The sequence below is a fragment of the Choloepus didactylus genome, chromosome 4, assembly GCF_015220235.1.
Source record: "Choloepus didactylus isolate mChoDid1 chromosome 4, mChoDid1.pri, whole genome shotgun sequence".
Taxonomy (NCBI): Eukaryota; Metazoa; Chordata; class Mammalia; order Pilosa; family Megalonychidae; genus Choloepus; species Choloepus didactylus.
In genome coordinates, this window is record NC_051310.1 from 27533263 (window position 1) to 27677441 (window position 144179).

The 144179-nt window shown below is 39.1% G+C and overlaps 1 pseudogene; it reads right to left on the reverse strand.

Annotated features, from left to right (window-relative positions):
• Nucleotides 1–18274: 18274 nt before the first annotated feature.
• On the reverse strand, nucleotides 18275–91869 carry LOC119532582 (annotated as a pseudogene).
• Nucleotides 91870–144179: the final 52310 nt, after the last annotated feature.

The window sequence follows — 144179 nt, forward strand, 5'->3', positions numbered from 1 at the left end:
AACTTTTATAGTAATTTAACATTGTGTCAGCATCCAAAGATGTGATCAGTAATTTAATTGAATTGCACTTCATGAAAGTATTGGCCCATGACAGATTTGAAATTAAATAAATAAATAAAAATTGGTCTACTACCACAGAGAGTTTGAGCAGTACAGCTTTAGAGCTTTCTTTTTTCTCTGGCACCATGAATGGCAAGGTTCAAGATATTGGTTTACTCTACCCCCTTGAGTTCATGAGCAAATAATGAATGGAGCCCTTCTCAGTCCTCAGCCAACTCACAGTGGAAATGTAGAAATGTACATTGGGTTAGACCAGTAAGATTTGGGAGCTGTTTGTTACTATAACAAAACTTAGCCCATCCTGAGCAATACTAAATCTCCCTTTCTGAGACCATGGTCATTTGTTTGGGAGGGCTGAGATGGGTCATCAGATCTTGGATTGAATTTTGGTGGTGATGGGTTCTCTCAATGGCTGGCCATGAGATCCCAGCCTCACCTTTCCTTCCAAGGGCACAGAGGGTGCCATGACAGCTCTCCATGAAACCTTTCCTCTTATGGGGGAAGTCCCCAGTCCTAGGCCTTCTAGTTCAAATTATTGAATGTGTAGGAACCAAGTATATATACATATATATATATGTATGTAGGACCAAGTGCTCAAGTTGAAATTTCATATATTTAGGACCAAGTGCTCAAGTTGAAAATGGAAAATCTAGTTGATACAGTCACAATTTCCAAGAATTCAAGGTCTTATGAGAAGGAACTAAAAAGATAGACTTCATAATTGGAAGTGATCAATGAAAAAAATTTCTTTCCAATAGAAATGTAATCTTTCCCTTAACATTTTCAAGAAGGGAAGTTGATCTTCATAAGGCATTCTTTTTCCCACTGGGAGTAAACTGAATATTGAGTTTCAAACATTATTCTAAGCACTTTATATGGATTACCATATTTAAATAAAATAAAAACTCATGAGGTGGGTACTGTATTTAACATCATTTTTATTGGTCAGGAAAATGAGGTTTAGAAGGTTTAAGTAACTAGTCCAAGATCACAATGTTTGTCAATATGGAGTCAGATTCAAACTCAGGCAACTGTATCTTATAATCATTATGCTATCCTCCCTTACTGAAAGATAAAATATGCTTTTTTGTTCAACAACTGGCCCTAATTCTTTTGAATGGATAGAGATCAAATTCAATCCATCTCAGCATGATAGGCATCCAAAGATATTTAAAGAATGAAAGAATGTAGGGAAGTAAACTAATATACTTTGGTTATCTACAATAAGCATTATAACATTTAATCCCCACAACATAACCTCAGATAAGAAAATAAGGCTCAAAATGTTTAAATAATTTGTCCTTGACCAAAATCCTAACTGATAGTAATGTGATTCAATTCCATGGTCTTTTTACTTCATTGTACAGCTTCCTGATTATGCCCATACTAATTAGTCTCTTTCTTGAGTTCACCTTTCCAAATAATTAAGTAATTATTGATTTACTCATTCATCCATTCATTCATTCACTCATTCATACATTGACTCTTTTCACTCATAATAAAATCACGTCCTTACTTTGGCCTACAATGTCCTATATTTTCTGGCCCCTTGCCAATACCATTCTCAACTCATCTCTGCCTACTCTCTCCCTTAAGTGAATAGTCAACTTAAGTCATTCCAGATGTTCCAGTCATCATTGCTATATAAGAAAACACCCCAAAGCTTACTGGTGTAAAATAACATCTATCCAGTATGCAAATCAGGGCTGTGGTCAGAAACACAAAAAGGGCACAGCAGGAATGACCTGTCTTTGTTCCACAAAGTCTGAAGTCTCAGCTGAGAAGACTCAAAGGGTGGAGTAGAGGTTGGTATTAGGGGTGACTTGATGACCAGGGGCTGAAATCATCTGAAGAATCACTGACTCATATGTGCGTGGGTTGATGCTGGCTGTTGGCTTATATCTCAACTGGGGCTATTGGTGGAAGACACAAATATGGCCCAGGCTTTCTCACAACATGGCGGCTGGGCTTCAAGAGTGAATGTCCCAACAAAACAAGGCAGACATGCATGACATGTTTATGACATAGTCTCAGAAGTCAAATGGAATCATTTTGTCTATACGCTATTGGCTGAGGTAGTCCTAAAGGTCCACCTAGTTTCAAGAGGTAGGAAACAGATTCATCACTCAATGGGACGTGTTCAGATATTACCTTGTAAGAGTGCACGTGGGATGAGTATATTGTGATGGCTATTGCACTAGCCTTCTTACTCTTCCTTCACCTTGCCAGACAAACTTTTGTCATAGATCCTTTACTGTTTTCTCTGTCTAAAATGCCCTTTCCCCAGATATCTGTTAGGCTAACAGTCATGTCCTTCAAGCCTTTGTTCAGATCTCACCTTCTCAAAGAGACCTACCCTGACCATTACTTTATAGTGCAATCTGAACACATATTGAACATAATTTGCATATCTATAGACAGAACTTCTTGGCAATTATTTTCACAACTTAATCATTGTAAAATTGCCTAGTCAAAGACAAAGGCAGAAATAAACTTGAAGGATGACTTCTTCAGGACTCCCACTAAAATTCAAAAGGCTTTCACAATTTTTCCATATACTCATTATAATAGTTAAACATACAGTTACTAGTTGAAACCATTAAACCTAAGAAGACAATTTTCCATCCTTCAATCTTTAGGAGGAAGTCTGAACTTCCTAAGTCTCACAGAAGTATACCATTGATTTCCTAATCGAAAAGAGAGATGTCACAACTCCCATCTTATTTTCTCTCCATTATTGTCTAAATACCATCTTAGGTAGGCCTACCTGACCTCTGCAGGTCAGAATGCCTGGGCAAGTCTTTGAGGTGGCCCAACACTTGCGTGCCTTCCTGAGAATGGGCATTGCCTCTGTGTGCCCTGTGACTTTCCCTATTGAGGAGAGAAGATTTCATTTCACAGTTTAAAAATGTATCTAATTAGCATAGGAATTGAATTGAAAAAAAAAAAATGCCCAAAAGGTAAAAATAACCCAAATGTCCATCAAATGATGAATGGATAAACAAAAAGTTAAAAAAAAAAAAAAAAAAAAAAAAAATACCCAAAAGGTGGAAATAAACCAAATGTCCATCAACTGATGGATAAACAAAAGGAGAAATACTCATCAATGGACTGTTTTTTAGCTATAGAAAAGGAATGAAGTACTGAAACATGCTACAACATGGATGAACCTGGAAAACATGCTAAGTGAAAGAAATCAGGCACAGAAGGTAACAAATTGTATGAGTCCATTTATATGAAATGTCCAGAATAGGTAAATCCATAGAAATAGAAAGCAGATTGGTGGTTACCAGGGGTTAGGGACAAAGGAGAATGAGGAATGACTGCTTAATGGGTATAGGGTTTCCTTTTGGCAGCATGAAAACATTTTGGAACTAGATAAAGGTGATGATCACACAACATTGTGAATATACAAAAGTCACTGATAAAAGAAAAACTTTTCATGCAATTTAGGATCTCACAGCTTTATCAAGAGATTCATTAATCAGGCAGCATCTGTGTTGGTTTGAATGTATTATGTCCCCCAGAAAAAGCCATATTCTTTGATGCAATCTTGTGTGGGCAGACCTATCAGTGTTAATTAGATTGTAATTCTTTGAGTGTTTCCATGGAGATGTGCCCCACCCAACTGTGGGTGATGACTCTGATTGGATAATTTCCATGGAGGTGTTACTCCACCCATTCAGGGTGGGTCTACATTAAATCACTGGAGCCACATAAATGAGCTGACAAACAGAAGGAACTCAGTGCAGCTGAGAGTGACATTTTGAAGAGGAGCTACAGCCAAGAGGGACACTTCGAAGAATGCACTGGAACTGAGAGAGGAGTTTCAGCTTACAGAGACAGTTTGAAGAGGGCCATTGAAAGCAGACTCTTGCTCCAGAGAAGCTAAGAGAGGACAAATGCTCCAAGAGCAACTAAGAGTGACATTTTTGAGGAGCTGAAGCCTAGAGAGGAATATCCTAGGAGAAAGCCATTTTGAAACCAGAACTTGGAGCAGACGTCAGCCACATGCCTTCCCAGCTAACAGAGGTTTTCCAGACACCATTGGCCATCTTCCAGTGAAGGTACCCAATTGGACACTTTATGGCCTTGAGACTGTAACTGTGTAACCAAATAACCCCCCGTTTATAAAAGCGAGTCCATTTCTGGTGTTTTGCATTCCAGCAGCATTAGCAAACCAGAACAGCATCTCATTCAGAAAAGTAGAAGGGAGCTCTGCTAAGGGAGTGCAAAGGGGAAGCTCATACAGGGCAAATGCAGAAGCAAATGAGGAAATGTTCTGACTGGCTGACATTAAGTCTCCATTTTACATAGGAGGGGGTCTTACAAAGTGGGGAACAAATACACATTGATTAGTACGGAATGCTTGTCAATTCCAATAAGCTATCTCCACTGAATAGAAATTAGATTTATCACCAGATGTTGCAGGGAAACCCCCTGCAAGTCAAGTGTCTTCTGGAAAAGCGCTTCTCAGAAAGAGGTCCCCTCCCAGCAACACCCAAGGCAGTTGGCCATTTTATTTTATTCAACAGTCCCTCCTTGTGGTCATTTTTCCAATGATCTCATTGGAAACTTGACCAAAACATTCCGGTCACCACCAGTGATGTCTTTGTCAGGCAGTTGAGTAGTTTCTGTCAGTCACTTTGTTCCATTTTTTCTTTACATTTTTCACATTTGTTTCCTTTCTTGATTGCAGTGAAATTTGTTGGTTAGCTATTCAATTATATTTAAAACCCTTGGAGTGGGGTTACTTACTCAGTTGAGTGGATTATGGGTACAGCTCTCTCTCCAAGTCAGGGTGTCTATTATTTTTATTTTTAATCTAGGTCCACTAGAGACAGTCCCATTTCTATCACATATTTCTTCTGATTAGTAATCTTAAGAGCAACCATCTGTCTGGAGGGTGACAAGGAATTTGAACAGAATCATGAAACAGTTTGTACAAGAAATAAAAACATATAGACTAATAAGCACAATTAAAAGCATAAATCCAAGCATATCAGTTTGTCCCAATATTCCATTAAGCCAAGAATTCAGGTCAAGAAATAGGTCTGTCCATTGAAATGTTTGAGACTGACTGACATCATGAAACACCTTTCGAATATTTAGCTTATTCATCACTTTGCCAGACTTAGTAATGAAAGCAACATTGTTTGTGGGCGGTAAGTGTATCTACTGCCCATCTGTTTTGCAAGACCACGGATGCTAAGCTGTCAACTTCAGCCTGGAGAGCCTGAAGAGCATTTGGGATGGTATTAAAGCTGTTTCATAACTTTAGATATGTTTATAACTGCTCACCAAATTCATATGCTCCTAGGAAAGGTATGATGGTGTTCATGAAAGAGTGGAGAATTACAGTAGGTCAAGGGATTAGGACATTAATCCCTCTTTTTTTGGTTCAAGGCCCAATGTACAAAAGATCGTAAGTTAGCTTTCTGACTGGCATTTAGGGTAGACAATATATGCAAGATCACAGGATCCAGTCCAATTTAATAGGTAGCTAACAAAACCCATGCAGTTATCTGTAGTTTACCAAGGGGATGCAAAATAATTCAGACACCGAACAGTAACAGAATCTGATCACCCACAGGACTGTGCTATAGTTTTCCACCGAAACACAAAATTTCTCTCTACAGTCACCCTCCTTTTGAGCAAAGATAGCCTCAAAAAGATCATTATTAATCATAAAATAAGGGTAGTTTCACTAGATTTAGCCTGATTTTTGTTTGCATAAGTGCAGCAAGAAAGGTAATTTACCATACAGGCCTTTTAAGTTTGTTTTGCTGGTAGTTTACCAAAAGTACCTCCAATTGGACTTTTTTTTTTTAACATTTTTTATTGTGAAATATTACATATATACAGAAAAGTGACAACTTAAAGAGCAATTTAACAACTAATTAGAGAGCAAATTTCAAAGAATGTTATGGGTTACAGTTCCACAATTTCACTTATTTCCTTATCGTGAAATATAACATATATACAGACGTGATAACTTTCAAAATACATTTTAACAAGTACCTATAGAGAAAATTTCAGAGCACGTTATATGTTATAGTTCCACCAAGTCAGTTATTTCCTTCTAGCTATTCTAGTATCCTAGAAACTAAAAAAAAAAAAAAAAAAAAAAATTATATAAAGATTCTGTACTTGTAATTCTTTGTTAAATCCTATATTGTCCATTGCAACCCCTCTCATTTGATAACTTTCTCAATCTTCAGGGATATCTGGGCAGTGACCTCCCTAACTTGTTGATATTGAAAAGGGGTATCGATGTTATAGGGAAGGGGGATGCATCTTGTTGATGTTCTTGGAGAGGCTGTTGTCTCTGGGTTTTGGGACTTATCTAGCATAGGAACACTCTGGAGGATTTCAATTTCTCAAATGTAAACTTAGTGAGTGAAACTTTTATAGAGCCTCGGATAGGGACCTAGGTATTCTTCAGTATTTTAGGGACTAATGTTGGTTATGGCTTGTCATAATGTGGGTGGTTTGGAATATATAGCTGGAGCTTACATTAGAGTAACCTCCAGGATACCCTCTCGATTTGATTTGAAATCTCTTAGCCACTGAAACCTTATTTTGTTAACTTTCATTTACCCTTTTTGGTCAAAAAGGCATTCTCAATCCCTTGATGCCAGGGCCAGGCTCATTCCTGGGAGATGTGTCCCACGTCATCAGGGAGATTCACTTCTCTGGGAGTCCTATCCCATGGAGAGGGGAGGGTAATGAATTTATTTGCAGAGTTGGGCTTAGAGAAAGAAAGGCCACATCTGAGTAACAAAAGAGGTTCTCTGGAGGTGACTCTTAGGTGTAATTATAGGTAGGCTTAGCCTCCCCTTTACAGCCATAAGTTTCACTAGAACAAGCCTCAAGATTGAAGGCTTGACTTATTAAGAAGGGGGTTCCTAATTTCACATAATTTATATTCTGTCCAAGATAATAAATTGTCTCACATTCTCTTCACTTAGTTGTACAATATCATCGCTCTCAATTTTAAACAATTCTCATGACCCAAAACACCCCAAAGCTCTTGTCAGCCCCTAATTATTTATTCTTAATATTAGTGTGGTACTGGTATGGTATTCCTATTAAATATACCCTATAATATGCAATAGGTAGTTCTTCCCACATACCATTCTGTTGTTAACTCTTTGTACCAGTGTCATACCTTCGAAGTAGAAAATGCAAACACATATTTATATCTATAGTGCTAATCTGGGGAATACATACCTCTAAACAACCCCTTTCAATCATGTTTGCCTTCAATGCAGCACTGATGCTTATAATCCCATTATCAAACTATTATCGCCTCTATTCATTCACATACCTTTAAGTTCAACCTCATTAACAAATCTGTATATATTAGGTAATCGTTCCCCCTTCACTAGCTTCTGTCTATCTCTAGTTCCCCTATATTCTACATTATAAGACACTTATTTTACATTGTTCAGGGAGTTCATATAAGTGGTAACATACCATATCTCCCCTTTTGTGTCTGACTTATTTCACTCAGCATTGTGTCTTCAGGGTTTATCCATATTGTCATATGTTTCAGGACCTCATTATTTTTACTATATTCCATCGTATGTATATACCACATTTTGTTTTTCCCCTCATCAGTTAAAGGACACTTGGATTGTTTGCATCTCTTAGCAATTGTTAACAATGCTGCTATGAACATTGGTGTGTAGATGTCTATTCATGTCACTGCTTTCAGATCTGGGTAAATACAGAGAAGTGAAATTGCTGGATCACAGGGTAATTCAATATCCAGTTTTCTGAGGAACTGCCAAACTGTCTTCCACAGCAGCTATACCATTATACATTCCCACCAGCAATGAATAAGAATTCCAGTTTCTCCATATCCTCTTCAGCATTCGTAGTGTTCTGTTTGTTTAATGGCAGCCATTCTTATTGGTATAAGATGATAATTCATTGTGGTTTTGATGTGCATTTCCCTAAGAGCTAGTGAATATGAACATTTTTATGTGTTTTTTAGCCATTTGTATTTCCTCTTCAGAAAAATGTCTTTTCATATCTTCTGCCCATTTTATAATTGGGCAGTTTGTACAATTGTTGAATTGTAGGATTTCTTTATATATGCTGGATATCAGTCTTTTATCAGATAGATGATTTCCAAATATTTCCTCCCATTGAAGTGGCTGCCTCTTTACCTTCTTGACAAAGTCCTTTTAAGGCACAGAAGCTTTTCATTTTGAGGAGTTCTCATTTATCTATTTTTTTTTCTTTCATTGCTTGTGCGTCGGGTGTTATATCCAAGAAATTGCCTCCTATTACTAGGTCTTGAAGATATTTCCCTATATTATCTTCTAGGAATTTTATGGTACTGTCTCTTATACTGAGGTCTTTGATCCACTTGAGTTAATTTTTTATATGGTGTGAGGTAGGGGTCCTCTTTCATTCTTTTTATATGGATATACAGTTCTCCCAACCCCGCTAGTTGAAGAGACTGTTCTGTTCCAGTTCATTCGATTTAGGGACCTTATCAAAACTCAGTTTTCCATAGATCTGGGGATCCATTTCCAAACTCTCGATTTGATTCCATTGATCAATATGCCTATCTTTTGTGCTAGTACCATGCTGTTTTGATCACTGTAACTTTATAGCAGGCTTTAAAGTCAGGAAATGTAAGTCATCCCACTTCGTTTTTCTTTTAATGTTTTTGGTGATTCGAAGCCCCTTTCCCCTCCAAATAAATTTGATAATCAGCTTTTCTAAGTCTGCAAATTAGGTTGTTGGAATTTTGATTGAAATTCTGTTGAATCTGAAGATCAATTTGGATAGAATTGACATCTTAATGACATTTAGCTTTCCTATCCATTAACACAGAATATCTTTCCACCTATTTAGGTCCTCTTTGGCTTAGTAAAGGTCTTTTATATCCTTGGATAAGCTTATTCCTAGGTACTTGGTGTTTTTTTAGTTGCTATTGTGAATGGGATTTTTTTCTTGGATGTTTCTTCAGTAGGCCATTTCTAGTGTATAGGAACATTACTGGCTTTTGCACATTAATCTTGTATCTGGCCACTTTGCTGAATTTGTTTACTAGCCCAAGTAGCTTTGTCATTGATTTCTCAGTTTTTTCCAAATATAAGCATATTATCTGCAAATAATGACAGTTTTGCTTCTTCCTTTCCAATTTGGATGCTTTGTATTTCTTTGTCTTGCCAGATTGCTCTGGCTAGAATTTCTAGCATAATATAGAATAATGGTGGTGACAGTGGGCACCCTTATCTTATTCCCAATGTTAGGGGGAAGACTTTCAGTCTCTCACCATTGAGTACTATGCTGGCTGTGGGTTCTTCATATTTGCCCTTTACCATATTGAGGAAGTCTCCTTCAATTGCTATCTTTTGGAGTGATTTCATCAAAAAAAAAAAAAAAAGGTGCTGAAATTAGTCAAATGCTTTTTCAGCATCTATTGAGAAGATAATTTCATTTTTCCCTATTTATTAATATGTTGTATTACATTGATTGATTTTCTTATGTTGAACCACCCTTACATGCCTGGAATGAACTCCACTTGGTTGTGGTGTATGATTCTTTTAATGTGTCTTTGGATTTGATTTGCAAGTATTTTGTTGAGAATTTCTGCATCTACATTCATTAGAGAGATTGGCCTGTAGTGTTCCTTTCTTGTAGCATCTTTTTATCTGGTTTTGCTATTAGAGTGATGTTATCTTCATAAAGTGAGTTAGGTAGTATTCCTTTTCCTTCAATGTTGTAAAAGATTTTCAGCAGGGATGGTGTCAGTTCTTTGGGGAATGTTTGGTAAAATTCCCCTGTGAAGCCATCTGGCCCTGGGCTTTTATTTATAGGAAGCTTTTTGATGACTGATTGGATCTCTTGTGATTGGTTGGTTGAGGAATTCTGTTTCTTCTTGGGTCAGTTTAGGTTGTTCATATGTTTCCAGAAATTATTCATTTCCTCTAAATTGTCTAGTTTGTTGGCTTACAGTTGTTCAGAGTATCCTCTTATGATTTGTAGAATTTCTTTGGGATCCACAGTAATGTCCCCTCTCTCACTTCTGATTTGTTCATTTGGGTCTTCTATCTTTTTTACTTTGTCACTCTAGCTAAGGGTTTGTCAATCTTGTTGATCTTCTCAAAGAACCAACTTTTGGTTTTATTTATTCTCTCTATTGTTTTGTTCTCCATATCACTTATTTCTGCTTTGATCCTTGTTATTTATTTTCTTCTACTTGCTTTAGGGTTAGTTTGATGATCACTCTCTAGCTTCTTCAGTTGTTCAGTTAGGTTTTTGGTTTTAGCTCTTTCTTCCTTTTGAATATATGCATTTAGAGCTATAAATTTCCCCCTTCAGCACTGCCTCCACTGCATCCTATAAGCTTTGATATGTTGTGTTCTCATTTTTATTAATCTCTAGATATTTACTGATTTCTCTTGCAATTTCTTCTATGACCCACTGTTGTTTAGGAGTGTGTTGTTTAACCTCCATATATTTGTGAATGTTCTGGTTCTTTGATGGTTATTCATATTTCTAGTTGCAGTCCATTATGGTCAGAGAATGTGCTTTGAATAATTTCAATCTTTTTAAATTTATTGAGACTTTTTTTGTGCCCCAGCATATGATCTATGTTGGCGAATAGTTCATGAGTGCTAGAGAAGAATGTATATCCTGGTAATTTGGGATGTAATGCTCTGTATATGTCTGTTAAGTCTAATTCATTTATTGCATTGTTCGATTCTCAGTTTCCTTATTGGTCCTCTGTCTGGTTGTTCTATCTATAGAGGAGAGCGTTATATTAAGTCTCCCACTATTATTGTAGAAATGTTTATTTCTCCCTTCAGTTTTGCCAATGTTTGTCTCATGTACTTCTTTGATTTGCATATTAAGTCATTAAAAGGGTTGGGAAGTTTTCCCCAACTACGTCTTGGAGCACCTTCATGAGGTACATAAAGATTTATGATTGTTTCTTCTCAGTGAATTTATTAATTTATTAAAATTTATTAATATTTAGCGTCCTTCCTTGTCTCTTATGACATCTTTTGCATAAAGTCTATTTTGTCTGATATTAGTATAGCTACCCCTGCTTTCTTTTGGCTTCAGCTTGCATGGAATATTTTTTTCCATCCTTTTACTTTCAGTCTCTTTGTGTTGGTGGGTCTAAGACAAGTCTCTTGTAAAAAGTGTATCTATGGATTATACTTTTTTCATCCTTTCTGCCAATCTGTATCTCTGTGTCTTTTAATTGGGGAGTTTAATCCAATCACATTCATAGTTATTACTGGGAAGGCAGCTCTTGAACCAACCATCTTATCCTTTGGTTGTTATTTCTCAGATCTATTTTTTTTCCTCTCTCTCTCTCTCTCTCTCTCACACACACACACACACATATCTTCCTTTAAGTTATCCTTACTAAAACTCTTCAGTTCTGTGCCCTTCTTCAGACCTCTCTCTCCTGTCTTTTTTTCTCAGCTGGTAGAGCTCCCTTTAGTACTTCTTATAGGGCAGATCTCTTGTTAACAAATTCTCTCAGCATTTGTTTTTCTGTGAAATTTTTAAATTCTTCCTCAATTTTTAAGGAGAGCTTTGTTGGATAAAGAATTCTTGGTTGGCAATTTTTCTCTTTTGAAAACTTAAATATGTCATACCACTGCCTTCTTGGCTTCATGGTGCCCACTGTGTAGTCAGTACTTAGTCTTATGTGGTTTCCCTTGTATGTGCTGAATTGCTTCTCTCTTGCTGCTTTCAGGACTTTCTCCTCTTCAGCATTTGACAATCTGGTTAGTATATATTTCTGAGTGGGTTTATTTGGATTTATTCTATTTGGAGCTCATTGCACTTCTTTGATTGCATATTAAGTCATTAGAAGGGTTGGGAAGTTTTCCCCAACTATGTCTTCAAATACTCTTTCTAGCCTTTTTCTCTTCTCCTTCTGGGACACCAATAATTCTTATATTTGTGAGCTTCATGTTGTCTATCATTTCCCTGAGATCCATTTCAAATTTTTCAAATTTTTTTTCACTATTTTTTCTTCTGTGCATCCAATTGACTGTCTTCTAGTTCACTTATTCTTTCTTCACATCTTCCAATCTGCTGTTGTGTGCCTGTAGTATATTTTTAATTTGATCAACAGTATATTTCCATAAGAGCTGCTTTTTTTTTTATTTATTCTTTCAAACTCTTCTTTATGCTCTTTCAGAATCTTCTTGGTGTCCTTTGTGTCTTTAGCCAACCCATTGAAGTTGTTTTGGAGATTTGTGTGTACTTCCTTGATTAATTGCTCCAAGTTCTGTGATTCCTCCAGATTTTTACTTTGGTTGTTTGGCTTGTCCATATCTTCTTGGTTCTTCATGTGCTTTGTGATTTTCTGTTGACTTCTGGGCATTTATTTATCTTTACAAGGTTATTTTGGGAAATGCTGGAGATATATATATATATATATATATATATATAGGCAGAGCCACAGCTTGCTGGAATGTACTTTCCCTGTCTTCCCAGCAGATGGAGCTCTTGAGCCATTGCTCACCCTCAAGCCAGCTTTCCCTCAACTTCATCTGTATGCTGGGAGGCCCAAACCATGTGGAAATCCAATCAGCACACCAGTTCACCATGTGCACTGGGGACTGCCAGCCCTGGGGGTGTGGTGTGGGCCCTGTGCAGCTCAGCGGGGAATCCACTTAAGGGCCCTGGATGGGTATGGTGATTCCCAGGCCTCCAAGTGGATCACTCTCAACCTGTGGAGCTGTGTGTCTCACCCTCCAGCTCAAACATGCCCCACTCCCTGCCTGCCATGCATCCACAAGTCTCTGGAGTGTGGGAGGGACTCCTGGTGCTTCTGTGTGGTGTCCTTGCCTATCCCCGCCTCTCACCTGTGCAGACCACAGGCTTCCATGGAGGGAGAGTAAATGCAGTTGACACAGGTCTGCTGCTTCCAGGGTTCCCTCACGGGAGCTCCTGGCCATGTGGCTGAGAAGGATTATCTCCCCAGCTAATTGCTGTGATGGGTGTGCAGGAGTGTAGAGCTGCTCCCTCCCTGCCCAGCAGCCCTCTCATCACTGCCAGTCCCCAGCAGTAGTCTCAGCTGAATAAACTCACCCCATCCTCTGACATGCAGTTTCTCTGTTTTTTGATCCATGTCCCCACTGCATATTGTAGAGGTCCCTCTCTGGCCACTCGCACCCAGAAATCACTGTCCTAGGGCATTTTCTGCATTTTCTCTAGTTTCTTTCATAGAGAAGAAGTTTTCTTTGTCTCACCTATTCTGCCGTCTTCTCAGAAGTCTCCAATTGGACTTTTAAAAGTCTCTCGAGGCCAAGATGCCAAGCAAAGAACTCTATACCAGATTTCACCTGCAGTACCTATAGATTTGGGATAATTCCTTTCTTGAGGTCCCCAAAGTACCATATGATTCCTGTGCTTGCTAGAAAGTAACTTCTTTACTGACCTGTAAGCCAGGTATCAGACTGGTTTTTGCAATAGAGCCTTGCCTCCATAAAGCCTTGCCTCCATAAAGTCAACAATAGTTCCTTAAAAGTATCTTTTATTTTACTTAACACCATTGAATTGTGAACTTTAAAATGCTTAATTCTATGTTATGTGAAATTTACCTCAATAAACACACACACACACACACACACACACACACACACACACACACACACACACGACAGGATGGAAATGACAATTGAATGAGAAACATGGAAAGGCAAATAGCAGCCAACAGAAATAACTCCATATCCACAATGATGCTATTGCATCCCTAATTTATCTCCTCCTAATGATAACAATAATAACAGTAATAAAAGAAAAAGAAAGAACTATTTGAAACCACAACCAATCACGTAGTTTTGTTTAGCAAAGGAACTGTGAATTACATTACTGTACATTTGGCCTTTCCTTTAACTCAATCATTTCATGGGCCATAGTTAACACATGAAATGAACAAAAACTTAAGATTTTGAAAGAAGTAAAACTGGGTGGGGTAGGAGAAGGAAAGGGAGCTAAAAACAAGGCTCTCTGGGGTGGAACAACTCATCTTCCCCAAGCCAGTTTTGTGTAGATTTGTAAATCAATTTTACTCCTGATCTATTAATGTCTCTTTTTTAAGTCTTCCAGTAAGAAATCCCTGAAGTCAGCCAGTAAGAAATCCCTGAAGACAGATGAGCCAAAGGGAGCTGTTACAATTTTAAGCTGTTTGCAGTGTTGGGATACAAATATTTTGTCGCCCTGTGAGTTCATAGAGCCCCATGTTGGTGTATTTCAGGGGCATGGAGTCATTATGAAGGCATCTCACATAGAGTAACATTGTGCCAAAACAGGACACCACCGTACACCTCAGTGTGATAATAAACACAATGAACTCACAGAACAGAAGCAGAGCAGATCAACTCAGACTTGATTTGAAGAAAACCCGAGCACATCACTGAATCCCCCGAGAGTAGGAAAGATGGTTTTCCTATAGCACATGGATGGGGATTAAACTAGTTCCATTTAAGTCCCAAGGGACAGCGTAGCGCTAATTGGTATCTAAGTTATAATGATAATAGCTAAGATTTGAGTGTAAGGAAATTCAGAAAAAGCAACAAAATCACTGGATGTCCCCAAAATGATGCATTGTTTAGAATACACCTTCCTGGGTCATTTTATTCAAGCTTTTCATTGCTTTTGATCTATTTTCAACTCTGTAAATTGTAGATAACTGTTGGCAATGCAAATGATTCTTCATTATGAACATGCAAATGATTTTCTCTGGGGGTGGGACAACTTGTCTTCCTCAAGCCAGTTTTGTGTAGATTTGTAAATTAATTTTACTCATGAGCTATTAATGTCTCTTTTTTAAGTCTTCTTTGAACTAGCTATGACATCTGCGTGGTCCCCTCATTAATAGTGAGTTAAATGAAATATTAAACATACATTCATTTTATATCTGTATGAAAGTCATGATTTTATCGTTTTTTTGAAAATTATCTTTTACACATTGCACCTCATATTGTTTTCTCAACAACTAGAGAGGTGGGTAAAATTGTAAGCCCCATTTTATAGATCAGAAGTCAACAAACAGCCTAATGGGCCAAATCTTACTTGCAGTCAGTTTTTTGTCAATAAAGTTTTATTGGAACACAGCATGCCCATTAGTTTATGTATGGCTGTTTTTATTCTACAATGTTAGAGAAGAGTAATTGCAACAGAAACTTCATGACTCACAAAAACTGAAACACGTACTATAATTCCTTTCGTTCCTTCTTTAGATGAGAAGCCAGTTGTAGAAAGATTATGAAATTGACAATGTTGAATGTTACCTGAATCCTGTGATCCTGGAACACAGCATTGTTTATGAAATCTCTCACCCACTGTGTTACTGACCAAGACAGCTTTAACTTCTCCTTAGTTTGACTAAGCTTTAGGCAGGCTTCTCCTTGGCTCTAGGCACCTGACCTCCCTCACCTTGGCCCTTATAGAATCCAGACAGAACATGTCCCACCTGGTTTTGATATTAAACTCAGGAGGTAACACCATGTAATGGACACACCACCTTGCTTGACCTCCCCCTCCTGTCCTCTTCCATGAGCTTATCTCAATCCTAAAATCTCTCTTGCCCTCTGCTCCAGAGGAGTTGAACTCTCTCTCTCTTTCCTCTTGTGACAGCTTTCTAGTCCCTCTCCCTCTCCCTGTCCCTGTCCTTCTCTTTCTTTCTCTCAATAGGCTTCTGGCCTTTCTCTCTTCTATTGTGTATAACTTTGAATAAAATCATCCATGCCTGTTTTACATTGTCTGATGAAATGTTTTTCTTTGACAAAACTGACCCAAATTCACGCTGTTAATGAATGGTATTACCCAGGCTCTTAACCTCCACCTGTATTTCCTCTGATCTTAATGCTTCTGGACTTTTACTTATCTCAAACCAGATCAGCTAATACATGGCATAAGTTTGGTGCCTTTAAAGAAGGACTCCTCCAACAGCATTTACACATTCATGCTTGTAATTTCTTTAGGAATGCTGCAATGACAGATAAGGCTTAAAATGAAAAAATGATTGAGAGGGAAAAAATAAGGACTCAAGTTTGTGTAAAAGTAATAATGACTGAGAAGAGATCCCATCTCCTGAGCAGAGAAAGAGGCCAAGTCATTTATTTGTACTGGGAGAGGAAAAAAAAATAGCAATGGTTCAAAGGAAGGTTGGTACTAAATAAAACTGAGACTGCTAAGGCCAGCCGGGTACCTAACTCAACACTCCTCCCCAGTTTACTCTCTCTGACTGTCTCCAATTTATTTTGTAATTTATTGTTTTGTAATTTATTATTTTTGTAATTTATTATTGAAAGTGGGGGTAAAGTGTTACAACAGTAATCTCTTACAGCCTGCGCCAGCCTCTAAGGACTTACTTGAAAATGGCAGGAGCAATTGTTATATCTAAAGCTGTTCTGCTGAAGTGGTGTTCAGTGAGCTTCCTTCTGGAATGCTGTCATCCAGCCCTCCCTCTCCGGTCTCTTGCTCCCTGCTTTATATGAACCCAATTAATGTTGGGGGAGTGGGGATGGTTTGCCTTCAAAGCAAGAAGTGCACAAATGCATACGATAAATGAGGTCTGCCTAGGAGTCATGTATTAATTATAATTTAACAAAAATACACTTATAAGTGAAAGGGCCAAAGTATCAATGGAAAGGCTAATCAGAATTTAGAAGGGCAATGAAAACCATATAAATGGGATTCCACTTGAAATTCTACAGACTGCTAAGGGTGAAGAGTTTAGGCAATTAATCCACTAGTTATCCAGCACAACGTTGAATGAGAAGGCTATAGTTTTTGGATTTTATTTCCATTGCTTCCCAAAGGAGGGGAAAAAAAATATTCTACCAAAGAATACTGCCCTTTTACCTCAATCAAATCTTGAGGATATAGATACATCTCTTAAAACAAACCAAATGATATAAATTCCAATTGCAAAAGATCTAAAAAGAACCACATGGTGACCAGAAAGAAAACTCTCTTCATACCTGCTAACAGCCTTTGAGAAATCTATCCACACCACCCCACCCCCACCCCCGCTGAAACAGCATAAGCAGTAAACAACTTTCTTGGGGATAAAGCAAACAGATCAGCAATGCCAGAATATATAATAGAAAGGTTTCTTAATTCTAAAGACCTCAGGCACAGATATCAAATACAATGAATTCTTTGTGGGGAATGTCAGACTTGGACAGTTGGTCTGAGAGATTAGTGAATGGGGAAAATGTTGGCTGCTTCATTATCTGGCAGGGATTGTGTGAAACAGTGGCCATACTTGACATCCAGGAAGCTGGCATAGTAATTGATTTCCCTGTTCTATAAAACTAGCAACTGAAATCCAATCTCAAGCAGCCCTAAGGGCTTCTCAAAGTCTTCCAAAAATCCTCAAACCTTCAGCACATTAACCTTGAAAATATTAAAAGTCCTTCTAGGAATAAAACCCTGATGTATACTGAGCCTCTTACGGCAAGGCATGTCAAGAAAATACTAACAGTTCAGATGGCAGCACAAGTCAGTATGAGCTATTTTACATATTATGGGGGGGGGAGCAGTGTTTCAGTGGAAAACTGGGCATTATCTACATACAACACATCCTTCCAGGGTATCAGATTCCAGCCTTTGTTTTTGAGCTTTATTGAACTCTTTTAACTTGTAAGTAACTAATAGATATGTAAATTTTGTCTTGACTGATAGAGATTTAATTGGCCCTACCACCACCATCACCAGAAAAAAAAAAAGTTTTGCCTCTATTTGCAATTCATTTCAACAGTCTTTTGCTTGCCAGGTAAATTTGTGCTGCTTTTACTTTTCTCTTGAACCAGTTATAACATCTGCCTGGTTCCCTCATAGAGGAGTAAAATAAAATCTTTAACACACATTCATTTATACATCTGAATAATAGTCATCAAGCTACCATTTTCAGAAAATTCTCTCTCTTTTTTTTTCACAATTGCATTTTTATTATCACCAGATAGGGCTTTGGGGCTTTTATTTTTTTTACAATAAATGAAAGCGTTTCTCTGAGAAAAAGTCATGTGTTCCTTCAGTAGGTCAGAAGAGCCCCCCACTCCCTTCACCCTCACTCCTGAGGTTGCAGCCCACATGGGGGCCGCGGTAGCACCTCTGGAACATTCAGCAAAGCGACCCTTAGCCTCCTGACCCCCTCTTCGCCCCCCTCCCTCAGAAGCTGGGATGAGGACAACATATTCCTCACTGCTCACCTGATCTTGAGGTCCTTCAAGGCTGACTGCGATCTCTTCACATCCCAGATGTTCCGGGCCACAAGTGCAGAACTGCGAGCCCTTCGCCCTTCCCCAGCTGGGCACCGAGACCCGGCTGACGTGGTTCTTGCACAGAGTCCAGGCCTGGCCTTCGTTCGGCGGCCGCGCCACCCTCCAAGCTCACCTTCGGATCGAGGTTCTGGCAGAGCTCACCGGCCGTCAGGTGGCTCTGCCAGCCTTGCTTGGGCACGTCCAGCCGCCTGCCAGAGTTGAGCATCCTCGCAGCCCCGTCGTGGGTAAAAACAGCACGGGGAAGCAGACGTGGCCCGCTGCCACCAGTCCATTTTCCATGAAGACGGGGATTAGCGGCAGCGTTTCAGAGGCCAGGATGGTGACAGCTATCTCCCTGTCGACATGGGCCAGGCACACGGTGCTGTCGTGTCTGACCCAAGCCACGCAGCTCGGGCTGGCGGAGAAGCAGACACCTTGCACCCAGCTGCAGCTACTGCTGGGCTCGGGCATCAGCTCCTCAAAGGGCATCTTGGAGCCCCACAGTGTGGGGACCGGCTGTTCCTCCACCTACTCCAGGTAGACTGAGAAGATCGACCCTTGAAGTCACAGGAGGCGGAGGCCAGGAGTACATCGATGGGGCCAGTCCCGGCTGAGGACAGTGAAGCGAATGGGCTTTGTTAGGTAATTGCATACCCACCAGTCATTCTCTTGCTCAAAATAACAGATGGAGAGGACACTGACATGATGGAGATGACACTGACACGGGAGCTGCTGCCCAGGGCGAACTTGTTCACCTGGGGCAGGCAGCACACAGAGCGGGTGGTGGGGTTGGCCCACAGGATGAGGAGCCTGGGCTTCTGCACATGTGGCCGCTCAGCCTCCACACACGTGGGCATTGCCGTCTGTCCTGCAAGTCACTGTGTGGTTGCTCTCCAGGGTCCAGTCTATGCCTGTCGCCTGCACATTGCGTTCCTTGAGCTCCTGCACACTGACCCACTTGGCTTTGGTCCTCTCTTAATGTGCACCCTGTGGTTGTTGGGACAGGTGGCGATCTGCGTCCAGTCCTTGTTCAGGCAGCAGATGGGCTCCACCTGGAAGACGTGGTAGGCAGTGGCTGCTGGCACTGGGCACCCCAGACTCGGACTCTGTGCAGTTTATGGACTGAGCCTGCTCCGAGTTCCCCAAAAATTATCATTTAACAGCACTTAGCAGGCAATTTAGTCCCCCAGGCCTAAAATTCTACTGTGCTGTGTGGGAAGAACATGGGAAGAAAAAAGTCATTTGTTTGTTAAGTCTTGTATATCACAGTTCAGACACTACTTACAAAGTAGAGCTCTGAAATGGGGGGAGCGAAGGAGGATGGAGGAGGGCAGAGGACACTCGGAAAGTGTTTCAGTGCCCCAGTAGGCTTAAAGAAGGGAGATACCTTAATTAACTAGAGAAGCAAAGGGCTGCCAACGACATCCTTAAAGAAGCCATTTTTTAAAGTTCAACTTGCACTCAAGCTGGATATATAGCTCTGAGCTACTTTCCAAGATGACTTTTGGAGAGTAAGCCTGAGAAATTAGGCTGCTAAAGGACCAATAGCTCCTCCAGACTATTTAAATTGTCCAGAACCTCAGGGCATCATCTAAGAGAATTAATGGCCAACACTGCCACCACCAACATGCTATTAGAAAATAATTCTAGTATAGCTTCATTTTGAAAGGATGTGTGTGTGTGTATGACTGTGCATGTAAGAGAAAAGGAGAGATCCCTCATTATCTATGTGACATTCCAGAGGAATGATTGGTGAAAATTATTGGACTTTTCACTGAAGAATTTCCTTAAAAATTACCTATGGAAACCCAGAAGTTCCTGGCTGGCCAGGACTCCAGAGAATCTAAGAGACATTTTGCAGGCAAGATCTATTCATAGCTTCTGTTTTCCTTCTGCTGTCCACACTTGGAGAAACTTACTTGCTATCTGGAAATTTAGCCCTACCCACAGGATGATAGTCATACAGTTATGCTTACCAAAAGAAAGAGGTTCTTATATTTCCCAATCCTCTATGCCTTGATTCAGACTCAAATCTTTCCTGCTGTTTGGCTGGCACAGATACAATGTCTTATTTCTGATAACTGAGCTCTAACTTTATTCATAAGCCTACTCCTTTATATGTATGGGTAAGCATTTGTTTGTTAGAATGTATAATATTTGATCTTGTCCTTTGTATTAGACCCCTGACCTCACTTATGAGGAAATTTTTCTTTATGAGTACCCTTGGTGGGAAGCAGTGCTCATTACTTGCCTCATAACCAAAAGGGGCCACATTGTTTAGTTCCTGTCCTGGCATAAGCAGTAAGGTGGGTACATGACTTTAGTCTCAGCCAATCAGATGTGTGACGTGAATTTGTTTTTGAGAATATTCAATTCTCCCAGGTAAGTGTGTAGTTTGTAAAACACGGGCAGAATCTTTCAAAGTGTTTTAATATAGATAAGTATCTAGTAAACAAAAAGGTTGTTGGATGGAAGCAAAACTATGGCATGTATTAATCATAAGATAAGAAGCTAACAAGTAGAGCATATGAGTGCTAAACATAGAGGATGAAAGGATCAACAGACATCTGATATTTAAAGAGGCACTTTGAAGAGTGAGTTGCTACACAGTGCATCAACATGTTGTGGTAACACAGGCTCAGGCCCAAGAGAAATTTCAGCAAATGACTGCTTTATTATTTACACAGAACAAAGGGTCCAAAAGAGCAGGGAAAGAGATCCTATCGTGGCTGATCTCCCAAACTGCTCGTGTTGGGTTGGGTGGATGGCAGCTCTACACAACCCATTTGGCATCAGAGGGGAGAGACGAATCTGTGCTGTCATGGGTGGGGAATTCATACAACCCAGTGGGAGGAATCCCTGCCACTGAGATTCCCCATCCTGATAAGCAGCTAAGGCTGCTTGTTCCCTTTTCCCAGGTTCAAGGTATGGTCAGGGCTCTTTAACATCTCCCCCTGGATGCAGAATAAAAAAAATATACTGAAACAATAGAAAAGGAGAGGGTGAAGGAGAGGAAGTCTGGGAGATAGCTGCTAGGCATGGCTGACTTCCCCAGCACATCTGGGTACTAAACATATATGAGACTAAATTTACAAGAGGCACTAAATACTCAAGATGCATTAGCTATATGAGCACATACTATTCATGGGGACTTAATTCACCACCCATCAGTGACACTCATTCTGGATCCAAGAAACTAAAATAAAACCCATGACTATCCATCAGGCTAATTGGCCAGATCCAGCTGTGGCCAGTTGTACTTGGCCCTGTTTTTCACCAGCAGAGCGAGAGTGTCTCATTGACCCAGGGTATTACCCATCTGCAGGCTCCTTTGCTCAAACCTCAACTCTGGTCCTCATAACCACACCTGCAGTGGGGAAGACTGAGATGGCAGAAAGAGACAGGTCATAGGATCGTTGCATACCCCAAGGTTCAGATTGTGTGGCACTTCCCTTGTCCTTGTACCTATCCTTAGTGTGTTAGTCCCCTTGTTCCATATCCTCACTTCCACTTGGTATTGTCTGATGCTTTAATGGTTGCAAATCTGGTGAATGTGCAATGGTTTTATTTTGCATTTCCCTTACTGCCAATGTGTTTGAGTGCCTTTTCATGTATTTATTAGTCATTTGGACTTCCTCTTTTATTAAATGACTGTCCAGGTCCTATACCCAATTTTCTAATGAGTTGTATGTCTTTTGTGTTGATTTATAGGAGCTGTTTATATATTTTGGATCTAGAACTTTGGTAGTTGTGTCACAAGTATTGTTTCTCACTCTGTAACTTGTTGTTTCACTCTTTTGAAGGAAAAAACTTAATTTCAACATGTAGAAAAATTGATCTTTTTCTTTATTGATAGTACTTTTTGTGACTTGTTAAAAAAAATCCTCCCTGACTCTGAGTTCATGAAGATATTTTCCTGCGTTATATTCTGAAAGCTTTACAGTTTTGCCTTTTGCATTAGGTCTGTAACCCACTGGGAACCAGTTTTTGTGAATATCTCTGTTTTTTATCCAAGGCTGATTCTCCAGCCTGCAGTCAATCTGTAAGTCCCAGACCGCCTTACAATAAATCCTCTTTTGGCTCTAGAAAGCCTACATTGGTTTCTGTTATTTTTAATCAAGAACCCCGGTTGATAAAATGGGACTCCTGCCTTGGCTCCCATTCCTGGAGTCCTGTCTCTTAATCCCCACACAGTTCTGTGCCTTGTGCAGACTGGTTTTGTCCATGGTTTGGACTGTGACCAAAGATTGTCATATCCCATATTCTTGTACCTTGCCCAGCAGACTACTACATATTTCAGAACCTGCTGCTGGGTTGATTCCATTAGCTTCTGTCCCACTGCCCAGACCCACTGTAAGTAAAAACCATGCTCCACTGATTCTCAAGATATCACATGAAATTGTAAGCCAGCTCTTAGATACCCAGCTGGAAGAGCGAGAAACCCACAGAAAGAGGAGTATAGAGACAACATTCACAAACCATCACCAACTGACGTCATCTGCTAAGCCCAACAAGTGAAAGCAGGCTTAACTCCCAGTTGGGATTTCAAATCTCATTGCCATTCTTTGCGTCTCCTATCAGGAGACTATGCAGGAAGATTTACACTTTACTTCTTTCCAAGTGGTTTATTGATTTGTGGGTTCGGTGAAATGTGCATCAATTGAACTAAATATTCCCTTTAAGTAAGAGGGGGATTCACACTGTGCTGAAATTAACAGGCACAACAGATCTGCCTCTTAGAGTTCAACCACAGCACAATAGATGCACACAGTGTGAGGTCAGTCTGGCAATTGAATAGCTCCACTTCATTCTTGGCCGTCAAAAGCCAGTATGTGCTTATTTCTATTTTCTTTGGCTCCCTCCTCCTTCCCCACAGACATACACATTTCAAAGAGATTACATGCACTATTTAACAGAAAATAGATTTCTTTCCCCTCCTTCCACTTTTTCTTAATATCTCTAGGTTTTATTTTCCCAAACGATTTCTTAAATGTGTAGCCAACTTTTAATTCTTTCCTTCTAGACGACTGCTTAACTTCACATCTCCTCTGACCAAGTCCATGATGGAACTAATGGCTAAGACGAATTAGCAGCATATAGTCATCAAGACAAAAACTGGACCCCACATTTAATCAAAGATTTTTCCTTTTAAAAATTAAGTACTTATCCTTATGCATGGACACGATCCTACCAACCTGTTGTCTTTTTCTCTTGATAATAGATTTGATACTTAAAGATACATGCCCTTTCATCTAGCCTGCCCATGGCTCTTGTGAGTACTAATTATAATGTCTGACAATTTTATAACCTTTACAGACTTCAAAGTCTGTTGACACATCATTTTATTTCACAACTACGATGAGAGAGGTGAGACCTATAGCTTTACCTTCAGCTTCTTGGCAAGGAAACTGAGGCTCAGAAAGAATTTTTATATGATCCATGGTACAACCAGGACCCAATCTTGACTTATCAAACTCCTTGGCCAGTGCTACTTCTTTTTAAAAAGGAAACCTCTAACATTAAGAGGTTCTCATATGGCTATAAGAATAATTATTTCATACAAAATTAATATACATACCTATACTGAAACCTGTAACACTGACCGCATTCATATTTTTTGCAACTATCTGATTCCATACTTGGCATAAGCATGCTATTATTTAGACTATAATGACATAAATTTTAAGGTAATATTTTAATAAATATTATTATGAGCTAGGATTCTAGTACATGTAATAAATCTGATTTGGGGTTTTTTGTTTGCTTGGTTTTTGTTTTTGCCAATTCAGATTCAAAAATTATTTTATTCATTGAGATTAGAAAGCCAAGCATATTCCAATAGAATGTGTTTAAACAAGAAAGGTCAAATTCCAGACTTCTATCTTTATTAGCATACAGATTGAGTAAACAGGCTTTCGCAAACATATTTAGGTCTTTATAACTGTACAGAAGAGGCAGGGGATGATTGGCTTCAGGGCATGAATCTGATGATACAATCTGTCCTTTTACTTTTTGAATACTTAGCTGTTAATTTCAGGGCTGGGTGAAATTCCACTATGTTAGAGACAAAGGATTTGTTTAAATAGAATTTCAAGAGATGAAAGAAGAATGTTCAAGAAAATGTATTATATATGTATAAATTTTGAAATCTTCTACTCTGATTATCCTGGATCTCCTAAAAGAACAAAGGGAATTTCTTTTTTTCCATTCTACCATTTATTTACTTTCATTCTGTTGTTTATTTAATTTCATTGATTTTTTAATTCATTCTCTGTTATTTATATAGTAACTACCATGTGCTCCTTGCTGGGATGCAATGATGAATTAGGGTCTCTACTCTCCAGCAGAAACCACAGGCTATAGCAAAGCCGGTGACCTCAGAGGTGAGCACAGCAAGATAAGAGATCCCACAGGAAGAGAACCTATCATCACCCGGAAAATCAAGACAGGCTTGCCAAAGGAGATGATATCTAAGCCCAGGAGAACAAATAAGAGCATCCTTTGCAGTAAACCCAATTTCTTAAGCTGTCATATGAGCCTCAAAACCTTCTCAGAACATTTAGTGTGTGTGTGGGGTGGGGGAGTGAGTGAGCCAGAAAATCGGAAGCCTACAGTTCCATGTTTTCTGACCTGGTGTCCCAAACCCCCATACTTCCATACAATAGTTTCAATATGTCAAACAGTCTAGTAGAAATTGAACTACTAGTCTTGACTTTTGTTTAGTCAGCTATCCTGACCTTGAACTTTTAATATCCATCTGACCCAGCATGCATACAAAGGTAGCTCTTATGATATACATTGTATTCTGTACATTGTTCATAAAATTTACTCCAAATTCCTTTATGTTGCTCCAAAGTCTATCTCTCTCCTACTCCCCTTAAACGCTTTTGAATATTAGGCTTCTTTCCCTTTTTCATGCCCTGTCCTTCTGTGGAGGTGTCATGGTATAGCTTTGGGAGAATGTTAGCTCCCCATAATCTTAGTCAACCTGCCTTTCCCAACACACAGGTTATTCCAAAAAAGAAGAAACTAAAAATTAAAAAAGAAATGTATTTGTTATTCAAAAGCAGCATAATGAAAATACCCTGGCCTCCTATTTCAGCCAGCATTTCTGGCTGGGGTAGATAATGTTTGGGCTATCCCTAACATATACACCCTCCATTCTTGCTAAAAGAACCCCACTTTTTGTTCAGGTAGGGGGCAGCAGAATGCTCAGGAAGTACAGGCTACAACCGCCACCCTCACTCACTGCCTCGGGGACGGAACCATTATTGGTCTAACCTATCATGGAGTACCCTTCTCCTTTGCCAATGATTAGTTCACATGTATATATAAGATCCACTTCTGTTCAGTGGCCGCTGAGGGAAAATCTGTTAGGGACTTCTAGAAAATATTTTTCTCTATGAAAAAAAAAGAGATAAAACCCTGAAAGAACCCTTTTCCTTCTGACTGCCTGTAGGTATCTTTGGAAGCTTTTGGACACCTTCGGGTTCCTTTTGAGAAATATGTGATACTGTGTTGGGACCATGAGTAGTCAAGCCTAAAGCAAGCATGAAGACAAAGCCAGCATGCTGAGTATGATAGAGTTGCGGCAGAAAGAGCCTAGGTCCTGGTGACATCATTGACCCATCATACAATTCTTGAACCACCCTATCTTGGAACTTCTTTTTAATTGTGATACTAAATGTCCTTTGGTTTAACCCTCTCATACATAAATTCTGGCATCACCACTGTTCTGTTGTGCCCTCTTGACTTGACAACTCCACCTGGTTTCTCTACCTTAAACTTTGGTTCTCTTTAAATAATTTAGCTCCAACTCACCACCCCCACAACATCCCCACCCTCTGTATTGTTTTCCAAATTAATAGCAGTTCAAGCCACTGAACCCAAACCCTGACCTGAGTCATATGGCCCATTTTGGTGATTCCAGAAGAGACAGGGGTGAAAATATGCTCCATTATATATGCCTTTAATGGCAAATAAATGGAAGTAGAATTTTTCTTTTATACAGAGAAAGCAGTTTAAAACATAAAGGATATGGGTGTTTTTTTAAAAAATTCCTAGTGATGAACGGTTTGAAAATCACTATTGTCAACAGAGAAATAACAAACTAAGTTGCAAGGCAATAAAGTCATTTATTTGGAGTCTTAGAATTACAATTCAGGGAGCACAGATTCGGGTCTCATCTTGGCATTTCCAGGCAAGGGTTTTTAAAGGAAAAGAAGACTGGATAAATTGTTTGTGGTTGGTGGATATTTGGGAAACTCCAATTGTCCTTCAGGTTACAGAGTTTACAGAGTTCTTATCTGTAGTTTATGGTGTCTGGATGTCCTTAGGGTTTGAGGAACATTGTTGCTTGAGGCTTTGCATACTTGGGCAGTTCGTGATATTTGGGTGGGACCTGTGTGAGAGTAACCTTCAGAATGACCTCCCGACTCTGTTTTAAATCTCTTAGCCATAATGATTCTACTTTGTTTCATTTCCTTTTGCACTATCATAATTCAGATATTGATTTTGGTTTCATGGAAAAATCTGAAGGATATGAATCTCTCAAAGACTGAGTCAACCCAAACCTTTAAAATAATCATAGCCTTCAATTCCAATTCTAGGTAACTGTGCTGGTTTGGATGTATTATGTCCCCCAAAACGCCATTATCTTTGATACAATCTTGTTTGGGCAGATGTGTTAGTGTTGATTAGAGTGTAATTCTTTGATTTAGTGTTTCCATGGAGATGTGACCCACCCAACTGTGAGTGATGACACTGATTGGATAATTTCCATGGATGTGTGGCCCCGCCCATTCCACATGGGCCTTGATTAGTTCACTGGAACACTAGATAAGCTCAGACAGAAGGAGCGAGCTTGCTACAGCCAAGACACTTTGAAGAATGCACAGAAGCTGGGAAGAGAGGAGCTGCAGATGAGACACAGTTTGAAGGTGGCCGTTGAAAGCAGACTTTTGCTCCAGAGAAGCTAAGAGAGGAAAAACACCCCAAGAGCAACTAAGAGTGATATTTTTGAGGAACTGCAGCCTAGAGAGGAACATCCTGGGAGAAAGCCATTTTGAAACCAAAACTCTGGAGCAGATGCCAGTCACATGCCTTCCCAGCTAACAGAGGTTTTCTGGACACTATTGGCCATCCTCCAGTGAAGATACCCAATTGTTGATGACTTACCTTGGATACTTTATGGCCTTAAGACTGTAACTTTGTAACCAAATAAACTCCCTTTATAAAACCTGATCCATTTCTGGTGTTTTGCAAAAAGGCAGCATTAGCAAACTAGAATAATGATTACCAAAATAAAAAAATTCTAAATCCAAAAAAAGCTTAAGGTAAAAAGCTACTTATACAGCCAAATAATAGAAACCATCTAAGTAATAAGCGATGGGAGGAAATTGGTTAAGTAGACTATGGTGTAGTCATGTAACTAATACAGTTATTAAAATAATATTTAATAGCATGGAAAATGCTGATTTGTAATGTAAGTAAACAAAATATGGATAAGAGATATATAATGTATTTTTGAAAACTGTGTTTTAAACAGGATGTACAGGGAAAAGATGACAAGATGAAAATATTACTAAAATGTGCACAAAGTGACTGTATTTAATGTTAATATTTCTTCTTTTAATTTCTCAATGCTTTCCAAATGTTCTTGTACAAAAGGTTATGGTCTGCTATACCCATGGTCATTGTCATACTTGGTGAATTGGCAGTTTTCTTTCAGCCGCAGCCTGAAACTGGAGTAGGACTTGGTAATGCCTTCAAATAAATAAGGAATAATTAGAATACGTAACACCAAACCAGATGAAAATGGAAAGGTTCAAACCAAACAATCCAGGTGTTCCTAGTTTCCAAATATTTAGTGGAGAGAAAACTAAATCAACAAATCTTTTAACTGCTTGGTTTTGTTTTCTTATTGAATTTTGGCTCTAAGTATCTGGGTATTGAAACAATAGCAGCTAAGATTTCTGAGAAAATGGAGAAAGGTTCACTGGCAGAAAAACACACAGATAAGAGTTCACCCAGCACCTGTCTGAACTACATCCATGCTAAAGCAACTAATTCTTTCCAAAGAAAGGTCCAGATCTGGTTCTGGACTCCTCTACTAGTCTAAAGGAAAGAAGATAAATATTATCATTGACACAAGATTAAAGGATGATTGGGTCCCTTTAGGAATCTCTAATAAATCTCTAATCCTGTCTTTAAAGGCTGCAAAGCTTCACTTAACCAACAACAGGGACTGGGGTTTCCTCGAATACGCACATCTTTTTAGCTGCCTTCTAATCTCCCAATTGCTGGAGAAGTGCCAAGGTATAAACATCAAAATTGCCAAGAAAGGAATCTGGCCTCTCTGAGTTGTTTCTATCCCACTGAGGCTATTTGTAGTTATAACCTCACAGTTTCCAAGGGGATGGAAAACCCCACTCTATTAGTATCAGAACCAGCTTACAAAGAAGCAGCTGAAGCAAACTGGAAGAAGAATTTGATGGAGAATCAGAAAGTGTCACTTCTGATTCTAACTGTACTGGAACAGTTTGGACCTTAGACAGTCCACAAGCTTGCAGAGTCTACAGATTCCCCATCTTTAAAGACAAAACTTGATGTATTCGTCTCTAAGGCCTCAATAATCTTAATTCCTTATCTTTATATGAAACCTTAATGTCTACCATCCGGAAGCTCACAATTCCTCCAGTCTTCCAGAATCTCCATTTATTTTAAAGTGTAGAAATTCCAGTATTCTTTCCAAGTTTTCTGCAAGTTCTCTGGACACTTGCTCTAATTTCCTGCTTCCGCTGCATTTTCAATCACCTCACTTATCTTAATTTCAGCTGTATTCTCTTCTCTCTACACCTTTTCATCCCACAGCTTGACATTGCCCCTTCTTTATCAAATTCCTCACCTCTTTTCCCTCCTCCCATAAACAAGCAAAGCAGGATCTGAAGCAAATCAAGAACTGAAAACAAAGACACTATCAAAGGAAAGATATAGACTGAACAACACATCCAGTCTAAGAAAGAGGACTGGGCAGGAAGATGAAGAACAGGTCCCTTTATATAAATAATTGAATAAATAAATAAATGTCAGAGAAGAGACAAATAGAGACAAATAGAAGAATTTCAAATAATTGATGTAATTACTCTTTCCTTCAGGAGGTAGAACTTAGTCCCTCCCCACCTTCCTTGAATGTAGATGCAATTACTGACTTAATTCCAAAGAATAGAATATGGAAAGGGGAAAACAAAAAAGTCCCTTTGCAGTGGAGAGACCTGACAAACACTGCTTCAGCCAGGTGATCAAGGTCAAAATGAACAGTGATAAGTCATGTTTATAGTGTGTACCCTTGATGTGATGTGATGAAACTGGTACTATTTCTCTCTGCCTTCCTCCCAAAATCCATAGCCCCAGTCTAATAATGAGAAAAATATCAGAAAAATTCCAACTGGGGAACATTCTAAAAACTACCTGATGAGCACACCTCAAAACTATGAATGTCATCAAAATGAAGGAAAGTTTGAGAAACTGTCAGTGCCAAGAGGAGCCTAGGAGACATGAAAATTAAATGTAATGTGGGATCTTCATACAGAAAAAGGACATTAATGGAAAAGCTAATGAAAACAGACAAAATATAAAGTTTAGTTAATAACAGTGTTGGTTTCTTAGTTATGGTAAACGGATCATGGTACCGTACATGGTTAACAAGGGAACAACTGGATGTGGGATATCTGGGAACTCTCTATACACTCTGCAACATTTCTGTAAATCTAAAAATATTCTAAAATTTAAAGTTTATTAAAAAAAAGAAGAAGAATCAGATCCAAGGCCATGGGGCTGAAAACGGGGTCACAAGGATAAGTAAAGTGATTTCAGAGGGAGAATAAGAGATTTGCCTGGTGTGCTGGTTTGGATATATTTATGTCCCCCAAAAAGAGCCATGATCTTTTAACCCAATCGGAGGGTGGAAATATTTTGATTGAGTGTTTCCATGGAGATGTGACTCACCCAACTGTGGGTGATACCTTTGATTAAATTATTTCACTGGAGCCCTATAAGAGAGCTCACAAACAAAAAGAGCTCAGAGCAGCTAAGAGAGACAAGCCCAGAGACATTTTGGAGACAGCCATTTTGAAATGCAACTTGGGAGAAAAAGACCGGCAGACACCAGCCACGTGCCTTCCCTGCTGACAGAGGTGTTCTGGATACCGTTGACCACTCTTCAGCCAAAGTATCCTCTTGTTAATGCCTTAGTTTGGACAATTTTATGGCCTTAGGACTGTAAATTTGTAACTTAATAAATTCCCTTTATAAAAGCCAATCCATTTCTGGTATTTTGCATAACAGCAGCATTAGCAAACCAGAACACTTGGACAGGTGTGATGCAGTGTCCAGACCCTTCAAAGGAGACCAGGGGTTTATTCAGGACTAAGGAGGAAGCTGGGAAGGCATAGTCACTGGGAAGCAGAAAACATTATTTATAGGTTTCTGTGAATTGCTTGGCTCTTTTTTTACTCACGGGATCATGCAGGCAGCAATCTGAATGTCCAGACAACTATATTTCCATTTAGAAGCCCAGGACAAGCCCTGACCTCAGAACCAAGCATTTATATCCTCCAGCCACTCCTGTAGTAGCACACTGCCCTTGAAAAGATTTTCAGGAAAATCAGAAGGCCCTGAAAAAAATATCTTGCTGAAAGAAGAAGTGACACTGACTGACTGGCTTGAACAATGCAAAATTAAGATTGTGCCTGAGGATAAAGTGAAAGGAAAAGCCAGGTGGGAATCTGACTAAAATTGCCTGCTGTCTCAGAAAAGAGCATGGGTGGAAATGTCACCTTTTCACTCAAGGCCTCGGCTTTAGGCTCCCTATAAGTCACATTGACTGAGCTTCCTGATGACATTTTTCTTCCTTTAAGCCCCAAAGCTCCCCATAGGACAGTCAGGAGGCTGAACTCCCTGCCCTTTTCACTGCCTCTCACATCAACGCTCTGGCACAGAGAATCAGAAGTCAGTTGGCTGAGCAAGGTACAAGGCCAGCTATTTTCTCTCCCTCCCATATTTCCAGTGGGTGTGCCAAGTCCCCCAAGAGTGGACAAAAGGGGCAAAACCTCTCTTTCTCAAATAATAGTACCACCAATCACCAGCCCAGCTGCAAAATTATACTCGATTCCCCCTTCTTCTCATGCCCTAAACCTATCCCACCAGCAAAGCCTATCAACTGAAGTACCAAAACATTGCCTGTATCTGTCCATGTCTCTCCAGCTCTACTATTACCTCCGAAGTACACTATGGTGGCTTGGAGCTATGTACCCCAGAAAAACATGTTCTTAAACTTAATCCATTCCTATGGATGTGAACCCATTCTAAATAGGACCACTTGATGAGGTTACTTCAGTTAAGGTGTGGCGTAGCTGAATCAGGATGTGTCTTAATCCTGTTACTGAAGGCCTTAAAGGGAAGGTCAAAGAGAGAGAAACAAACCACAGGGAGCAGCCAGAAGTTGGAAGTCAAAGGAACCCAGAAGAGAAAGGAGAAGCCAGGAAAGACGGCCATGTGTTTTGCCATGTGATAGAAAAGCCAAGGATCAAAGATCACAGCCTGTCAGCCCCAGAACACCACCATCTTCTGGGACAACACATCGCATTGCCTTGACCAAACCATCCTCTGGCCTTCCCCTACCTCCACCTCCTTTTCTATTGTGAGCCATTCCACAGCCTGGGGGAGATGTTGAGTTTAATGAAAAGGCCCAGCCAGACCTTAAACCCAGAAACAAGCAGCCCCAGGTGCTTATCAGAACAGGAAACAGTGGCAGGGCCCTCTCCCCTTGAGGTGGATAAAAACCACACTTAAACAGTGTAGATTTATCTCTCTTCTCTGGCACAAAGTAGGGTATGAGGAGCTGCCTTCTATTAACCCCTACACAGAGCAGTTTGAGCCACTCCGGGGGACTGGCCATGATAGAACTTCTTCCCCTGCTCTTTTGGATTCTTTGTGCTGTGTAAATGACAAAGATTATTTGCTCTTTCTAGACTCTTTATACTGTGCAAGTAATAAAGAAATAATTTGCTGAAAGTTTCTGTTGTGCCCTGAACCTGTGTTCCCATGATGCACCATTGTAGCACATCGCTCCGTATTATCTTTTTAAATATCCTTAACAAAGAGAAGTAATTAATAAAGATCTCACAAGACTATTAGTTTCAGAATCCCATTTGCGAGCACCATGCTTCCCTACCAGGTCTCCTTAGAGAAAGCTCCATGACTAAAGGTGCATTGTACATTAGGGCCACGAGTAACCTGGTTGTCAGCCTTGGATTTCCCCAAGGCATTCAGCTTGCTGAATTTCCTTGTCCTTTAAGATGCAAGTTAAAAATTTGCTTCCAATTCTATCCCAGCACCAGCTCTTAGGATTCTTAGAGGATTTATTTTTCTCCTCAGCACCTCAAGTTCCTAACATCTGCTAAGGTAACAACCTCTGTCTCTCATCTTGCCTTCTATGTCGTTGTCATTTCTCTCTCTTTATCACCTTTTGGGACATTACCCCAAACCTGTCACTCGAACATATCACTGACCTAGGCTGGAGTAAGTCATTTAAAGAACATAGCCATTGAAAAGATTACAGTGTCCATGATCTTCCTATATTTAATTCAAAAAAATCAAATAAAATTTATTTTTGAAATGCTACAATTTAATATATGAAGAAAATAAAAGGCTTCTTATTAAATTTTCATGGTGCCAAATTCAGACTATGTTAGTGGAAATTAAACACTCTCTCTCTACTTCTTCCTGTCCCTCTCATTCTCCATCTCCCTCAGTGTCTCAAAATGTGCCTGTTGAGTAATCCACCAAAGCAATGCTATATGCAGCAGATAATCCTGAAGGTTTAAGCCACTTGGAGAGATTTGGGTGGGGAACTTAAGTCACCCTTCAAAGCCCAGCCCAGCAAAGAGCTTAAATCTGATGACAGACCACAGTAGTAGACATCAGTGTTCTCAAGGTCCCTCAGTTATCCATGCATCCAGCATGATTTCCCATGCTTGGGCCTCAGCTTCTGCTACATGTTTGGGCCTCCAGCAATTCCCTGTTGATCTTCCTGTTCTCCTCCTGAGCTTGCTTATTCCAAATACTCCCAATTCTCCTTAATTCTAGTGTAGGGTCCTTTGCCCAACTCCCCCACTCTCCCACCCCAAGAATCCAAGTTATGCTTGGAAAGACTAATCTTCAAAATCAAACACCTGCTACTTTTTTTAAAAAAATTATTGTAATAACACCTATATAACACCTAATTTCCCATTTTAACCATTTTTTAAGTGCACAAGTCAGTGGTATTGATTACATTCACAATACTGTGCTACCATCACCACCATCCATTACCAAAACTTTTTTCATCACCCCAAATGGAAACTCTGTACCCATTAAGCAATAAATCCCCATTCCCTACTCCTCTCCAGGCCCTAGTAAACTTTAATCTACTTTCTGTCTCTATAAATTTGCTTATTTAAGATATTTCATATAAATGGCATCATACAATATTTGTCCTTTTGCATCTGCCTTATTTCACTCAGTATAATGTTTTCAAGGGTCATCCATGTTGTAGTCTGTATCAGAAATTCATTTCTTTTTACAGCTGAATAAAATATTCTATTGTGTGTATATACCACATTCCTCTTTTGTTTTCTTTTGTTTTGTTTTGTTTTGCATTTGCACATCTAGTTTTCCCAGCATCTTTTGTTGAAGAGATTGTTCTTTCCCCTGTGAATGTACTTGGCATCCTTGTCAAAAATCAATTGGACATGAATGTGTGGGTTTATTTCTGGACTCTCAATTCTATTCCTTTGGTCTGTCTTTATGCAAGTACCATACCACTTTGATTACTATAGCTTTGTAGCAAGTTTTGAAATTAGGAGTGTGAGCCATATGTCCAACTGTGTTCTTTTTCAATATTGTTTTATCTTTTCAGGGCCCCTTGCAATTCCATTTGAATTTGGGAATCAGCTTTTCCATTTCTGCAAAAAAAAAAAAATGGCTGCTGAAATTTTGGTAGAGATTATGGTGAATCTGTAGCTTGCTTTCAAACACCCACTACTTTTTGTCCCAAAATATTCAGACCCTTCCCTGAGAAGATTCTCATACTCCATTGCAAACAAACAATAATATTTATTTTCTTCCTATCACACATGGATAACCCCAACTTGTGTATTTGGGATTCATGGTTTTCTTTTAAACTTGTTATTAACCTAATATTAAAAGTAGCCTGTAACCATGACTCAGCACATACCATCTGATGGTTAGGGTTGCCCCAAAGCAGATTCATTGTCAAGCAGGAGCCAGTCTCAAAAGAAAAACAAGAATACCTTCTAGGATCTACATTCTCCAAGTACCTACAGATTTAGTGGCATTTTGTTTAGCAATTTAGATTTTTATCCCTAGGTATTAACAGACTGTTAATTCCTTGCAGGTGGGGACTTTGTCTTATTCATTGTCTAACCCTGGCACCGGTACAAAGGAGATATTCAATAAATACTTATTGAATTCGATTGATTGGCATGTTAGTTATAAATTTAATCTTGGCAGTAAAATGAGTCCTATGAGAATCATTTAGACACTTCATAAATGTACTAAAAGGTGTAATCAACAAAAAATAATATTTAGTGTTCAAAGAACACTGTTTAAGTACAACTTAAGCCGTATTGACTAAATGCAGTAAGTAGAAACTGCAGGAAAATAAATACAACACTAATAGTACAAGCACCCCAGGTTATAGAAAAATGAAGAGTCCACCCCCAAGGCCCAAACTTTAGCTTCTTCCCCAGTTTCCCACTTTTACTCAGACCATAAAGAAGGAAGGAATTTTCCTGCAGCTTCTTTAAAAGAATATACTCATGCATAGTAAAAGCTTAAACCCCTGCTCCCTATTTCCAGTCCTTATCAAAGTAAAAAAGAAATGCTTTGAAAACAGTTATTTCTCTTTTTATGTCCCTAGAAACTTTATATGTTGCCTTTTTATGAATGCTTGCCCATCAATTTGCACTTGAGTTTAATTTTTTTATTTATTAAACAGTAATATCATTTTATTGCCAGTTTTTAAACCTAATTTTATCTCTACAACAATTAGGGAAAAGCAATGGGCTGAAGCATTGGGTCTCAAAAATTCACACTTTCTCACCTTATTTAGGGATAGTCCTGACATGTTAGTTGGAAGACGGACCAAAGGGAAAGAAAGGCCTGCTGAAGTCCGTTTTCAAATTCCTTAATGCTTTTCCTCAAATCTGCACTTACATCTACGACTCATAAAGTGAATGGAAATGCAGAAGTCACAGGAAACAATGTCTAGCCCTGTCAGAATTCTTTTCTTCTTCCTACCAGAAACTCAAAATAAACAGTCCATCTTGTGAGCAACGGATGGCACAAAAGAGAACATAAAAGACCCATGAAGGAAGACAGAACAGGAGGGGAGAACATGAATATTAATAATCTTCTGTTTAGCGGAAGGGCTGGTGGGGGTGTGTGGAGACATTGAACAAAGACTCTGAAAAGTTCCAGCTCTCCCACTGGAAGCAGGAATTGCTAATTGAGCTGTGCATTCCCAGCATGTCAATTCATTGCGGTGAGAGATGTGGCTTGTTTCCAGAGTAAGAGGAGAAATTAAGAGCTTCACACAGTTTTCATTATTACCTCTTTGATATATTTAGTCGTTCTAGTCAGCCTCCAAAAAGCAGCCACGGCTCTTCTCCCCACTTAGCACCCACCTTTGGTTATAAAGACCCAAAAGACTTAAACATGGGGAAAAAACTTCGGGGACTCTTCATGACCTTTCAGAGTCCTTTAGTTTTACCCTACAAAAGTTCCCAACGCCCACAATTACCAATGATCAGGCAATTATTCAGGTTTAAATAATTTAGCACTCACTGACTATATTATTTTAATTGCAGTGGTAATTTTCCTGAAAGCTTACAATCTGTACTCATGGGGAAAAGTGAAAGAGAATGGAAAAACCCGCTCAGGGAGAGGGCTTGAAAGATTTCACCCTCATCAATTCTGCTCGTTATTTGGTTGATAACAATTCTGGCCTATTCTAGCCTTAAAACGTGGTGCTTCCTCTTGATTTAGAGTCTTGTTTTCAGTTTGTGAATTTAATCCTTAGTATATAACATAATGAAAAGTCCTCATAAAGTATAATGGCAAATGATGAGATTACCCCCTTGCTCCAAACTCCCACCTAAAGACTACTGCCTGTAACACTCCTATTTCTGCTTCACCACCACTCTCTAACTTCAATGTCCAGCCTCACTTTCCAGGAAATAGTGCCAGTGCCCTATATCCAGCCACACTGGATCTTTCACTGTTCCTGAATATACACACACCCTTTTGCACCTTCATACCTATGCATTGTTCATTCTGTCTACATGAATGCTCGGCTTCATTTTTTTTTTTTTGGATGAATTTGTTCTTCAAAATATAGCTTAGATATCGCCTCCCAGGTGAATGTTTCCCAGATTGCTCCTAGAAGTGCAACTTGCTTCCTCCCTGTATTTCCAGGTTTCTTTTTATACCCCTCCAATTTTTTATGGTCTGTCTGCCACAACAGAACTCAGTCTCTTTGAGGATGAAGTTTGCCAAGGCCAAGACACGGCCAGTTAAAAGCAAGCATACAGATTCTCATTGAATACATCAGGTGACTCTTCCACTTGTGAAATTCTGTTAACAGTTCTCCACACTGATGGCTTAAAGAGGTGCTGTAACATTTACTGCTCTTTTAATGCCTTCAATTAATACACACTACCTGCCCTGTTTCAAAATGGCATTTTTAATGATTCAATTAACAACTAGGGAAAAAAAAACCTGTCCTCCTAATTTACTCCTTCTACTTTTTACGATTTTAAACTTTGCCTCTCCCTTTAAGCCAGTCCTCTCTGGGCAAGTACATAAAGCTCCAAACACAGATCCAATTATCTGGGAGCACAACGGTGTACACACTGGGACCCTGTGTGTGATTCATGAGGGTCCCAAGTACTTATCAGTATCAGGAGACCAAGTCAACCCTTGCCTCATCCAAGAAATTACTAGCACGTAATTAAATTTCATTCACAAAGTAAAAGAGTCTCAACATTTATTTTCAGAGAGCAAATGTGGAAGGAGGAATCTTTATTTTTAAGGTTGTTGGAAACAGAGAAAAGCAATGCTGCATATATTCTTTTTCACAAAGTTCTTTCTTCCTTTCATGCCTATGCAAAAAAAAAAAGAAAAGAAAAGAAAAGAAAAGAAAAGAAATTGATGTCTCTTTTGACTCTGTTATTCCACATTTTGGACTTGTCTTTCTGTCTCATTTCAAACCAGTAGAAATGTTTTGAAAGCTTACAGTTGGATGAGACAAACAACTGGCTTTCAAGGAGTCATACCACATAACATATATAATAACCAACTCAAATGCAGGAGAGTGACATAATGGTACACATACCTTGATGAGGGAATCCAAATGAAGAAATACTTTATTTTGACTGAGTATCTAGGAAGTTCTCATAGGAAAAGCAGCACGTTAGCATTTAAAGATGAGAAAAATTTACATAAATGGCACCATGAACATAGGCACAAGGCATGACATAAATGGTATATTCAATAATAGTAAGTACCAACTGCAATTGAGCTGAAGTGGGAATAGATGTGGGAATTTTTTTTAAAAAAAAGTTGTCTCTGGGAAGATCTTTGGAGGTCAAATACTTGAAAGCTTAGAAATCATGAAGAGAAGTTTATACGTTTTTTTTTTCCTGAAACAGTTAACCTAGTTTAAATAAACTAGTCCCCTACTAATGCTAGTCAAACCAGTCATAGTGCATAGACTGCATTTCAGTTGTCTCTCTCTTTTTTTTAAAACTATATCCGCATCATATTTCCTTTCAACTGAACCAGCCTAGGATAGTAGGTTAAAATCGCAGTTCTAAAACTAGGAGAGGGTGCTTTAAGGAAATTGCTTAACACCACTAAACTCCAGTTGCTTCATCTGTAAAATGGGGCTAATTATAATAACAGCTACATCATTGGTTGAGTTTACAAAGAAAACTATATGAAATAAAGTACTTAGCCCAAATCTAGCAAATATCTCTATGAGATAGAAATGGCATCTGTTAAATGCCAACATCTCTCTACAAACATGAAATCTAAAGGCAAAATCTGGAACTAGCCCAAGGTAGATGATTTTATCGTTGTTTGTTGGACTTTATTTCAGCACCTGCACTGTTCAATTAGAACTGTTATCTTTCAGTCTGGGTGGGCACATCTGTGGCTTTCCAGCATGCTAAGAAGAATATCAAGGGATAAATATGACCCAGTAGAGAAACCCAGTTCAAGTTAGGAGAGAAAAATAACAATGGCAAGACTATCCTAAAATTCCAGGTGGAGTTTTTGTTTGTTTGCTTTTTCCATATGGAACTTTAATTCTAGTTAAGATTCAAACTTCCCCTGTGATGAGGACGGGTAGAAACTGGGATTTGGTCATATATATTTTATTTGGCATCAACGCGTCAATCCTTGTGGAAGGGCAACTTTGACAAGAAATATGGAAAATCATATTTCTCAATATATTTTCTCATTCCAGTCCTCTGTTTCCTCTTCTCTTCTAAGGACATAGTAAATGGTGGGTTAGTTTTCTGCATTGACTGGCAAAGAGGCAAGTACACACAAAGCAACATCAGTCTCTCAGTTTATTCAAAGATAGCTCATTACAAGGCAAATAATTCTAAGGCCTATCCATAAGAGGTAATTTGCTCTAATTATTCTAAATTAAGGTGATAAATTCTGCAGGTTTCAGAGATGAAATGTCTTGTTATGTCAATGTGGAGATAGTTTCCAACATTTTGAAGTGTAGAATTTCACAAAGCAGATGCTGATAGGTTTATTTTGGGATGTACCTTCCAACACATTAATCCTTAGGCCTCAAAAGTAGTTCTGTTAATTGGAATTAACCAGCACTCTTCTATAAGCAATCCAGAAGCATCTCTGTTCCTTGATTGGAAGAGAATGTTATTTCCCAGACTCTGGGCTCTTCCTTGGGATTGAACAAACTCAAACAAAGAACACCAGGCAAATTCTCCCTAAAACATTCCAGGAATAGAGTAGTTGGTGAATTTCTACCATCACCAGAAAACATTAAGATCAGATTATTCTGCAGATCACTAGGCAATGATCTGGAATACTCTGAACCTGGGTTGATTTCTAACCCAACTGAGCAGTTATTTAATCCCTCCTGTATTTTTGCCCTCCAATAGCATAGACATTAATTGCATAACATTCACACCTTCTCAGTTATGATGCCCTAATTGATAAGCAAGGCATAAGAAGAGCAGTGTGGGCAGTATCGCACAGTGGAAAGAAATAAGCTTCAGAACCAAGTGGAAACTAACTCTGACGTTGGTTTTGTGACTCACAGCAATGACTCTTGAACTTCTATTTAGTCATCTGTAAAATGGGGATAATAATAGAATTTACTGTAATTGCTGTGAGAGGTAAATTTAATAATGCATGCAAATAATTAAATGTAGATGTTCCATAAATAGTACTAGTTATCATGTAAGCATGCAGATCCTAGAAAAAGTTTCCACTAGAGGGTGTTCAGCTGGATGTCACAAGTGTGGTGAATACAACTCAACTGTGCTGGTTTGAATATGTTGTGTCCCCCAGAAAAAGCCATACTATTTGATGCAATCTTGTGGAGCAGACATGTTGGTGGGGATTAGATTGGAACGTCTGGATTAGGTTGTTTGCATGGAAATGCACCCCACCTAACTGTAGGTGATAATTCTGATGAGATAATTTCCATGGAGGCATGGCCCCACCCATTCAGGGTGGGTGTTGATCAGTGGAGCCATATAAATCAGCGGAGAAACAGAAGGAACTCAGTGCAGCTGTGAGTGATGTTTTGCTTAAAGAGGAGCTACAGACAAGAGGGACACTTGGAAGAAAGCACAGGAGCTGTAGATGAGAGACAGTTTGAAGACGGTCATTGAAAGCAGACTTTTGCTCTGGAGAAGCTAAGAGAGGACAAATACCCCAAGTGCAACTAAGAGTGACATTTTTGAGGAGCTGCAGCCTAGAGAGGAATGTTCTGGGAGAAAGCCATTTTGAAACCAGAACTTTGGAGCAGACACCAGCCACGTGCCTTCCCAGCTAACAGAGGTTTTCCGGACATTGTTGGCCATCCTCCAGTGAAGGTACCTGATTGCTGATGTGTTACCTTGGACACTTTATGGTCTTAAGACTGTAACTGTGTAACCAAATAAACCCCCTTTCAGTATAAGCCAATCCATTTCTGGTGTTTTGCATTCCATCAGCATTAGCAAACTATAACATCAACCTATCTGTTACATAGGGAGCAGAAAGAGTAATTTCTAGAATGAAGGGGCAGAGAAGCCCTTTTACACAATTACACAATTTCCATCTGGTAAATGAATGAATAAATTCCTTTTTTGTCTGATCAAATACAATGTCAAGATAAATCTAAGGTACCTTTTTAAAAAGGATTATCTATCCTAATTTTAATGAAACAATCATTTTTGAAATAAATCTCCATTAAAGAAAGACTGTGTTCCAATTCTTAGTCCAGTATTGATACATTCAATAAATATTTTTTAAACTATAAATGCAGATCAGTTTCTTCATATTTCCTATTTGGAAAAATATTGCTTGACGAGAATTAGAGGATGATTTCCCCTAGTAAAATAACATATAGTATGGCTATGTATACATATAAGAAACTCTTAAGAACCCATAAAAATAAGAATTGGTCATCCAGAATTTTAAAAACTTAACTAGCAGTTAAGTTTTGGCAAAGGCAGGCAGCAGATCACTGTATGGAGTGTGTAACTCAAACCTGACTTGACAAAGCAATTTAAGTTCTGTCAGGTGCTGAGGTCTCAATTCCACTACTCTGGTGTTCTCAGGAAGAACTGAATTAACCCAAGCTGAAAATAAAATCTCAATTCCAACCTGTCATCTTTGCATTATAGTTCAGCTTAACAAGAACCATGGATCTTTAGGGAAGATAGCTGATGAGAATCTTTGAAGATAGGTAATTTAGGGATGACATTTAGAAGTAAATAAAAGAACTTTGGGAAGCTGATTCAAGGAAATGTAGTGGTTGTAGAATTGTCATTTAAGTGAGATAAATTTTAAAAGCCTTGGTTTCTTCCACCCTGCCTGAACAAAAATCCTTACTCAGTCTCAATTTTTGAAAGATGTGGAAATACAAAATGGTACTTTTGGAAGACAACACTTGTAGCAGTGGCAAACACACTTTGGAGACTGAAATAAAGTTCAGAAGAAGTATGGCTTCCAAGCTATGCTGGTGTAATAACCAAACATGGCCCCATTCTTTTCTCACCTATTCTACCTATTCTTTATTCTCCTGGCAAGAAGGAGAAGAGGTGTAGAAAAAGAAAAGAAGTTAAATAAAATCTTCGTGATTGATTATCACCTCTTTTGGCCTTCTTTAGCTCCATTGAGATATGGGGAATGTAGCCAAGCCCCAACCAAAAGTATTCCTGAAAACTCCAAATAATACCCTGGGCTCTATCTAAGACTCTATAACTCTTTTACTTAATGTTCTGATTTGCTAAAGCTGCCAAAATGCAATATACCAGAAATGGATTAGCTTTCATAAAAGGTTTATTTGGTCACAAATCTATAGTCCTAAGGCCATTAAAGTGTCCAAACTAAGGCATCAACAAAAGGATACCTTTACCGAAGAAAGGTCGATGGTGTCTGGAATACCTCTGTCATCTGGGAAGGCATGTGGCCAGTGTTTGTTGTTCCTTTCCTTCCGGGTTGCATTGCTTTCAGCTTTGAGTCCAGTGGCTTTCTCTTGAAGCATCTGCAGGTTCTCACTTAGCTTCTCAAGGGCAAATTCTGGGCTTCATCTCTTTCCTTAGCACCTCCACACCACACATCTTTCTGTCTTTTTCATCTTCAAGCGTCCAGGTCTTTGTCGGCTCTGAGCTCACTCTCTCTCTCTCTCTCTCTCTCTCTCTCTCTCTCTCTCTCTCTCTCTCTCTCTCTCTCTCCCCAAATGCTCTTAAGGACTCCAGTAAACTAATTAAGACCCACCTTGAATGGACAGGGTTACAACTTCATGGAAATAATCTAATCAAAAGGTCTCACCCACAATTGGGTAGGTCATATCTCCATGGAAACAACCTAATCAAAAGATCCTACCTACAATAGGTTTGCCCCCACAAGATTGGATTAAAGGAACATGGCTTTTGTGGGATACATAATAGAGTCAAACCAGCACACTTAGTAAGTTTGTTTTTTTCAGAAACTTAAGTCCTCCAAATTGTTCCTATGCCAGATAAGCCCTAAAACCCAGAGGTACCAGTCTCTCCATGAACATCAACCAGTTTCATTCCTCTACTGCATCAGATTGATACCCCTTTCCAGCACAGAGAAGATAAAATGGTCATTGCCCAGATAGCCCTGAAGATTGAGAGAATGATCAGATGAGAGGGAGGAGGTGTAACGGAGAATTAGGATTTAACAAATGATTATGACTGCTGACCCATTTTGCAGATATTTCTTTTTAGTCTCTAGTGTATCAGAATAGCCTGAAGGAAATACCTGAAATTGCTGAATGGCAGTCCAGTAGCCTTGATCTTTGATAATAACCATATAACTATATAGCATTTATCAAGTGACCATGTGATTGTAAAAACCATGTGACTGACAATCCTGTATCCAGTTTATGAAAAGATGAGTAATAAAATAAAGGCATGCATGAAAAAAAAGATAATAGGTTGGGAATATGGGGGAAAATAACAAGAGTAAACTGTGGACAAGAGTTATAGTGTTACTTTAATAATCTTTCATCAATTGTAACAAATGTAACTACTGCTGAAAAATAGAATTACAAAAAGTGTTGTCATCAATTGTAACAAATTTTCCACTCCCATGCAAGTGTTGATGGTGGGTGGTGTATGGGAATCCTGTAGTACTTACATGATTGTTCTGTAAACTCACAACTTCTCCAATAAAAATTTTTGAAAAAGATATGTGGAAGGGAGAGGGAAAGAAACAGACTGAACATGGATGGTTGTTTGTCTTGTTCGAATTCTGGCATGATGTTTAGAGAGTGATTCAGTATCAGTATATCTAAAATGTTAACTCATTTATAGAAGAAAAAGAGTCCTCAGAGATACCTATGCAAAGCTTTAATTCTTAACAGTTTTCAAACTGTGTTCTTGAAGCCATAGGCTTCCTCAAAGATACATCAATTCCAATCTAACTTGAGAAGTACCACATTTACCTGATTTATATACTGGAATTCCAGATAAGATTTCATTTGAGGGAAGGGGAAGGTAAACAAGTGTTACACTCAAACAAGATTCTACTTTCAAGCCAATGGTCTATTATCCCCAAGTAATAACAATGCATTATATGAGGACAGATAACTTCATTGAGGAGAAACTCACTACCTTCTGAGGCAGCTCATTCAAAGTCTATATGACTTAATGGATAGGAACTCACTCTTACAGAGAGATGAAAAGTGTGTGTTTTATAATTCCTATTCTAGTTCCATCCTAAGAAACCACAGAAAGGAATTCTAAACCTTTTTAAGACCAGAGTCTTAGAAGACTATTAGAAGACAACTGTAAGGACATCACTGCCCTCTGTTTCTTGGGTAAAGATTTCCAATTCCTTGATACTTGGTAGGATTTTAGGTCCTTTTGTCCTCCAAATCACTCTCCTTTGGATACACTTCAGGGTGTTGAGCCCTGCTGTGTGTTCTTTTGGGGTATAATGTAAGAGGGGTGTGTTTGACTATAACACCTTTTCTGCTTCCTTCAGTTCTCTCAAAACAAAAGAAGAGAGAAGAACAAAATTGACTGAGTATTTGAAGCTGTTTGCTTTGTTCATGATCCACCTTGTACATGATCTGGCAGTGGCATAACACAATGTCACTTTTTGAAGATATGTTTTGTAGCAATAGCACAAACACTTTGGGGCAGGAAATGAAGGTTGCAGAAGTATAGCTGTCAGGCTTCAGTGCTTTAAATAGCAAACCAGTCCCATACTTTTCTCATCTGTTGGCCACACTGGTTTCTTCAACTAGTAAGAAATGGAGAGGGGATATAGCCTCTCATAATTATCCTAATCATCCTAATTCTGAAGTCTCAGAATTCAGCTAGGTAAGAGGAACCTAGTATTACAGTGTGATGAAGAGAAACAAAGATAAGGCTTTGGAGCCAAACAAAACTGGGATCAAATTTTGGTTCTTCACTGTTATGTTTGGTAAATCACTCCACCATTCTGAACTTCAATTAACTCACCATATTTCTGTGCAGAATTGTTGTTTTTAGGAAAACATATGTAACAGACTAGCACATAGCCTGACACAGCACACTTTCAATGAATATGAAAAAATATAATTTCAAGCATTTATGTCTCCTTTATTTTAATTTCAGTGGTATCTCATTTATATATCAGCATCAAAGAATGGGAAAGTTCCATGAGAATTTCCAGATACTCAAAGCTTACATTTTAAGGATCAAACCATTTTTGCTTTAACCATTTTAAATGGAATTCATTATAAAAAGATTACTGCTGTGACTTTGTAAACAGAAATGACAACCATGATTTAAATATTTATTGATATTTTAATTATCAGGATATTCATATAATAGTATTATCCAGTAATCCTTTGATACCTGCAAGAAAGTTTGAGGTGGATGGACCATTTTGTTCTTTACTAAAGGGTCTCAGGCTGTTGTAATTTTTGAGATTTCACCTTTTTTTCCAATGGTTTTGGCTAGGTAAGACCTGTGGCTCATATATAGTAACACATGGAATTAGGTGATATACTGGAACAATATCTGGTGAATTTATTGTTTCTCTTATTTTCATGACAGTGATAGATGTATTGATTGGAAGTGTTTTGGGATATGATATTTGAAGTGGGACCTGCCCCCAGTCAGCAAAGAGAATGGAATTTTGAAATTCTTTTTTTAAACCTGGGAATTCTTCTCATTATAGGGGGGGCTGGTCCATCTATTGACTTCTAGAGTGTCAAAATTGTAGAAGACGGTGGATTGCAGCATGGGCAGCAGCCACGGACAGGGAAGAGATACCATTTCAAAGATCCGCCAGCTAGTGAGACTTCAGGGATACTGGTGTTGTAATGCAAGTTTCTTGTTTTCACCCACACTATTCCAGAAAAATTGCTAACTATTCTCACTGCTGTCCAAGTGATTTCCTCTAGTGTTTTCTGCTTTTGACCTTGAGTGGACTCTAAAAACAAGTAAATAAGCTTTATAATGTTTCCTGGAATGAGCCTGTTGATACTGTATAAGAGCTGGAAAATTCTTGGGTGTAATCCAGAAGCTTTACCCATAGACCATGTGACATCTTTTTTTTTTACTGCTCAACCAATTTGTATTAAACAACACAAACATAGTTGGAAGAAAAAGGCAGATAGAGACAAGACCAAACTAAGCCAATTCTTCTTTGCCTCCTAAATAGATATTAGTTTCATAATTTCACTGAGTATTTGAGGGGCATGGAAGGAATTTGTTACATTGTTTTTGAAAATGTCAACAGCATGAATTTGGTAAAACTACCTAGGACTATGAAAAAACTATTTTGAAAATCAGAGAAAAATCATCTCAGACATTTGCAGCTAATATTATAGGCCTCTTTAAGAATTACAGATTTGATTTTCAGACCAATAAGCCATCACCTTAAACTTGATTATCTCTCCAGGGTCCTATCTTCTAGAATATGGATGCTTGCAGTATTTTCTATATAGTTGCATAACTATGTTAGGATTAATTATAAATGGTTGCAATTTTAAAATGCATTTAAATCTGAATTATATGAGTTTCTAATATGGAACATTTAAACATTACATGGTTACATTAAAACAGCTGGTGGGCTATCACATAGGAAGAGACTTTAAAAGTTGGCATTTAAGTTTGTGTACATTTGAGAATGGGTGATTGTTTGGGGAAGAGCTTGGACTAAATTACTGGCCCTGAGATAAAGTCATCAAATAAATCATCAACAGAATCTTAAGTGAGTGCCTATAATGTGAAGGGTTATTTTGCTAGGCATTGGGTAAATAAAGAGATATAGAGGCAATCTCTTGAATTAAAATATTTATAAAGCAATCTGTAATCCAAATATAAATGTATATTATATATTGATGTTTAATAATGACTCTTGGCAACAAGATGATCTTGAACATCTTTGAATTATTAACTTATAAAATTAGAAAAGACCTTAGATTCCAACATCCCCTATAAAGGTGAAGAAATTGAGGCCAGAGGAATGTACAATCCCCTAGCACTTCTCCCAGAAACTGGTTCGTAGAAGGAAAAAAGGAAACATTCGTTAAATGTATGAACGAAAGAAATTACTTATTCAAATTTATTCAGTGAAAGATGAACAGGTCTGAATATAGAACCCAGATCTCCTGACTCTTAGCCAGATGCTCAAATATTCTAGACCTCCATCTTGGGTCTATAAAATTGTCACAATTGGTTTCTTGTTTATTTATTTGTTTTTGTTTTGTTTTGTTTTTACTTAAACTTTTATTTTGAGCTCATTGTGGATTCACTTGCAGTTGTAAGAAATAACACAGAGAGACCCCATGCACCCTTTATCCAGTATGCCCAAATGGTAACGTCTTGGAATGTTACCATTCTAAACTATAGTAGCTCATAGCAACTAGGATATTGACATTGATAGTCAAGATATAAACCATTTCCATAACTACAAGGATGCCTCGTTTTGTCCTTTTATAGTCACACCCACCTTCTTCTACCACATAACCCCTCCCCTCTTAATACTTGGAAAACAATAACCTGTTATCAATATTTTTAATTTTTTTTTATTCCAAGAACATCACATAAATGGAATCATATGATATACAACCTTTTGGAATTGGCTCTTTTCTGTCAGTATAAATGGCTGGAGTTTCATCCAAGTTGTCGAATGTATCAGTAGTTTGTTACTTTTTATTGCTGAGTAGTATGCCATGGTGTAGTGGTTTGGAACTGTATGTACCCCAGAAAAACATGTTCTTAAAGTTAATCCATTCCTGTGGATGTGAACCTACTGTTAACATAGGACCATTTGATGAAGTTACTTCAGTTAAGGCATAGCCTACCTCAGTCAGGATGGGTCTTAATCCTATTACTGAAGTCCTTTGTAAGAGAATAAAATTGTGACAAAGGAAGCAAGAAGAGGAAACAGAACCCTGAAAAGAAGGAAGAGACCAGGAGACGCCGCCATGTGCCTTGCCATGTGACAGAGGAGCCAAGTGTTGCCAGCAGGCAGCCCAGAACGTCTTCGGGGAGAAAGCATCACCTTGATGATGCATTTTTTGGACATTCTTTTGGCCTCAAAACCATACTTTAGTAATTCCCATTGTTTAACCCAACCCATTTCATGGTACTTGCTTCAGCAACCTAGGAAACTAAAATACATGGTATGGATATACTACAGTTTGTTTAACCATTCACCTGTTTAAAGACATCTGGGTTGTTTCCAGTTTTGAACTATTAGAAATAAAGCTACTATAAACATTTGTTTACAAGTTTTTCTGTGACATACCTTTTCATTTCTCTTGGATAAATGCCCAGGAGGATAAAGCTGGGTCATATGATAGCTGCATGTTTAGTTTCTAAGAAACCTCCAAACTCTTTCCCACAGTGGTTGTGCTATTTTATATTCCCACCAACAATATATGAGTAATTCAGTTTCTCTGCATCCTCATGAGCATTTTTATTTTAACCAGTCTGATATATATGTAGTGATATCTCGTTTTGGTTTTCATTTGCATTTCCCTAATGACTAATGATGTTGAACATCTTTTCATGTGCTTATTTGAGATCTGTATATACTCTTTGGTGTAATAACTGTTCATATCTTTTGCCTGTTTTCTGAATGGATTGTTTGAATTTTTTTACTGCTGAGTTTGGGGGTTTCTCTCTATATTCTAATTACTAGTTCTCTATGGGATATGTGACTGGCAAATATTTTCTCCCAATTTGTATGTTGTGTTTACATCCTCTTCAGGTCTTTTGCAGAGCAACGGTTTTTAATTTTAATGAAGTCCAAGCTTTCACTTTTTCATTTTTATAGATCATGCTTTCAAAATTAAATTTAAAAGTTTAAAAACCCTTTGCCTAGCCTTAGATACTGAAGATTTTCTCCTGTGTTTTTTCTACAAGTTTTACAGATTAAGTGTGTGATACTTTTTGAGTTAATATTTTATACAAGGTGTGATGTTTAAGTCAATGCTTTTTTTTTTTTTTTTTTTTTTTGTGGGCTATGAATGTCCAATTGCTCCAGCACCTTTTGTTTTGTTGAGAGGCTCTCTTTTCTCATTGAATTGCTTTTACAACTTTGTCAAAAATCAGATGGGCATATTTGTGTGGGTCAACTTCCGTGTTCTCTTTGCTATTCCGTTAAGTTATGTCTTTCCTTCCACTGATATCACATAATCTTTTGTTTTGTTTTGTTTCTTAGATTTTTTATTGTTGTTGCTGTTTCTACCATGTAAATGTTGAATCGCTTATTGAACATGCATTACATATATGAAAGAGGAATTCAGACTTTTCCTAAGAATTACATAAAGAAGAATTACAAATGTATTCCTATGGCAAGGCAGAATACATTCAACGTAATGCTAGAAGTTGAGGGGGCAATGTAAGCTTTTTATTGCCCTTCTGCTACCAGTTAGCCATGATGGTAGTGATAAGTGTCTATATTCCTTCTCATGCATTTCTTCTTATTTCCTTTGCCTTCCTATATTTATTTTTCCTCCTTCACCCTTCTCTGAAGGTATATCTAATGTACAGTGACTGTATCTAAGGACCTTAAAAATATTGCAAATTAAGAGGTACAGTAATTAGATCTGAAAGGATGGAATACTGTGGTATATTAGATCTAGATGGAATAGCCTTATTATGGACCCAACCTGGAGCTCTGTCACTTCTATTGACTGCTCTTGTGTCTCATCTCTCGTGCAAAATCTGGAAATCTGCAGTATTTTTTAAATGAGGTCTGATACCACTTTGCAGAAGCTGCTAGATCTGTTCAGTGGAAATAGCACAGGCATGATCCAACTCCGTATGTGTCCATCATCTTCCTCAAAACATAATCTGTGTAGAAAATAGTGCACCTGGCTCTAGAATCCCTCACCCTTTTCACTCTACTGGGCTAAGTCCCAGTCACAGATCTGCTACCAGTTACCAGGTGAGTGAAAGCAAGTCCCTTCAGTTCTCTGTGGTTCTGTTTTATTCTCTATAAAATAAGGTTTGGGTTAGAATAGATAATCTCCAAGGTCACATCCAACTCAAAACTTTTAATTATTATAATTATCTTTACTATGCAACTGAATTCATCTATCATTATGGAAGACATAGTTGTAGCAAGAGAATAGATTTTGGAATTGAGTAGACTGATTCCTCCCAATTTATTCTTCTCTTTCAAAATTGTTTTAGCTTTTCTGGTGCCCTTGCCTTTCCTTAAATTTTAGAATTGTCTGTATCTACAAAAAATCTTGCTGGAATTTTGATATTGCCTTACACCTCTATATCAGTTTGGGGAGAATTGACATCTTTACTATGTTTAGTCTTCTACTACATTCACATGGTTTGTATCTCTATTTTCTTATATCGTCTCTGATTCATTTCATCAGTATTTTGTAGTTTTCACCATACAAGTCCTGTACCTGTTTTGTTAGATTTACCCCTAAGTATCTCTTTATTTAACTTGTTGAGAGATTGTAAGTGCATTGTATTTTTATTTTCCGGTCCATGGCTTCATCGCTAGTATATAAAATATAATTGATTTTTTTATTTTTATTTTATATTCTTTTTACTTGCTCAACTCATTTATTTGTTCCAGGGGACTTTTTGTTTTGTTTTGTTTTGTTTTCTGTAGATTTCTTTGGATTCTTTCTGTAGGCAATAATGTCAAGGGCAAATATAGACTGTTTTATTTCTTCATATGTGATCTGTATGCCTTTTATTTCCTTTTCTTGTCTTGTCGAACCTGCTAGAACCTCTGGAACTATGTTTAAGGTGGTAAGACAAAGTATCCTTGCCTTATTCCTTCTCTTGGGTAGAAAGGCATTAATTTTTTTTCATCATTAAATATAGTGTGAGATGTAGGTTTTTAAATCAAGTTGAAAAATGTTCTCTCTATTACTGTTTTTCTGAGAATTTTTATCACGAATAAGTATTGAATTTTGTTAAATGATTTTTTTCTACATCAGTTTATATGACATGATTTTTCTTCCTTATCTTGTCTATATGGTAAATTAAATTGACTGATTTTACAACATTGTACCAGCTTTACATCTCTGAAATAAAAACCAAATATTTATAGTGTAGAATTCATCCTTTGTATTTCTGAGATATATTTCTTTATATTTGGGGAATGATTTTTCATCTTTATTCATGAGGTTTGTCTGGTTTTGGTGTCAGAGTAGCTTCATAAAATTAATTGGGAAGTGTTCCTTCCTCTTCTATTTTCTGGAAAAGATTGTGTATACTTCATGTTAATAAATTCACATGTGAAACCATGATGTAAGCCTGGAAATTTATTTGGGGAGAGTTTTTAAAATATTAATTCAATTTCCTTAACAGTTTTAGAACTATTTAAATTATTTATTTCATGTTGGATAAGTTGTGGTACTTTGCATTTTTTGAAGATTTGGTCCATTTTATCTCAGCTTTCAAATTTATATGTGTAGTATTGGTGGTATTATTCTCTTGTAGTCCTTCTGTTGTCTACAAAGTCTGCAGTGATTTTCTCTGTTTTTTTCCTGATATTGATAATTTGTATTTTCTCTCATTTTTTTTTCTTTTTCAGCTTTACTTTATAGAAGCTTGTCTATTTTGTTGATTTTTCTAAAAATCAAATCTTCATCTTGTTAATGCTATCTCTTGGTTTTCTGTTTTCAATTTCATTCACTTCTGCTCTTATCATTATTTTTTCTCCTTCTGAGGATTTTAGTTTATTTTGCTCTTTTTTATAGCTTCTTGAGCTGAAATATTAGATTATAGATTACTTTTCCTCTTTTCTAACTATGCATTTGGTGCTATGCCTTTCCCTCAGCACCACTTTGGTTGTTTCCACAGATTTTGATATGTTGTGTTTTCATTTTCATTCAGTTCAGTGTATTTTTAAATATCCCTTGAAACTTTTTTTTTAACCTATGGATTATTTACAAGTGTGTTGCTTAGTTTCCAAGTGCTTGGAGATTTTCCAATTATCTTCATGCAGTGGTTTCTAATTGATTCCATTGTAGAAAAATGGCACACTCTGTATAATCTCAGTTATTTTGATTTGTTCAGGTTTGTTTTATGACCCAGGTTATGGTTCATTTTGGTGTAATTTCCATGGCAGTTAGAAAAGAATCTACATTCTGTTGCTGTTTACTGGAGTGTTTTATAAATGTTGTTTACATCCTTTTGATAAATGATGTTGTTGAGTCCTTCTATATACTTACTGATTTATGTTCAGTTTTTCTTTCAAATGTTGAGAGATGTTGAAATCTCCAAATATAATTGTGAATTTGTCTATTTTCCTTTTAGCTCTATCAGGGATTTGCTTCATATATTTTACAGCTCTATTATTTGATGTATACACATTTAGTCTTCTTGCTAAGTCTTCTTGGTGGATTGATCATTTTATCACACAATGTCCTTCTCTGTCCCTAGTAATTTTCTTTATTCTGAAGACTACTTGTTGGTATTAAGATAGCCACTCCTTCTTTCTTTTGATTGTTTGTGTAGATTTTTTCCATCCCTTTACTTTCAAACTTCCAAATATTGTTATATTTTAAGTGAATTTCTTATAGAAAACATTTAGTTGTGTCATGTTTTTATTCCATCTGGCCAACCTCTGTGTTTTAATTGCTGTATTTAGACCATTTATATTTATTGTAATTATTGATATGTTAGGTCTTAAGTCATAAATTTTATTTTTTGTGTGTGTTTTGTTTATTCCCCCTCTTTTAAATTGCTCTGATTTTTTTCTTCTTTCTAGTGAATTACTTGAACATTTCCATAATTCTATTTTGTAGCAATAATTTTTATGAGTGTATTTCTTTATATTCTTTTTTAGCAGTTTCTCTGAGTGTTATATTACATATGCATAACTTATCACACTCTAGTGTTATTATTTCACCAGTTCAACATTATCTCCTTTTGTGTGCCTTTATCCTCCCCATTTATGATTTCCCTAAATACTTCCTCTGTGTACATTTGGAACCACATCAGACAGTGTTATAATTTATCATTTCAACCATGAAACATAATTTAGAAAACTCTAGAGAAATGAAGTCCAGTGTATTTACCCATATTTTTGCCTATGATTACCTTTCTTCCTTCCTAATGTTCCAAAATTACTTCTTTTATCATCTCCTTCCTGTTTCGAGAACTTCCTTTTGTCATTCTTTCAGGGTAGGTCTTATGGTGACAGCTTCTTAGTTTTTCCACCATATGAGAATATTTTGACTTCACTTTCATTCCTGAAGGATATTTTCTCCGGATATAGAATTCTGAGTTGGCAGTGCTTTGCTTTCAGCATTTGAAAAATTTTGTGCTACTTCCCTCTGGTCTCCTTAATTTCTTATGAGAAATCCAATGTCATTGTATTGCTTCTCCCCCATATGTAAAATGTTGTTTCTCTCTTGCTACTTTCAAGATTTTTTCTTTGCCTTTACTTTATAGATGTTTACCTATGATGCATCATGGTGATATGATCTTTTTTGGAGTTTTCTCAGCTGCTTGAATTTCTAGGTTTATGTCTTTTTCTAAAGTGGGGTCACTTTCAGCCATTATCTCTTCAAGTATGTTTCAGCACCACCTCTTTTTTCTCTTCTTCTGGGATTCAGATGGCACAAATGTTAGATCTTTTGTTAAAGCCACACAGGCCTCTGAAACTGTTTTTCCCCAGTCTACTTTCTCTGTGTTTTTCAGATTGGATAATTTCTTTTGTTCTGTCTTCCCATTCACCAATTCTTTCCTTGGACCCTTCCATTCAGCTGGTCAGCCCATCCTTGAATTTTTTTATTTCAGTTATTTTATTTTTCAGTTCTAAAATTTTCATGTGGTTCTTCTTTATATTTTCTACTTTTTTGCTGAAGTTTCTTTTTTTTAAATTTGTTGAAAGCTTGTTTATTATTGCCTGTTGAAGCATTTTTTTAATAGCTGCTTTGAAATATTTGTCAGATAATTCTAACATCTCACTGTTGACATCTGTTGGTAGTCTTTCTTCATTCAGTTTTAGATCTTGCTTGTTCCTGTTATAATGAGTGATTTTCAGTTGAAACATAATTTAGGGTATTATCTTTTGAGACTATGAATCTTCTTTAAACCTGTTTTAGCTAGTTTCTTTTGACACCACTCCAATTCAGGGGGACAGAGGTTCTGTCTCCCCAGTATGCCTCCCCTGATATCTCATTGATGGGGAAGAGTAGGCATGTGTATTAGTTAGGGTTCTCTAGGGAAATAGAATCAATGAGAGGTGTCTCTGATTATCAAATTGTAAAAGTGACTTACACAACTGTGGGTATGCACGAGTCCAAATTCTGTAGAGCCGTCAACAAACAGTCAACTCCAAGGAAGATGTCTGATGAACTCCTCAGGAAACGAACCAGCAACTTCGACGAACTCCTCAGGAAATGAACTGGGATCTTCGACGAATGTGTTCGATGAACTCCTCAGGAAACGAACCGGCAACTTCAACAGACTCCTCAGGAAATGCTTCACTGGGCAGCCAAAGAAGAAGTGAAGGTCCTCTATCTGTCTGGCTTATAAGTCTTCAACTGATTAATTGGATTAAATCCAGCCGATTGCACTCTCTCATTGTGGAAGGCACACCCTTTGGTGAGGCATCAGTCACAGCTGCAGTCAATTGACTGATGATTTAATAAACCAGCCTGTTGGTTTATTAACCAGCCTCAAACATCCTCACAGCAATTGTTAGGCCAGTGTTTGTTTGACCAGACAGCTGGGTCATCCGGCCAAGTTGACACATGAACCTAACAATCACAGCATGCTTTTTTGCTGCCCCCCACATGGCATCAATGACACCCTGGGGTGACTTAATTATTTCTAGGGGTGATAAAAATCCCAGCTCCTTACTCAGTCTTCTTTTACACTATCTCAGTAGTGTGTTTGGGGCCACAGTTTTGCTCATGGTTTTTGACTGAAATACAGCAGTTACTTACCAAAAGGCTGGCCCTTTACTGGTTCTTTGGTTAAAGACAGCAGGCTTTTATTGAGAGGTTTTGTTTTTTTTCCTCTTCACCATCATTTTCTGGTTGCTGGCTTCTTCAGCTCCATGTATAGGACATATATGGAACAATGAGAACCCAGGGAACTCACTGCCATATCGTTCCTTAAGTTTTGAGGTCCCTAGCCTTAGTCTCTCCACCTTTCAGGGTCCTTCATGTTTGTTTAAACACACACACAAACACACACACACACACACTAGTCTAGAGATTTTAGATGTCCTTAGGGAAGCAATAGGTAGAAGTTCATTTACTCCATCTTCTCTGAAGCCAGAAATTTAGTCTTACAATTGTTTTGTAACCTCATTTTGTGAAGGCATAATCCCCCAATATTTGAATGCTAAAAATTTTCCCTTCACATAGTGCTCCACTGTTATGCCACAAAGTCTCTAAAAGGTATGCCACTTGTCCCTCAAAAGCTCTGTCAGATGCAGCCACTGTGAGAAATCCCAGATGGCTCACACTCCATACACTCCTGCTCATTCTTCTACCTTGCCCCTAGAAACTGTTCAAAGAATCTTCACTCTCCAACAACCTGCCATGATGGGGCCAGTGCCCATGCGTGGGGTGTGATCACTGGGTGTTCCAAAGTTTCCAAATGTTGTGGTTTCCAAGTATTTTGATCTCCCTACAAAGGTACAAAGAACAGCCTTTCCCCTAACATGCCATGCATTGTCATTTAGACCACAACACAATTCTACTTGTTCCTAAAGACCGGTGTTAATCCCTTCTCTTTACTGTGACTGGAAATTTGTCAAGGTACATAGTGAAAGCCTTCTCATTTTACTCCTCATACACATAGTCCTCCTAGGCTTTTCCCCAACCCTCCTTCTTCCTCTCCTAATAGAAGACAAATACTCTGTGGATATTGATGGATGAAAACAGGTAAAAGGGGTGAATTCACTCCTTAAATTATCTCCAATTACTCCTGCCCTATGCCAGTCAATATACAACCAAACATATCTTAATAGCACATATATTGTTTCAGGGGATTCAAGATTTACGACTTAAAAGACCTGATAATCTAGTTTGAAAGACAAAAGATGTACTTCCCAAGAAATTTCTAAATGAAAATGAGGAAACTAATATTAATATGCCAAGTCTCAGGGGTCTGAAAGAAAAGCCCTCATTTTTTTCTCATTAATTTTCAAAGTAAACACTAAAAATATGAGGAAACCAACCCCAGAACATTCAAGTACTTTATCCAATATTATTTGACTAGTAAATAGTGAATCTGTCTTCATTGAGTATTGGACCATGTTAAGGTACTGTTAATGAGATCAAGTAATTATTTTAGCTCAGACAAAGAAAAATTATCTAAAGATAAAACTGGAGGGTAGTGACAGGAAGAAAAGTTAGAAAGCAGCTGCTACAACAAATTAAACTGAGAAAGTAAGCAGCTTCTGGAAACCCCCACAGATAAGATTTGAGATGCTCATTTTATAATGGCATACATATAAAAAAGAGAAGATTTATTTCTCCTAATAATCTAACAAGATAAAATTCTGTTTACTCTTGCTTTAATCCCTAAAGCTCTTACTATCTGATAGTTCTTGATTCAGTAATTAGTAAGTGGTAAACAAACTAGATTTAAAGTTGCCTAATAAAAGTTTGCTTATAGCAGGCACTAAAAGTATTGAAGAAGTTGTAACTAATGGAAATGTTTTCAAATAGTAACTATAATCAAAAGCATTTGATGATGTGAAAAATACATGAAGAGCATTATAAAGGCAGGGATTGTTATCAATTTTGTTTACAACTTTTTGACAAGAACAATGCCTAACATATAGTAGGAACTCAGTAGATTTTTGTGAAATGAATTCCAGAGAAATTATTTCCCTTATCACTGAAACCTCATCCCCCCACCACCACCCCCCACCACCACCCCTCAACCTCAACTCAACTCTCAGGCTGTCTATTTCCCTTATTACAAACACCCTTAGAAACTCACGTGATGTCATTTGCTGTTATCACAGAGCTACTTTCCTGAGCTAAAAACTAACTTCTGAGTCCCTTGATATTCTTTTTGTCTAACAGGATACAAAAGTTGTTAACAACTCTGACAAATACAGTAACACCATTAATGGGAAGAAGCTGTCCTCAATGATGGCAGCATTAAAAAGTGGGAAATAAAGAGGATCTGATGACAGATACACCAAAGTACCAATCCCAGTTCTATAATTTTCTCACTAAATAACTCTGAACCTCAGTGTGTTCTCTTTTTTTAAACTGAGAAATAAGAATAACATTCCTTGATACTTGTGATGATTGAAAGAAAAGGTGGAAAAACAGCAATAGATCACGGATATTCTGAGACATAATGTGCATATAATATTTGTAGAATATTTAAGTCAGATTCTACAAATTCACACCTTCTCTATGATGCCCACCAATAGATTTATCACTTATTCCAGGGTAATTCTGTTAAATTCTGACAGCTGAGAATTAGACTCAGAGTTATTTCCATGGATAATTTCTATCCATGTAATTCTCATTCCCTCCATGTGCAATAAATCTCACAGCCATTTATGGTTAGTAAATAAGACAAACATCACCTTCATATTTATTTGAAACTCAGTGGTAAGAGATTCCAGATAGTATAAGCTGTATTTATTGCACAATAAATAATCACCTATGGTGTACCTAACCACATATTATGAAAACATGGCTCCATATCCACTATAGATCAAATATAATCCCTCTGAAAAACAAGGTCTAAGGGCTTATTTTGAGTTTTAGAAAAGAAATAGCCAAAGAAGAAATGTTGTCAGTGAGGTCAGCACTGAATCTATAGAATCAGACAAAGCCTAAGAAAAACAATCACTTAATCACTTTGAGTCTCCCATCACAGACAGGGAACTAGACAAGAATTAAATGATACATCATCTGTCTTTTTTCACTTGGATCCATCAAAAATAGCACTCGTTGACACCAAATGGGAATTTATATCTACAATACATATATTAGTTTGTCAATTTCAAGAATCTTAACTCTGTGGCAATGAAGTAAAGTTTAAAAAAAAAATCAGGGGGACTCGGGCAAGATGGCAGCATAGAGAGGAGTGGAAGCTAAGTAGCCCCCCTGGAACAACTACAAAAAACCAGAAACAACTAGTAAATAATCCAGAATAACTGCGGGGGGACAAACGAGACCATCCACTCATCATACACCAACCTGAATTGGGAGGAATGCCCGAGAACACAGCGTAAAATCTGTAAGTAAAACCTGTGGAACCAAGTCGTGAAACCCCCTCCCTCATAGCCCGAGCTGCAAAGCCTCGTGGTGCCGGAGAGAAGCTCTCTCCCAGCAAGCGAATACAGCTCAGCTGAGCTCCAACTGGGGTTTTAAGTAGCGAGTGTGAACTGCTCACTACAGGTACGCATCCCCAAAAAACAGACAGAGGCTTTGGGTGACGACTGACCTGGGAGAGCCAGAGGGTCACCTTGGACTGGGTCTGAAGGGGGCTATCTGTTTCTTTTTTGGCTCAGTGGAGAAAGCCCCAGTCGTTTGCAGTTTCCAGGGCTGTGACTCTGGGAAGGGTGGAGACAGCACAAGCAGAGAGCTAGACCATTGAAATGCTAATGACCTCCACCTGAGGGGTCTGTCTTCTCTAGGAGGAAAGGGGTGGGGCCCTTTCCATTCAGAACCAGACCCCAGAGCCTGGGGGAACAGGGCCACACCTCCTCACACCAGTCAAGAATTATAGGCTAACAGGCGTCACCTGCTGGGCAGAAAAGCCTAGTGACCTGAGGCATCAAAGGGTGGAGCAATTTTCTAAGACACACCCTCAGGGAAACCAGATACTGAATATTTCTTCCCTCTGGGACCTGAGCCTGTTCTGGTCTGGGAAAACCTGATTTGGATAACCAAGGAAACCATGCCTAGACAACAGAAAATTACAACCTACACTAAGAAAAACAAAGTTAAGGCCCAGTCAAAGGAACAAACATACACTTCAACTGAGATACAGGAATTTAAACAACTAATGCTAAATCAATTCAAAAAGTTTAGAGAAGATATTGCAAAAGAGAGAGAGGCTATAAAGGAAGCACTGGTCATGTATACGGCAGAAATCAAAAGTTCAAAAAAACAACTAGTAGAATCTATGGAAATGAAAGGCACAACACAAGAGATGAAAGACACAATGGAAACATACAACAGCAGATCTCAAGAGGCAGAAGAAAACACTCAGGAACTGGAGAAAAAAACACCTGAAAGCCTACACACAAAGGAACAGATGGAGAAAAGAATGAAAAAATATGAGCAACGTCTCCAGGAACTCAAGGATGAAACAAAGTACAATAATGTACGTATCATTGGTGTCCCAGAAGGAGAAGAGAAGGGAAAGGGGGCAGAAGCAATAATAGAGGAAATAATTAATGAAAATTTCCCATCTCTTATGAAAGACATAAAATTACAGATCCAAGAAGTGCAGTGTACTCCAAACAGAAGAGATATGAATAGGCCTATGCCAAGACACTTAATAATCACATTATCAAATGTCAAAGACAAAGAGAGAATCGTGAAAGCAGCAAGAGAAAAGCAATCCATTACATAAAAAGGAAGCTTAATAAGACTATGTGTGGATATCTCAGCAGAAACCATGGAGGCAAGAAGGAAGTGGTGTGATATATTTAAGATACTGAAAGAGAAAAACCACCAACCAAGAATCCTGTATCCAGCAAAGCTGTCCTTCAAATATGAGGGAGAGCTCAAAATATTTTCTGACAAACAGACAATGAGAGACTTTGTGAACAAGACACCTGTCCTATAGGAAATACTAAAGGGAGCATTACACGGTGATAGAAGACAGGAGTGCGTGGTTTGGAACACAATTTTGGGAGATGGTAGCACAACAATGTAAGTACACTGAACAAAGGTAACTATGAATACGGTTGAGAGAGGAAGGTGGGGAGCATGTGAGACACCACAAGAAAGGAGGAAAGATAAAGACTGGGACTGTGTAACTTGGTGAAATCTGGAGTATTCAACAACTGCAATAAAATGTACAAAGATGTTCTTTTATGAGGGAGAACAAGCAAATGTCAACCTTGCAAGGTGTTAAAAATGGGGAGGCATTGGGGGAGGGATGCAATCAGCATAAACTAGAGACTGTAACTAATAGAATCATTGTATTATGCTTCCTTTAATGTAACAAAGGTGATATACCAAGGTGAATGAAGATAATAGGGGGGATAGGGGAGGCATGTTAGACACTTGACATTGGTGGTATTGTCTGATTCTTTATTCTACTTTGATTTAAGGTTATTTTTCCTTTTGCTGCTTCCTAGCTGTCATTTTTTTTTCCTCTTTCTTTTGCCTCTCTACCTTCTTTCACTCTCCCTCCTGACTTGTGGAAGAAATGTAGATGCCTTTATATAGATAGTGGTGAAGGTGGTGAATACATAAATGTATGACCATGCAGAAAACCATCGACTATTTACTTGGGATGGAATGTATGGTGAGTGAACAAAACCATATTAAAAAAAATGGGTTGATGACAAAACCTCGAGGGCAATATACTGAGTGAAATAAGCCAGACACATTAGGACAATTATTGCAAGGTCTCACTGACAGGAACTAATTATAATATGTAAACTCATAGGCATGAAATATAAGGTACCAAGATATAGGACAAGGCTTAAGAATGGGGAGTAGTTGCTTAGTATGAGCAGAATGTTCAATTGGGATGAACTTCAATGTTTGGAAATGAACAGGGTTGTTGGTAGAAAGATGTAAGAATAACTAACAGCGCCAAACGGTGTGTGAATGAGGTGGAAAGGGGAAGCTCAGAGTCATATATATCACCAGAAGGAAAGTTGGAGATCAAAATATGGGAATGTATAAAACTGAATCCTATGGTGGGCAATGTCCATGATCAACTGTACAAATACTAGAAATCACTTCCATGAACCAGAACAAATGTATGACAATACAATTAGAAGTTAATAATAGAGGGGCATATAGGGAAGAACTATATACCTTTTACAAACTATATACTACAGTTAGTAGTATTTCAACATTTTTTCATAAACAGTAACAAATGTACTATATGAATACTATGAGTCAACAATTGAGGGGGGTTGGTTAGGGATAGGGGAGGATTAGAGTTTCCTTTTCTTTTTTTCTTTTTTTCATCTTTCACTTTATTTCTTGTCTGGAGTAATGAAAAGTTTCTAAAAATTGAACAAAAATTAAGTGTGATGGATGCACAGCTGTATGAGAGTACCCAGGGGCAAGTGATTGTACACTTTGGATCTTTCGATAATTGTATGGTATCTGAACAATCTCAATAAAAATGAAAAAAAAAAATCAGACCAGTTTTAGCCCTCCTACTTGTTCCGTCTTTCATATTGAACATTTATCCCTTCCGTTCTCCAATTCCATTCTCAGCTGCCAACTTCAACCTGTGGGAGTTTCAAACCTCAGTCATGGAGCGATATTTATCTGGAGGCTGACTGCTGCAGAGCCTTGCAATGAGTGTCCCTTCCAGTTTCCAGGAGGCCTGTGCATAGGCCCCCTCCAGGATACCTCATTCACTGCTGTCTTCTTTGTGTTCTTTTTCTGCTGTGCACCTTCTGGATGCTCTCAATGCACAGATTTCCAATGCTCACGCAGGAGACCTTCCCAGACCTATTTCTTTTGCCCAGAAGTCAGGGTCCTGCATTTTTCAGGGTTAAATTTTTCTTGTTTGTATGTTTATTTCTTTACTGCAAGTCCCAATTCTATTCCGGATGGTATGTGTGTCCAAGACTGGAACTCTATCAATTCTATCTGTATCAACTTTAATTGATCCCTTCAACAGTAAATATGGGAGTGAAGGAATAGCTGGGAAACCCATACTATTTACTCATAGTTTTAGAAATTAGCCAAAAGGCAGGGTGATGAAGCTGACACAAATCAGAGACTGCTTATAATCAATAATATGGACAAGATCATGAAGGAGGTAGAATCGTGACCCTGAGCAGGGAGAGGGGCAGCAGCAGACCACAGAAACACTTGCCTTGCCTTGGAGACTCAGCCTTAATGTTTAACTACTAAACAAAAAATTACTTGTTCCATCTTGAAAAAAGCTAAAAAATGGGGAAAGAAGAAATGGAACGGCACTTGTAGGGGCTTTAATTAAATGTTTAAAATGGCTTTACCATCCATTGTGATCCCTTTACTAATCTAAACTTTTTTAATCATTTTCTTTCTGTAAGGAAGCCAATCACTCATATATACATTTATTCATCAAGAATGTGTTAAGCAACTGCTAGGGAAAAAATTGCTACATAACTGCATAAGATAGGGTTGCTATTCGTCAAGAAATGTATATTCCAATAGGGGAGAAAGCATTTCTTTCTTTGCATGGACCACAGAGTTACTGGTAAAAATGCAAATTAAAAGACTTCTAGCTCAGTGCTTCTCAGATGTTAAAATACAAACAACCTGAGGATCTGGTTAAAATGCAGATACTGGTGGGGTGGGGTCTGAGAGTCTGCAGTTCCAACAAGCCCACAGGTGATGCTGATGCTGTTGGTTCCTAGACCACACTTTGTATAGCGAGGAGGTAGACTATAATTGATTCCTTAAGATACCAAGGTTTTTACTGCAGCTGGAATCACTGTGTATTAGTCCTTTATATACCCAGTAGCTATTACCCCAAAAGAGTAGCCTCATAATATCTTTACGATATAATATCCCCCAGAGCAGCATCAAGCTCACATCTGCGACTCACTAGTTATTTTGTCTTTGCAAGCTGTTTACCTCCCTGAGCCTGTTTACCGGTCTCCACGATGGGGGTAATATTGCCTCACTCAAAGAGCTGTGGAGAGGGGTGACAGACATCATGCGAGTGTAGTGCCTAGTACTTAAAAAGTTAGCACCCGATGAGGTCGAGCTGTTTTTACCCTTATCAGTTGAGGAAAATGGGCATGTCTTTTTAAATTTTAATAATCAAACTTTATTTTTTGAGTCATAAAATGCCACTTCATTAAGAAGAAAAGTAAACCTCAGTAGGAATTTGTGATCTGAGTCACTTTTAAAGTACTGGTGAAGGACACGTTCCAGCATTATTAGCACTTGGTCGGAGGCTCCCATTAGTAATTAAGGACTGCTGGCAATCAGCAGCGAACGTGTGCGTTATGTAAGACATACTGATTTCTGGAGGAAGTCCACCCCTATCTCTCCCCTGCTAATAAGAACTTCGGAGGTATGAAACAACCACAGATGGTGCATGTTTATAGTAATGAATGGAAGTAGTTTAATGGTGTGAGTTAAGTTTTACTTTGTGTTTTTAATGAGGGACTCACTATCCACAACATTTTAATTGTAAAACAGATTCTCCACGAGGTGTCTTATACTATTTTATGTTAAACATAAAGCTTTGTAAACTTGTATGGGTGATATTATTCATCTCCTAAGCACAAGAGGATAAGAAAATATGTCATAACGAGCCATTAATACAAACGAAAACCCAAAGTTTAATAATATTAAGCCATATTCCATTTCACCAGATTATTCCCACTTCCACCTTCATGAGGCTACTTTCAAAAGAAGAGATTCAAATTCGATTTCACAGATACCAATAGAGATGTTTTCTTGAAATTCTGAGTGAAGATAACTGTGAGATGAAATTATTTAACATTCTTTTGGCAGAATATTCTGGATGAACAGGCAAGTCATTTACAGAAATCTCTTTTGTTTGATTACCTGAAAAGTAATATTAGTTTTGAGAACACTTATTTGATAAGATTCAACTCCATCTCCCAAGAACTTTAAAATTCTCATCTCTCATTTGATAGAATGCTTTTTTGTAAATGAGAAATTGGAGAAAGAAAGGCATTTGGAATGTTTTTAGAGCATTTACCAAAGATTATGAAAATAAAGCACCTCAAGATACATTAAGAATATCTTAAGCTAGATTTCAAGGAAGGAAAATTAAGTTCTAGTTCTATTTCGGTCACTAAATATGGTGGTTTGACCTTGGGCAAGTCAGCATCTTCCGTGGACCTCTCTTTCCTCATTGGTCAAAGTTGGTTTCAGTATTTTTAAAAATCTGGTTGAAGATCATCTATAAATAGAATTACCTGGCGTGCTTCTTAAAATTCCTGGTCATACCCCAATCCTATTGAACCAGGCTCTGAGGGTGTCATTTTTCTTGACCATTCCCAAGTGATTCTCATGCTCACAAAGCATGAGAACCACTGGAGTTGACTAGCTGCAAGGCCCTTTCAGCTCCAATATTCTTTGCTTTGGAATGCAGAACCGTCTTACACTACAAATCTTGACAAATCCCACCTCCACTCTACTCCCACCATTTGATTTCCCTATGACGTTGTATTTCAGTCTCCATTTAAAACTGTTGCCAATTTGGAAATAATTTTGTACTTACAGCATGTAATATACTCTTCATCTCTATACCAGTTGACATAGGATATGTGAAGAACATTAGAGAGAATATGTAGAAGAGAGTATAAGTAACTAGAAAAAGGTTAAGAAATCGCTAAAATTAATATGCCCGACTTCTTTCAATTTATAATCAAAGGAATCACACCAATGCAATATAGCCAAAGAAAGATATATTAAAGTGAGTCTAATATGATCCTACATTTGTAACAAATAGCAAAATTCTTATTTTGGGAGATGTATTATGGGTACAATGTATGTATATGTACACTGATGCTCTTTACATACTACCTAAGCATGAGGAGTAAAAGAGGTAATTACCCTCCTGAAGGATTAGGGGTGAGGGGTAATTTAGGTGGATTAGAAAGGAATGAAGAAGGAAGGACAAAGCAAGAAAACAGATAGAAGGTTTGATATGACACAGAGTTATGTAAGACTATAAATATATATGTATATAAATATATTTTAAAATAAATTAGAAAAAATCAAATATTGAAAAATAAATAAGCCAGAGGTTATGCAAATAATTCATCAGTTGTACATGTTCAAAATAACGTTACATAAAACTGGCCATCTGCGCCATTCTGCTGAATACCATGGGTTCATTCTAATTAGATATTTACTAATTGAAAACCTAGAAACTTTAAGAGCTCTCTTCAAACAGAGATCTTTGGCTTTGTTCAGACAATGGATGGCTAAAAGCTTTGCTTTGGATTGGGCTGACCCTGCCATGGATTAGTTGTACAATTTTGAGCAACTGCCATTTGTGGTCTTCACACAATCACCTGTAAAAGAAAGAGTTGGGGCTCAATTTTTAAGAGTTTTTCATGATCATTCCTGCTGGTTTCAAATTGTGCCTCTGTGAGAGTCCAAGTTTTTTTTTTTTTTCTTTTTCTGCAGTTTCAAGCACAAAATATACCTTAAAAATTCAAAGTAACTTTCTTCAGTCATCTCTGGAGGGAGGGAAACTACTGACATTATAAGTCATTTAGAAAACAGTGAAAAGATACAATCATTTCCTGCCAGGTGGAAGGTGGGAGTAGAGGGGCTCCTGAAGGTAATTTTTTTTTTCTGAAAATTAGATTAAAAATGAAAGAAAAACAACATTAGCATCTGCAATGTGGGGAAGGGATCTTTTCAACCAAGCAGGTGTGTCAGTAGAACAGAGCCTACAAGAAAAGGGACCTGTCCCAGGGAAAGTGGCAGACTTACAGTCATATTCTAGCCAAAATGCAGGTAATAACCCTATCTGTTAGGGAGATGATGAAATATGAGGCAAAGAAAATGAGTTCATGAACTTGAGATGTTAAAAAAGAAAGAGAGAGCTCATTCAATATCTCAGAGCTGCCTAAAGCTTTCTTCTAGCCAAGCTTAATTTCCTTTGTCAAGTACAATTTGCAGATCTCATAGAATATCAGCTGAGTGCACGCAGGGCTCTTAGTACATTTTGCACTGTCCTGTCCATCCCCACTCAGCAAGGTGAACATATGAAGTAATTTTATCTAAAGGCTCATATTCATTTTTGAAATACTGGAATTTTCAGGTCTAAGCAAGTCTGTAGAAGACATCATCAGTCAGTTTTCTGCTTAATGAAAAACAATGCTCTTTCTGCACCAGAACTAATCACTCAAAACTTGTGCTTATAGATTTCAGTGCTGCTAGGGATATACTGTGTGACCTTGGAGATAGTCACTTAATCTTGTAGTGTTTTTATTTCCCAGTCCCCAAAACAGAACTCAGATTCAAAGCAGAGGCCCAGAGGAGTGAAAAGACATAGCTCATTGCTAACTATATCTGGAAAGATCTTTCAGTTGCAAGTGGCTCCAAACCCAACCCAAAATATTTAAGCAAAAAGAGGAGTTATTGCTTCAAGTTCAAGAGTAATAGGACTAGCTTCAGGCTTAACTTGATGCACATCTCAAAAAATTTCACCAGGACCTGATTCTTTGTCTCTCTTGTCCTCTTAATTCTCCATCTTCGAAGTTGGCTTCTGCTCATTCTTCAATAATTTCAGTTTACCAACTATAATACACGTCTAACTACCTGGAGTTAGGCTAGACTCCATAGGTTAAGGGCACATTTCTCCATTCTTCTGGAGGATTCACTTCTGCCCTCACTGCCATCACTTCAGACACCAGCCACAGGTTCAGGAGTTCTCAGGTCCACCTGCACTTCTGACTAACTGGCTATAAATTCAAGGGTCCCCACCACCAGCTCAGTTTCGATAATTCACTAGAACAACTCACAGAACTCAGGAAACTGCTGTACTTAAAATTATAGCTTTATTATAGCAAAATGGAGGAGAAACCAAAAGAAGAGATGCATAGGGTGAGGGCTTGGATGGTCTCAAACTCAAAGCTTCCAAGTCCTCTCCACGTAGAATCAGGATGTGTCAGCCTGCTGAAACATCCATGTATATTATCAATCACGGAAGACCCCCTGAGCTTCAGGTGTCCAGTTTGTATGGGTCTTCATCACATTGGCATGACTGATTGAATCAATGCCCATGCAGCTGAACTCAGTCTCTAGTCTACCTGCCCTTCTCTGGAGGTCACGCTGATCAAACAGCTCAAAGCTGCAACCCTCTAACCACACAATTGCTCTTCCTATTGTGGCCATACCCCAACTCTGAGGCTACTGGTGAGGCTGGCCCCACCCTGTGTCATCTCACTAGCATAAGTTGTAGATGTAGTCTGGGGTCCACCATGAATAACGAAGGACACTTTGTCACAGGAAATCCTGAGATTGTAGTGCTTACCTCCTAGGAATCAGGGACAATGACCAGCTAAGTTCATTATTATACTACAGCTCCATTCTCAGGCAGGTTCTCTCCTTAAAATCCAAGATACCTGCCAGCAGCCCCAGATCTCATTCTCTTATGTTGAAATGGGAAGGTACCTTAATTACCTCTGCACCATAACTACCAGCAAAAATTCACTGTATCTAGATGTCTCTCTGAGGGTAAAATGACCTCCTTGAACCAATCGTTGAAGGCAGGACTACGAGCCCAGCTCAAAAGTAGGAGTGGTGCCCCACAGATTGCTCATAGATTGAAATGGAGGAGGCATAGAGTCTCAAATAGTAGAGGCCATTACCAGCCTGAAGGAAAGTGGATGACAGGTAGGTGGCAAGTTTCCAAGGATACGTGGATACTGGGAACATGGTTGCTGGTTTCTACTCTGACCCACTGCATTTCATTCTGCATTTAGCCATAGTATTAATAACTGATGGAGAGGTCAGTTACATGGTGATTCATAGGATTTAGACGAAAATTATTATTTGGTGATAATCCAAGAAATGAAAACCATTCAAGTAATGTTAAAGTTGTATTGTAAAAGTCAAACACATTGTCAAGTCACACATTTGAAGCAAGGAACTTTCTTTTACATCTTAATGGCCCAGAACTCATATGGTCAACCAGCTGCAAAGGAGATCATGAAATTTTGTTTTTATTTGAGCAAACTGTGAACCAAAAATCTGAATCAAATTAATAAGGAAGAAATAGAAGATAAGTATTGGATAGGAAACCAGCAGTATCTACTCTTTCTTCTCTCTCTTCAGCTTCCAAAATTCCATGTGGTAGTTATTCCCAAATGTCCAACAATGTCCATTATCTTGAGTTTTAACTGAATGCATGGCCATCCCACTAGAAACCATATTCCCTTGCTTTCTTTGCAACTCTGTGGTCATATTACTAAGTTCAGACCAATGATATGTGAGTATAAGTGATAAATGCCATTGCAGGGTCAAGACACTAAAGATGATGAATATGTGTGTGCTTCCTGCCCTTTTCCCCTTCCTGTTGGCTAGGAGGTAGCAAAAATGGAGCTATCCACTTTAGTCTGAGGGAGAAGCTGCTCTCCCCTCGGTCCTTCCTACTCCAGACTGAAACAGGAGATATAAATAAACTTGTATCTTGTTAAAGTCACTGTATTTTTGGATCTTTTTGTTACAATTACTTGGCTTGTATCCTTACACTTGGTTTCTATGTATTGTTCTCCCTTTTGTGTTGCTCTCCCTTTGCCTACTCACTTCTTCTATCTTCATTTTTTGCTCCTGATTTATAGCATCATCGTTTTCATTATTGGAGCTTCAGGAGCTGGTGCGCATCATTGGCCTACAGCTTTTGATTTACTTCCCCCAACCCCAGTCAGAATTAGTAGGGTTCTTTCTAAATCATAGCAACCAATTAACATTGCCTTTCCATTTCAAATAGAAATTTGACCCTTATCTTGCACTGTAAAAATGCCAGAGTTTACCAAAGGTGAAGGGCTATGGGAACGGCCAAAATCACCTCAAGCCAATCATATAACTTTAATTGGGAAATCTCCTCCCACTCCTGCAGGCTGCACACATGACCGGCATGGCACATTCAGTGTAAGAGTAAAAACAAATTAAAAATATATATGTATATAGACACACGCACATATATATATATATATATATAAATTTTCGCTAATACTAAAGGGAGACTTCTCTCTCCCCTCTCCCCTTCTCCTAGAACATTCTTTAGAAAAATCTTTTCCTGCCCCTTCGAGATATATGTACATCTTTTTAAAAGCTAAATAAGCCTGTTGTCAGCTTTACAACACAGGAATGTCTTTCTAAAAGACGAGGGAGCAACCTCTCTGAAATGTAAACATCAAGGAAGTTAGTGTCCTTATCTCCCCCTTTCTGTGAGAGTTTAGCTTAGGCTTCTGGCTGCAGGTAGTAACTATTTATCTGTCATAGAGAAATGAGAAGTTTTATTATTCCTTTGGATAGAAGCAATTAGCAAACACAAAGACCACCCCAATTAACAGGTAAATTTCAGGTGAACTGTCTGATAAATGATGCTGTTAATTCTTCTTACTTGAGAACTAGTTATCCTTTCTCTTCAGAACATGTGTGTAATGGGTTCTATCTGCTTGGCTATATAAAAGGGAGAGATCTCTTTCTTTCCTTGCAATCTCTTCAGGGGATTGCCTGTGAAGCACCACATCCTGCTTTAATGCATATTCAATAATAAAAGTGTTTTTCTTTCTCTTCTACCTTTTTGTGAAGAGGTTTTCTGGGTTGGAAGAGGGTTTTGTTTTTAATTTTATTTCCCCATCAATGGCACACATACATGGCCAGTCAATCACGGCACTCCTTCCTCTGAGCCTGCTGTCATTTCAAAATAAATAAAAAGAGTTTATAAGGAGCACAGTGTCATAAAAGACCCAGGTCTAGTATGAAAAATAGAAAAGGCTCATGGGAACCTGAAATCGGTTGTTTTAAATCCCTGGCTCAATCCTAAGACTCCAGTGACAATCTCCCATCATCAATTCCTCCTGTCTCCTTCAGATTGGGTATGAGGAGTACTATGACTCTCCCAGGGAGGAGTGTGTCCCACTGCTTTTATTGTGGCAGAGACTGATGTAGCAGAAGGGCGGCAGCTGCTTGGTTCTCTTTAAAAGGAAGGACAGTGAGGCTGAAATGGAATGAACAAAGTTCTGCTGGAAACAAAGTTCACTGATTCAGATCATTTCTATATGGTAAAACTATCCCCAGCATCACTGACTATTGTATTTTCCCTACCTGATTTTCCTTTCATTACCTGAAGCGTGGCCTGAATGACAGGAATACCCCAGCCCAGTAAACCTGACTGGTTTCCAGGCCCTGGAATTTCTCTATTACATTCCAAGCTCCGTGTTTAACAGAAGCTTTCTGACGTTTTTCAGGTATTTACAACTTATGATTCGTTTCTTCAAGACAAATAATCTGGGAGATATTCCTCTAGCTTGTTCACACTGAAGTTACATCTTTAAAAATCACAACCTCAAATTTAATGTCGGTTTTTTAATACTTATTTTCCATGTAACGCAATGTACAGCTGCACCTGAACTGGGATTTGGAAAGGTGGACTGTCTTCTGCCAGAGAAAGTTGGGATGGGGAATGATGCCTGTGGAAGCGCAGACAGAGAGAGTTATCTCCTCCCAATCTCAACACAAAAGCCTGGGTCTGATCCCCACAGGGAAATGGGCTTCAGGCATTCTGGAGGAGGCTCTCTGCATGAAGAATTTGTGAGACACAATCCAACAAAGCTGCAGTGGAAAAGGAACCACTCTCCCTATTTGTATGGAAAACGATTCTGCTCTAGCACAGAGAAGCCTGAGAAAAACCATCTGGTATTCTGAAAGCCTTAACGTGCCAGCACCCCAGGCAGGAAGAACCTGGAAGACAACTGAGGCTTAGAGACTTTCCAAAGAAACCACACTTACTAAGCAGCTGTGGTCCTCATTTTGGGTGCCCAGCCAACAACTCATTCCTCCCATTCATCCTGGCCATTAGAAGCCCAGTTTTGTCCACTGGCAATGCACCCAACCCCAGGGAAAGAATCACAATGGTTTTATTTGTCATTTCATAGCTCTTTGCAAGTGGCAGATCTAAGACTGGGCATGAGGCCTAGTTTTGGCCTAAAGAAAGATAGAAGCATCTGATTTCTTTTTCCACTTCAAATAATAAAGAAACACCAAGGAGTTGCTTCCTGCCTCTTCCTTCTTGCTTTTATACATTTTCCATTGAAAAGGGAGAAAACAGATGTGGAATAGCAAAGAAGGGGCAGAGGTTTGAGGAGAAGGCATAATAGCAACCTATATAGATTCCAAGAGCCCTAACTTGATCCCAGTGGTCATATGACTTGCCCTCTCCATTGTAGAATTGTGATTGGTAAACCATACCCATTAACCTCTGCCCCTTGCTTGCCTGGAACATGATGAGGATAATAAGAGAATATGAGTGAGATCCTTTGTTCTCCCACTACTAAGGCATGCCACAAATGGAAAGCATTATCATCTTATTAGCCCTCATTTCAGGGGGGTTCCTCATTAACAACTGGAAGCTCTATCCTTCCATAGTAATAAAGTAATAAATGGTAGAGAAATGAGCCATAAATTACTTCTAACAGCACTATCCCATCCCATCAGAACCAGAGACTGCTCCAAATTAACAGACAGCAAATTTAAAGCAGATATAGGGATATCATTTTCTATGCAATAATTAATTAGCCTCTAGAAACTGCTACCGTGGAGCATTAGCTCAGAGCCCTGGAAGCATTTTTGGAAGAGCAACTGTGGTCATAGTGCATAATACAAGAGGCAAGTACAACCCCTGCCAGACGTCACAACCGTCCATAGGAGTATATACGCAGCAGTCGTCCTACTTAATAGAGTGGTCAAAAGCTGTTTCTTTATGGCCCTAGCTATGCTACAGCAAGCCCCTTCATCACCTCTCTGTGGTCTTTTCAATGATCTGACTGAGAGTGGCATGGAGTTTAGAATGCACAGAGTTTAGAATGATATTGAGATGAACCATAAACTCTAGTGGCCAATGAAGGATGGTTAATTGTGGTAGAGGATCCCATAGCCCTCTGTTCACTTAACTTCTTAGGGGGTCCTTGAGTTCAAGATTAGAGTTTAACCTGGACCAGAGTGGAGAAAGTCTTGCTCTCATATGGCAAAGTACAGCTTGCATGATGTGCAGGCATCCCTGCCAATGACAAAAGAAGCAAGGAGTTTACTTTTTCCTCCATAGGCTCAATAGCTAAAAAAGGCCTTAGGAACTGGCTTCAGCAACCTTGTCAGTGTATTCTCTTTTACGATACAAGATGTCCAGTATCGGCGAAGAACCTAAGATGGTGGCTAGGTGAGACAGGGCAAAATAACACCTCCATGAAAAATACTAGATAAAAACCAGAAGGTGACCCAGAATACCAGTTTCAGTGATGCACCAGCTGGACAAGGTCTGCTAGAACCACAGGGGCTGTACACTTGGTGAAAACAGGAGTCTGCATTCTGAAACGAGTGAGTAAACTGGCTGAAAGACCCGCAGCCATTCTGCGGTGTGGGGAAGCCAGGGGTTGGCATTTGGAGACAGACTGGTTCTTTTTTTAAAAAAAAAAAGGTGGGGGGGAACCCAGGAGCGGCTGCAGTTGCGACAGTGGGAACCATGCAGTGAAGCATGGCAGGAGCAGTCTAAGCCAGCCTCTCGGTATCTGGAGTGGAGGATAGCCTGCTGCAGATTCCCTCAAGGCCAGGGGAATGAAAGGGAGAGCCAGAAGGAGAAAGAAACTCCGCTGCTTGTAGCCGCTCCCTGGCGGGCTGGAGATACTCCTGCCTGGGGCTGTGCTCACAGCCCAGAGCCGCACCAGTTGTCCCAGAGCTGGGAAGGAGGAACTATGTGGGGGGGTGGGTGGAGATGCCCCGTTCAGCCATCTTTGCGTCAGACTAAGAGTGCACTGCTGCACAGCCCGGCGGCCTGGGGCTTCCCTTGAGGGACGGCGCGCACTTGTGACGTAGCATAGCCTTCCCTCAGCAGAGGTCCTGGAAGATCACAGCTGAGAAGGGGGGCCCGCTCGGAAAACCCATAGACGCTACATCAATGCCGGTGGTTTGTGGGTCAGCGTCAGAGAGGATCGGGAGCAGAACTGAAATAAAGGCTTAGACTCTTGCAACAGCCTTGAATCTCTGGGAACACCTCGGAGGTCTGAATATTAAACCTGACCTGCCTCCCTAGCCACCTGGCCACATGCCCCACATTCAGGGTGGACGGCTCCAGCAACACACCCAAACTGAGTTTGCCAACTGAACCCCACAAGAATCATTTCCCCACACACCATGGGGACAAGGTTGAAGAGAACTGACTTGAGTGGTATAGGCGACTTGCAGACGTCATCTGCTGGTTAGAGAAAGTGTACGACACCAACTTGTGTTTCTGAAAAATTAGATTGGTATCTTTTTTTTTACAACTTGAAAGAACCCTATCAAGCAAAGCAAATGCCAAGAGGCCAAAAACAACAGAAAATCTTAATCCATATGATAAAACCAGATGATATGGAGAATCCAGCTCCAAACACACAAATCAAAATATCAGAAGAGACTCAGTACTTGGCACAATTAATCAAAGAACTACAATTGAGGGATGAAAACATGGCAAAGGATTTAAAGGACATCAAGAAGACCATGGCCCAGGATATAAGCGACATAAAGAAGACCCTAGAAGAGCATAAAGAAGACATTGCAAGAGTAAACAAAAAAAACAGAAGATCTTATGGAAATAAAAGAAACTGTTGGCCAAATTAAAAAGACTCTGGTTACTCACAATACAAGATTAGATGAAGTTGAACAACGTCTCAGTGTCCTAGAAGTCCACAGAACAGAAAATGAAAGAACAAAAGAAAGAATGGAGAAAAAAATTGAAAAAATTGAAATGGATCTCAGGGATACGATAGATAAAATAAAACGTCCAAACTTAAGACTCATTGGTGTCCCAGAAGGGGAAGAGAAGGGTAAAGGTCTAGAAAGAGTATTCAAAGAAATTGTTGGGGAAAACTTCCCAAACCTTCTACGCAATATAAATACACAAAGCATAAATGCCCAGTGAACTCCAAATAGAATAAATCCAAATAAACCCATTCCAAGACATATTCTGATCAGACTCTCAAATACTGAAGAGAAGGAGCAAGTTCTGAAAGCAGCAAGAGAAAAGTGATTCACCACATACAAAGGAAACAACATTATGCTAAGTTGTGACTACTCAGCGGCCACCATGGAGGTGAGAAGGCAGTGGCATGACACATTTAAAATTCTGAGAGAGAAAAATTTCCAACCGAGAATACTTTATCCAGCAAAGCTCCCCTTCAAATTTGAGGAAGAGCTTAAATTTTTCACAGACAAACAAATGCTGAGAAAGTTTGCCAATAAAAGACTTGCCCTACTTCAGATACTAAAGGGAGCCCTACCGACAGAGAAACAAAGGAAGGAGAAAGAGATATAGAGAATTTTAACAGACATATATAGAACCTTACATCCCAAATCACCAGGACACTCATTTTTCTTTCGTGATCACGGATCTTTCTCCAGAAGGGACCATAAGCTGGGACATAAAACAAGCCTCAAGAAATTAAAAAAAAAAAAAAAAAATGAATATATTCGAAGCACATTCTCTGACCACAATGGAATATAAATAGAAGACAATTATTTTTTAATTGTAACTCCACTATTTACTTCCTGCATGATATAAAATACACAAACTCTAATAACAAATCAGTGGTTTTGAACTCAATGTAAAATATGTAATTTTAGACAACTATATAAAGGTGGGGGAATGGAGGAGTATAGGCACATAGTTTATGTGTCCTATTGAAGTGAAGGTGGTACCAAAGAAAAACAAGATTGCTAAGGATTTAAGAGGTTAATTTTAAGCCCCGCAGTAAACACAAAGAAATTATCGGAGAATATGACCATAGAGATGAAAAGTAGAGTATGGGTTAAGAGAAATGGGGGAAGGGGCAATGGGGAGTTCAGAAAGGAGTGTAGGGTTGCTGTTTGAGGTGAAGGGAAATTTCTAGTAATGGATGGTGGGAAAGAGCATTACAACATTCTAAATGTGATTAATCCCACTAATGGAATGGGAAGATTTAGGCTATATATATATTTCCACAATTGGAAAAAAAATAAAATAAAAAAGACAGTCTAAATAGATGACAATTGAATGCCAAGGATGAACCTGGATGGGATCGGAGGATGGAGGACAGGAGGCTCAAAGGGACACAGTTGAGACATAAGAAAAAGGAAATATAGAATGTAAGCTTTGTATCATTGTTGAATCTCTTGTACTTCTTAGCTGTGCTTAATGGGATTGCATAAAAGAATGTTCTTGTTCATGGGAAGTGTATATTTGAATTATAGTGTTTGTTCAAGAATGTGTGCAGCTAGCTCTCATATGTTCAGAAGACAGAGCAATAGATGATGGATGATAGATAAGGAGGGAGGGAGGGAAAGAAATAGCGATGTGACAGCATGTTAAAGTTGGTGGTTTGGGGTATCGGGGGGGGGTCAGGATATGCTGGTGTTCTGTGTATGGGGTTTGTATTATTATTTTTGCAACTGTTCCTATAACTTTGAATTTATTTCAAAATAAAAAAATAAAATAAATTAAAAAAAAAAGATGCTCAGTATCAAAATCTCTTCACTTCCTTGGACTCTGGACACTGTTGTTTAGAAGATGTAATTATACTCATTAGAATATGTAAGATCTAAAACCAGCTGAAAACATGTCTTCCTCAAGATTAAAAAAAAATCTAATTATATCACAGAAGAGAAAACATGGTAATTAAAATGACCATTATATAGCAGGCTTCCTATAATTATTGTTATTCATTTTGGCAGCTAGGAGTTTGAGGATTTGAATTTTATTTTCTAAGCCATAAGTGTAAGAAAAGCAACTTATTTTCTTTACTGTTGATCACTGGGAATTAATCTTCACCCATTTCTTCAGACTTCATTGGAAGACTATATCTTTCTTCTTCATCTGTCATTAATTTTTAAGGAATAGTTTTCCCTTCTGTTCTTCTCAGGCCTCTTTGACAAATACCCTTCACGTTCCATGTCAATTGCAGAGCACAATACTGAGACTCTTCCAGCTAGTCACACTCTCCAAACACTACTTTTTTTCTCCATCTGGAAGAGGAGAAAATTAGCTTTACTGAACTGCTTGAACCCATCTGGATTATTTGTTAAATTACTTCTCCATTATTGACCACCAAAGTCAGTTACTAGTTATTGTGAAATCTGAGTCTAAACTGATGAATTTTATCTAATCACCACTCTCTATAAATACTGTCACTCCCAATACTAAAAGATGTAAAATAATGAGTGAAAAATAAAGATTTTAAATGGTAGGAGAGGAACACAGGATATTTATAAAATAGGAAAAGATCTAGAAGGGAGGGGAAGAAGAGAGTTGCTATTCTATGCACCTATTATACATCAAATATGATGCTGAGCTTGCTACATGCATCAATCATGCACCTATGAGCAGTCCCGACAGGTATTTTTTTATCTGTATTTTACAGTTAAGGCATACAGAAGTTAAATAGTTTGTCCTTGTTTACTCAGTGATAGAACTGAAATCCACACCAGGTTTCTTGATCCCAAAGATAATTATCCATTTTTGATTAGTATTAACATGGTATGTCTTCCTCCAATCTCTTTACTTTTAATCTATCTGAATCTTACATATAGTTTGGTCTTGTCTTTTTATTCACTTTAACAATATCAATATTTTAATTGGTGCATTTAAACCATTAACATTTAAAATGATAATTGATATAATTGGATTAATATCTACCATCTTTGTAACTCTTTTCTATTTGTTGCATTTGCTCTTTGATTCTTTTTTCCTTTTTTTTCTGGTTTTAATTTAGCATTTTCTATGATTCCATTATATCTCCTCTTTTAGTCTGTATCATTTACCTTCTTTTTAAAGAAATAGAGTTTCTATCTCTCTGCTTATATTGCAGTTTATAATGTGCATTTTTGAATTATCTAAATCAACCTTCAAATAACACCATACTGTTTACAACAGAGTATTCCCAATTCCTCCCTTATGTCCGTTGTGACATGGCTGTCATTCATTTCACTAATCCATAGGCTGTAATCATCCAGTACCTTGTTATAATTATTGCTTGTTCAGTTATCTTTTAGATCAATTAAGAATAAGAAAAACAAAGGAATTTATTTTATCTTCATCTATTCTTGCTTTGGTGCTTTTCCTTTCTTTATGCAGATCCAACTTTCTGACCTACAAAATTTTTCTTCTGTCTGAAGAACTTTTTTAAATATTTCTTATAGTGCAGGTCTGCTGGTAATGAATTCCTCCATTTTTATTTAACTGAAAATGTCTGTACTGCTCTTTCACTTTTTAAGGACAATTTCACTAGATATAAAATTCTAGGTTGGTGGTGTTTTTTTGTTTTTTTTGTTTGTTTGTTTATTTCAACACAGATTTCACTTCACTCTCTTCTTTCTCACATGGTTTCTGGTAAGAAATCTGCTATAATTCTTATCCTTATTCCTCTGTGGGTAAGATGATTTTTTACTCTGGCTTCCTTCAAGTTCTTCTCTGTCTTTGCTTTTTTTCAGCTTGAATATGATACACCTAGGTGTGGGTTTTTTGGTATTTAACCTGGTTGGTGTTTTCTGAGATTCCTGAATTTATGGGTTGGTGTCTGCCATTAATTTTGGAAAATCCTTGCCCATTATTATTTTCAAATACTTCTGCTCCATTCTCTTTCTTCTCCTTCTGGTATTCCAATTATGTATATGTTATACCTTTTGACATTGTCTCAGAGTTCTTATTCTGTTAACAAATTAATCATAAAATTACTTTAAATTTCCTATCTGATAATTCCAGGACCTGTGTTATACATGAGACTGGTTCTGATGATTGTTCTGTCTCTTCAGTCTCCATTTTTCCCTGCCTTCTGGAATGCTTTGTAATATTTTGCTGAAAGTTGGACGTATAGTATCGAGTAATAGACACTGAAGCAAATAGGTCTTTAGTGTGAGGATTTATTTAATCTGACTAGGAGTTGAGCTGTGTTTTATGTTTGTTATAACCTTACGTGCCAGATCAAATTCTTCCAGTGTCTTTGTGTTTGTCTCCACTCTTGACTTTGGGACTACTCTTTGTACTGCCACTCAGACAGAGTTTGTGCCTTGCAGCTCTTTCAGCTATAATCTACTTTTAATATATTGGAGCCTTTTGTTGCAGTGTTAGGGTGTGAGGGAGGGGGTGTGTTGTATGACGTTTCAATTATGTCTCAGTCTTTTTGCAGACCTGTGTCTCAGGGCAGTGGGCTTCACAAGGGTTTCTGACCCTTCTCCAGTGGTAGTTCTCTCTTTCCCCTGCTCCCTGCTCCCATCCCTGGTTGTGGCATTCCCAATCTATTTCCTTGAAGCCCTATCCCTTATACACTGTGTTTTTTATCCTCCACATAGGTGAAGCAGGAAGGATAAAGGGAGTTACAAGGAACAGGGAGGATTTCCCTTCCTGTTTCAGAAATGCATGCTGGACAAGTCCTTTCCCCTGGAGAGCAAGCCTATGTTGTGGAGACGACTCAGCATATTTCACAGCAGCTACTCTTCCCTTCCCACCACTGGATCTCTACATGTCAGAGCTGAAACCAGATGGAACCATTATTTCTTTGGATAAGGTCAATTTGGTAACGAAGCTAGTAAAGAATAAATTAAAGTTTGATTATCAGATGTAGCCAAAGTTTAAAGAACTGAGGTCCTTTTAAAAAATTTATTATTCATTTCAGGTCTATAAATTCCATCAGTGAACAGTGAAAAGTGATCAAAGGTTTTAGATTTCTGCCCCACCACAAAGACTAGTCCATTAAATACTAGATGTCCATTACCAAAAAATTGGGGAAGCATTAGGTTCTATTTTGCCTTATTGGAAAAAGCATAATAAATGCTAGTTATAATAAAGGCTCACAAATTCCTGCTTTAAAACACACATGTTCAATGCTACTTATACCAAATGTTTTCCATACTTATATGATTATAGAACCCTTTTATTCCCATCTTATTACTTATTAACATCTGAGATAAACTGAATAATGCCCCCTCCAAATTGTCCACATGTTAATCCCCAGAACCTGTAAACATGTTACCTTATATGGCAAAATGAACTTTGCAGACATGTTTAAATTAAGGTTCATGAGATGGGGAAATTATTCTGGATTATCCAGGTAGACCTAGTATAATCACTGCTTCCTTATAAGAAGCAGAGAGAGGATGAGAAGCAAAGAGAAGGCAGTGGAAGCAGAGATTTAAAGATGCTATAATCCTGGCTTTGATGATAGCAGAAAGGACCACAAGCCAATGAATATAGGCAACCTGTTGAAGCTGACAACAGCAGGAAACAGACGCCCCCCTAGAGCCTCCAGAAGGAACCAGCCCTTGCTGACCCCTTGACTTTGATTTTGGACTTCTGACCTTCAGAACTGTAAGATAACCAATTTGTGTTGCTTTAAGCCACAAAGTTTGTGGTTAGTTTGTTACAGCAGCAATAGAAAACTGAAACATCCCATTGTTAGTCTTCCATGAAACACCCTCTGGAAAATGTTACACTATAGGCAAGGCATGGTGTTAGGCATTATGAGGGATATGAAGAGAAACAGAATCTATGTCCTTAATAATCCTACAGATAGCAGAGTAGGCAGAGCGTAGAAATCAGATACAAGACAGAATGTAAAAAAGGAAATCTACTTCATAACAATACTGTCATTGAGGGATCAAATAGAAAAATGAGATTAATTTTTACCAGATATATTTGAGGAACTGAACAAATATTTATTCAAAACTTAGTGTGCAACAGGCATGGTGCCAGGGAAAATAGCTAAAGAGATGAAAAATAAGTGGTTCATGCCCCTCCTTTGATGAATAAACTCTTTTTTGCACAAAAGCCAAGTCAACCAAAAGAAGGTTGCATGGAGTCTACCTTCAAACTGAAAATACCTTCATTAGTCCCACAGCAAACATACATGTTTTTTTATAGTTGGAATTATCTAAATTGGTAAATGTGAGAACGCAGTAAGAAAATAGGCATTACTCTGGTCTAAAACATTTATTTCTAGACACATTAGCAACATAGAAATGGAAGCAAAATTTTGACATCTCTTTCCATTGATAAATTCTTTATAAGCATTGGCCCATTTCATCCTCAAAACATCTAGGAATAAAAATATTAGAAGCAGGGAAACCGTGTCACTCCATGAGTTAGCAGCCCAAACCTATTACAGATAAAAGACTTAATTGTGCAAGCAGTTGAGAACTGGTAATGTCTGTGAGCAGTGGTGTGGTATGATGAGACCTGTGAATCTCATTGCCCTTTCCATGACTTGTCATCTTGAATTACTAGACATGCTAAATGGAGAATAGCAGTAAAAGCCCCTTCAGTCCTAAAGAGTTTCCTTCTTAGTGAAGAAAACAGTATAGGAGAGTAAATTTGCTTAGAAATGAATAATTTACAGAATGTTGAGTCTACATAATTTTTGTTAAAACTGCTGCTATTTACAGGACAAAAAATTAGAAGGAAAATGGAAAACAGTTCATTTACCTACATACCCTCAATCCGCAGAAGACAAATACATGTTGTTATTGAGAATGCTTTCCTGGTGCACGGCAATTACAGGGTCTGCATCTCATCTTTTCTTGGAGACACTAAAACAAACACCAGGGCCCTACAAAGAAATGTGGAGGCTGAAATCTACAGATATTTTTAAAGAATATTGCTCATTTTATTCCCAGATTCCAAGTTCTTAAGAAACTTTGCTTTAATCCAGAAAGAAGAAGAAAAGTCATTATTTAAGTGATTATTTAAGTCATAAACCTTGAGAAATGGTAATCAGAGGCAGTTAATGACCTAGCCTCTCAGTTAATAGAGGTTAACACTCCAATAAACCATTTGTTAACTGCAGCAATTGACTGATTGCAAGAGAATTATGGCTATTATAACTTTGTTTTATGAGTGATAGTGGGGGCAAGCTGCATTTGGATGGGGACAGTATGTACAAGTACACCAAAAGGTGACTACACAGGAAATGATTGCCACCTGTCACTAAAAGCTTCCCCTTACAATGGGTGAGAAGTGGAAGGGAGCCACTGTGAAATAGGCACATAGTGAGCAAGGCAATGGGAAATACTGGTCTTGATAACATAGTACAGCTTTCCAAAACCAAGCCTTCCTAAAGCATTCAAATGTGTCCTCAGTAAAGGACTTTGAGCCCTCTGATGATGGAGCACTCATACACTGAGCAGGGAGAGAACTTTCGTCTCCACAAGAGAAGTATTTCCAAATGCAATTAAAATGCTTCTCAAAAGTATGTATTTTGAGGATTGAAAATTGGAATGCATCCCTGACAATTAGTGAGGCTTTTGTAAAAAATAAGGGCAATTTGAAAGCAAGAAAGCAAGGACTTTACCTTTCTAATCATAAGTCAAGAATATACAGTTTCAGTTAAGATTATATTTAATGATTGTGAGGGAAAAAATGAAAAATAAATTGTTTAAGATAGATTTTTATTTCTCACTTGTAGAAAAGAGTTTGGGGTTGGGCAGTCCATACTGGTGGATGACGACTTCAGCCACATGAAGTTGTCAGAGACCCAGGTTCCTTCCTGGACTCCATTCCAACAACCCTAGGACGTGGTTTATCCCCCACAATGATTGTTATGAGAGCTCCACCCAGCAAACTGGTGTTCTAGGCTGCAGGATGAAGGGCAGTGGGAAAAAGTTCCTGGCCCTATGTGCAATAAAGAATTAACTTCTCCAAAGAGAGATCTGGCCTTTGCCATTGGCTACTTGAGATGATCTCTAGACCCCTGAAATGTCCTGCTTGATAGAAGTGTCTTTGCTTGCCTGGGGCTTTGGCCAGTGGATATTCTAAAATATAATCTGTGATGGGAATGTGAGTCACATGGCATCAGTTCTGACTTCCAGAGGAAGTAGAGACTACAGTGGTAGCCTGACCTCGGGGAGTAACTAGAGATGAAATGTCAGCCAACTCAGGCAGTATGTGATCAAGCCCCCAAAAAAACCCTGGACACCAAAAGCTCAGGTGAGTTTCTCTGGTTGGCAGTATTCTGTGTGACCTGTCACACATTGTAGTCAGGAGGAGTTAATTCCACCCATGACTCCAAAGGGAGAAGATAACCGAAAGCTCTGTTTGGATCCCTCCTGGACTCTGCCCCATGCATCTCTTCCCTTGGCCGATTTTTGTCTGCATCCCTTCCCTGTATTAAATGATAACCATGAGAATAACAGCTTTTAGCAAGATCCGTGAATCCTACTAGTGAACTATTTGTGCCGGTTTGAGTGTATTATGTCCCCCAAAACACGATTATTTTTGATGTAATCTTGTGTGGGCAGACATATCGGTGTTGATTGGATTGTAATTTTTTGGGTGTTTCCATGGAGATGCACCCCACCCAACTGTGGGTGGTGACTCTGATTGGATAATTTCTGTGGCAGTATTGCCCTGCCCATTCAGGGTGGGTCTAAATTAAATCACTGGAGCCATATAAATGAGCTGGCAAACAGAATGAACTCAGTGCAGCTGAGAGTGACATTTTGAAGAGGAGCTACAGCCAAAAGGGACACTTTAAAGAATGCACTGGAACTGAGAGAGGAGCTTCAGCTTACAGAGACATTTTGGAGATGGCCCTTGAAAGCAGACTTTTGCTCTGGAGAAGCTAAGAGAGGACAAATGCCCCAAGAGCAACTAAGAGTGACATTTTTGAGGAGCTGAAGCCTAGAGAGGAACATCCTGGGAGAAAGCCATTTTGAAACCAGAACTTGGAGCAGATGCCAGCCACATGCCTTCCCAGCTAACAGAGGTTTTCCAGAAGACATTGGCCATCCTCCAGTGAAGGCACCTGATTGTTGTGTTACCTTGGACACTTTGTGGCCTTGAGACTGTAAGTGTGTAACCAAATAAACCCCCTATTATAAAAGCCAATCCATTTCTGGTGTTTTGCATTCTGGAAGCATTAGCAAACTAGAACACCATTAAAACCGAGAATGACTTGGGGAGTCCCCTGAATCTCCAACTGGTGTCAGAAGTAAGGGCAATCGTGTGTGGATGGTGTTGCCCATAAACAGTACAGTTTATTAAAGCTTTCACACCATCCTTTTTGAGAGGGAGTTCCAGAAATACCACATGACCTTTCTACTCACATCTTCTTGGTCAGAACCTAGCCATATGGACATACCTACCTGCAAAAGAGGCTGGGAAATGCAGATTTTGGTTGAGTACCTTCTGCCCTTAGTAAGCAGAAGTGCTGTTACTTAGGAAGAGAAGGATAATGGATGTTAGGGTGGGCCCACAGACTGTGATACATAAACCATCTGTATACCTTCTGCAAAATAACTATATTCAAAAAAGTACTTCATCTTATATCCTAGAGAACAAACAAATCAGGAATCTTGATGTTTTAAAGCAAATAAAGAATTTTCTATTTAACAGAAATTAACAGTAGTTTCAAATTTCACTTTTTTGCCATACAATTTATATTCTTGCTTCCAAGCATGATTACTTTGCCTTTTACATTTTGCCAACAGATCATTCTTGATATTTGCAGAAAATAGAGGCAAAATTATGGCAGCTACATGTCAAGCAAGATATGTTTGCTAACATATAAAAGTCAATTCTCTTTTCAAGGAAGCATTATTTCCATTTTATAGGTAAGGAAACTGTAGCTCAGGGATTCCAACCCTATGCCAACAGCTAGCCCTCTAGGGTTTAGGGGACTGTGGGTCTAGTTTCTTTACAAATGACAAGCTTTACACATAGGTCCCAGGTCATAGCTTTGTCACAGATCAAGATAAGTGCTATTTTGACAGTGTAATGGCCTCCTGCCACCTTGGTGGTCTGGACTGATACCACTGGAAGTTCCCTCTGCTTTTCCAAAGAAAGAAAGGCTGAGCACTAGATGAATTGTATCAGTAAACTCTTACAAGTCCACAGTCACCCTCTCTGTCTCCTTGCAGTCACCTATTTTATTTCTACTTTGTAAATTGAAAGCATTTGGTTGTTCTCTATGTTTCTTTACAGTCCAGTAGTGGTATTCCCATAGTCTGCCATGACTTCTCTAGACACCAATCCTCTCACAGGGTCACCTCTATTAATTCACAATGGTATGGCTTTAAATCTGTTCCTGGGACTCTTAATTGATCTGTGCCACAGATGTCCCCTGTACTAGCATTCTTTAAATTTCCACACAGCAACCAAGTTGTAGTAGATATGTATTTCATTCACAAATTCATATGTACAAAGTGGCACTTTCTTTATATTTATATAACTAAGCATAATTTATTTTATTATGCTTCTATTCCTCAAGATGCTAGAAACAAACCACTCCTCCACCTCCTTTCTTCAGGGGTGCCTCTGAGTTTTGGGGGTTTATATGGTGCTTGTAGGGCATGAGGCAGAGGATGGGCTTCCAGTCCTGAGTGTAGTCATCTGTCCATATGGCATCTATGAGACAGGCTCATTCCCCTGTGGTATCTGGCTGTTGGTGCAGATCACAACTGGTGAGCTTCATCCCAGCCCCACAGTCTCATCAAGTCTCATCAAGCCTGCTGCTGTCTGCCAGTGGTATCTGAGTCCCCCTAAAGGCTCATGTGAATGATTTTTCTGCTTCTGCCCTTTGCTGATGCTACAGGAAATTCTGTAAAGTTGCCCCAGCTGTTCTACCTAGACAGACATGTAGTCACTTCTTGAGCATCTCAAGAATGATGAAAAATGGGAATCCAACACCTTGTAGCCTCCACGGGCTCCAACTGGAAGAGAAAATGGCTTTCTTTCCTCTCAGATCTACCAAACCTATCTGGGGGTTCTATTTTATACCCAACTTCCTCCCACCCTCCCCTGGGGAAGAGTCCAGAGGAGAAACATGCAAAGTCCCTTCTCAAGAACCCACCAGTGTCTAAGCTTTCCTCTCTTCCCTTATCCAGGGAAGCTTTTCTAGTTTGAGGGCCCAAAAGAGCAAGGTAAGAATGATTATGTGTTGTCCTATGCCCACAATGGCTTCACAGTCTGAACATTCAAAATGTAAAAGCCTTGACTGTTTTTCTGCCATAACATCCCTTTTCTAGGGCATGGATATTACAGAGAGACAGTATGGAGTGGATCTCAAAGTGCAGCCCCTAGGTTAGCAGCACAAGCCTCACCTGGGAACTAGTTACAATGCAAATTTTCAGGCCCCACCCCAGACATAGTGACTCAGAAACTTTGGGGCAGCAATCTGATTTAACAAGTTCTCCAGATGATTATGATGCACACTCAAGTTTGAGAACCATAGTACAAGCTTAGCTTCTGGAATTAGACTGCCTGGGTCATGCAAGTTGTGTGAACCTGGAAAAGTGACTTAACATCTCTGTGCCTCAGTTACCATATATGTAAAATGGGGATGATATTTAATTAAACTCATAGTGAGGCTATGATTATGATTACATGGACTAATATATGGGAAGTACCTGGAACAGAGTATTGGCAAGTAGTAAGGACTATAAAAAAAATAGGTATTATTTTTATTATTGTATGTTCTGACTGAAATCCAAATGGGGGTAGAGCTGTGGCAACAGTAAACATCATGAAAAGAAGCGTTAATTACTATTTCAAATATACCAGCCTATGAAATTTGAAGGAAATAAAACTTTTTACAGAAAGGGATTTTCTAAAATAAATCACTCATCATTTTTACCAAAACAATGGAGCAATTATTTGGGAACTAATGCTGATATCCTATCAAACACTATTTCATCTACCTATAAGCAGCTGACAAAATGATTTATTTACTGGTTTTACTTGTTCAGATATTGAGCGAAAGAATCATACCACTGGCTAAGAAATCTGAAAGAGTCTTATAATGCAAAGTATCTTTTTTCAATAGGATTTGACCTGTATTACCATATACTGGCTGAACTTACTATTGAATATATCACCTGTTGAAAGAAAATTGCTTTCTCATTCACATGAGTTGAACTTAATTCTTCATGAAACCCAATGTCCCATTTAGTAATTTAGGTAATTTACTAAACGTTGGTTATTTATTCTAGGTCCCAGGAAAACACTTACCGCACCTGATCCATCAATGTACCTCTAGAGATGAGGTCATCCACAAATTTGGAAACTGATACCTTCAGCAAGTTTGTGAAGCCATAACACATATGACAAATGACCCACCTCTTAGTTAGTTATGCTGGTGTCAGCACTCTTTCAGTTTTACCACAAGGAAGGGGTAGCTTCCTCCATGAAAATAGAGGACAATTGATAACAGCTGTAAGTCTTTGCCTTTACTATACTCTTGTAAGAAATATTCAAGAAGGCATGCAACAGAAAAAAATATATATAGGATTATTATCTACATTGTCTAAATCCTTGAAACATCCACTTCATTTTGGGCTGGCTTTCCTTTACTAAACTCAGTAAAAATAGCCTCATGTCAAACATTCTAATAAAAAAGGGAGAAAATTTTTATGTTTTTCATATAATATGAAACATCTGGAAATTGTAAAGTATCTTTTAAGCTTGATGTTTGGTGTTGTTTAGTGTCATGGAAATATGACAACAGTGAGGTTAAAACAGACTAAATAAAATCACAACTTTTTTTTAAGTTAGAAGAAACCTAAAGATGAATCATCTCTTCTAACTCTTTTATGTACAGGAACAATCAGGCCAAAGAGGTGGTCTTACTTGCAAACTTAAATTCCTCTTAAAATTCTTTGGACATACATACACATGGACTTAAAGGTACAGATTTGGGAGATGTAATCTTTTCCTAAGTAGGGATGCATCTGCATTTTCTAGGGAATTTCCTGGCCATTGGTTCTGAAATTGAGTGAGATGTAGTCTTTCCCACATAGGATTTATCATATGTAGGGGAGGTAAGACACAAACCAAATTATAATACAAGATACTGGTTTAGTTGGAGAGTAGGCACCCTGAAATGGAACGGCAAGGCATCAGCCTAGCAAAGTATGTGGAAACCAGACGATGCAAGACCTTAAATGCCATGCTGAGGAAACTGGACCTTATCTATTAATAACATCAATCATTAGCTGAACTCAGTACATGCCACTGTGCTAAGAGTTTTACCTACATTATTTCATTTAATTCTCAAAACAACCCTGCATGGTGGATTCTGTCATTATCCCTTTTGACAGATGAGGGAGCAAAAGCAATGAGAAGTTAGTGGGTTACCCAAGGTCAGGGGCAAATGGGCTCATATTTAGATTTGCCCAACTCCTTCCCTTACCCATCAGTTCTTGAGGAGAGGAATGACGTGACCAAGATATTCTTTTAGAAGATTAATTTGGCAGCTGCACACAGTCTGCACTGTCTTTTTCCTCACCCACAGCACTAAGAAGAATGCTGGACCAGTTTCTTTTACCCATTTAGAGATTTATGAGAAAGTCGTTTCATACTTCTTGGATTTAAAATGCTCATTTCATACATCATTTTGCTTCCACCTTTTTTTTTTTAATTTAAATCTTGAGGTGTGACCCAACCATTTCCTTATTCTTAGACTCTTCCTCTCTCTCCACCATTTTCTCTCAGTGAAGCTAATTTCTCTCTCTCAATGACCATTATTGCTTTTCTAAGGCCTTCAGCGAGCAGACAAGGCATCTCCCACCCAGGCTAATCACCAGGTTTGACACAAAAAGGGGAGAGAGGAGGGAGAGAATGTGTCCAATGTAATTACTAACAACAGCAAATAAAGCTTCCTCCATTGCTTAATGCTGAAATGAATCCATTCAAACTAATTAGTTTTTTGGGGGGACCACTAATAAATCCTAATATTTCTCAAAGAGAAATGGCTCGTAATTTAACTTATATTAAGCTGTTGCTAAAGTTTATGCTAATTAAATCTGGGCTTCAATAACAATTAATCCCAGGAACAATCTGAAAATGTAAATAATGCAATAGAGTAAATAACTCTGCGTCTGCCTCCCCCAACTCCCAGAAGCAACAGGCAGTATGGGGGGAGGAGTATGCCCCCAAGATTGTGTGCAAGAGAGAAAGGAGAGAGAAACTGTTTCTCGCCTTCTCAGAACAGAAGAACATTTGTTCTTTAATAAGCATGGCAATAGTGTGCATGCATTTCCTCCAGAGAATGGATCCTCCGTTGTCAATGTCGAAGGTTAGCTCTGGAGGTGTCTTCTATGAACAAATGACTTGTCAAGGCCCGCCCGGGAAGAAGATGAACTAAACAGCGTGGAGGAACAAGGAAATCTCCAAGAACAATTTCAAGCCTGAAGGCACGTCCCAACATATGCATGTTGCTCTCTTTGGTATGTCAAATTGCCCTCTGCTTTACACACAGGTGAAAACATTCTGTATTACTCCATGCCCCCACCCCCATTCGCAGCATCCCCAGCCCAAAAATAATGAGATGAGCCCTGTTATACACTGTATATTGCTAAGCAGCTTTTTTTTCCAATTCAGTCTGTCTAGGTTGTATAGATATGCTTTTTAAGGTTTTGTAAAGTCTTCCAAGTAAAATTTTATGTAGCCACAGAAAGGGCTAAGTTTATAAAGGCTGTTTATGAAATAAAAGATGTATCTGCCAAAGCAATTATCCCTTGTAACCAGTCTTTGGAGCCCTATAGCATGCGATCAATTAAAAGCCCTACCCTTGTGTTGCTTTGGTGACACTGTAGTTCTCAGAAGTATAGCACTCCCAGTGTGGAGGAAACAGGCTATTAACCGAATTCTTCTGGGGCTGGGGTGAGCATGGCCTGTGTCTTTCTTGCCAATTCCACTGTCTCTCAAGGAATCAACCCCTATGTCCTCTGCTGCATCTCCTTTCATTTTAATTCCCTGTTCACCTTGCTGTATTGTGAGGCTATGTTTTGGGGAATATTCTAAGTGCCAAAACCCTCTAAAAGCACAAGGCTTAATTCTGAAGACTAAGTGAAGAAAACCCCAATTCTTCCTCATTATATTTTCCCACAAAATCAATGTCTTAACCAGGAGGTGAGGGAGAAAGCAAAGAAGTGAAAACTTGAAAGGTTCAGGATAATCACTAGGCAAGTGTGATAGCCAATTTCATTGTCAATCTTGCTAGGTTATGGTGTCCAGTTGTTTGGTTAAGGAAGCCCTGGCCTGATTGTCACTATGAGGATACTTCATAAACAGATTTTCAATAGTCAATTGCATCTACAGCTGATTGGCTGATTGCATCTACAATCAACAAAGGCAAATACCCTCAACAATGTGGGGAGTCTCCTTATACAATTAGTTGCCAGTCTTAAAAGCCAGAACTGATGATTTCAGAAGTCAGAAAGAAGAATTTCTACCTCTACTTCAGCCAGCCAGTTTCCCCAGGGGAATTCAACGTCATCTTTATCAGAGTTTTCAGCTCATGGCTAGCCCTACAAAAGTCAGACTTACCTCTCATGATCATGGAAGCCAATTCTTTAAATAGATCTAGATCATTATGTAGACCTATATCATCTCCTTTTAGTTCCATTTCTCTGGAGAACCCTGACAAACATAGGAAATGTCTGGTTATTTACAAATGTTGTGCTAAGCACCTCCATTTATACCACTGAATTTATCTCTTAAAACCTTTCTCTGAAGTAGGAAGATAAAATTGAAGTACCAAGGGGTATCTTGTTCAATGTTATGCAACTAGTCCATGGCAAAACTTGGATTAGAACCAAGTGCTCATGAAATTATGTATAACACTAGGAAGGGAGCTTATTTTTCCATGGGTTGACCATCTTCTTTGAAAACCCTAAAATCACTGCTATCAGTGCATGGTTTAAAAGCAGCAGTCCTTTTACATGAAGTGTAGACCTATGTCTGCTGAACATTGTTAGGTCATGGTTTCCACTTTCCCAGCCTAAAATGCCCTCACCTTAGTGCCCTTCCCCTCTCCTCTCTGCCTATTAAATTTCAAGGCCCAACTTAAATTCCACATATCAAGAAACCCACCCAGACCTCTCCAGCTCCCCAGTGCTCTTTCCTTTATCAGAATACTTAATACATTTGTTCATTTATTAAGGAAAAAAAAAAAAGAGTACTTAATACACCTCCAGCCAGCCTACGTTGATTCTTCCAACTCCTAAGCAGTGAACGTTCTGACACCTTCCCTGAAGTGGTTCCTAGGGTAGAGCTTCTGCCTACAGAAAGGGCACCACCTCCTTGAATGCAGGCTGAATCTCCATCATAGTATTCTTTAACATTTAACTGTTTATTGAGCACTTATTATAGGCCAGGCACTGTGTTAAGCATTTTATATATGCTAAGCATTGCATATGACTTCCTGCATTGGATTTTCCCTGGAAGAAACACATTTTAGCATTATTTTAAATAAGGGGAGCTAAGGTTCAGAGACAATAAGTAGCTTTCCATTGTTACTCAAATGGGTGGGAGCATGGATGGGATTAAAACCAGGTAAATCTGACTCCAGAGTTGATTCTCCTCTACTGGGCTTTATTGCCTCTTGATGGCACAAGTACTTTGTATTTACCTTCAAGACCATGAACCTGATATCTACAGAAAAATGCAAGATCATACATAAATCCCTTTGAGTTTAAATTTAGCTACAATTTTCAAATTATGCCTAAGTATTAGGAATTTAATATAGTCTGCTCCTTTTGAAATGTTTAACCATCCCTTCAGTGGGTGTGGTAGCTTGAAGCTGGATGTTGTCCGGCGCCGCCCCGCCTCGAGTCCTCGGTCGGCCGGCGATGGGGACCAGAGAGATAAGGGGTGAGAGGGTGCGGACAATGTCTTACCCGACGCACTCGTGATCACTCTGGACTCGCAGCAGTGAAGCATGTAGGCTTTTAATGGAACTAGGCAATCATCCTCTTTACAGGTTCCGCCCGGGGCAAGACGCCTCGGGGGAGAACAACCTCGATGCGGCCGTCAGGCGCGGCTCCTTGTGGGCTGTCTCCCCAAGCTCTGCCCGGGAACTTTCTTATAAACCTTACGTATATCCAATGGGCAAACGCCACGCATACAAGCATGATTGGTGAATACAGAGGGTTGTCACATACATCACAAAGCGGAAGCAGGATGTGGGCGCCATCTTTGCACCACTCGATGGGCGGGGGGGAACTCAGGGGCAGGCTGCAGCTTGTCTACTAGGCCTAATCCGGAATGTGGCTGCTCACATCTCCCCCTTTTTGTTTTTATTTTGATGCCCCAGTGTCTCCAGTGATGAATGTGCTCCCGTGGACCTAGATGGCCCACAACGTATGTTTTGGTGCTTTGGGGAGTCTGGACTAGGTCCCGGCCATACTGCGGCGGGGCCTCTGGCACCGACCAGAATGCTCACTTCATATAGAGACCGGAGAGCCCATGAGCTGGAAACCATGTGGCTCTCCTTGCAGTACTCAGTCTCGCAACTGGGGGACAAGAGGGTTAGGAGAACGGTAGCCAGTGTCGAGGGCGTCACTAGGTGTCTCTGTGCAATGGCAGGGGTCCCGTCTGGCCACAACTAGGACTCTGCCCAAGAGATCTACCTGAGACAAAAATAGGACCACTGGTGCCGATTATTTATATCCGGGATTTTGCCAAATACTTAGCTGCGAACCTTGCCCCCAAATGCCCCGCTTCGAGTGGTTGGGATGGGTGCTGGGCAGAGGGACTATAGTCATCAGGAGGGTTACAGGCAGAGGACATGGCCATCATGGCGGTAACACGTAATTGCTGTTGTCTTTGAAACAAACGCTCCAGCAAACTCTTAACAATGATCAAACCTACTAATAACCCCACAGCAAGAAGAACCCAGTTGGTCAGATTAGGCCAAGAGAACCAGGAGGGAAAAAAGGTCAATATTCCTGGCTCTCTTCCCGGTCTGCTGGGGAGTGGTCGACACCGTCGACATCATTTGACCGCTCATCACGCGAGTTGAGGACTGGATCCAACAGGTCACGTTGGGGGTTTAACGACCCGTCAGGCTGCAGTTCTTTGGTGTTCTCAGGCGACTGCACGGTTCTCACCAGTCTTTCCGGAACCCACACTGGTTGACGTCCTGGTTCCTGGGGAAAAACACAAACAGAGCCTCTGGCCCAGCTGAGCACCGGGTCAGGGCCTTTGTACTCGGGCGGGGGGTACGGCAAAGGTTGCCCCTCCCCTGACCGGCCCATCGGGGTTTCCGGGTCTGGCAGCAAAGGATAATTACATTTACTGGGCATGGCCACTAGAGGGAGCTCTCGGCGAGGTCCTTTGGTGGGACCGCCCAAGGCGTCAGTTAGGAGCTGGGGTGTCCCTGGGGGTGCAGCGGTAGACATTGGCGGGGCGGAAGGCCGCACGGGTGTGGCGGGAGGCTCCTCCCACTCAATTAGCGGGGATGCTTCCGGTCCCTCGTCTGCCTCGCTTTCAGAATCTGAGTCAGAACTATCAGAACTAGTACTCGACTCTGGCGGCTTGCCCTTATGGGTGCCCTCCGCGGATGAAACGGACTGAGTTTCTTGGAGCGCATGTCGCACCTGCAACAAGGCAGCAGGCGTGGTCAGGCCCATGGCCGATTCCAGCTCAAGTACAGCACGAACAGTCTCCCATATAAGGACCAGGACTGGGTCCAGACAAATGCCCGTTTGGCGCGCTCGGTCTATATCACGGCCAAGTTTCATCCAAGAGGGCAGGTTGAGGCTGCCAGAGCAGGGAAACCAGGGGGCAAAAGTGGCCACATCATCAAGGAATCGTTGGAGAGAACTTTTCTTAACTGAGATACCCCGCTGCTTCAAAAGGGTCTTTAAGGGGGTTAATAGGGGTGAGCTTTCAGACTGCCCCATGCTTGCAGTCGGCACTATCTCTTAATCACTCGGAGAGCTCTTCCGAGTCCCCGGGGCTACCTGAACGCCCACGGGCCCTAGTCCTCGCACGAAAAAAAAGGGGTGCTTACCTTCTCGCGGTGATCAGTCGCGGAAGTCAAGCCACGGATCCCGGGAGCACGTCTCCGTCGGGTCGAGGGGAACGCGAATGAGGTTCCCCGTACGGGCCACCACTTGTCCGGCGCCGCCCCGCCTCGAGTCCTCGGTCGGCCGGCGATGGGGACCAGAGAGATAAGGGGTGAGAGGGTGCGGACAATGTCTTACCCGACGCACTCGTGATCACTCTGGACTCGCAGCAGTGAAGCATGTAGGCTTTTAATGGAACTAGGCAATCATCCTCTTTACAGGTTCCGCCCGGGGCAAGACGCCTCGGGGGAGAACAACCTCGATGCGGCCGTCAGGCGCGGCTCCTTGTGGGCTGTCTCCCCGAGCTCTGCCCGGGAACTTTCTTATAAACCTTACGTATATCCAATGGGCAAACGCCACGCAAACAAGCATGATTGGTGAATACAGAGGGTTGTCACATACATCACAAAGCGGAAGCAGGATGTGGGCGCCATCTTTGCACCACTCGATGGGCGGGGGGGAACTCAGGGGCAGGCTGCAGCTTGTCTACTAGGCCTAATCCGGAATGTGGCTGCTCACAGGATGTACCCCAGAAAAACAGGTTCTTAAATTTAATACATTCCTGTGGGTGTAAACTCATTGTAAGTAGACCCTTTTGATGAGGTTACTTCAGTTAAAGTGTGTCCTACCTCAATCAGGTTGGGTCTTAATCTTATTACTATAGTCCTTTGTGAGAAAATGAAAATCAGACAGAGAGAGAAAGCTACAGGAAGCAAGAAGCTATATCACGGGAACTCAGAAGAGAAGGGAGAGCCCAGGACATGCTGCCAGGTGCCTTGCCATGTGACAGAGGAGCAAGGATTGCAGGCAGCCAGCCCTAGAACGAAAGCATCGCTTTGCTGATGCCTTGATTTGGACATTCTTTTAGTCTCATCACCATCAGCTAATAAATTCCCATTGTTCTAGCCAACCCATTTCATGGTATTTGCTTGAGCAGCCTGGGAAGCTAAATCAGTGAGCTTCTGGTATAACAAGATGGAGATTTCTGAATTCATATTTGACATTAGGTTTTATGGTCCCTACGAGTTCTACACTATGAAATTTTGATTTTGATATTAGTGTATTATGGTCTCTCTAATTAAAACTAAACCAAGTAACAACTATGCCAGGACTCTGTGGTGTATACCTAATGAGAAAACCTTGTTAACACTGACCCCTCACTAAAAGCTCCTTCATCACACTGTATCTTACAGAGAAAAACTAGGTCTGACTCACCCAAAGTCAAATTTCTTAAGCGTGGCTGCCAGTATCACAGATGCCTCCAAGTCAGAAAATGTTAGGCATGTTATTATGTAGAGTATAATAATATTAAGAATACAGAAGAATGAAAAAGGATAAGGATTATACAAACATACATCTACAGCAGAAAGAGCAAGAATAAGTGGCTACGGATGCCAGCACTATGAAAATGAGTGGCAGAAGTGGGAAATATAAAACTTTACCTCATCATAATTCACAACCTCTACATGGTTATAGTGGTGCTTGGAGAGTTAACTGAAATCAGCCAGATGTAGCATATATTTGGGGTTAGTTCTAAAATACCCCATTTTCTCTCTCTCATTTCTCATTTCTCCAAAATAATTATACAAACTATACTGCAAAGCCCAGAAGGGAAATTCAATTTTTATGAAGAAAACATGAAAAATCTTACACAAGAAAAATAAGTTTAAATGTCTTTCTCCTCTGCTTCCCTGGTTTCTCATTTATTTTAATTAATACTCTCCATTTAGGGGACAAATGGCTTCATATCCTATGAAACATAAACAAAAATTTACACTTTAAAATAATCTTTTCTAGTCAAAAAAAAAGCCTTTTACAAAATTGATTAAACTAAAATGAAACAAACTGAATGATTTTAAGATGAAAATTTTTTGCATGTCCTTTCACTTTCATATATGTATGTATATTTAATAACCATTTCTTACCAAATAGCAGAAGGTCATAGAAACATTTTCCCTATTTTGTCAACTGATAACCTTTCTATATTAGGAAGAACCACATGTATGTAGGACTTTTCCTTTCTTAATCCAATCCTCAACCCACTGTTTTATATATCCCCCTGCAAGCATATTTCATTCCCCTTTGGCCATTTTCCTGTTTGGAATCAAATCATGGAAGACCTGATATTCTAAATGAAAGAGTGGTTTTCAGCATGATTTTAAAAGAGTCACCCATGGCAAGATTGTTAGTGCTGTTAAATGATAAAACATTCAATGTAGATCATTTTTCTCTTCAGATCATCACTGCATGAGTATAAAAATATCTATCTTTATCCATTTACGTAGATATATTCTTTCCACACAATTACTGAGAGACATTATACAATATACCAACCCAAGAACCTTTGGGGTACTTCTGGAAAATTGCCATACACATACAAATTACTTGGTCCTTTTCAAGAATTTTCAAAAGCACAGTCTCATTTGGTTCTTATAACACCCAATGGAGCTGACAAAGCTGACATTACTCCCATTCTAGAGATGAGAAAATACAGCATAATAATGATAAGTCAGTATCAGGAGTGAGCAGAGAATCCTGGCTTACCACGAGTTTGATCAGTTTTCTTTTCTACTGTACCACTACAATACACTTTGCTTTGCTTTCATTTTTTTAAAAACATACCTTATTACAAAAAGGCCCATTATAAATAAATTAGGGCTGTGAATTCTATATTAAAATGGAGACATATAGCCTTCCAAAATTCTAAAAATGCTGGAACCCAGTAACAGCTATAATAGACTTTTGTGGAATACTTACACTCGAGTTATTTATGTGTGCATCTTTCAGAGTAGGATCAAGAAACTAGGGCCCATAGGCCAAAATGGTCCACCATCTGCTTTTAGTTTTTTGTTTCTTTTGTTTGTTTATTTGCTTGTTGGTTTTACAGCCTGCAAACAAAGGATGGTTTTTACATTTTTTATATAGCTAAGAAAAACTCCAAAGAATAATATTATCTCATGGCATGTAGAAATTCATTTTCAGCATCCATAAGGTTTTATTGGAACATAGCCACATTCATTCATTTGTATATTGTCTTTAGCTGCAGATTTAAGTACTAGTAACAGAGGTCATGACTTTCAAAAGCCTAAAATATTTACTCTTTGACCTGTCACAGGAAAAGTTTGCTGCACATCTATAGAATATGTCCTTTTATATTCCTACCAAATTACCTTTCCTTTATCAGGACACACATGTCTGGCTGTATCTGGAACATCCTTCACCAACTCTCATAAAGTTTCTGTTCTTAGGGAGGTTGAAGTTGAGACCTTTATGGGGAGTGTGATTAGTTTACTGAGACTCACAGGTGCTGGGGATTGAATCGTGTCCTCCACGAAAGACATGTTCAAGTCTCAATCCACATTCCTTTGGATGTGAACCCATTTGTAAACAGGACCTTTGAAGATGCTATTATTATTTAAGGTATGGACTCATTCGTGAATAGGATCTTCCAAGATTCTGTTTAGATAAGGCCAAATTGAATAAGGGTGGGACTTAATCCATATGACTGGAGGTCTTATAAGCAAAGGAAATGAGGATTCAGTCAGTCTTCCTCTAACTAGAAGATGTCAGAAGCCAGGAGAAGCCAGGAGTCAGCAGAAATCAGAGGAACAGACACAGGAAGACAGATGCAGAGATGCAAACCAAGGAACCCCCAGGATTTCAGCAAGCCACCACCAAAACACTACAGACTCTTGGAGAATGCATGCCCTATTGAGTCCTTGATTTGGGACATCTGGTCTCCAAAACCATTAGCTAATAAATTCCTGTTGTTTAAGCCAACCCATTGTGCAATATTCATCATAGCAGCCCTGGGGAACTAAGACAATAGGAAATTTTCATGACATGTTAACCAAGTTCTGGTAATTCAGGAGGTTTCAGAACCTTAACAGCCCCTTATGCAAAGAGGGAACTGGAGGATAGAATGTAAGAAATTACATAAACTAAAATATAAGAAATTCTAACAGCTTCACCTGGGAGTTTCTCCTCGGATCATTGGAGGAGAGGCTTTGGTACATCTTTCTAAAACACAGCAGAGAAGTTCCCCAAAATCCTACCTCTAAGAGTGAAGGTCTTTAGGGACAGAAATCCCCACTTCTCTTTTCCCAAACCTATAAAACTACAAAATGTCCAAATAACTCTACAGACCCACTGGGCCCAATTACCTTTGGACATGGGCCCACTGCAAGTCACAGCACATAACTAAACTGAAATTTTAGGCCACAGTCTCAAACTTCTGGCCCAGTCTCTTAAAGGCACCAACCCACCTGTTAAGGCTATGATGGTGAGTTGCCATATTTTGCAGTAGTCAGAAGTTCAATGTCATGTAAAAGACTCGTGTCCCCAGTGCTGAGATAATGAGCTTGTTCCTTCTTGATGATTTATGGGATGCAGATGAGAAACTGGCTGATTGAGGTTTTGGAAGATGAAAATTTTCTGCTCTTGGCAGTAGTACCAGTACCCTTGAGAATACGGTTTAACTGCTCCAGCTCTATTACTGCCGTCACAAAAAGTGGAATAACAAATTATGCCAGGTGAATATAGATATTACTTATTTTACTCAATTTTCTGCCTGCAAAAAGTCTGGAAACCACTCTAAACTTCTTCGCAAAATCAATCTATGGTATTCCAAAATATGCTTAACCAATATGCTCCAAAATCTTGTTGGTCTGTTCATTATAGGGATGCTCCTTCAGCCTTATGTGCTTTATTTAGGCCTCTACATTCACTCCCTATTAGCCATAACTCTAACTTTTTTCTCCTATCTACTTAGTGTAACTCAATAAATAATTACATTTTGCACAAGGTAAAAGAAGCTCAGGGTACAATCATATACACGCATGAGCTTTCCACAGCTCCTCTTCTCAGAATGAGTGTAACCCTGTTGCTCTCTGGGTACCTTCCCATGGTTTTCCTTTAACCCACAATGCTTCCCAAATCTGCCCCACCCATCCCAACCCACTGCCCATAGTTGTGAAACCTTGGCTCCCTCTACCCAAAATGCAATGAATATATAAATACCCCCCACTACTTTTCACAATACCATTTGGAAATTCACAATGTATAGGTTAAAAGACACTCACTATATGTTTGTTGCTCTGAGAAAGTTCAGTTGTTTTACTGAACACTAAAATGTGTTGAAGGGTGTGGCACCTCAACCTTCAATCACTCTTGAGGGAGGAGGCAGTATTTTGGTAGAAATATCTGGAATCCTTCATGCTAATTCAATGCAAGCTCATCTAGAAAAAGCAGTGGCTTAAATTCCAAAGAGGAATTCCATCCAGAAGTGGAATGTGTTTCTCTTCCCCTTGGATCCAGGTTCCTAATAGAGGAGGGTGGAAGTAATGCTATGCCAGTCCCTGTCTCAGCCTTGAGACCTGGAAGCTTCAATCTTGGTCTGTCTTGGTACCTCTGAGTCACTGAGTGAAAATTCTAACTACCCTGCTAGAGAGACCACATGGAGGAGTCCTGAGACTACGTGAAGCAGAAGCCAGTCTTCCGATGACCCAGCAAGGTACCGGGCATGTGAGTGAAGCCATCTTGACCCTGCAGACCAGTCTAGCCACCAGCTGTGCACCAACCAGTAACCCGAGTCACTGCCGTGTGGAGCAGAAAAATTGCCTGGCCATGCCCTGCTGAATTCCTGTTTCAGAAAATCCTAACAGATAATAAAAGCATTGCTGCGTAAGCCATTGAGTTTTGGAGTTGTTTGGTATGTAGCAATATATAATACATCAGAGGCAAACAGATCAATTGATAAGACTCTGGTTACTTCATCTGGTTATGTTTCAAGATGATCCTCTAAAAGAACCATAAGAAGATGGGAAATAGCCAGGCGGATTTCATGGATAGAGTGAGTCATATGAAGCATATGATGCTACTGGAAAGACGAAAATGATGTGGATGAAGATAAAGAAGGAAGGCTCACTGATTTCCCTGGCACTCGGGATGTTTTTTCCAGTATTCTACCTACATTCTAGCTGTCTTTTAAGAAATGCCCTTTATTGATATTTTTAGCTTACTTGCCTATCTAACCACAAGGCTATAAGTTCCCTGAAGCCAAAGTTCTCTGGATGTTTTCAACTCTGTGTCCTCAGAATCTATGGGCAGTATTATTGAGGAGTTATGACAGAACTCAGTTTCCAATCCAGTCCTGCTACTCACTAGTGAGGTAGGCAACTTAACCTCCATATTCCTCAGTTTTTTCTTCCATAAAATGGGGATAATATGATGCTGACCTCATTTGGTACTGAGTCAAAGGATAAAATATTGTATTCGGTGAATGAATGAAAACATCAACTTCTTGATAATCTTGCTCAAGACTAGCCTTGGTGAACTTATAAGACCCAACAAAAGTACCCAACCATAAATTAAAGATAAATTATAGCACCAGAAGGGGACTGAAAGATCAGGCAGTCCGCCTGTTTTATACGAGAGCACATGGAGATGCTAATTGAGATCTCCACTTCAGTTCTCCTCCAGCTATATCCATTTCATAGTAGAAGCTGACTAGGACAGAAAGCGCTTTTTAATCCCCAGACTGGAGAACAGTAACCCAGCTTCAAAAGCTAGTCCTTCCACTGGCCCTTGCTGGCCCAAGAACTAGTTTCCAAAGGGCACGATAAGTGCAGACATGGTTTAGTAACCAGAGGATCTAACAAAAGGAAGAGCAAGCAGGGGAGAAGTGGAGAAACAAATGCTGAGTCCCCGAGGCTGCACAGATGTCTTTCTGTTGAGCTGGAGATGGTGATGGCTTCTGGTGGGCAGATGGTGGGGACAGAAGCTAGAGAGGCATCTGTGGCCTTGCTGGGATGGGCTCCATCACTGACGCTGACCTGGGCCTGCAGGAGGGGCTCGCAGGGTTTCTGAGTTCAGTGAATGCTAGGGAAGGCCAAGCAGAGTTTGACAACCAACTAGTTACTAAACTGTAGTTTCTAGAGGAAAAAAAATTTTGATTCCAGAGAGATACAGCCTTCCAGGGGAGAAAACATAGGGAACCTAGGGAATAAGCTCATAGGGAATGGGCTCTGGACACCGGAGTATCCCAGTTCCATTACTTTCTAGGACAAACTAACCTCTCTAAGCCTGTTTCCTCAACAGATTGGGGGCACAAAAATAGTACCTGCTTCAATTCAATGGATTCCGTGAGATATTTCAGGAATCCTGTTTCATGATCAACCTATCTAAAATACCTCTTGCCCTGCTCTCTTTTTCCTTTTTCATTATATTTAATGCCCTCTAACTTTATATATGTATGTTGTGTGTTGTGACTATATATATATATATACACACACACACATACCCATACACATATGTGTACACATACCTGTATGTGTGCATATGGATATATATTATTATTTACTCTTTCTTTCTCATACTAGAAGGCAAGATTCAGGATGGAAGGTATATTTATCTGTTTTATTGTTTAATGTGTCCCAAGTTCATAGAAAGGTGCCAGATGCATAGTCAGTACTTGGTAAATATTTGTTAAATGAATGAATGAATAAATTAATGAATGTATGGAGGTAAAGCATCTGACTCATAGCAAGCACTTAATAGCTGCTACAATTATGTGCTAATTCCTGGTGCTTAAATCCTGTGTAGATTGCATTTCCAAAAGTTCTTTATTCCATAATGCAGAGATCATTTGTCATATATTTTAACTTCTATATTTGTGTATCTTATTTCCTCTACTAGAATAAAAGTAGAGCAATTACATTATTGGGTTCAGTGAATAATGAGTATGTATAATGGTTAAGAGAATAGGCTTCTGAATCAAACCTCAGTTTGAATATCCAGTTCTGCTACTTATGTGGTACCTTATGGCAAGTTAACTATCTATGGCTAAGTTTGATTTTCCTCATCAGTTAAATGAGTATAATAGAATTGCTTTGGGTATTAAACTAGATACTGCTTAACAAGTGCTCTGCACAGTGCCTGACACAGAATAAATAGGAAATAAATGTCAGATGTTTTTGTCATCGCTGCTTCCCTCCTAATATGGTATTCTGATATTCTGCTTGGTGCCTTGCACAAAGTATTCAGTAGAACAAACAGCCACTGAATGAATGCATCTCATATTTAACCTGCAACAACCCAAGGCTTCACACAGTTCTCCTAATGTTCTCTCACTCTGCCCTGCCTTGCCCTCTGTCCCAGTCCTCCAGGCCAGTTGAGTTCCAATTTCCCCCTGTGTACTGATTGTATCACCCCTCACGTCCTCCAGCTCCCAGTCAAGAGCCAAAGCTGTCACTCTTACAGCAGTCTGCTGGGGCTACAGATGACTTCTCAGGTTGGTTCTCCAGCTTGTCAGAGATCAGGTCAAGCAACAAAGGAAGAGATTAGATGCCAAGGACTTACTGCATTTTAATGCTTGGTTCCTGGCCCATATTTATGCTAAGGGACAACAATTACAGCACTATGACCTTACATAACAAATGGACCTGTCAAACCATGCCTTGCAAAATGACTTGCACGAATTCAAGCTTAACTTGTGATCTTCCAACATGTGATTGTTATACAACCACAGGCCCATCATACTCATTTATCAAGATTGAAAGGGAAGAGAATCATTCATTCATTCATTCATTCATCCATCTGTTAAATGATCATTTTCTGAGTGTATATTATTTGCTAAGTGCTAGACTAAGAATTTTGAATAAGACATAGCTCTTCTTCTTTGAAGGAGCTTACATTCTAGGGGTGGAGGTCATCGAAAAGTCAATATTCTATGCAGAACAGAAAAAGCCTACAAACTTCAGATGCATTCCGGAAAGCTGAGTTGGTAACTAAGGTAAAGATTTGGAAAATAGGAGAAAATATGGCATTTTTTATGTTTCCCTTGTCTCATTTTCAGTTCCATCTGCCAGGGAAAATTTGAAAGAAGACTCCTTTGTGTATAAGAAGTGGGTCATGTGCCACCATCACCCTCCTCAAGGGAAGATGTCCACCCAGTCTTATCTACTTCTGCCTTGCTCAGTGTATTATTTCCTATTGCTGCTATAATACATGACCAAAAACTTGGTTGCTTAAAACAACACAAATTTAGTACCTTAAAGTTACAAAGGACAGAACAAAGGACAGAACTCCACAATGGGTCTCACTAAGCTAAAATCAAGGTGGCAGCAGAGCTGCCTTCCTTTCTGGAGGCTCTAGGGGGGAATCCATTTCCCTGACTCTTCTAGCTTCTGCAGGCTGCCTCTGTTCCTTAGCTCGAATCTCCCATCTATCATCAAAGTCAGGAATGACCTGTCCAACTTTTCTCACATCTCATCACTCTGACACCAACTCTTCTGCCTCAGTCTTCCATACTTAAAAGACCCCTGTGACTACACTGGGCCCACCTGGAAATCTTGAAAAATCTCCTTATATTACAATCAGCTAATTAGCAACCCTAATTCCACATGTAACCTTAATTCCCCTTTGCCCTGTGTTTTAGTTTCTTGACTGCTAAAACAAATGTCATGTAATGGGTTGGCTGAGACAGGGAGAATTTATTGGCTCATGGTTTTGAGGATAGGAGAAGACCAAAATCAAGGCATCGTCAAGGCAATGAAGACTTTGGTATTCTGGGGTTGGCTGCTGGCAATCCTTAGTCCTTGGCTTTTCTGTCACACGGTTGTGTCTTCTTCTTTCTCTCCCAGGTTCCACTGACTTCCAACTTCTGACTTCTCCCCATGTCTTTTCTCTCTGTGGCCTTCTCTATAAAGCCTCCAGTAATAGGAGATACCCATCCTGATTCAGTTGGGCCACACTTTAACTGAAGTAACCTCACCAAAATTCCCTATTTACAATGTCTTCACACCAACAGGAATGAATTAAGGCTAAGAACACATTTCTCTAGGGTACATAACTCCAAGCCACCACGCCATGTAATGTGACATATTCCTAGATTCCTGGGACTAGGATATAGATATATTCGAGGGGCCATTATTCATATACGTTTTGCTTTCTCACCATCATTACTACAATCTATTCAAGGTGAAGGAGAGGAAATACGTCTGCCCAAGCCATTGGATGGAGGTATGGGGTGGGTTAGATGCAGAGCTAAGCCAAGTCTCAGAACAAAGCAGACACTCTACCATCTGTTACCAATTGGTAGTTCTCATCAGAAGACCACCAGAAGGATAAATGTGACACAGATTCTATACAGCTCCCTGGAGGTGGTTCCAGATGCTGAATACTCTATCAGTCTTAAACTTTTCCATTTTAAATGTCATTCCTCCCTGTCACTTCTCATTTCTTCTCCAGCCTATCTTTTATCTAATCAGAGCTGGGAAAACTGTGTAAGTTTGAATACAGATTTGCCTTTCCTACTGACATTAGCAGCTTTTGTAACAGTTGTTCAAGCTAAAATCTTGGAAATCATTCTTGGTTCTTCTTTTCCTGGAACCCCACATGCAATCCTCCTGCAATTCTTGTTAACTCTACTTTTAAAATATAACCCAAAGCTAAGTATACTTCACATCACCTCCACCACCACCCCCCTGTCACCCCCATGTTTAAGCTCCATCATATCATACCCGGTTTACTCCAATGGCCTCCTCCACTGGTTTTTCTGCTCTTATCTTCTTCCAAGATGTTCTCAACCCTGAAGGCAAAGTGATATTTTCAAAACAAAAAGCAGACCATATCACTCCTCATCCCAAAAACTTTTCATCTTTCCATCTCACTTAAAATGAAATTCACAATCATGCCCATCCCCAAATAGTCTCTCCTCCTTGTTCCTGGTTTAGGGTATCTTCATATACTAGTGCTCCTGCCTGTATATCCTTTCTCTAGTTCTTCCCTTGACCAGCTTCTGCAAGATGTGGCTTAAATGTAGGGTTGCCAGATTAAAATACAAAATGCCCAGCTATATTTGAATTTCAGATAAACAGCGAGTAATTTTTTAGTGTATGTCCCTTGAATATACATACTGGGCATCCTCCTATATTTTTATTTGCTAAACCTGGCAATATTTATTCAATGAGGTATCTAAATACCCTCACCTCCTTCACTCTCTATCTTTTTAATCTGATTTGTTTTATTATAAATATTCTTGTTATAGCACACAATTATTTATTAGCTTCTGTTGACCAACCATATCCCACGTAGAATGTAAGCACCATGAGGTAGGGACCTTATTTTAATTACATTTTATCCTTAGAACTTAGGGATCCTAGTATGACGTAACAACCATTTGTTGAAGAAACGAGTGAACAAACGAAAGTGACTTTGACTCTTGTTCTCTGATTATATAGTGAAACCGCCTGCCATCCTCTTGCCCTATAGAGCAGTGTAGGAGTCTAAACTGAGGTAGGAAAGGCACCAGGACTCATGTGAAGGAATTTGATGATCAGAGAGGGTAGCTGCAAAAAGAAAAAGCCTCATTTAATACGTCAAAATAAGTTCCCACCACATCTGTTTTTGAGGCATTAACACTGGCCAAACACTGCAGGGGCTTCTGAAAGTTGCAGTCTTCAGTCAATGTCAGACCCTTTGCCATAGGATTATACTGAGAATGGCCTTTTCCTTTCTATTTGAGAGGGATGAGGAGCAGCTGGCATGGGACCCCTGGGGAAACTCCATTTGCCTTTAATTGTCTGGGAATTTAAGAAAGGAGGGGTAGGTGCTTTTCTAGTTCTGCTTTTCCTGTTAATTTAACTGCATATATTTAAATCAGGTCCCTCTTCCTGCCTGGCTGATGATTACATATTTGACATTTGCTAGTTCTCAGCAATGCCTGGGACTTGTGAATAATTTAGGAATGCCAGGTTGTTCCCTAATCAAGACAACTGAATAGAAATGAGATCTGGACATGTAACATCAGCAGCTCCCTGCCAAAACTGACAGCATAAAAAAAAAGGGAAGTGATCAACCCATTTGGAAGGAGAAGCAGTATTTCACAGCATTCTGCTGAATGCTCATTCTTTGAATCTAATTTCTCACTGATTTTCAGATCATAATAACTGTAAATACTGAGTTACTATATAGTTGATGAGAATGAAGAGGGAGCTCACCAATCCTATACCCTAGATTTTACAGAAAAGTCTCTACTTCACATATGCTCTGTGTGTCCTTATTCCCTCAAAACCACATACATGGTATTTGATTTAGAAATTATAGTCACTGTTCATTTGTACAGTTACCAAAAATGAATCAATTGCTGATTATGTGACAAATATTGTGCTAAGCACCAGGATAAAATGGTAACAAAAATACAAAGATACAGTCTCTGAGCACACAGAATTGGTAGAAATAAATATTAAACAAACAATGCCATGAGTGTGTGGAACTTTATATATAGTTAGATATGTTTATATGTAAGTATATAGTATATAGAGCATTTATATTATATTATAGTATACATTTATATATTATATAAAATTGTATGTTTACCAATTATATATATTTACCCATTATAATTTATATTATGCTCATTTTAATAAGTACTGTGAAGGAAAACTGCAAAAATGAAATGAGATTATTATGGAAAAATAAGTTTGGATTAATTGTAGGAGGAGGACTGGTGTCAGGGAAGGCTTCTTTGAGGAAATGACATGAAAGAAGAATGAGTAAGAATTAGTCTGGTGAGGAGTATTGGTAAGAGCTTTCAGACTAACTTAGGTGAAAGCTCAGAGCCAGGCACAAAACTGCAGCCTTTGAGATCCCGAGTGGAGACCAGTACTGCAGAAGCCTAAAGCACGCAGGCCAGAGAGGCGGAGCGATGGATGAGTTTGGAGAAGAAAACAGTTTAGAGTAGAGCAGGACTGAGGAGAGTTTGTTGCCCTCCTCTTGGACTTTGGATTTCATTTTCAGAGGAGAGATAGGATCAGTTTTGCATTTCAGAAAGCTCACCTGACTCTTGAAAGAAGCCTGGCTCTCCAGATTAGAAGGGGGGCTCAAAGATCCACTGAGGAGTTAGGAAGGGAACATCAGAATATCCATTTATATTTCCTGTTTTAAAATTTCTTTTTCTGTAGGTATTTTATGAGATATACAAAATACAAGTACAGCATTGCAAGTGTAGTTTTTAAAAGTAAACAAATATATATTGGAGGTGTGTGTTAAGAGTACAGGATGCAGTAACCAATGGTTTATGCAAGGTAGAAATCCATAGAGAAAACGAGAGAGAACGTAGGCGTGGACAGGTGTGGTGGGGTAGAGATGGATAAGAACAGGTGGATTTGAGATAGTACCTATGCTGGCCCTCATCCTGGATGATGCTACATGGAGCTTCTCACATGAGAAGAAACTCATTGTTAAATCACAATCAGAGTGTGCTTCTGGAGTTTGGGTCTTGGAGTCACATCACAGACACTGTTTTCTTTCTTTTTTTTTTTTTTTTTTCCTTTGGGTACACATTTAGTTTTATTGTGACAAAGCAACTTGTGCACTTTTCATGTTTAAAACTGAGCATCATCTTTCCTTTCCAGTGAAACAAAAAGAAAATTTAAAAATAAACAGGAACAAAATTACAGTAGAGAAATGTCAATTCGAAATAAGATCCTACAGGTTCTGCTGATTCTCCTGTTTTCTCTGCCCTCCACATTTCAACATGTCGAGCACCTGTCTTCAGATTTGGCCTCCAAAGGATTTTTATGGTGTCTCAGTTTCAGCTGCTTGAGGGATGGACCACTTCTCTCTTTAACATGCTCCCATGACACCCTGGAAGTGAATTCTGCATACCTCATATAGGCTACATTTTGAGATCTACCATGCCAAAGGTACTCTCCAAATTTGGGAAACATCTTTCCAAGCAGTTTCTTGGGATCTGGTAACAGTCAAAAAAAGCCTAGATGAGATGCTGCTGTGAACCCTCTTCCCAACTCTAGGCCCTTACCAGGGATATAACAAAGAATGATGGGCTGACAAAAGTCTGTGACAGCTCTCAGTAATTATTTTGCTTTCTTCACTACAAGGCCATCCTCAAAAAGTGCAAGACTTGGGTCAACTCTACCACCATCTTCCCTGAGCTGAGATCAGCATCCGTCAACCAGGAAATTTAAAAAGAAGAAGAAAAAAGTCAGGAATGATTTCTTTCAACACATTGTCGAATTGAGAAAATTGCTTAGGTTTCGGAGTTCTTGGCTGTAACTGAGAAATTCCACTGTCTTTTACCTCAGTCTGCCTAACCAAGCTGATCTTGGCTGCTTATCACAATGGGAAGGTGTTCAGAATATAACCCACACTTGGGACGTGCAACAAAATGCAGGCAGGCACAACTCCCGAATCCTAGGGCTCAGGATGAAGGAGGAATTCACCCTCCCTTACCTCTTCCCACTGTGTGGAGGGCAGCCAGCCAAGGACACAGCTGTGCAGCTCGTTAAAATCAGAATTAAGCCCAACAGGACAGGTAACAGCCACATGAAGAATGTTCTGCAAAGCAAACATTCTTCCAACCCTTAGCTTGGGAAAGAAGTCAAGAGGAAGTTTTCTTTACCTGTGCTCCACTTTGTTATCACCCCAGCAAGAGGAGCCACAAAACTGCTTTAGTTCAAAATCTGCAACAGGAAGCCATGTGATATAATTGTTTTTTATTGATGTATGAAAGAAATTGTCAGCTGGGTGCATACAATATATAAAAAACTGTCCTGAGTGCTGGGGAAGCTAATAAAAATAGCAGAAAGCCAACATTGCAAAGGAATCCTAAAATATGTGAAAACAAATAAAACGTTACTTTGCCCATAACATGGCTTCAGGATCATGAAGCTGCATGGTGGTTTAGATGACTAAGATTCTCACTTCCACCCCCACTGGTGTCACAGAACATGAATTTCAAATCAGTGCCTTAGCAAAATTACAGGTCATTTCATGACATGAACTTTAAGGGTTGCCATAAAATAAGCAAAACTGGACACAAATCTTCAGTGCCTAAGGTCTGTTTTATAAACTATTTTCAAAAAGAAAATAGGCACAGAGAATTTTAGCCTAGAGTAGTGAGCAAAATATGGGCAGTTTCTAGGTTTAGACTAAGTAAGGAGTTAAAGTTTTCATAACCCTGTCATCTTAATTTGTTCTCAAACATTGAAAACAACAACAACAAAAAATGTTATATCTATTTCCCTGAAAGTTCTCAAGAAATTTTTAAATTTCTCTGAGCTCCTTGGGACACAATATCTGGCAAGGATAAGTATAATTACAGAGTTAGCAGGAAGTTCATTAAAATTAGACGGTCCCAGAAAAATCAAGTTTGTATGGAATTGTGTTTTGACATGGCATTTTGGCTCATAAGTATTTGGGCATTTGCTTTTTTAATAGAAATTCATAATAAAATAGCCTTGCCAGGTTACCATTAAGATACTGATTTTAATCTAACAAAGCCTTCAATTTAATTATATTATAATGTAACAGATGATTGTCATGGTGAGAAAACCTCTCATATATAGCCAATTTGGTGAATATCTATTCTGTCTACGATGTGCATCCTGCTTGTAACCTACATTTTTATGAAAACAAATACCACAACCACTCATTCCTGGTTCCCATCTTTTCAATTTAAAAACTAGTTTAAACAGATAGTTTGAGAAATCCTACAATAAACCTATAATTTATGTAGGAAAACAATTTTGACAAGGAAAACACCTTCTTTTTCCTGCAGATCTTCATCTGGGTTGTTTCTACATGAGTTGTTCCAAGAAATTTTTCTTAGCTACTAGATCAAAATATTCAGCAAATGGAGATCCAGCTTTCCAAGCACCATTTCTTAAAGAGATTGTACTTTCCCAGTTGAGTGGTCTTTGTCATTGTCAAAAATCAGTTGGCCATAAACATAGATTTCTGAGCCCTCAATTCAATTCCATGGTCCAGATGATTGTCCTTATTCTAGTACCATGCTGTTTCAATTACAGTGGCTTAGTAATAAGTTTGAAGATTGGGAAGTGTGGGTTCTTCATCTTCGTTCTTGTTTTTCAAGATGGCTCTGGCATTTTGGAGCCCCTTACCCTTCCATATATATTTGATGACTGGTTTTCCCATTTCTGCAAAGAAAGTTGTTGGAATTTTGATTGGGATTGCATTGAAACCGTAAATCACTTTGGTTAGAATTGACATCTGAACAAAATTTAGTCTTCCAGTCCACGAATATGGGAATGAAGGTGGGCCCCTACCTCACACCATATACAAAAATCAACTCAAAATGTATCAAAGACATAAATATAAGAGCCAGAAAAAGCAGACTCCTAGAAGAAAACATAGGACCTTGTGTTAGGCAATGGTTTCTTAGGTTTTACACCTAAAGCACAAACAATGAAATAAAAAAAAACAGATAAATGAGATCCCATCAAAATTTAAAACTTCTGTCTCTCAAAGAACTTTATCATGAAAATAAAATGACAGCCTACACTAAGCCAACTTGAAAGGTGAAATCACTGCCCTCCCCCCTACGTGGGATCAGACACCCAGGGGAGTGAATCTCCCTGGCAACGTGGAATATGACTCCCGGGGAGGAATGTAGACCCGGCATCGTGGGACGGAGAACATCTTCTTGACCAAAAGGGGGATGTGAAAGGAAATGAAATAAGCTTCAGTGGCAGAGAGTTTCCAAAAGGAGCCGAGAGGTCATTCTGGTGGGCACTCTTACGCACGCTTTAGACAACCCTTTTTAGGTTCCAAAGAATTGGGGTAGCTGGTGGTGGATACCTGAAACTATCAAACTACAACCCAGAACCCATGAATCTCGAAGACAGTTGTATAAAAATGTAGCTTATGAGGGGTGACAATGGGATTGGGAAAGCCATAAGGACCACACTCCACTTTGTCTAGTTTATGGATGGATGAGTAGAAAACTAGGGGAAGGAAACAAACAGACAAAGGTACCCAGTGTTCTTTTTTACTTCAATTGCTCTTTTTCACTCTAATTATTATTCTTGTTATTTTTGTGTGTGTGCTAATGAAGGTGTCAGGGATTGATTTAGGTGATGAATGTACAACTATGTAATGGTACTGTAAACAATCGAAAGCACGATTTGTTTTGTAAAAAAAAAAAAAAAAAAAAAATGACAGCCTACACAATGGGAGAAAATACTTGGAAACCACATATCCGATAAAGGTATAAAATCCAGAATACATAAAGAAATCCTTTAATTCAACAACAACAAAAAAAGACAAACATCCCAAATTTTTAAATGGGCAATAGACTTAAATAGACATTTCCCTAAAGAATATATACAAATGGCCAAAAAGCACATGAAAATTTGCTCAACATATCAGCCATTAGGGAAATGCAAATCAAAACTACAATGAAATAGCATTTCATACTCATCAGAATGGCTATTATTTTAAAAATGGAAAATTTCAAATCTTGGAGAAGCTGTGGATAAATAGGAACATTCATTCATTACTGGTGGGAATGTAAAATGGTGCAGCCACCGTGGAAGACAATTTGGCAATTCCTCAGAAAGTTAAGTATAGAATTACCATATGACCCAGCAATCCTACTTTGGTATATACCCAAAAGAACTGAGAGCAGGGACCTGAAGATGTATTTGCACACCAATGTTCATAGCAGCATTATTCATAATTATCAAAAGATGGAAGCAACCCAAGTGTCCATCAGTAGAGGAATGGATAAACAAAACATGGTATATACTCACAATGGAGTTATTATTCAGCTATAAGCAGGAAAAAAGTTCTGATATATGTGACAACATGGAGGAACATTGAAGACATCATGTTGAGTGAAATAAGTCAAATACAAAAGGACAGATATTGTATGATCTCACTGATATGGAATAATTAGAATAAGCAAATTCATAAGTCAGAATTTAGAATATAAGTTACCAAGGGGTGGGGTGGGGATAGAGAGTGGGAAGTTAAGGCTTAAAATGTACTGAATTTCTATTTGGAATGGTGGAAATGTTTTGGTAATGGATGGTGGTGATGGTAGCACAACATTGTAAACATAATCAACAGCACTTAAATATATATCTGATTGTGGTTAAAAGGGGAACTGTTAGGTTGTATATATGGTACTAGAATAAAAAAATTTTTTAGGAAGTCCAGGGAATTGCGCAATGCAGTGAACCCTAAGTTGAACCATGGAGTATAGTTACTAGTACAATTATCAAAATGCGTTTTCATCAATTGTAACAAATGTGCCACACCAAGGCAGTATGTTAATAATAGGGATATATGGGATTCCTGTATTTTATGCATGATTGTTCTGTGAAACTACAACTTGTCTAATTAAAAAAAATATTCAGGAATCTTTAACAAATTCCTGTTAGAGAATACTGCCGGCAAAGAGGCAGAGGGAAAAGCTTATGAAATTAAATCAATAAAAAATTAATTACAACCTAATCCCTAAAATGTTTTACAACCTATGTACACAATGTACTAAGCCAACAACATATGCAGTATACATTCAGATAATCCATTTTTAAATATTGCTTCTAAATTGTAATCTCCCTCAATTATGGAACAAGAATAAAGCGTCATTTAGCATGTAACAATGGAGGGGTGAACTGGCTGAGTTACACGTGAAAAAAGCAAGTCCCCCAAGTGTAGGCTTTGAAAGGGCCCTCCTGCTTACCTCCACCTACACCCTAATTATGTTTCTCCCTCTGCTCTCTCCACCTACCGACCAGAATTCTTTCAAAAAAGCTAAAGGTTTTATTTACCAAGTTGCCAGAGTGTTAATCATGTCTAATGATTTTAACACAAAAGCAGCCAACCTTTAAATGTGTTACTTAAAGACTATTAATGCCTTGATTCCTTTTATCCACTTCGGCTTTGCCTCCTATCTCTAAATTCTCCCTCGATGTCAGGCAAACCTCCTTCCTTTTCCTAAAATCAACACCTCTCTCTTCCAGTTGGGGAAGGGCAATTTGGGGAGGTCACAGCAACAGACTGTTGCCTTTCAAGGCTCCTTATTCAACATGTGTTCACTCACTATATTCGTTCTCTATGTTCACCACTATGCCACTGTCACCTCCTGGAGCAGTGCCTTACACATAGCAGGTAATCAGTCAACAATTATGAAATGAATGGACAGAAGGAAGGAAAAAAAGGAATGAAGGAGGGAGGGAGAGAGGAAGAAATGAAGGAAAGCAATGTTACTCCTTCTTACAAGGGTGAAAAGAATCTGTCTTTTGAGGGGAGAAATTTACCAAGAAGGTTGAATGAAGGCCAATAATGGAAAATCAAGACTTTTGGAAAAAAAACAAAAAACCTCACCCACATTTCCTACTTTTTTTCCTGCTCCATATGTATTTGCCCTTTCAAGAAGGAGACAAGGGTAGATATGTGATGGTTAGTTCTAAGACACACAAAAAAATGTCGGCTCTGGAAGCTTCTGCAGCCAAGCTAGCATAAGAATTAATTGCGCTTTCTTAAACAAGTTCAGGGCCCATTAGTGCAGTGAAGCAGTAAGGGCCTCAGGGCTACTTCTCTGGGCTCCATTACTCTCGTCCATCATCCTTGGTTGGGGAGAGCTAAGCAACACATACATAAATGGAGCTGGGGTACAGCATTTATTATCTACAAACACTAGAAACCAATTACAGATCACTGTTTGGTTTTATTTTCCATTCTACATAATTTTCCAAGAAAGTATGGAGTAATCAGTAATTACTTAGAATACAATGGCTGGAGTTAATTGTTCCTCTTCCAACTGTGTCAAAAAAAAAAAAAATACAAGGGAATTGAGCCTGTAAATAGGCTGTGCATATTAGGAGGCATAAAATAACACTTAGTACTCTATGTTGGAGTCATTTTTACAAAGCACTTGACCTTTTACAAATGCATTATTCCCACAGAATACCCTTGGGAGATGGATCTGGTCATTTTGCTAACCCTTCATGTCTGTTAGCAGGGAATCAAAGAGGTTGAGGGCAAGGGTGAATGGTGTCCCAGATTTGTCACTGAGTCAGTGAGGGACTGAGCTCTGCCTGGTCAGACCAACCTACCCTCCCCTTCAATAGAGAAGCCACACCAGAGGAGGAAGAGGGCGGTAAGACCACGCACAGTAAATCCCCCAGAGCAGGGTACTATTATTGCCCTTTGTTTAATAACCCATGAATTGCTGAGAATAAAGGATTCAGTCTGGCCAAAACCTCAGAAACACTTAACAGATCCTGGGACTCCTACTAGTTTTCTTGTCACAAAAATTAATTATCATAAGGAAATGTGAGATGCAGACTCAGATGTAGGATGAACATAGATATAGATTTATCTACACATACTGTATGATTCTGTGTTTGTATTTATGCAAACATATGCAAACACACGCACACACACACACACACACACCTTATAAGTCACAGCAGGCAAAATCAGAATTAAGGATGCAAGCCACATCTTTCCAATACACACTTGTGTAAAAACATTTTCAGTTCTAATTGTATCATGTGAAAGCTTCAGTAAAGGTTGCTTTCTCTTTATAACCATCTGTGACTCCAACTTTTAAATAATTGATTTAGGAAACAAGTACCTCTAGTAAGCATTTATTTCTTATTAACATCTTGCAGTTTTCTAATTGAAGATCTTTCTCTACCTATCCAGACTAGATCTAGCCCCTAAGACCTGCAGAACTGTACATTGAAAGGGTGAAGATTGTAGTAGAGGAGGAGGGAGCATGATGTAGGGATGGAACATGCTGTAAGAGAAAATTCATGCCTATTCCTTTTAGCAAAATTTCAGCCATCTGTGGCTGGCATGGCTTTTCCTGAGTACCAGGCTGAATCTTCTAATTTTTTGTTCTAGGAAATCTGAAAAAGAACAGAAAGTAGAAATATCTGTAAACACCAAGAGAAGCAGATTTTAAATACCTCTCTGAAAAGACAGACCTAATCCCCTTATGAGAGGCACTTTGAAAATTCAAAAATCTAACTATACAATCATAAATGATTCCAATAATAAAAACAAAGAAAGCTTCTGAAGAAATATGTATTTATAAAAAGCCCAGAATTCTAGAATTGTGCTGTCCAATATGATAGCCATTAGCCACATGGGACTATTTAAAGTTAAATTAAAGTTAATGAAAAAATCAGCCCCTCAATTGCACCAACTACATTTCAAGGAGTCATAGCCATTTGTGACTAGTGGCTACTATATTGGACAGTGAAGATATAGAATATTTCCAGCATCACAGAAAATTCTATTGAATAGTACTGCTCTAGAATATGGGATTTTATTTTTATTTGTTTTTTTTTTAGAATGACTTAGGCAACTGGATGGATCATAAAGGATTAAATAAAACCAATCTCTAATCCAGAATAATCAGAACATTGAGTTATTATCAAAAAGTTACCATCTTTCAGATAGTCAGTAGAAGGGATAAAGTACCAAATGAAAATAAAAATCTGAAATGGAGAAAAGATTCTAGAAATTACAGACTAATAAATTTAATATATTTCACCTGCAAACCCAAAGAAGAGATGGCTAAAGAGAATGGTAGTGTACATATAAAGAAGAATGTGGTGATTCTTAGAAAACAGCATGGGTTCCTAAGACAAAATACACCTCTTTCCTTTTTTGATAAGAAAATTTGGTAAGACATTGCTCTCTTCCCCAGGAACTGGGGACAAAGACCAATCAAATGTTTCATTATACTATAAGTGTGTCCTAAAAGCCTTTGTCAGAGCCTTGCTGAAGCAACTTCTGAATCTTTGGAATTTCCTGTGATAAGAGTCTTTTGTTCTTCATGGTGCACCCAGGACCACACCTGGTAGTTACAATGTGGGGCTACCCACACCCTCAGCCTTGGGGTGGGGCCTGGTCACACCAGAAAGACAGACCATATGATTAGGGAGAGGTCTTTGAGCCAGGTCATATCAGCCTACATCAGCCCATTCCCTGACCCCTGGGAGGGGAAGAGGGCTAGAGATTGAGTCATGTCATGTAAACTCGGGATACTGGAAAGCTTCCATGCTTGAGAAAATACATCTCTGTGCCAGGATGGTGACATGGAAAAGACATGGAAGCTTGCATCTGAGACCTTCCCAGACCTCCCCCTATGCAGCTATTCTTTCGGTTTCTTCTTATTTGCATCATTTTACTATAATCATAAGTATAGCAATTTCAGTGAGTTGTCCTAATGAATTATTATGACTGTGGGCTGTCCTAATGAATTATTGAACCCAACGGGGTGGTGGAAACCCTCAAATCTGTAGCCAGTTGGTCAGAAGTGCATGGGTGGGCCACCAAACCTGGAACTGGTGCCTGAAGGACAATTTTGTAGAGGACTGTCCTTAACCTGCAGGGTTTGGCCTGACTCTGAGTAGTGAGATTTAGAATTGAATCGATTGAGTTACTGTAGTGTTTGCAGTTGGTGTCAGAAATTGTTGTTGGAAGTTGTAGAAGTTTTTTTGAAAACTCATAGGCAGAATGAATATATGTTTGCTGACTACTAACACTATGTGTTTTCATAAAGAGTGGACAACGGAACCTAAATGATATTGATTAAAGCCTCTATGTCAGTCTGGCAGGAGGGCCCAACTAGCAAACCTAAGCATCTGGTTCGTGGTCATACTCAGTTCAATTGCTTTATCTAAAGCTTAAATAAGACATAAATGTCATACTTATCAAATGAAAAATTACTGAACTTTTCATTGGAAAACAGAATCAAGTCATAAGAGACTTAAAAGATTGAAAGAAAAAAAAACAGGAGCCAAAAATTAACATGATAAAATTTAGCAGGGATGAAAGTCCACAATTCCATTTAGGATTTGGGGGTTTTCCCCAATTTTTGCCACTATCTTAAGTGAGGTTCAAGAAAGTTCAGGAAGGCAAGATCCTAGTTGACCACATGCTTACTGTGAGCCATGAATATCACCGTATTCTATTCATCACATTGTGATTTCAGATGCATTGGGAGAACTACACTGCCATGATCAAAAGAAGCTGTAGTCACCCCAAATTCTCTAGAGTTCAGGCCAAGGGAGCCAGGGTCTTACATCCCAGCCAGGGGAGAAAGGGAGTCAGCACCAGCCCTCCTTGAAAGTTCCAGGCTTTGCATCTCATTTCCACACTACTTCTCTTAAACCATTTCATCATAGTCTTAATTAACCATGATACCAACATATTTCTCTATAATATAATTGGGAAAAAAATACACCTTTTTGAGACTGCATTGTTCCTCCTGTCTCCTTTCTTTTCTGTCAGTTATGTTTAAAAGATGTATTGAAGACTTAGGGTAGATCTTGAGAAAAGTGATGAGAAGATTTTTCCTGTATTACTCCAGAGGATAGGATGAGGGTCACTGGGTAAAAGTTGTTGGGAACACATTTCAATTCAATATAAAGAAGGATTTCCATATTTCAATTCAATATAAAGAAGGATTTCCTAATAATTAGCTCTGTCTTAAAGTGAAATGTGACTCCTCAAGAAAGCAATCATCTCTGTTGGTGGGATGTTCAACAGAAGCCATCTGTCAGTGGTACTGGAAGAAGATTCCTACTACAGGTAGGAGATTGAACCAGATGACTTCTAAGAACCTTTCTGCTTCTGAAATTCTATGGCTCTATTTCCTACAACTTTCACTTGCACTGATCCTACTGGGTGGATAACTAGGGAGCAGCCAGTCTACTCAATATAGGATTATAACTCAAACTTTCCACTTTTCTCTGCCCCCTTGCTCTCTGCAGACAAGATAATGTAGCTGACCTTTGAAAGCAACGTGTGGGAGTTCATGATGTTTTACACTATTTTTGTGTCTTAGGTTTATTTGGTTTTTTATATAAACAGTTTGTTTCACTTTCCCTCCTCCCCTTGGATATAACACATCACATTTCTTTAACCCTTTTTTAAACATTGAATGTGCAGTTGAAAGCATTAAGAACAGCTTATAGTACAAAATACAATGCAAACTAAGGCATATGGGGCAATGTGGGACTTTGTTAATTCAAACAAACATTTGTGGAATACTTGCTTGGGTATTACTTATAATTACATGTAAAATATCACAAGTAAAATCACTTGTAAAATATCTTCATTATTTACAAAATATCTTTTTAAAATTACTTGTAAAATATTTTCATTTTCTTAAAAACTTCAGCTTAAGGATTTGTTGAGGGACCAGGTTCTTGGTACAGTGCTTTGGGATTCTATTCCATTAAAAATAATCATTAATGTCTACTATTTATAAGTCTCATTCCTAATCACTATGGAAAACACTAAGAGGAATAAGATAAAGAACCTGCCAAGAAGAACTTACATGCTAAAGGAAGATGCATCCACACATCATTGAAGCCAGACGGAATGTGGGTGCTCCACAGAGTTACATAGTCCTTTAGAAAGAAAGTTCACATCTGGCAAGGGATAATCAAAATGGACTTTATCAAAGAAAAGGTCAAAATGAAAGGCAATTAATCATGGAGCAATCTATTCTTCATTCCGTAGATTTGAGCATTACATTGAAGTCATGCAGGAGAGTTTCAAAGTAGTATCTATATTTAGGGAAGAATAATCTAGCAGCAATGTATAAACTATTTACAGATTGGGAGAAGACAAGTTTGGTGATCTTGGCTGAAGGGAAAAGCAAGTAGGCCTAGAAACTACATGATGGAAGTAAGAGTGGAAGAGAGCAGCTAACCTGAAGAACCATTACATATGTCAGTCATTAACATTTGGAAATTAGTAGGATGTAGTTGAAAAGTCTATGAACTCCAAATGGAGAAGATGGATTGAGAGAATTTCCAAGAGTTAAAGGCTTGAATAAACATGAAGAACTTGTTGGGTGGGAGTAAATCAGAGGGAAATAAAGGAGCTGAAGGGGTGTGCAAGTGAAAGGGAAATTCCGGAGAAAAAAGATTCAAATAGGATGTGAAGCATGTTGATCTAAAACTGTGCTTTGTCTCAGTTGCTTACTGGAACTGGAGAAGTTAAAGGTATTGGTTGAAAGTTAAATTCCCAAATATGATGACAGAATGACAGAATATCAACTTAACTGGATGGAAATGGGAAAGAGAGTGTTATTGAGGAAGATGACAGAAATTCAATCATTAAGAAATTTGGAGACAATCAAGGAGACTAAGCAATGACTAAGATGAAAAAAACAAGAAAGATGTAAGTGGATAGCAAGAATGTCAAAATGGAGCATAATTCTGAATGAAGACATTAAACCAAACAGCAGAGGCCACATGTTGTCAAGAAGATTGGGAAAGGCTTTATAAGCAAATTGTCATTTGAGAAGTACAATGAAGATTGAACCAGATGTTGCAAGAAATATACCAAACCCTGTCTGATTACCCAGTATTCTGGGAGACAACAAGGGTTTGTAAGAGAAAGAAGTACCAAATACTTATCTGGTGTTTATTTACCAGGTGAGGGCAATTTGAAACGTAATTTCAAGTTCAGTAGAAGTTTCAACAATGTGGTTAGATTAAATAAGATTTAACCCTAAAGATAGATACTGGGAAGAGGGTATTGTGAGAGGAAATTTAATTTTGTTTATTATGACCAGAGGAAAGAAGTGTTGGAAGTAAGTTTCTAAATGCCACAGATAGGGTGGCAGACACCATTGCATAGTGGGAAAGGAGTTCAGGAGGAGCTGAGAATATGGAAAGAGATGGAGAGAGAAGGATTGGCACCTGTGCTGGAAACCATAAATAACACGAATTATGGAAGACAGGAGTTCGTGTACTGCAGGGAGAAAGATCAAGCAGGGCTTCAACCTTGGACGAATCTGCAGAATTATTCAGCAAAAAAATGTCCCACTTGGAGTCTCTGTGGTCAAAACTATCCTTCACAAATGGCAAGCCAAACCAAGGGGAGTACCTTCAATTCAAATAAAACCTAGGACTAACTCATCTGTAAAATGGTTATGATCTGTGTTTAATGTCATCTGCAACCATGGTTAAGACTGGCAGAGTTGAACTTGTAGAAAACATAAGAGACATTACTAAGCAAGTAGATGTTTATCTGGTATTTACTTACTATGTGGGGGCAGTTTGAAGTTTAAATTAAAGCTCAGTAGAAGCTTCAACTGTGATGCCATAGGGGTGTATTTAGCTTAGAGGGTTTTTTGTTTTGTTTTTTAATCTCTGAAAGGGAAAAACAAAATTGTCATCAAGAGTAGCCCTATCCCCAACTCAGTCCCTATTCTACCTTCAAATATAAACTATATGAAAAAATAAGTTAGAATATTTAGAATATATTAAGAATGATACGGGCTCTGGAACGAAGGAAAACCAAGAGCAAGGGAGGCAGATCAGGAGTGTCAATTGTATTGGGGGTGAAGGCAGGTTGAAGTATTAAGTAGGGTGCTCAAGGGAAGCCTCATTGAGAGGTAAGATCTGAGCAAATGCTTGAAATAGGTGAGGGTGTTAGCCAAGTGGATATAAGGGAGAAGCACATTAAAGATGCCACACTCTAAGCTTAATGCTTTATAGGCAAGCTCTCAGACAGGAGAAGAAACACCTACAGAGATATCAACCCACTCCAGGTATTGGGGTCACCAGCAAAGGCCCAACTCACACAGGATCTGGTGGAAAGATGTTTTACCCACATGTAGAAGAGACAGAGCCAGATCTGCTTCACTAGGGCGCTGGTTCCCCATAGCTAGCGGGTCAAATCTGTGGCCCACGCAGGGAGATGTTCTACACACAGCACCCCTCTGCTATGTTCATGCTGCCACGATGGAAGAACCCCACACCCTCCCCAGCAGGACAGATATACCACTGGGGTGTGAACTGGATGTTGTAAAACGTGTCCACCAGAGTCAGACACTCGCCAGTGCATGTTTATAAATGTTACAGACAACAGAGGAAGGAATGTTCCAGCAGGCCCCTTATCTACTAGGGGATTGTGTTTTATTGCCAGGCTGACACACCTGGTCCTGAGCGCAGGATGTATTTGTGGGTTACAGGGAAAGGCAGCAGGCCACACTAGGACTGCCCCCTACCAAAAATGCTATCATTTCAACCTCATTTGGTCCTTACGATATATTTACTACCATTATGACCACTTGACAGATGAGGATATGGAGAAAAGAGAGGTTAACTTGCTTTGCCAAGTTCACACAGCTAGTTAGGGACAGAATCTGGATTCAGATCCAAGCAGTCTGTTAAAGACCAGGCACCCTAAAAAGTTCCTTCTCTCCCCTTAAGCTCAAATCCAAATTTGCCCACACTTGACCCCACTTGCATGGTAGAAAGGAACCCAAGAGAAGAGAATGCCAGACAATTAGCCCAGCCTGCTCCAGAACATTATCACTGCATCAGTTTACAACTTCTACTATGGTAAAGGAAAGTCCTGAGTGCCTGAAAGGGAGCTCTGCAGCCAGTCTCTAAACCTTCAGTATACAGTGGTACCCACTCCTACCCCCCAACCTCCATCTCCTAAGATGTGTCCCAGTTGCAATTCTGGAACCCAAAAATCAGATCAGGGGCTTCTCCTCCCCGGGAGGAGGCAGAGAGGAGCTGAGTTGAAGTTAGGACTTTCCCTGAGCCTCTCAAAATATCCCATTTCCTTGATTCCAAAGTGCTGTCCATTCATTCATTCATTCATTCACTCATTGCACGATGACTGACTGCCTCCTAAGTTAACTGAGTCAAGCTCTAGCTGCACACAACAGATATGGCCCTGCTACAATCACACTGGCAGTCTAGGGGTAAAGGGAAGAGTGAGGGAGTCATAATCTGGTTGGGGAGCAGGAGGTAGTTGGGAGAGAGATTGTAAGCAACATCAATTTATAACAGCTTTTGGGGAGAAATATTACCATCTGAATACAGACAAGGATTTGAAAACAAATTCTGAGTTTGAAAACTTTAAATTGAAAAACAACATACCTTGGAACAGAGAAAATATGGACTCATTACTTACAAAATATTTGGGGATAGAATCTGAACGTAACATATGGCCTGTAAATCGACTGCCCTGCAGCAATCCTTCCCCCTCGATGGAAACTTCCTGTTGTGGTAGAAAAGAGTTGGGAATAAAGCAAGTGTCTCTCACTCCCAAACCCAACTCCCCACAGGGATGGACTTGCTGGGGGGCAGTGGAGAAGCTGCTTGGCATTTCTCAATTCCAGTTTGCTCTTCTAAAATAGGGTAATGAGATCTTCACCTACTGTCAGTTCTGAGGGACAAATTAGAGCATGAATATAGAAGTTCGTTAAATCATTATTTCTTGTCAGGCACCATGCTAGGCATAGATACACAGATGTTAACTCTAAGGAAAAGAAAATAAAGCACCTTACCAGGCATTGAAGTATTTTTTTGTTACATTCCAGAATTTAGAGAGGAATTGCTGGCCTGCTGGTTCACTGGTTGGTTGGCTATATATAAATCAGAATGAGAATGTTGTTTCCATTTGAAATGGCAATAACCAGAATAGTGGGGAGAAGAAACGGCAGGACTCTGAAATGCAGACACACCAAATGTAACTGATTGCCCTGGACTTTACTTGAGGACAGTCTTCATGTATAAATTTGTTTGTATATATCAAGGGAATATAAGAAGGGGGTAGACAGTGTGTAGTAATTTTCAACAGGAAAAGCCAAGACTACATTTCTTTTTATAAATAAGTTGTGGTAGGCAGAATACATCCTAAAGATATCCATACTATGAACTCTGGATCCTGTGAAGAGATTACATTATGTGCAAAAGGGACTTTGTAGATGTAATTAAAGTCACTAGTAAGTTGACTGCAAGACAGGAAGAAGCTACTGTGTCATATAGGTGAGACTGATATAATCACAAGAGCCTTTAAAAATAAGAGCTTCCTCCCTGCTGAGAGCAGAGAGAAGTGGCAGAAGGAGAGGTCAGCGAGATTCAAGCATGAAGATAACTCAGTCTTCCATTGCCGGTTGGGAACTGGAGAGAATAACGTGATGAGGAATAAAGGAGGATTTAATTAAGGGATTGAGAGAGGCTCCCAGCCTATAACCAGCAAGGAAACGGGGACCTCTATGCTAAGAACATAAGGAACTGAATTCCGCTGACAAACTGAGTGACCTTGGAAGCAGAACCATCCCCAGAACCTCTGGAAAGGACCTTGGCCCTGCCAACACCTGGAGTTTGGCCTCATGGGACTCTAGGCAGAGGGCCCAGCTCAGCCATGCTGTACGCAGACTTCTGACATATAGAAACATGGTATACTAAATGAGAAGCTAAAGTTGTAGTAACTTGTTACAAAAGTAATAGAAAAGTAGTTGTAAATCATCAATAGGATTGTGGCAAATAGGTTCTCTGGAGTCATGTAGACTTAGGCTTAAATTCCAGCTCAGCCATTCACGAGATGTGTTATTTGGGGCAAGTGACTTCACCTCCATAAGCATAGGTGTAGGATATTAAGCTCTCAGTCATACATTCTATCCTTTCACAAAGACATGGTTTCTTTGTTAGAATTGAACCAATCAGATATAAGAAAATGACTGGTATGTTATAACCATTTTTAAAAAATTAACTTAAGTCGATAGTTTATTCAGCTGTCATTAGTTGCTACCTAATATCCTTTTTCTGTTCCAGGATCCCATCTTGGATACCATATTACATTTAGTTGTCATGTCTCCTTAGGATCCTCTTGGCTCTGACAGTTTCTCAGACTTTCCTTGTTTTTGATGACCGTGGAAGTTTTGAGGAGTACTGGGTCAGGTGTTCTATAGGATGCCCCTCTATTTTACTTTGTCTAAAGTTTTTCTCATGATTACTCTGGGGTTATGGATTTGGGGGAGGAAGATCACAAAGTACCCTTTTCATCACATCCTATCAAGAGTACATATTATGAACACAACTTATCACTGATGATGTTCACCTTGACCACCTGGCTGAGTAGTGTTTGTCAGTTTCTCCTCTGGAAAAGTAATCATTTTCCCCCTTTCTATACTGTATTCTTTGAAAGGAGATCACTATGAGCAGCTCAGACTTAAGGAGTAGGGAGTTATGCTCCACCTCCTTGAGAGCAGGGTATCTACATAAATTATTTGAAATCCTGAACAGGAGATTTCATCACAAACTTTTAATATGTTCAGTTCACTTTCAGTTCTCAAAAGCCCCCAAATTTTGATTTTACAATGTCATCTTCCTCCCTCTGAATACAAACCAAAACAGTGACTTAGTGAGAGCAAACAGAGGATTATCATCCAAGAAGAGAATTTATCATCTCTCTCAGGAACAGGGCAGACTGTTGTGCAGAGTCAATTTCAGGTGACATTGATTACAGTCATTATTTTTCTCTCAACAAAAGTATATTTGATTCAGTTCAAAGTCTCAGGCAAAGGTCACCCAAAAGTCTCTCACCTCACAGAGATCCTGTTTCCTGTGCCCAGTGTTAGATAAGCCACATCACAGACATCAGCTTTGAAACCTCTCTCAAGAATGCCTCAAGGCCATGCACTTTTTGACACGAGCCGGATAAAAAAAACAGCTACAGCATTTAATTTTCTCTCGTATTAGTCTAGGCTACAGTAATAGTACTTACCAAAATGGTAATAACCGAAAGAAAGAGGTAAAACTGAAGTTGGAGCTGGACGGACAGCAGAAGAAGTCAACCTCCCAATTACAGCACTGGATGGAGCCCTAACTGACCTCTTTGTTGGCTTTTGAAGCGTCAACCTGTAACTCTAAGCCACCAGCCAAAGAGGTAAGTGAACTTCCACCTGAGAGGCTTCCTCTGCAGTGTTCCCTGCCCTGGCTGCAGGCAGAAGGGCCAGGAATGCTGGGAGACTCTCTCTGCTTACAAAATTGTTGCAGCCCCAGTTGCACACTGAAGAGGTGTGGCCATCTTCATGAAGCTCTTGGAGGAACATCTATGCTTCAAAAGCTCCACTGAGCAGACCCCGCACCTCCCATCCAGGCCATCATTACCCATTGAGATTTAAAGCAATATCAGATATTGACAGCCGACGTGATTTTCCCACAATGAGGAAAAGATGAACTGAATTATAGACAGAGGACAGGAAAGGGAGAAGCACCAAATAATTTTTATGGAACATGTAAGATAAATAACCCAAAAGCCCAAGTATATGGAAATCTAGATAAAGAGCTCTTTTGAGGATTAAAATCCATTCATGAAGAGAAAAGAGGAGAAATAAGAAGGCTCCAAAACTCTATCAAACTGACATAATCAATTTCCCCCCAAATTATCTAGTCAACTATCCTCTTAGTTGTTTCCAAGATACACAAGAAATATCTTCAAAGGTTACCTATATTTGAATGGTTCAGGGTTTGAGTCCTGATTTAGCCTGTGAATACATTATTCTCAGTATCAGAATTCTTTAACAGCACATATATCCCTTCAGGTCCTGGGATAATTTAAAAGAAAACAGAGGTGGTTCTGCTTGTTAACTTACAGTTATTAAATTGGAGGAAAGAGAGACACCGGGGGAGGAGTCACACCAAATGGAGGGAAGCAAAGAGCATAACAATGCCTGCCACCAGGAACAGCAGTTCTCGGGTTTCAACCCACTCCATGGTTTGTATATGTTGGGATCACCAACAAAAGCATGGCTCACACAGTACTAGGTGGAACCACTTTTATTCATATAGAGGAGACCAAGCAAGTTCAACTCCACTGGTGGGTGTTGGTCCCTCATGTCCAGTAGGTCTCAATTCACCGGCCAATGCAGGAAGATGGCATGTGTTCTAGTTTGCTAATGCTGCAGAATGCAGAACACCAGAGATGAATAGGCTTTTATAAAACGGGGGTTTATTTCACTTCACAGTTACAGTCTTAAGGCCACAAAGCGTCCAAGGTAACACCTCAGCAATCGGGTACCTTCCCCGGAGGATGGCCAATGACGTCCGGAAAACCTCTGTTAGCTGGGAAGGCAGCTGGCGTCTGCTCCAAAGCTCCAGCCTCAAAACGGCTTTCTCCCAGGACGTTCCTCTCTAACAAGCTCGCTCCTCTTCAAAACATCACTCCCAGCTGCACTCAGTTCCCTCCCCCCGAGTCAGCTCATTCATATAGCTCCACCGATCAAGGCCCACCCTGAATGGGCGGGGCCACACCTCCATGGGAACATCCCATCAGAATCATTACCCACAGCTGGGTGGGGCACATTCCAAGCAAATCCAACCATCACCAAAACGTCTGCCCCACAAAACTACAAAGACAATGGCATTTGGGGGACACAATACATTCAAACCGGCACAGCATGTGAACCAGGTCCCATGTTTTTAGCTATTGCACTGTTCTTTCCCAAGATCCAGGCTTATTGTTCATCTGATGTGTAGGTCCCTCCCCACATGAATACTTACCGTTAAGAAGGAGAATAGAGAAAAGCAATATATGACAACATACGTGAATACCGTGAGAGACTGTGACTTCAGATCTCTATGCTTAAGGAGAGAACCCAGAATTCTGACTGGACCCCCCCACACCACCCCCACCTAATACAGTAAAGAATGAGAAATGATTGTTAACAACCATCTGACTCTAGAAAAACCACTTGTCAATGTGCCATTCTAAATTTTGCTCTTCAAGTTTTATTTTTAATGTTCATCTCACTTCTTTGGTCACAAAATGAACTGGCTCCATGTGTAAGTGTCCAATAGACAGGAAACATTCTCCCAGATTGTGTATTGCAGAGAAAGATGCAATTATCTCTTTTAGGCAGGGTAAGGGTATAGTTAACAAGGAGTATACAGCCAGATCAATAAGCTAGAGGGCTTTACAGACAGTGACAGAGGCTTCGAGATAAATGAAGGGTCTACTTAAAAAGTAGCATGCCGGGGGTTTTTAAACCTGTGCACTGGTTCATGGAGTCTGGAGATGGGATCACTAATCATCATTTGGACATGGAAAAATAATGAGAAGCAGTTTGTCAGAGAAGGCAAAAAGCTGTTCGGTCTGCTCATTTTCCTCTGTGTAGCATGTCAGGATTTTGCTTCGTTTTCCATTTTCTCTAAAAGTATACTAGGTTGAAACTTCCTACCAACTCCTGCCATCATACCTGAAGGTCCTCCCATTGCTCTTTATTCTGGCAAAACTGGGTTTTTACGGTCCTGCTTCCAGGCTTTGTCCCTGCCCTTACCCACCCACTTCTCTCTAATATGCCCTTACCCACTTTGAGTCCAAAAGTCACCTTCTCTGTAAAACCCTTCTAGATCCCACTCCCACCTCTTGGCAGGTATAGCCACTCTTCCTTACAGTTTTTAGTAGAGCAATAAAGATAGAAATCTAAAAACTATTCAGGAATGAATAGGAGATGAGGAAACAGAACGTGTGAGTTTAGTCCACTGCTCAAAGTTTGGGTGGTGAACGGAAAATACAACACAGGTTGAGAGACATGATTTTTTGACAAGGAGAACTCTTAGCATAGTTGCAGTCAGAAGGAAGCTGGGCTCCATGTGTTGGACAAGAGGGGGAAGATGAAATAAGTAATCAAGGGGTGGGATGACTGCAATTCAAGGGACCAGAAGAGTCAGAGTTACCCTTGCAAAGGAGAAAATGGGATTTCACAATCTTGGGGTGAAGGCCCCCAAGAAAAACTTGGACACCCATTGACTTCCCACAGCCACTTCCAAGAAAACAGCATTTTCTGTCCTTCATTATGGGAATAGAGATGCAGTTTCAAGAAGAAAACAGTCATTCCTGGATCAGAAGTATAGAGATGAAAATTATGCTGAATTAAATCAGTTTGTTGAAAATGCTGAAATCAAAGTGCTTCATATGCTTGATTTGAAATGCCAAAAGTAGCCCCTGAAAATGAAAACAAGCTACACTCTAAAAGATAAAAATGTTGTAGATGCTGTTAGAGATGAGCCAAGGATAGAAAAGATATAATGAAGAAATACAGAATTTTAAACACTTCATTCATTTTCTGGATAGTCATAAAATCTGCGAATTGCCCCTATAGACCTGTGAATATTTTCAAGTGCCATACAGGGAGGCCAAGTACTTGAATTTTTTTTCTCAAGTTTGAATTCTATGCACATGATGAATCTTAAGGAGCAAAATTGCACAATTTCACAGAAGGGAAAATTCTGACCTTAGCAATATGTGATGTCCAGGCTGATATGAGGATTAAGTGTCTGAACAGGCTGTTGTCATACAGCAGGGAACCAACAACCACTGAGGCATGAAATGTGAAGGAACAACAAAGCGTGTGAGGTTTGTAAAAGGCAGCATTAAATGTTTGCTGATGTGATTGTAAGAGCTGAAGGTTTACCCATGATACAGTCTATACACATAAGAGAAAGTAAAGATGAAATTGTGTGCTAAGTGTCAACACTGCTAAAATATGAGCAAAAGAGAACAAGGGGACAGAGGCATAGTATGCTGAATGCAAAAAAGCAACAATGGTGAGATCCATTTAATAACAACAGGAGAGAATCCCGATGACCGTTGGGGGATTTGTAAGGCCCTAAAAGAGCCAAATGAAACTGCCAAAGGGAAACATTTTCATCTGCCAACGCAGAGCAGAACTATGGGAGAAATGGAGGGAATGATGTGGTTTTCTGAAGAAGATGCTGCTGGTGGATCCTGACCCTGTTCCTGGCTAGATGCAGTACTAGAATGATCCGAGGACTAACCTATGCTGGAGTCTGGCTTGGGGACACAACAAAGCCTTCTGTGAGAAATGCAAGCCAATCAGAAAGGGGGAGAGAGAGAGAGAGACCCACATACCACGGCTGGGTTGTTAAAACACGTGAAAGGAGAAAACTTACTTAAGTGCTTGGATCCTCTTCCCTACGATAAAGTCTTGATCTAATCACTTAGTCTCTTGTGGTCTTTTCCTCTTCACTGGGGATGGAGAGGCCGTAGTAATGAATTCTTACTGCACAGAAACTCTACCAAGGTGGTAGAAAAGTGCTGCATAAACAGTAATTTTGTTCCTTGTTAAAGCAGGCCATATACAGGGTTGATTAACCCCAGGAAACTCACTTGAAAAGTATTCTGAGATGATTTTAAGATTAAGCAAAAATAATTGTTTTAGTCTCAGTCTCAGGATGTGGGGTCCATATGATTCAAAGGAAGACAAACTTGACAATGCAAAAATGAAAGCACTTGAATAGCTTTGCTACAGAATTCTCAGTGGTAGCTCAGGCATCAGAAGAATACTTAATCCTTTGAGAAATCCATCTCAGGTGCAAATCTAAAACAGTTTCTGTTCATCCCCACTGACTCCAAACACAAATGGGTGGAGAATCATAGAATTCTTTTGTATCCAATAGAGTACTCTCGTTGCAAGAAAAATCAACACATGTGGCTAACTTAAGCAAAAAAAAGGAATGTATCAGAAGGATGTTGATGGGAGGCTAAAAAACCAGGTTTAGAACCTTGAGAAGTTGCGAGGCAGTTCTGTATTTCTAAGAAGCAGGAACTACTCAAGACCCACTGCCACTGAAATAATTGCACCCAACCATTCAAGATGCACAATCCCAGTGAGGGTCTTGAGCTTAGCTTGGGTCACATGTCTGCCCTTCAGATAGAGAAAAGTGGGTACCTTGATTTACAGTCCCCACAAGAACAGGCAATGGAGGATGGGTGATACCCTGAAAGGATATCAGGAACTAGTAGGAAAGGGGAATGGATGGCCAACAGTGTAAAAACATCTGTCTCAACTAAAAAAAAATTTTTGATGTAAGTATTTTAATGCAGAAGCAACTATCACCCCTATCTTTACCAATACATAACAAGAGAGGCTAGGGCAACACATGTCCTCAGTGTAAAAGATATAGAAGTACAAATTTCTCCTACCATTCTTAGGTCCTTGGTTTTTGCAGTATTTAGAACCACTTGCCTTGTTCCTTAGTCTTTTCATTAATGCAGTGTGTCATTTGTCTTTCCATACTCTAGTGAATTAAACACTGGACTTGTAATCAGAAAACTAATTTTGAGTTCTAGCTTTGACATAAGTTTAATACTAGGAAAATTGCAAGAAATTTCTAAAATTCAGTTTTCTCATCTGCAAAATTTGGAAAATGACATGTATAAAGATGATGGTTTTAAGGAATAAATTTCATATTTAAAGAAAAGTACCCAGCTGATGCTTGGAAATAAGTGGAAATTTAATTAATGTTTATTATATCTAATCTAGAATATAAACTAGGGCAAGGACCATGTTGTTTACTTTTCTGTATCCCCCCAAATGATGGGTATAGTAGACACTTAATAAAGGTTTGTGAGCATGAATGAAATATATGATAAAAATTCATTTTTTTGTTTCTGAAATTATATACACTGCTATGTACATGGAATGAAGAGTATAAATGAATAAAGAGTTGACCAAATAATATCAACCACCAATACACAGTATGTGATCTCAGCACAGAAATGCACAATTGGAAAAGACAACTCACAAGTCTTCTGGAAAGAAGAATTTAACATCCTACTGATAAAAGTGTGATTTTCAAGATAAATGACAGAGTGGGTACTGTGTGTAGAGAAGTGTATCTCAAAAAACCAAAATGGAAGTCAAAGCTGGTTATATCTTTTTTTTTTTTTATTTTGAGATAAATTCAAAGTTACATGAATAGTTGCAAAAACAATACTAGACCCATACACAGAATTCCTTCATACCCTGACCCCCCTCCCCTGATAGCTCAATCCACCAAATTTAACATGCTGTCACATCACTATTTCTTTCCCTCCCTCCCTCCCTCCCTATCTATCATCCATCATATATTTCTCTGTCTTCTGAACATATGAGAGTTAGTTGCACACCTCCTTCAACATACCCTATAACTCACATATGTACTTCCCATGAACAAGAACATTCTTTTATGTAATTCCATTAAGCACAGCTAAGTATAAGAGATTCAACAATGATACAATGCTTACATTCAATATTTCCTTTTCCTTATGTCTCAACTGTGTCCCTTCGAGCCACCTGTCCTCCACCCTCCAATCCCATCCAAGTTCATCTTTGGCATTCAATTGTCAACTAGTTAGACTGTCTTTTTTTTTTTTTTTTTTTTCTTTTTTCAATTGTGGAAACATATATACAGCCTAAATCTTCCCATTCCACCCCCTCGCTAGCCTTCCATTAGTGGGATTATTCACATTTAGAATGATGTTATGCTCTTTCCCACCATCCATTACTAGAAATGTCCCTTCACCTCAAACAGCAACCCTACACTCCTTTCTTAACTTCCCATTGCCCCTTCCTCCGTTTCTCTTAACCCAAACTCTAATTTCATCTCTATGGTTATATTCTCTGATTGTTTTTTGTTACGGTGGGGCTTAAAATTAACCTCTTAAATCCCTATCAATCTTGTTTTTCTTTGATACCACCTTCACTTCAATAGGGCACATAAACTATGTTCCTATACTCCTCCATTCCCCACCTTTATATAGTTGTCTAAAATTACATATTTTACATTGAGTTCAAAACCACTGATTTGTCATTAGGATTTGTGTATTTTTTATCATGTAAATAGTGGAGTTATAGTTCAAAAATTATTGACATCTATTTGTATTCCATTGTGTTTGGAGAATGTCCTTTGAGTATATTCAATTTTTTTTTTTTTTTAATTTCTTGAGGCTTGTTTTATGTCCCAGTTTATGGTCCCTTCTGGAGAAAGATCTGTGATCACTAGAGAAAAATGAGTGTCCTGGTGATTTGGGATGTAAGGTACTATATATGTCTGTTAAAATTCTCTATATCTCTTTCACCTTTCTTTGTCTCTCTGTTGGTAGGGCTTCCCCTAGAATCTGAAGTAGGGCAGGTCTTTTATTGGCAAAATCTCTCAGCATTTTTTTGTCTGTGAAAAATTTAAGCTCTCCCTCAAAATTGAAGGAGAGTTTTGCTGGATAAAGTATTCTCGGCTGGAAATTTTTCTCTCTCAGAATTTTAAATATGTCATGCCACTGCCTTCTCGCCTCCATAGTGGCCACTGAGTAGTCACTACTTAGTCTTACATTGTTTCCTTTGTATGTGGTGAATTGCTTTTCTCTTGATGCTTTCAGAACTTGCTCCTTCTCTTCAGTATTTGAGAGTCTGATCAGAATATGTCTTGGGGTGGGTTTATTTGGATTTATTCTATTTGGAGTTCGCTGGGCATTTATGCTTTGTGTGTTTATATTGTGTAGAAGGTTGGGGAAGTTTTCCCCAACAATTTCTTTGAATACTCTTTCTAGACCTTTACCCTTCTCTTCCCCTTCTGGGACACCAATGAGTCTTAAGTTTGGACGTTTTATTTTATCTATCGTATCCCTGAGATCTATTGCGATTTTTTCAATTTTTTTCTCCATTCTTTCTTTTGTTCTTTCATTTTCTGTTCTGTGGATTTCTAGGACACTGAGATGTTGTTCAGCTTCCTCTAGTCTTGTATTGTGAATATCCAGAGTCTTTTATTTCCATAAGATCTTCTATTTTTTTATTTACTCTTGCAATGTCTTCTTTATGCTCTTCTAGGGTCTTCTTTATAGCACTTATATCCTGGGCCATGGTCCTCTTGATGTCCTTTAAATCCTTTGCCATGTTTTCATTCTTTGATTGTAGTTCTTTAATTAATTTTGCAAGGTATAAAGTTTCTTCCAAAATCTTGATTTGTGTGTTTGGAGCTGGATTCTCCATATCGTCTGGTTTTATCCTATGCGTTAAGATTTTCTGTTGTTTTTGGCCTCTTGGCATTTGTTTTGCTTGATAGGGTTCTTTCAAGTTGTATCAAAAAAAAAAGAGGGGGGATATCAATCTAATTTTTCAGAGAGACAGTTTGGTGACGTACACTTTCTCTTATTAACCAGCAGATGGTATCTGTGAGTCTTTAATTTGTTAGAATTGCGTCTTGGTGACATACACTTTCTCTAACTAACCAGCAGATGGCGTCCGTGAGTCACTTATTCCCCTCAAGTCAGTTCTCCCCAACTTTGTGGTGTGTGGGGATCTGATTCTTTTGGGGTCCAATTGGTGCACTTAATTTGGGTGTGTTGTCGGTGCTGTCTGCCCCCAATGAGGGGTGTGTGCCTGAGTAGTTAGGGAGGAAGGGCAGGTTTAACAATCAAATCTCCCAGGTGTTCCTGGAGGTTTAAGTCCATTCTCTGCCGCTGACACAAAAGTCCTTGGTATTGGCGTAGGTTCCCTGGGATTTCTGAGCAGTCCCCCCCTCCCTGCTGTGTTTTTCCAGGACCTCTGTTGGGGGGGGGGAGGCTGTGCCACGTCACAAGTGAGCGCCGGCCTCCAGGGAAGCCCTGGGCCGCCGGGCTGTGTAGGGGCGTTCCCAGCCCACTTCAAAGATGGTTGAATGGGACGCGTTACCGTCCCCTTTCCGCACAGCTCCGCTCTCCCAGCTCTGGGACAATCAGCCGTGGGTGTATTCAAGGCCACAGTCCACAGCTGATATTGTGTCATGTGAGTGATGCTGCGGGAAAGACTCCCTGTCAGGCTGGGTGTGCCGGTTTGAATGTATTATGTCCCCCAGAAAAAGCCATATTCTTTGACGCAATCTTGTGGGGCAGACAGAATAGTGGGGATTAAGTTGGAATGTTTGAATTAGGTTGTTTGCATGGAGATGTGCCCCACCCATCTGTGGGAGGTGACTCTGGTGGGATACTCCCATGGAGGTGTGACCCCACCCATTCGGGGTGGGCCTTGATCAGTGGAGCCATATAAAACATGCTGACTCAAAGAGACTGAATGGAGTGCAGCTGTGAGTGACGTTTTGAAGAAGAGCAAGCTTGCTAGAGAGGAATGTCCTGGGAGAAAGCCATTTTGAAACCAGAACTTTGGAGCAGACGCCAGCCACGTGCCTTCCCAGCTAACAGAGGTTTTCCAGACGCCATTTGCCATCCTCCAGTGAAGGTACCTGATTACTGATGTGTTACCTTGGACACTTTATGGCCTTAAGACTGTAACTGTATAGCCAAATAAACCCCCTTTTTATAAAAGCCAGTCCATCTCTGGTGTTCTGCATTCTGCAGCATTAGCAAACTAAGACACTGGGTTTCTTGGCTGGGCTCCGCGCTGCGTGCTCGCCCCAGGCAGGAGCAGCCCCGCCCACCGGGGTGACAGCTGGGAGGCTGGGCCTCTCGGCTGGACTCTGTGCTGTGTGCTCACCCGGGGCAGGAGCAGCCCCGCCCGCTGGGGAGACCGCTGCAAGCCGCGCGCCCCCCTTTGTTTCCCTGGACCCGAGACAATCAGCAGTGGGTGTGGGAAGGGGTATCCTCCACCCCAGACACCGAGGCATTAGTCCAGACCACTCCTGTCTTATCTGCAGCTGTTCCTGGGCTTCTTTTATATATATATATATGTATGTGTATATATATATATATATATATATATGTATATATATATATATATATATATGTGTGTGTGTGTGTGTGTGTGTGTGTATATTTTTTTAAAAAAGTCCAGCCCACTGTTTCCCCCCAGTGCAGCGTGGCCGAGGGATTCAGCCTACTCACTCACTCGTTTCAGAATGCAGACTCCTGGTTTCACCAAAAGCACGTTCCCTGTGGCTTTAGCAGGACTTGTCCAGCTGATGCTACTTTGGAAGTGGTGTTCTGGGTCCTTTCTGGTTTTTTATATAGTGTTTTCCACGGAGGTGTTTTTTTCTTTGTCTCACCTAGTCGTCATCTTAGGTCTTCACCTGGTTATATCTTAAATGTTATTAATATAAACCCTAGTGATCATGTCATAAGGACCACTTCTCAATGGCAAATAATTGCTGACAATTGGGAAAATTATGTGTATCTCTTATCCCAGGATTTTAAGGGTCAACTATTCTAATTTAATCTCTTCTTTAACTATTCTTTTGAATTGGGCCTATACATCCTAAAAATAAACATGCCTTTTTTGATGTCAAATAACACAATTGATGGAATTAATTAGTGACTTTGGCCTTATGAAGATATAGCCACAGGAAAAGATGCGGAGCACTAACTCCTGATTCCAATATTATGATTTTTTTTCTTGGTATGACTAGGAAAACTTGAAGCAAGTGAAAAAGAAATCTCCAGAGAGCCATAAAATATAAGGATATAAATTCCATGAGATTCCAGTCTCTTCATTTTAAGAAAACCCCGGATGCAGAAAGAATATGAAAGTTTCCAGTTTTCACGGGACTGGTTTTGAGCATGATCCAGATGATCAGAATCATCCTTTAATTTTTCATTCAGCAATTCTAATTAAGCATCACCTTGTGCTAGGCATTGTTCTAGGAGCTGAGGACACAGGACAGAAAAGACCAGTGCTGTCCTGAAGCTTGTATTTTAGAAAGGAGAACTGAACAATAAACAAGTAAACAAATAAATGAGAGTCCTAGGTAATGAAAAGTACTATAAAGATAATAATTCAAGATAATGTACCAAAGAGTAATGTGGGTACCTCTTTAGAAGGAGTGGTCAGCAAAGAACTCTCTGAGAAAGCAACATTTGAGATAAAACAAATGATTACAAAGAACCAGTCTTGTGAAGGGTGTTCCAGGAGGAAGGGACAGTAAATGCAAGGTCCCTGGAGTGGCATACACTTAGCTGATTTGAGGGACAAAGAGAAAACCAACGTGACTAGAGCAGATGGATGAAGGGGAAGTGATATAAGACTGAGAGATTTACAGCCTTGATGAGAAGTTGGGATTTTATTTGAAAGGCATGGATACTCCTGATACAGTACTCTCTCTTAGTCCAGTGTTCATGTCCCCTATTATCATGAAGTTGAAATTTTTTGGCAAAAAAAAATGTGTCTGCATCAGAAAAATAACTAAAAAGTAGATTTGGCTCCTTTCCTGTAGGATTTATTTCATTTTTCTGTAACATGGGGCTCTTCAGTAAGCCAAATGATTCCATAAAACATTCCCCTGGATGGCCCAATCCATTTAATCTACTGAAGGGGTCCCATTTGCTTCCCCTGGGCTGCTGTGGAGCTGTATGTGCAACCTGGACATTATATAGCTGTTTGGGAAGGGAAAGCCCAGAGAGTGAGTCATGACGGATGGATGGCTTGCCTCCGAGGAGTAAACTTCTCCGATGAATCTGCATCAGCAGCACCAGACCTTCCAGCTCTTCTGAAACACAGGTCAACTCCACCAGCTCTTTAGAGACCCGACTACTTTTTGCTCACATTTTTTCCTGCCTGAGAAACAGAGAAAGACAGCTCTGTTTTAAATCAAGCCCCAAATCCAAGGCTTGCCTCCATCCTATAATGGAAGGAAATTGAAACAAATGGGAGTTTTTTTATTTACACTCAATAGAGTTAGAAACTCAGGCTTTCAGTGAGAAATTGAGGCAAGTGGTCATAAGAGTTTACAAGTTAAGGAGCTATCTCAGGTCATCCCATTTGTCCCCCTTTGGTAATTCTTTGTTATAGAACATAGGATCTACTGATGTATCAGGTTTTCCGCCAAACTCCCATCCAGTTTAATTCCTCCACAAGATCAATTCCACCTCTATATGAGGATCTATTTTATAAATCTTTCTTCCATCTATCTCTGCTGAGCAAAAGAGAGGGAGAAACCAGAAAATCAGAAAGCAAGAATCTTGGCTTAGGTCAAATTGATGTGAGAAAACAGAGCTTTCCTTGTGCCATTATATTTATTCTGCAGAACTTAATTTTCAATCTCATGATGTCTCAGAAGTAAATCGGACACTGAAAAAAGTAGTGATCATTAACAGGGAAGCAATAATAAAACAATAATCCATGGAAAGCAACAAGGATAACAAATTGCCATTTATTAAGCACTTACGAAGTGCAGGCACCATATCATAAGTGCATTATATACATTCTCCTATTTATTCCTCAATATCATCCTGTGTAATGGGTGGCTTAGAAGTGGCAGAACTGGAATTCAGATACAGGTCTTTGTAATTGCAAAGCCTTAACCAAATTTGGAAAACATGTTGCTTATAAGCCTTTTATCTATAATGAAAAATTGTGGGCACCGATTATTATTCTCTGATTTATCCCTTATATCAGGGGTCAGAAAACTATGACCTGTGGGCCAAATCCTACCCCCTCTACCTGATTTTCCAAGTTTTATTGGCATACAGCCATGCCCCTTAGATTATATATTGTCTATGGCTGTTTTTATGCTATAACAGCAAAGTTAAATAGTTGAAACAGAGACAATCAGACCCGTGAAGTCTAAAATATTTACCATATTATCCTTTACAGAAAATGTTGCTGACCCCTGCCCTACGTCTTCATAAACTTCAGCTGAATCCACATCTCTGCAGAGCTTCTTTCCCTGCTCGTTCCTGTTTTCCCTGCTCTCTCCTGCTTCTCTTATTCCCTTACAGCTTTCACCTCAGCGTCAAAGCTCTTGCAGAAAAATTCTTGTCTTAGGCTCTGCTTCTTAATTATTTATGCCAGACACAATGTGATTATATATGAGGTGTATTTATTATGTTCATACAAATTTAAGAGGAATGTGTAGAAATATGGTATGTATTATGTAAGGAATTGAGGAGTTGGAAAGGAAGAAATGAAAGTAGGAAGGAGGTACCATCTAGTGCTATTCTATTCTAAGTTGGTGTAGCCTTCTGTGCAGACATTAAAACTAAAGGGACCCCTTTTTCTTCCTTTCCCCACCAGGGATATTGACTAACACCCCAGATGGCCCATTTTCTGGCTCTAGCCTTAGTGACTGCAGAAGCCGAAAGAAGCTTGAGATCTTTTCATCATCTTTGACTTCACTGGTTCATTCTGGAAGCTCTATCAGCCAACCCCCAAGTCAGCAGAGGACTCAGAAAGAGCAGCAAATGACAACTGAACAGGAAAGAAATGGCCCATTCAAAAATGTATTTTGTATCTGGTTCCTAGTCTGACATGTTCCTTGCCTTGTGAACCTCAGAAGTTTACTGGAGTGAAGAAAATAAGAATGGCTTTTTTCTTTAAAACTGCGCACAATTTGTCACACACTTTTTAGCTCCATTGTGTTCTTTGCTCTGTTGTTTTGCTTAGATTCCTGTAAGGCTTTTTAAAAAATAACCTTCTTGGGTTATTCCCTGAAGCAATCATCCCACCACCCTACCCGGTGAGGTATTGTACCCTCCTCCCAGCACACTCACACACCCCAGGGTAGGCAGCCCACTGGAATGTCTGTTAATAAATGCCCTGAGGCATTCTCTTTAGCTGAACAATTAAGAAAAGTTTCTAAGAGACTGAGCCACGTGTGACCTAAATTGGCTTTAAAAGTGCTTTTCAGAGCACAGGGAGCAGCATTTGCAGCATAATCGCCTTCCACCTTGACATTAATTATGCACCATGGTGTTCGAAGAGCAACTTGGAGCCAGGAATATAAGTGTTTGTAAAGTAAACATGTCAAGCAAGGCAGAACATTGTAAAATGAAGAAAATATTAAATCCAATGCTGTTATGATCCATATCTCTAGTCCTTTTTTTTTATTTCGTAGATCTTCCACATTCAACCTACAAAGGGATGGCATTTCTCTCTTCAAAGAGAAATAAGGTGACTCAGCAATGCTTGGATTTCTTGAAAGAGAAAAGGAGAAAAGGGGGTCCTTTTTTCCACTTTGTGAGTGAAAATAAAAGGGGCTTGCTGACTTAAAGAGCTGTACAAGCCTTAGGGAACCTTTAGAAAGCATTCTGTATAAGAACAATTCTGTTTCTATACAGCCATATGAACTATAATTTCATTCCCCTTTCTTCATTATCAAGGACATTTGCATGACAGCAGGTTTCTAGCAGCTCATGAATTTACCTATTCTTAATCCTAACTTCTTCATTTAGTGTCACTAGTCTTTCTAGGTGGCATCTTTACTAATTGTTATAAATAAAACCCCTGGGCCACAAAGGAGTTCAGCTTTAGCAAGGCAATTAATAAAAATATTCCACTATTTAGAAGGAAAATTCCCAAAATAGTATCCAGAATATTCAGAAGTTTCCAAAGCTTTTCAAAATAATTTTTAGCCTCTCTTCAACTAAAACTTATGCCAAAGCCAAATTTATAAAAACAGATACAGGTTGAGGTAAGCACCACCCCTTGTACACACATCCCGCCATGGTGGCCGAGTGGGTAACTGAGAAACTCTCAAGGCACCTGCTAAGCTCAGCATGAAAACCAATGATTTAACCCACTCACAATAAATTGTTGTCTTCAGGATGAACGATTTACGCTCACTTACAAAAGGCCCATTAACTTTCCTTTTAAAACCATTCTACAGAAAGAACAACATTGCACTCACTGGAAGACTATTGAAATATATATTTCTGAGAAATAGTGCCTTTACTTGTTTAGGCATAGTCATTGATAAAAAACATCTCTGCCGGGAATCTCAAGGTAGTGGAATCGGTGAACATATTAGATGATCTTAACATTGAAGAAAAGAAAAAAAAAATATCAAGGAAGGCCTTACCGCTGCCGAAGCTCACAAACTTTTAAAGTCAAAGTTCTTTAAAGGTTGAAAATATTTAAATTTTCTTTGGGAAGAAAATAAAATTTTCTTAGGAAGTAAATTAACAAGTACCCTGAGAGCTGTGAATGATAATTTGAATTAATCAGAGGATTTGGAGTGACAGAAAAATGGCAATTCTATGAGGTCAAGTGTAGAATATCTGGGATATAGGAAGATTATCTACTCAGTGATAGATAGACCAATTCTATGAGAGTCAAAGGGCTGAGAAAATGTTTAACTGGAAAGAGAGTAATATAGAAATCATAGTCATATATTTAAAATTCCATTAAGTAAAAGAAATATATTGTTCTGTGTTGCTCCAAGAACAAAATAAGTAGAGTTTACAAGAAACAAGGTTTTACACTAATATAAAAAAAAAAAAAAATTCAAGCTAGAGTTGTCCAATGATAAAGCAGGCACACTTGAGAGGTAATAAGCTTCCTAATACTAGAGGCATAAAATTAGTTACTGAGAGACTTGATGTAGATTCTTGAATAAGATCTGGTGCTTGGTTAACAACATCTTAAAACTCCTTTCCAATGCTCAATATATATTCTCATTTGATAGAATTAAACACTAACAGAAGTCAAAACATGTTCTAAAACAAACAAAAACACATTCTAACAAATGTCAACATTAAAAACATCCTTGTATCACCACCACTGCTCTAATGACAAAGGGAAACATTGGAAGCATCTTTGGGAGTTATGATGTGACCTCTTAAAGGGTTGCAGTTGATTGGGTTTCCCCTCATATCTGTTCACAGCACATGTTGAAAATAAGCACAATAATCCCATAGGTCATTTTTTAAAAAGGTAAACATATATCTGAAGTTGTTTTTTAACCTAAAACCAAACTTGGAGTAATAGGACATTGGCATACACTTGCACAAAGGAGGAAAAAAATAGCCTTAAATCACAGCGCATCAGAAATAGTTGCTATTTCTCTCTCTCTAACTTTGCTAGAAAGCTCTGCATGATGTGCATATTTAACTTCAATATAGGCCCCTTTCGCTCCCTCAATATTAATCTATACATATATATATATATATATATATACATCTTTGAATACACCTCTATTCTATTCAAACATCAGTTCCCAAGTCAAATATATCTTCCTCAGAGAGGCCATTCCTAACTTTCCAATCTGAAGAAACAAGCTCTTTCATATTTTTATTTGTTCATGTTTTTTCTAAATAATTTGTTTATTTTTTGACTCTCTGAAACCTCATTAGTTTAAAAATTCTATATTTGTTTGGTTCACCATTGTGAAACCAAGACTAAAATCACAGAATTTGCTGTAAATACTTGTAGAGTGAATTAACAAGTTCCAAAGTACAAGGTGTACCTTGTTCCTAAAGTTCATCATGGAAAGTCACTTTTTAAGATTTTCCAATTTATTTTCAAGTTTTTTGGTTTACTTTAACTATTGTTTTCATTTTAAAAATTTATTTGTAAACCAATGATTTATTGAATAACTAGAATGTGCTGATCTTATCCTAGATATTGTGTGGTATATTAGAAAATATTACAGATAGTATAAACTCAAAACTTACCCCACTTGAAAATATAATATATATAATATATATAATATAATATAATATAATGTAATATAATATAATATAAATTATATGTATTCAAATAACTGTAAAATTAAGCAATAACTGATACTCTAGAGTCTAGAGAGAGGAAATTTGACACTGTGGTATTCACAGGAAAGAGATGAGAGACACTGCAACATGTTTCTAAGTCATCAATTTTTATTTTTGCATCTCTGTGAAATTTCATAGGTATTGAAAGGCTAAGGTAAAGTATATGATCAAAGCTACATGAGTATTATAAAGAAACTGGATATTATATGTAACTTTCAAGGGATCAGTAATCTTCAGCATTTAACTTAAAGCAAATTTCAACAATGGAATATAAATCCGTATATATGTGTGTATATATATATGTATATATGTGTGTTTGTGTATGTTTGCATGTGTGTGTGTATATATACATAGTTTCTTTACTATTATCACCATGTTTATTATCATCACTGTTTTAACCAGTACTAGACATTGAAAAGAGAAAAGGGCTTCATTGGGGTATCCCCCTTAGGGTGACCACAGACTTGAGTGTCAGATGAAGCTTTCCAGAGGACAGATAGATGAAGATCTGAGTAGGAATCACTCAGGAGAAGAGAAGGAGGGTCTCCCAGGCAAAGGGAACGTCATTGCTAAAGTAAGGACCTGAGGAAGTATGACTTCCTTCAGAAACTGAAAGAAATTCAGTATGGCTGGAGTATAGCATATTTGGGGTAGATTAGGGGCAGAGGGTGGAGGATGATGAGGCTAGAGAGATAAATAGGGGTCAAATCATGAAAGCTTGTTTCAGAATTTAGAGAACTTTAGCCACAAGGAAGCTACTTTTAAATTTGTCGTGAACAATAATGGAACCTGTTTCTTGCCAAGAAAACTTTTTCTTCATAATTAGTTTCAAGATGTTTAATGACTAAAAAATCTGAAGCAAATATGGCAAAATGTTATGATTTTCTCAACCTGAGTAGTGTTGTTTTTAATACTGTCTTTTATACTTTTATGTTATGTTTGAAATTTGCATAATAAGAAGTTAAGGGATGCACAGTCTGATGCACAAACCATTTCTGCAATTAATCCAATAAATAAGGGCCTCTGCTTTCTGTTTTCATACCTCCAGTATTGTTACTAAAAGGAAACATCATAGGAGGTCCAGACAACAGCCTCTACCTTAACTCTTAGTAAGCAGACCCTGTATAAGTTAAGGATGGCCTATCAAAACAGAGCTAAAATGATGATAGGATCTCTTGCTTATAGCAATTCACAATGTTATCAATTTATATTAGTGGGAAAGAATCATATAAAAATTATAGGAAAGGAACTGGACATTACAATAAATACCTAAAAGTGCATTCTGCCTATTGAAACATCCTTCTTACATAAGCATCTACTGATATTTCTACATCATTTCCACATACTGATCTGAGTCCCAGCCTTCTACAGACAATGGAAGTTGCCTAAAGACTATCACAAACGAGCCTTTCATTCCAAGTACAATCTCAGGTTGCTGAACACATATAATAATAAATAGTCAGTGCTTTTCCACTGTACTTTGCTGCTAAACTTCTAAGCATAAGTCAAAGATACAACAAGGTAAAGCCCATGCCTGGGGTGGGGGAGATTATCCTCTGAAGCATGAACCAGCCTCATTACTGAAGGTAGCTCCTTCCTTTTCTCCTCCCAAAATTTTGCTCTGTGCTCCAGAGTATGAAGATTGGATGTTCTTCCACAAATACAATATAATGGACTTCTCAGCATTTAGCTGTAAAATTATCCAAATGCTTAGCAGCCCTCAAATTATCCATGTCATTCTAAGGTCATCTCTACCAACCAGAAATGATATAAAATTAAAAAATGGTTATGTGTGAGCAGCTAGGAATGGCTCTATCAGATCCTTCCCAGTGCCTTCACGTCCTCAGAAACAGTGACCATGACATTGACCTATTGATTTTTGACTCATGGTGAAATATTGGCAATGATCTGTCCCCAAAAGTTCTGCCTTGGATTTAGAAAAATATAATTATTTCCTTCCTTCACAAACCTGCAAATAAAATAGAAGAAAGACATAGAAACATGCCAGAGTGTCCTCCTGTGAGTATCACAGGTCCATGATTCCTATCTCTAGAATATTCTTTATTGCATACTTTCACTGAGAGAGCTAAATTTCTGTTCCTACTTCTCTTTCTTGACTATGATTGCCTTGAGGCTTTGTGGAAACTCATTGCTGAGTCAGACATTGGCAAGAACCTTTATATACCCTGTTGGCAAGTGGCTTTCTCCCCCATTTCAAAGGTGTTCTTTCAAATAAATCTGCAGAGAGCAGAGCTCAGGTATTGACAGCCAGCTAGAAGCATCCATTTTCATCAACTGCAGAGCATCCAATGTGGTTAGGGCAGAGAGCTGAAATTAATACGAACTTTTTTTCCCAGGTCCCTAACACTGAGAGGGAATCAATCTTAAAGTTTTGATGTTTGGTGGAAATTAATTTATAATATTGCAAAAGAAATAAGCATTGTCAAAATAGTTTTGCCAATGTTCAGTTAAAGTAAATGCTATACCAAACTTTTTCAAAACAGAAACACAAATGCAAGAGTAGAGGGCCTGCACTTTGTTGTACTTTGAGTCATCCAGCTACAAACCCACAATGACCTTTCCTCATTAATTTTGCCTTCAAGAGAAATGTAGCTGACTGTGGTGACAGAAGAAGTTACACTTTAAGAAACAGTATGCTAAGTTTACCTACATTCACTTTTATTTTTATTTTCCTTTTTCTTCTCATGTGTGATAGTGGGCCTTGTGGCCTTTACCCCTCACTACAAGAATAACTTTAAAAATACCTTAAAAGGTAATAGGTCAGAAGCTCTATGACACCCAGTACCAAGGTAATATCAATACTTTGCTCCAGAATACATTACACAAGGTGTTCTAGAAAATTAAAGTACCAACTGTCATGCAATTAATGTACTGCTTTGACTAGAAAGATAAGAGTCTGGTTTGTGATATCTGTCATGGTTTTAATGAGAGGAGGAAAGAAAGCAATGAGGGGAAAAACTGAAGTTGCATTAAAAACCTTTAGAGGTTTTGGAGAACTAGAGGCATAAAAGTGAATCTCAAGCAAAAAAGAACTGGTTTAGAAAGGCAACCCTCAGGAAGTAGAGAGGAGAGAAGGGAAATTCCAAAATTCCTTCACAATATATGCACACTGAATTTTCTACAGAATCTGCATTGTGACTCATGATATAGAAAGGGCTTTGGTTTGATTTTTCCTATGTATAAAATTAATAATTAACCTGCATGAAAGATACAAAAACTGTTTAAAGAGTAACTATCACCCATTATTCCAATCCCCAAAGAGGACACTGGTGAACACTGTTATATTTCTTTCCAGATATAAATACATATGCATGTTTCATATAATTAAGAGAATATTGAATATGCAATTTTTGTGTCCTACATTAATTTTACTTTTTCCAGTGCCATTAAAAACTCTTTTGATGCATCTCTGTAAATATATACTATTGTGTACTCAAATATTTCTTCAACATTGAAATTTTTTTATTTCCAATGATAGAAAATTATTTTTTTAAAACACTGGGAATTTATAATCACCCAAACCTGGAAGCAACCAAAATATCCCTCAATAGGTGAATGGATACATCCATACAATTGAATTCTATTAGGCAACAAAAAAGGAATGAGCTGTCAATCCATACAAACACAAGAATGAATCTTAAATTCATATTTCTAAGTGAAAAAAAAGCCAGTATAAGAAAGCTACATACTGTATGATTCCAATTATATAACATTCTGAAAAGGCAAGTCTATGGGTGCCAGATCAATGGGTGCCAGAGCTTCAGGGGTAGGAGGAAGGTACAATAGGTGAATTGCAGGAAAGTTTTAGGGCAGTGAAACTTCTGTATGACATTATAATTGTGGACACTTGACACTGCATTCTAAAAACCTGTAAAACTTTATAGCACAAAGAGTGAACCTTAAGGTATGCAATAAGAAAAAATAAAGGGAGGAGCAAGACAGTGGCATAGAGAGGTGTTGAATTCAGTTAGTCCCCTGGAGCAACTAACAAACAACCAGGAACAACTAGTAAATAATCTGGAACAACTGCTGGGGGACAACCGTGACTGTGCACACATCATACACCTATCTGGAATGGATGGAATGGCTGAGATCGCAGCATAAAATCTGTAAGTAAAAACTGCAGAACCGTGCCAGGAGCCCCCCTTCCCCCCATGGCAGGCTGAGCTGCAAGACCTCACTGTGGGAGAAAACACCGTTCCCAGAGCAAGCGAATATAGCTCAGCCTAGCTCCAACTGCGATTTTAATTAACAAATGTGGAGTGCTAAATACAAGCTACAAACATAGACAAACCCCTAACAAGCAGCAAAGTACCTTGAGGTCACTCACAGTGGATAGGAGGTAGGGCTGATGGAAAAATATAACAATTAAAAAAAAAAAAGAAGGAAAAATACAGAGGCTTTTAAAGATGACTGACCTTAGAGAGCCAGAAAACATCTATGCCCCAGGAAAGGGAGCCCAGAAGACTAGGTGCTCTCTCTGATGGACAGGTGAAACTGGGTGGCTGTGGACTGCTCTGAAAGGGGGCTTTCTTTCCCTGTTTGTCTCTCGCAAATGGAGTGGCTCAGTAGAGAAAGCCTCAGCCATTTTCAGTTCACAGTGCTCTGACCCAGACAGAGTCAGAGAGACACAGAAGTAATTCAAATGCAGAAGACAGCTCCCTAGGGGGTAAATCTTCCCTAAGAGGAAGGAGGTGGGGCCCAGCTCTAGTGCTGGCCCTCCCTTTAGAACTCAGATCAAAGGGCCTGGGGATAAACAGTCAAAACAGAAACAACCTAAGCAGGGAATTAAAGGGGCCACACATTCTTATACCAGTTAGGAGTGACAGGCTGACAGGTGCCATCTTCTGGGCATGTTAGGAAAAGCACAGCAGCTAGATACCTCACAGGAAAGTCTGTCAATCTTCTAAGATACACCCTCAGGGAAACTTGACACTGAATATAGCCCCATTCTGATACCTGAACCCGTTCTGGTGTGGGAAAATCAGATTGGGGTAACCAAGGAAACCAGATGCCTAGACAACAGAAAACTACAAATTACAAAA